The 144,179-nt window shown below is 35.8% G+C and overlaps 4 protein-coding genes, 4 long non-coding RNA genes and 3 pseudogenes across 12 annotated transcripts; 6 read left to right on the top strand and 5 right to left on the bottom strand.

Moving 5' to 3' along the window:
* The first annotated feature begins 7,699 nt into the window (after positions 1-7,699).
* LOC146949267 (putative disease resistance protein At4g14610) lies at positions 7,700-8,650 on the top strand (annotated as a pseudogene).
* An 11,888-nt stretch (positions 8,651-20,538) lies between these two features.
* LOC146949266 (uncharacterized) lies at positions 20,539-22,237 on the top strand. 3 transcript variants are annotated; one of them, XM_085745351.1, is made up of 4 exons: positions 20,539-20,678; positions 20,770-20,912; positions 21,017-21,130; positions 21,643-22,237. In XM_085745351.1, the coding sequence occupies exons 2-4, from the start codon at positions 20,805-20,807 to the stop codon at positions 21,994-21,996; spliced, it is 576 nt and encodes a 191-aa protein (XP_085601477.1). In that variant the 5' UTR covers positions 20,539-20,678; positions 20,770-20,804; the 3' UTR covers positions 21,997-22,237. The 3 variants fall into 3 exon arrangements, with proteins under 3 accessions (XP_085601477.1, XP_085601475.1, XP_085601476.1); XM_085745349.1 differs by having other exon boundaries at positions 20,551-20,912; XM_085745350.1 differs by lacking the exon at positions 21,017-21,130 and having other exon boundaries at positions 20,551-20,912.
* Positions 22,238-23,475: 1,238 nt separating this feature from the next.
* Positions 23,476-23,820, top strand: LOC146949265 (uncharacterized). The gene is made up of 2 exons (XR_015027185.1): positions 23,476-23,582; positions 23,623-23,820. It is a non-coding gene; the product is annotated as an uncharacterized LOC146949265 (long non-coding RNA).
* A 31,510-nt stretch (positions 23,821-55,330) lies between these two features.
* On the bottom strand, positions 55,331-76,492 carry LOC146949263 (putative disease resistance protein At4g27220; annotated as a pseudogene). The gene is made up of 6 exons (XR_015027184.1): positions 76,372-76,492; positions 76,147-76,217; positions 57,875-60,660; positions 57,160-57,429; positions 56,329-57,051; positions 55,331-56,184 (listed from the first exon to the last, which is right to left on the bottom strand). The product of XR_015027184.1 is annotated as a putative disease resistance protein At4g27220 (transcript).
* On the top strand, positions 68,147-70,676 carry LOC146949264 (uncharacterized). The gene is made up of 2 exons (XR_015025395.1): positions 68,147-68,557; positions 70,487-70,676. It is a non-coding gene; the product is annotated as an uncharacterized LOC146949264 (long non-coding RNA).
* An 8,171-nt stretch (positions 76,493-84,663) lies between the features above and the next one.
* On the bottom strand, positions 84,664-90,897 carry LOC146949262 (putative disease resistance protein At4g27220). Its single transcript, XM_085745348.1, has 6 exons — positions 87,979-90,897; positions 87,132-87,413; positions 86,297-87,019; positions 85,210-86,028; positions 85,040-85,113; positions 84,664-84,886 (listed from the first exon to the last, which is right to left on the bottom strand). Exons 1-5 carry the CDS (start codon positions 90,787-90,789, stop codon positions 85,096-85,098), a joined length of 4,653 nt encoding a protein of 1,550 aa, XP_085601474.1. The 5' UTR covers positions 90,790-90,897; the 3' UTR covers positions 84,664-84,886; positions 85,040-85,095.
* A 3,321-nt stretch (positions 90,898-94,218) lies between these two features.
* Positions 94,219-98,454, top strand: LOC146949261 (uncharacterized). Its single transcript, XM_085748504.1, has 3 exons — positions 94,219-96,581; positions 96,903-96,948; positions 97,735-98,454. Exons 1-3 carry the CDS (start codon positions 94,219-94,221, stop codon positions 98,452-98,454), a joined length of 3,129 nt encoding a protein of 1,042 aa, XP_085604630.1.
* Positions 98,455-107,059: 8,605 nt separating this feature from the next.
* On the bottom strand, positions 107,060-116,725 carry LOC146949260 (putative disease resistance protein At4g27220). The gene is made up of 8 exons (XM_085745343.1): positions 116,486-116,725; positions 116,222-116,302; positions 111,336-114,187; positions 110,379-110,660; positions 109,548-110,270; positions 108,473-109,288; positions 108,298-108,371; positions 107,060-107,335 (listed from the first exon to the last, which is right to left on the bottom strand). The coding sequence occupies exons 3-7, from the start codon at positions 114,168-114,170 to the stop codon at positions 108,315-108,317; spliced, it is 4,713 nt and encodes a 1,570-aa protein (XP_085601469.1). The 5' UTR covers positions 114,171-114,187; positions 116,222-116,302; positions 116,486-116,725; the 3' UTR covers positions 107,060-107,335; positions 108,298-108,314.
* Positions 116,726-128,476: 11,751 nt separating this feature from the next.
* LOC146949258 (uncharacterized) lies at positions 128,477-130,013 on the bottom strand. Its single transcript, XR_015025394.1, has 2 exons — positions 129,679-130,013; positions 128,477-128,815 (listed from the first exon to the last, which is right to left on the bottom strand). It is a non-coding gene; the product is annotated as an uncharacterized LOC146949258 (long non-coding RNA).
* Positions 129,310-129,400, bottom strand: LOC146949259 (small nucleolar RNA Z159/U59; annotated as a pseudogene).
* Positions 130,014-134,099: 4,086 nt separating the features above from the next.
* LOC146949257 (uncharacterized) lies at positions 134,100-142,140 on the top strand. 2 transcript variants are annotated; one of them, XR_015025393.1, is made up of 2 exons: positions 134,100-134,164; positions 141,855-142,140. It is a non-coding gene; the product is annotated as an uncharacterized LOC146949257 (long non-coding RNA). The 2 variants fall into 2 exon arrangements; XR_015025392.1 differs by lacking the exon at positions 134,100-134,164 and adding an exon at positions 139,775-140,067.
* Positions 142,141-144,179: the final 2,039 nt, after the last annotated feature.

Below are 144,179 nucleotides of genomic sequence, written 5' to 3'. Positions count from 1 at the left end.
TTTTTCTTGTTTTCATGATCTTTTAATAAATTCATGTTCTTGTATGCTGCTGAAATTATGTGTTTGATTTATTGAGATATATTTTGATTTATGGTAGAACAATATTCATGTTTGAGTTTTAGGGTCCTCTTTGTCTTTCACACGAATCCGGATACGTCGACGGCGGTTTTCTTGAATAAACTCTTAATTTTGCGAACCCTTAGTTTAAAAAGTGAGAATCTTTATGATATAATTGTTTTGGTTGAATTCCAACTGGCATTATTTTTAAAACGAAAAATAAATTGAATAGTTTAAATTTGGATAAGTTTTCTATACATATATACTTTCTGCATGGCCGATTCCTGTATTTGGAAATTCAGAATAAGGTGTAGCACTTTTATAATTTTTGTTGTTAGCCTTGCCCGTTTATTTCATGAAAATTTGGCAGTATTCTGTTATTCTTTTGATGAATTTGTTTTTAAGCTTTTGTGGTTATTGGCATGATATTTTGGCACTTCAGGTAATTAACCACTCTTGAAATTGATATGCTCACATGTATAACATACTATAATGTTGTGTCTCTGGAACGTAAAACTTGTATAATGTAGCGGAATATGCTTGTCAACATATGAAGGTAGCAAAAGCCTAAGAGTCTAAATTGATGCATTATTGTTTATTTTCTTTTAACGTCAAAATTTGTTAGACATTCCTAAGAATAACATGTTACATTTAAAAACTAATATATATTTAAAAGACCACATGATCCTTGTACTTAACATAATAATGTGCTAAGGCCAATATTTTATTAATTCAAAAAAGAAAATAAAAGAATAAGGATAGTAGAACTTTGCAAATTATGAATTAATTGACCATGTGTTATATAATGATGTGTTATTTGAAGATGTGTAATTTAAAGATGGGTTATATAAAGATGTGATTTTGTTATTTATGCACTATATGTGTTAATTATGATGCTTATGATGATGCGATGTTTAAGATGTTGTTGATTATCATTTGATGTTGTTGTACTATGATGCTGATATGAGATGAATTATTTATATGTTGCATATACTGCTGAGTCTTATTTAAGATGTAAATGTCGGTCTAAGTCAAAGAGTTGTAAGATGTTCATGAAGTTTCTAAGACGTAAGATGTTGAGTCCATGCATACTCATTTATAGATGAGGGCTCATGCCCTGGAGCTTTTGCTCAACCACGACGATGGAGCTTTTGCTCAACCACGACGATGGAGCTTTTGCTCAACTATGTTGAGGGCTTGATGCCCTGGAGCTTTTGCTCAACCACGACGATGGAGCTTTTGCTCAACCACGACGATGGAGCTTTTGCTCAACCACGACGATGAGGGCTTATGCCCTAAAATGGTACCACATGCATTTGCATTTCATGATGATTCGAGATGGTTTAAGACGTTAAGAGTTGCATAGTCGAGTCTAGATGCATTGTCAAGTCAAGTTGTTAAGTTGTGATGTTTTAACGAATTACTTTGTGATGCCTTTTAGTATGATGATATGTGACAATGACTGTGACTGCTATATGATGATATTTTGCTAAGATAAATGATGATGTTTATGTGTTTAATTATAGTTGTTAAATTATAAGATGTTTATGTTGTTAAATGTAATTTATGATTTATGAGCTTAATATTATTGTTTGAGAAATCTCACCCCTTCTGCGTATATGTTGCCTCGACCGTGGGTAATGTGCAGGTAATAAAGACTAGCTGTGTTCGTGAGTAGACTCCTCACATCGTGTCTAGGATGCTCTGATACGTAACGGGATGGGGATTTTAATACTATTTTCTGTTCCTTTACGTATTGCTTTTGAAGTTTAAGAATTATTTTTGAACTAAGATTTATGAGACTTTTATGATGAGGCCTGCGTGCCAAAGACTTTTATGTTGTTGAACTAATTCCGCTGCGAAGTTTTAAAGATTAAGCCGAATAATTTTGAAGGATAAATATTTATTTATTCAATTTATGATTTTTATGAAATGTGACATTCCGTTTACGATGAATACTCTGATTTATTTACGAAATTTTCATGTTGGGAAAACGGGGTGTTACATTTAACACAACTTCGTATTAGCAGTACCCCAACTCTTAACAACTATGGAATATAATCAGCATTCAAAGAAAATAATATCCATAATTAATTGTGGCACAATTAGTCGTTGGAGGATTAAATTTAGGAGCTACAAATGCAACAGATCAGTCAAAGAAGAGAATCTCCATAATTGTGGCACAATTAATATATAAACGTTGGAGGATTAAGTTGGAGCAACAAATGCAAATAAGTCAAAGCTAATTAACTACAATAAGTATATTTGCTTAAGTTTAGGGAATGAGCTATTATATACTCTTATATATTTCATTTATCCTAATTGTATCAAATAGTGTTCACGATTCAGATGAAATAAAAATCATTCATCCTATTCTTATTTTTCTTCTTGGTATCAAGAGCCTTTGTGAACACTTCCTACAATCATGACTTCTTTATCTCTCAATGTCAGCAACTTTATCACTCTAAAACTAAGTCCTACAAATTATCCCTTGTGGCGTGAACAAGCTTTAGCCCTTGCAGAAAGCCAAGACTTGGTCGGTCACCTTACAAATGAAGATCCAGCCCCCACTCAATACACCACCAACACCACAAACTCAGAACAATTTACTCCAAAACTAACAGATGAATTTGTTACCTGGCGCAAGGCAGATCGTCTCCTTCGGGGCTGGATAATCGGAACTCTCTCTGAGGAAGCACTTGGATTGGTTGTCGGCATCGACACTGCCTACGCCGTCTGGACCGCACTCAAAGATGCATATGCAGAAGATTCACAAGAACGTGAATTCACAATCCGTCAACAAATCACGTACCTCCGCAAGGAAGAGAACAAAACTATTGCTGAACACATTCGCATTTTCAAAGGTCTATGCGACAATCTTGCTGCCATTGGGAAACCAGTCCCAGACAAAGAAAAGGTATTTTATCTCCTCACAAGCCTTGGCCCTGATTATGAAACCTTCACAACAACCATGTTAAAACCTCCAAGGCCATCATACTCTGAGCTCATATCACAGCTCCAGAGCCTTGATCAACGACGCAATTGGTTTTCCAGTCATGCCAAGATGCACAATTCTTTTACTCCTCAAATGGCCTTCTATGGCCAACAACAAAGATCTCAGCAATTTTCCTCTCGAAACCGTGGAAACTCTCAAATCTTCACATCGACGGGGCGAGGATTCCAGGCCCAACAACCTAGTAGCCAAAATAAAAATCAGCACACTTTGACCACTCAACAGAGACGTCCTCCACCACCAGGAGAGCGTCGTATGACTGCTGCAGAACGGGATCTCTATCGGAATGAAAAATGTCAATATTGTGGCAAAGTAGGCCATATAGCAAAGATATGTTGGTGGGTGCCCAAGAAACATACTCAATCTGATGACCTACCTCAAGCACTTGCAGCACTCACCTTGGACAACACAATTGCTGAAACAGAATGGATCTCAGACACTGGAGCCTCCAATCACATGACAGGTACAATTGGTATGTTAAATAACATTCGACAATGTCTAGGTAAGGATTTTGTGCTTATTGGTGATGGTTCACCTCTACCAATTCATGGTATTGGGGATTCCTCCATTAAGCAAAAGAATATCACACTACCTCTTCATGATGTCTTACTTGTCCCTAATTTAACAAAAAATTTGCTCTCTGTAAGCCAACTAACCAAACATTTTCCTGTTAATTGTGAGTTTTCTAATGTTGATTTTTGTGTAAAGGAACGAGAAACGGGGGAACCAATGATCACTGGGAGACGCAAGGGTGACTTATATGTTCTTTCTTCATTGCCTGAATTATATTTCTCACATCGCTTCACATCTGGGTCAGCGAATATTTGGCATCAAAGACTAGGACATCCTCAAACTTTGGCTTTAAAGTTACTAAAGAATAAAGGGTTAATTGATGTAGTTGGTACTTTGAAACATGAACATCTTTGTGATAGTTGTCAATTGGGAAAACTTAGTAAATTACCTTTTTCTTCTTCTGAGCATTCTAGTTCTGTTGCATTTGAAAAAATACATTGTGACTTATGGGGACCTGCTCCTGTTGTGTCTATTTCTAAATTTAGATATTATGCATGTTTGGTTGACGACTTCTCTAAGTATACATGGATTATTCCTTTACAACATAAATCTGATTTTGTTAATGCTTATTTGTCATTTGAGAAGTATGTTAAAAAACAATTTAACAAAGAAATCAAGGTTTTTCATTCTGACGGAGGAGGTGAGTTCATCAACTCCAAACTTTCAACTCATTTTCATTTGACAGGTATAATTCATCAGGTGTCATGCCCATATACACCAGAACAAACAGGTATGGTCGAAAGGCGACATAGAATAATAAGGGAACTAGGTATGACTATGTTGTTTCATAGTGGTGCCCCCTTATTTCTATGGGTCGAAGCTTTTAGTACAGCTGTCCATCTTATTAATAGGCTCCCATCGTCTTCTCTTAATTTTGAAACTCCTTACTTTGCCTTACATGGGACACATCCAAACTATTCATCACTGCGAGTTTTTGGCTCTAAATGCTTCCCTTACACTTGGGACACACGACGCCACAAATTTGATCCAAAAACAGTTCTTTGTGTCTTTGTTGGATATAGTGATACATATAAAGGATATAAATGTTTTCATCCTTCTACTAAGAAATTTTTTATCTCTCGACATGTTGTTTTTGATGAGTTATTTTTTCCATATAAGATTAATCACCATAATACTATTCCTTCTCCACCACTTGTAGTTAGTATATTTGATTCTTGGCTGCCTCATACTAATTCCAGCTCATCTGCAGATTCGACAGTAGATTCCACTTCACCACCAAGCTCAATTCCGTTGCCTACAAATTTATTGAACTCTGCTGCCTTACAGCTTCCTACTGCACCTGTTGATCAACCGGAACAGTCCTCACAAACCGAACCTGAGCAACATGTGCAACCTGAACACTCCCCACACCATTTACAGAGTGAGGATGAGTCTGCCATTCCTACTTCAACTCAGCAGCTTGAAATTATACCGATTCAAATACCACACGATGTACCTGCACCTTCAATGGTTACTCGCTCACAACACGGGATTGTAAAGCCTAATCCTAAGTATGCCTTGATCACCATGCCTTCTCCTGAAATTCCACGTAACCCGCATAACATTCGCTCGGCGTTAGCTCATCCCGGATGGAAATCTGCCATGGACGAAGAAATTGAAGCCTTACATAAGAATCAAACATGGGAACTTGTTCCTCGCACTTCTAGCATGCATGTCATTGGTTCTAAGTGGGTCTTCAAATCAAAACTCAAACCCGATGGGTCTCTAGAACGCCTCAAAGCTCGCCTTGTTGCAAAGGGATATCACCAAGTTGATGGAGTTGACTATACTGAAACCTTCTCTCCTGTAATCAAGCCAGGAACCATACGGTTAATCATCACTATAGCCCTTGTTAAGAAATGGCCCATTCGACAACTTGACGTAAAGAATGCTTTTCTGCATGGTGTGCTTTCTGAAAACATATACATGGAACAACCTCCGGGCATGGCTGATTCTCAATTCCCAAACCATGTTTGCAAACTTCAAAAGGCTCTTTATGGTCTTAAACAAGCGCCTCGGGCCTGGTTTGACCGTTTTAGTTCTTTTCTTATTAACTATGGTTTTTTTTGTAGTTTGGCTGACCCATCTTTATTTATTTTGCACTCTGATGCAGGATCCTTAATTCTTCTCCTTTATGTAGATGATATACTTCTAACGGGATCCACTACCTCCATAGTATCTGAATTCATTCAGCTCCTACAATCTGAATTTTCCATGAAGGACTTGGGACCTCTTCACCATTTTCTCGGAATTGAGATACTCCCCACAACTGATGGACTCCATCTATCTCAGACACATTATGCTATTACTATCCTTGAACGAGCTAACATGGTTGATTGTAAGCCGATGAGCACACCACTTGAAGCCAAGACCAAGATTGGGTCAAATGACACTCCACTTGACGACCCAAGTTACTATCGTGGACTTGTTGGAGCCTTACAATACCTCACTCTTACTCGTCCTGATCTTTCATATAGTGTTAACTATGTGTCCCAATTCATGCATTCTCCTACAATTATGCATTTAAAAATGGTTCGACGTATCTTACGATATGTCAAAGGAACTATTGATGTAGGTCTCCACTTTACATCCAACACTACACTTGATCTTTTTGCTTTTTCTGATGCAGATTGGGCAGGTTGTCCTACCACACGACGCTCTACCACTGGCTATTGTACCTTCCTTGGAGGAAACCCCATCTCATGGTGCGCAAAGAAACAACACACAGTCTCCCGCTCCAGTACTGAAGCTGAATATAGAGCCATGGCAAACACTGCAGCAGAACTCACATGGTTGACATTCATCCTAAAAGACCTTCGCATTTCACTTGCATCTCCTCCAATACTCTACTGTGACAACATCAGTGCTCTTCACATGACAATAAATCCAGTTTTCAATGCTCGTAGCAAACACATTGAATTGGATTATCATTTTGTTCGCGAACGAGTTTCACTTGGCCTTCTTGTTACTCACTACATCTCTACTAATGATCAAATTGATGACATCTTTACTAAACCAGTGTCAAAGGCTATCCTCATGCATTTTCAAACCAAACTCGGCCTTCAACCTCGGCCTCGTTTGAGGGAAGGTATTAGCAGTACCCCAACTCTTAACAACTATGGAATATAATCAGCATTCAAAGAAAATAATATCCATAATTAATTGTGGCACAATTAGTCGTTGGAGGATTAAATTTAGGAGCTACAAATGCAACAGATCAGTCAAAGAAGAGAATCTCCATAATTGTGGCACAATTAATATATAAGCGTTGGAGGATTAAGTTGGAGCAACAAATGCAAATAAGTCAAAGCTAATTAACTACAATAAGTATATTTGCTTAAGTTTAGGGAATGAGCTATTATATACTCTTATATATTTCATTTATCCTAATTGTATCAAATAGTGTTCACGATTCAGATGAAATAAAAATCATTCATCCTATTCTTATTTTTCTTCTCTTCGAAGCTTATACCATGGGTTACATACCTTTGATTGTCCTGTTTTAAAATATGTGGATGTGCTGCATTGTGACAAGCTCGTACTATTCAAGCCAAAGTCTCTAAATTACGAAGAAATAAATGGCATAATGCTTTATGAAAATATTTAGTTGCTTCTACATTCCAAAAATTCATATATAATAGTTGTGTCCTGCTGCTTGATATTTTCTCCTTGAAAAAGTAGACAAAAATGTGAGTTTAATTCCTTATTCTCATTAAGTTTATATGATAATGTTTATAAAACTGTAGGCAATATTCTTTTCTCTACATAGCTATTAGCTTGAATCTGATTACTTCTGTTTCATAGTTTGTCCCCAACACAAGGGAGCTTATTTTGAACAGGAAGGATGTCACCATGTTATGCAATGGTCAACTTAATGACGAGCTTATCTACCTAGTAACAGCTCTTCGCTTGCGTTGTTTTCATGACGAGTCTGACAAATTTCCATCTGGTTTCCTCTGAAGGTTTATCAATATCAATAAGCTTAAGGTGACATGTAGTTCCTTCACATATATTTTCTCGAGAGGAAGCGAATGTGATGGACGTTCTGAAACAGCTATGAATTTGAGAAGTTTAATACTTGTTAAGTTAGACAACCTTCAGTTTATATGGGAAGAGAAATCTGAGGTGCAACCAGTTATTCAAAATATTGAAACTTTGGGTGTATATAGATGTTCTAAACTGAAGAGTATAGTTCAAACCTCGATTTTGTTTGAGAATTTAGAGCAGTTGGAGGTGGGAAATTGTGCTGGTTAGGAAAATATTGTGAAATCATCAACAGTTACTAATTTACCAAAACTCCGGAAATTGAGCATAGGTGGTTGTGAAAAGATAGAAGAAATAGTTGCAAGTGATGATGAAAATGATGCTTCTGAACTAGCTTTTATGAAATTGTGGTATCTGCGATTGAATAACTTGCCAAGATTAAGATGTTTCTGCAAGGGAAGACATGGATTCAAATTTCCACTACTAGGGACGTTAATTGTAGTAGATTGTCCCATGATGGAAACGTTCTCACATGGAATGTTGAACGCACCAAAGCTCTTTGAAGTACGTGTATCGACGCAAGATGAATGGAATTGGAATGGTGACCTTAACACTACTATTAAAAAAGTTGTTGCGAAAAAGGTATTGTATACAAAATCGATTATCTCCAATCATGATTCGATGTTATGGCTTGCACTCTAACATTGTTGTTGCTTTTTCTTGTTTGTGAACATCCAGAATTCTATGCATGATTTATTTTGTCCTCAAAGTTTGAATGGAGGTGCAACTAGATAATTTGTCGCAACCACCTGGTAATTCAGAATCCCCACAGTGTTTTTTTTCCCTTATTATATTTCATGTTCTTCAAAATTCCGTATTAGTTTCATTGTTATACATTAACCTTTTTCATTCTTATTATGAATATTTTTTCTTCTTTTTATTTCCTAGGGTGTATCTACATGTGTTCGGAATGAGGCTAATCGGCTAATCTCTAATGGCACTAAGCATTTACAACCATCATGATGTATCAATTTAATGACTTCTGTCTCTTGTTTTCTGTTGTTTGGAAAACTAGTCTCTATTAAACTTTCCTCTCTCAGTTAATATAGGCGCTGAAATCTTGATTCAGTGTGTGTGTACGAGATCAGAAGTTTTGCGCATGTTGGTCATGGCACTGCATTCAAGTTTTGCGCATGTTGGTCATTAAATGAACTTATTAGGAGCAACAGGGATGCTTTTTAAGAAGTTTTTGAAAAAAGAAGTTTAAATGATAGCTAAGTCCTACTAAGATGCGTAAGCAAAATAGTGTTGCACCATGCACAAGTTTGTACATGGTGCGCTACTAATCTCACTTGTGCACTATAGAACCAACCACTTCAGCAATTCTGGCCGCTTCTTCCTCTTCCAACTTCTTTGCCATGTACTTGGACTCCTTTTTCCCTTTCTTCTCAGCTTTTTCCTCTTCTTTTCTTCTCAGTATTCTAGGGTCCCTCTTATAAGCATAATCAACAAGACTGCGAATCCGTGCATACTCTTCCTTCCTACCTTTTTTCTGACAGTTTTGCATTCTGCCTTTCCATCCACCATTTATGATATCAGGATTCAGCTTGCTCAAGATCAAACTCACCAGCCTGGGGAAACTCCCTCCATCTTTTACAGGAATACCAAAAATCGTAGAAACTGTAAACTTCTTTTATTGAAGTCTTATCATCACCTAGTGATGGAATTGGTTGATTAACAGACCACCGCCCTTTCCTCACAAAAACAGGACCAAACATCTTGTAGAAGTCTTGTGGATCGCATTCGGTGGAAATCTCATCATCAAACTCGTCTTTAGAATCATAAATTTCCTCTTTTTATGGCATCGACCAACACTGCATAAGCCCCTTCGATTGGCTTAAAATGAACATCTATTTCAATCTTCTTTGCCTCTTTCGCAGCTTCAGTTTGCTCGGAAAGAATAGCAGCAGCCTGTTTGTCCGGATGTAGCTTTTACGAATCTGATCCTCCGTAGCAAGATATCAAAGATGGCTAAAACCCAATAATGTATAATGATCTTGCTGTTGCTTGTCTCCCTGCATCACTGGATTTTTTCTTGATCTTGCTGCTGTAAGAATCAGATGGCAAATAAACATGAAAAAGTGACCATCCGGGACATATTTCAACACCTTAACTGGAATACAGTTTGACGAAACAAAATTAGGCTGCCCATCTACAGGCTCTTATGAGTAAGTAATAAGACGATATTGAAGTAGGCACGAACAGGAGAAATAACTTGTGCATGACTTGAAGTAGCTAAAATGATTTCTCATGTTTTTCATTCTAACATTTAATTCAATTAATGTTACCAGTTTTAGAGTGGCTTTGTTATATTTGTGTGGAAAAGAGTGGCACTCTTGAGTTAATTTTCCACTTATAGACAGATTATATATGACAGTGGCTTTTTGCACCACCGTTTTTGTTAATACACATTGATTTGTTTTTCTTACATCTATTCAATTTTTCTCTTATTCGAAAATATACTTTCTGATGGAATCTGTCTAGAAGAATATTTCTGAATGTATCGAGAGTATCTGCAGAACTAATCATTGTTGTTTCTCTATGATTAGTTTTATATGATTAGTTTACCAGTCTTTTTTTTTTTATATTGTTGAGACTTGATGTAACACCCCAAATTTCCTCCTATTGATATTGTGTTAAATTATTATTATGTATGTGTTTATTTTGGTGGTGACAATTTTCTACCTGTTACGTAATATGCTTGTCTTCACAATTTATTTAAATTATTTGTTGATATTATGTTTGTTTTATTTCTTGAAAGAGAAACTAATTAGAATAAAAAAAAAATGTTAAAAGAGTGCTGATACGGTGGTAGTTTAGAGACAATAGGTCTATATATGTATTTTATTTATTAATTAAGATGCATAGGTATATGATCCATTAACCCACTAATATATGTATGTAATTGTAAAAGTTACTGATGTCGGCCGCTGCTTAAACCCTATGAGCCTCCATATACATATACATACTAGTAAAGCAATACAAGGGTAATCACACAAAAAAAAAAGGGGGTTTACGAGTTCCAAAAGAAAAGCATGGAATTCACAAACCTACCGCCGCAAGGAAATTCTTTTACCTGTAGAAGTCTTCTGTTCCGTTTCCATGCTATTCCTCCTATCTTCACATATCTCCCGTAGGAAACCTATTTTCTTCCTTTTATATTTAAGAGGCCGATCAGCCAAGAGATATAATCTCTCTTCCCGTCAAATCCCAACAGCCACGTCCAACTATATTTTGCTGATGCCATGGTAGTGATCTTAGACATGGAAGGCTATATATACGATCTAACTATCGACAACTTTGCTTTGCATCGATCAGATTTTTTTCTAGTCAACACTTATGTCAAACTTTTTGGTATTATACTACGTCGTCATGTTTTGTTGATTCGGAGATCCTGTCGGTGAACCGATTAAGTTGTTCGTTGTACGTTGCTGATCTTCCATCGTTGCTGGAATTCTAATTATCCTAATTGCGTCATATGAAATCATCAATCAGGTATGGGGTGAGAGAGAAGAGTTCGAGATCATGAGTGTAAATTAATTGGGATGAACGGGAAAGCCGTATTTCCCAAAGTTCATTCAGGGCTCACCGCGACGGTTGTAGCCCTTTGAGAGAATAATTAATTAATGTGCAAATTTAGATGTGGGAGGTTAAAAGAAGAATTAGAAACATTATTAAGGTGTTGCTTGATTTAAATTATGTGAATATGTGGTATTTGAAGTCATGGATAAATTTGTGAGTGCTTATGCTTGATTTGCTGCAACTATTTAGATTGATGACTTATTTAATGATTGATATAGATGTGATGTTATGTATTAGAAGTTGGAATTGTAGTGGTGCCGTATGCCTAGTATAAATAATAGTTTATTTTTTAAGTGATTTTATAGAGATAATAATTGAAATTATCCTTACTATCTTTGAATGTGTTTGAAATAAGATTTAGTCTCCTTATAGATGTGTCTTGGATACCATAGTGCTAAATGTATTATTTTAAGATGTGTAAATGAAATATATTATTTGACTATGTGATATTTGAAGATGTATATGATTTAAAGATGTGGTATGTAAAGATGTGATATTTAAGAAGTATAGTTGATGTATTATTTGACTAAGTGTAAATTGTGAATTATTTGATGATGTGAAATTGATGTGTTAATTGATGATGTATAACTGAAGTGCTATGTGTTAATTGATGATGTATAACTGAAGTGCTATTTAATGATGTGTATTTGATAATGATGTTATTTAAAGATGTTGATGTTTATCGTTTGATGCTGTTGACCATTAATGTCATAAAGTTGTAACTGTCGGTCTAAGTTGTGAAGTCGTAAGAAGTTGTCCAAATTATTGGAATCATATAAGTTGTTTAAGAAGTTCAAGATGTCTAAGTTGTAGGAGTTGAGTCCATTGCATACTCATTAAAGTTGGGGCTTTAGGCCCGGCAGCCTTTGTGCTCATTAAAGTTGGGGGGCTTTAGGCCCGGCAGCCTTTGTGCTCATTAAAGTTGGGGGCTTTAGGCCCGGCAGCCTTGTGCTCATTAAAGTTGGGGGCTTTAGGCCCGGAAGCCTTGTGCTCAAATACGTTGGGGGCTTTAAGCCCGGCAGCTTTATGCTCACTTGTTGAAGAGCCTAATTACGCTCATATATGTTGTTGAATGGTACCACATGCATTTGCATATCAAGAAGTTTCACGATGATTTAAGTTGTTAAGTTGTTAAGAGTGCATTGTCAAGTTGAGTCGTGTTGTCGAGTCAAGTTGTTAAGTTTTGATGTTTTAACGAATTACCTTGTGATGTCTATTAATGTAATTGTGTGAGACGATGAAGGTGATTATTTGTTGATGTTCTTATGAAGATGATTATTGGAGACTACATGTGTTGTGACCAGTTGGAATTGAATTGTGACATTGTGTTTGTGAAGTTTTTTTTGGTTCTTAAGTTGTAATGATATTTCCTGCTAATATAGATTGAGATGATATAGTATATTCTTCAAGGTTCTGAATATTATGTTTGTGATGTGAAACGACTTTGACTTAATTGCTTACGTGTTCTTCTCATTTTTTTTATACTATTACATGTTCTCGGAACTCACCCCTTCGTTGTTTGTGTTTGCTGGCTTGGCCCTGCGGTTGCGAAACCGTAGTTATATAGGTTATGAGTCTTGGAGTCAAGTGCATGCCTTTCGTGAGGACTTGTCTTGTGTCGTCGGTTATTTTGGGGAAAAGCACTGCTCTGATAGTGACACGGGAAAAGGGATATGCTTACTTATTTAATTTTGTGCAAGAAAACCATTGTCTATGATGTAAAATGAAACATTTTCAAAAGAAAAAGATTCGATGTTATTATTACTATAATTTTTAATGAAGTGAAATATGAATTATGTTTGTTATGAGTCAGTGTGATATCCTAAATTTTGTGGAAGAATTCCTATATCATTAGAGAAGTTTTTATTTGACACTTTCCGCTGCGAATCAAACTCTATTTTTAATTAAACAATAGCAATAATTATTCATGGGATTTAGGGTGTCACACTTGATACATCATCTCAAGCTTAATTTGTTCTCGTTCAATTTGTTGAGACATCATTCATTTTATTATATTTGTTCAGACATGATTTGAAGCAACATATCATCTTTTTCTCCTACATCATACTTAATTAGCAAGTTTTAGGAAATCACTAATCAAAGATCCAATAGATAAATCATACCCGATTAGTATAAGCAAGTTCTTAGAGATCATTAACCAAATATACAATAACTAAATCATACTTAATAATAATTGTACAAATAAGTTTTTGAAAATCACTAATCAAAGAGCCAAACATTAATTATACTTAATCTCCTCCAAAAAAATTAAATCATGCTTAATTAGTGTAAACAAGTCTTAAAAATAAGTCTTTGATTAGTATAACAATTAAATCTTTATTTTGTGAAGTGGTTTACTATCCCACTTATGTCTGCAATTGGATATACTAGACATATCAATACTCATGCTAAGAAAACAATTACACATATAATGTATATAATTTATGTATAGTAGATTCTAATTCTCAAAAAGTTATTACAGTCTTAAATATCAAGGTTTAACCTAAAGTATCCCGTGCGTTTCACGGGTGTTATTACTAGTATATCCTACATATAAGACTCATGTGGCATTGTAAAGTATACCTTAAAGAGCATAATACAAAGTTTATATTCTTAACGTAAGCCACATGATAGAAAAGTGTAACTATGAAGCAAAATAAAAAAACAGATTATGTCCCTAAAATTTTAAATTCCTTCACTTTTAGTCCATGATGTCATTATAATAATGAAATGGAAAGTTTGAGTACAATTTAACTAACCTGGAATCCAAAACAGTGTTGAAGAAAATCAAACAAATCTACAAAGGTCCCACGTTTCCTGAAATCTATTAGTTCAAGACTTTATGGACTATGCAATGCCAGAATAACTTTCTCCGATAAGAATTCACTGTAATGTCGCTTTGTTATATTTCTTTCAGAAATATCTCGACAAACTCACCATCAATCCAAACTTGCACTAAAATTTGTCACTGGTGTCAATGTTTTTTGCATATATATTAGGTCATCGGTGTCAATGGCATATTATTTTTCTCTCTCTTTTTATTGAAATTTTTGGGGGTCTCTCATGAATTAAAATTTTTACATAAATTACGGAGAAAATATAAATTTCTTAAAATAATAGAGTACTAGAAAAATAGTGTCTTTTTTTTTATTTTATTTTTTATTCTAAATAAAAAGGTAAAGAATGAAATATACTTTTGTTCCATTCCTTTTATTGAGGTTCTTCACAAATTGCTTGAATTTTCACTCTTGTCATTGGAAGTGCATTCATGGAGAAAGAATGGCAACATCCAATTCAAACTCAGTCTTCTCTTACAACAAATCAAATTCCAGTTTTCAATGGCGAACACTATGATTACTGGAATTCTCAACTGTAAACTATCTTTATCTCCCAAGATCTATGGGACGTGGTTGAAGACGGATATGAAATACGCCCAAGTCGAATAAACACTTCCTGGATTGCAGAAAAAGAGAATGAATACAAGGAGAAAATGAAGAAAAATGCTACAGCTTTGAGAATCATCCAGCAAGGTGTTAGTAAAGACATCTATCCTAGAATATTTGGTGTTACACAAAAATTTGAACATGTTGTTGCTGTTATTGAAGAAACAAAGGACCTTACAAAGCTCACACGATATGAACTCATGGGTTCCTTAGAAGCTCATGAGCAAAAAGTGAATAGATACAACAATCAGCCATTCAAGAATGTTTTTCAAGCAAAGATGAATATCTGGAGTTCCAACCCGCGGCAAGAAGGAAGATGGGGCTCATTTTGTGGACAGCTTAATATAAAATTGAATTACCAAAATTAAATGTTACTATGTAAAACATGAGAAATCAATTTGGCTAATGTTACTATATAACTTAAAATTGGTCCAGTGGATCAACATGCACAGAACTTCTGAAGTAGCAAGCCTTTAAATTCCGCCATAGTCACATAATTCTTGTAATCAAGGGAGAATTGCGAATTGGTACGTGAGTACCGAATTCGGGTACTTCGGCGTATTGGTACGCACAAACCAGCGAACCAAGCGTACCAAATGTTATACCCTAATTTTGGACCTAAAAATACTTGTTCAATTCTTCTTTTCTTGCATTATAAGTCATCTGATATGTCTCTGATCAATTGCATCTTTCTCTGCATTTTATTTCAATGTTATTTGCAAAATTTACATGCAAGGGTATTTTAGTCATTTCCTATGTCAAATGTCTCTCAGTCTTTCGAAATTTTGTTTGAGTCTTTTCAAGTGGTTTGAATAAGTCTTTGTTTCATTCTATGTCAAAATCCATTTTAAAATTGCATTTGAAGTCATTTTGAGTCAGTTTTGCCCCTAGGGGCATTTTAGTCTTTTCATGTGTTAAAACTCTGTTTAAATTCTAAAAAATTGTCTCTGAGTCTTTTAATTCGCTTGTATAAACTCTTGCTTTAATCCCTTGTTAAAAAATCATTTTAAAATTGCATTTGAGTCGTTTCGAGTCATTTTAGTCCCTAGGGGCATTTTGGTCATTTCACATAATATTTCTGTTTCATTTTAATCTGCTTTGTTGTTTTAATCGTCTCGCTTTACGTTAATTTTCAATTTACTTTTTCAATTCAATTTTAGTTTAATTTTCATTTTAGTCCTCGTACTTTTGTTATTTGCATTTTAATCCCTTTTTTAAGTTTGTTAGAGTCCAAGTGCCACGTGTCCAAATGTTATTGGTCCACAAAAGTTTGTTACAAGTCAAGTCCATGTGGCATTTCCTCATTGGTCCAAGCTTACCACATCACCTATATAAGTCAAACACTTGGTCAACTTTCAAGAATTCATCATTTTTCAATCATTTTTTCATAAAAATTCATAAAAGCCACAAAAACTTTTTCCTCTTTTTCCCTCCTTCTCTCCCCACCGTAACTAACTCTTTAGCCACCACTTTCTCCACCCTAACCAACACAAAACCACCATAACTAACCACTCTCTCACCTCTAACTAACCCAAACCACCTTCAACTACCTCTCCTAACTAACTCAAACCACCACAACCTTCACCATTCCACCACCATCATCATCAACATTCACCACCAACTTCACCGCAATCCTCCATAACCACCGCCATCATCAACGCAATTTTCGCACCATCAATTCACAACACCATCATCACGCCAACACAGAGCTGAAGCCGTTCCCAAAGCATTCAAATCGGAACAGAATCAGTGACGGCGAAGAAGGTAGCTCACGAATCCATCATCAACAACAAGGCGCACCTGACAGGAACGGAATTGAAGCAAGGCGCACGCAACAGCAACAACGACGACGGGCTCCGATTGCATGAGCTCGAACGCGGGAACCACAACATCCTAGCAGCGTCCGATTCGAATTCCGACCGTGACGAAACCGCAGAAGAAGAGCGACGCAGCAGGGGAAGAGTTCGAACACAGGCTCACAACAACAATTCTCAACAGGACAAATCAAACACGCACACAGAAGAAGAAGCTTCAGATCGGTACTTTTTCCTCCCTTTCCCTCTTTCATCATCTTGAATCTGTGCATCTTGGATTAGAATTCAGTTTTTGAAACTTTGCTGAAAAATTAGTGTGAAAATCGGGACTAGGAAGAGAGGAGAGCCTTGGATGTGTCAGGTTTTTTTCGAGGAGGTGTTTCTTGACAGTTTCCGGCGACGGCGCTGGAGGCTTGGTCGGAATCCTCGTCGGAAAATTAGAGAAGAAAGAGTGTTTGAGCTTTTTTGTTTGTCTGCGTGTTTATGTTTAAAGAGCTGCACTCTCTTGTGATTCCATGCATGCCATACCACCATACTCCCATGCTCCCTATGTTTAGGACGGTTGGTTCTAGGACCCGATCCATCTGGATCAATCCTAGGGTCTCCATTGATTCTATTCAAAATTGGATCCCACTGCCTTGGGCTTGGGCTTGTTCTGTACGTTTTCATCAATATTTTTGCTATTCAAACATTGTTTCTTGATAGGTATACCCCTGTGTTGCCTAAAAATTCTTAATAAAAGTTCCAAAATTTTTTCGTTCAATGTTTTCTTGTTATTTTCATTAAATTCTGATATGTCTTGCATATTAATCTTGATGGAAATACATGAAAATAATTCTTTGTTAATTCAATTCTTTTTTACTTTCTTTGTTAAAAAAAACTTTGTTAAAAACTTGCAAAAACCTTGTGACTTCTTTTACACTTGTGTTGGGTGATTAAGACTTGTTTCTTGGGATCTTTTACATGTTGAAAATTGTTAAAAAAAATACATGTGCAATTGTGAGTGATTTGTGTTGTTTTTTGTCATATTTTGTGAAGCTTTTTGCATATTCTAATTCCAATATCTTGGCTCATGATAATTGGTGCTTGATGGGTGATCTTAGGGTGTTACTTGTTGCATAATATGTAGTGTTTGGTGCTGTTTTGAATGGGTGATAATTGGTTGCTTCGTTAGCAAGTTATTTGTCATTTTAATATGTGAATTGGTGCAAAAATAGGCCTAATTTCATATCATGATTCCTTGACCTATAATTTTCTTGTAACTCTCATATTAGGGCTGACCCCAAAACTCTTTAAAAAATGTTATAATGTGAGGGTTATAGGTCTTTTGTTTGCTTGGGGATTTTGGTATTTTGTTAGGTATATTTTGTCATCTTTCTTTGCCATTTTATCATGTTACCATGCTTTATTTCCTTGTCAATTTTTCCTACCATACTATGCCTATTATCACTAACTCTTTTGTTCATCATTTCATAAGCATTCCCATCTCATCTCATATTCACCTTTATCTTCTTGCAATTTAATTTGTACCAAGGCTTAGAATGTAATACTTAGGAGCTTTTGTAATATTGTACTTTCATGCAATTTTAATTTCTTGGCAACACTACTAGAAAAACGCGATTTAGAGACGGATTTTAGGGAGGGAAGACAATCCCTCACTAATAGGGACGGATTTAGGGACGGATTTTTGTATTTTCCACAAAACATGAGTTGCCAAGCATTAGTAACGGAAATGTTTAAATACCCGTCACAAAAATTCCGTCACAAAAATTCCGTGACTAAATCCCTCACTAAATTCTTTAACTGTATGTTTGTGACGGAATTTGGCATGGACTTTATCCCTCTCTAATGGATCCCTCACTAAAACCCTCACTAATATCACTTACATAACTCTATCCAAGGCATCCCTCACTAAAACCCTCACTACTATCAAAACTGAATTATTTCCCCCTCAATTCTTTTCACGTTTTGGTTTTTCCCTCCTCTCTACTAAAATATCCCCCCTCTTTTTTTTTTTTTTTGGCTCACAAACACCCTAAAATAATTATCCAACAAAATTTCATACTCAAACCCAAGAACTCAATATTCACAAACCCTAAATTAACCAAAAAAATTTCCCAAACACTCAACCACTCTTCAGATAAAAAAATTTCCCAATTCACGTCAAATCTAAACCAAAGCTCTTCTCAATCCAAAAATGAATCGCTCCAAAGTTCCAAATCTGAACCAAATCTATCGATCCCAAACAGCAAGCTCTTCTCAAAAACTAATCGCAAGCTCTCATCTTCTCAGAATCGCACACACCTTCACGGAATCGCTGTCATCTTCACGGAATCGCATTCATCTTCACGAAATCGCAAAAGCTCTTCTCAGTCCCAAAATCGGTTAGTTTCAGATTCTTTTGTCAAGGTTTCAATTTTAAATTTCTTCCCATTCTCATCTTTACTAATTTATGTGTTTAATTTGTAGATTCTTCTGAATTTGATGTTGAATTTCTCCTCACTGTGCTCATGCTCTCACAATACAGATCTTCACTGAATCTCACTCCCAAAAGTGAATCTTCTTCCTTCTCCCGAAATCCTTTCTCAAATCTTCAGTGAATCTCAGAATCACGGTAACCACTCTCTCAATCTCAGAATTTATTTGTTATTTATTTTTATTTTATTTTTATTTTTTTCAGAGTTTTTTTCTTCAGTGAAATTGATGTTTGTGATACTGATGTTGTTTTAATTTATATATATTAACTGTGATTTTCATCATGGCCTTACTTGAAGTGACACTTGGATTTTGGGTTCGAATTTTGTTGATATGTGATATGGTGTTGATACAATTTAGAGCAGGGTGCTGTCCCTGATATAGGTCATTTAATTTTAAGAAATCGTCAAATTTGTACTTGGTTAAGCTTTTATGACTTTAAACTTAGTTATAAAGATACGACTTGTTGCTTTAACTTTGATAGCATTTTGATATTTATTTGAATTTATTTACACTCAAAACAGAACATACAGCGCATAAAAATGTATGTATTGTACATTATGTATGAAAACTGCTTCAGTTTTTGTATATTTGAATAACACAACTCGTTTTCTATTGTGTTGACTAATTAGCTAGTAATCTTTATGGATTAGTTATTATTAGCACTGACCCTCTTGCTTTTTTTTGGCTTTGCAGAGTCAGAAACTTCCTTTGAATTTTCTATAACCCTTCCATGTAACTTCTTTGTAAATATCATTGACAAAGATTACTTGCTATTCATTTTTAGACAAACACAAGTGAAAAACCAAATAATATATATTTTGACAAAGAAGAATATCGAGAGCAGCATCAGTATTGATTAGTGTACATTTTCCAACTTCCACCTCTTGATGAAATGAGTTATGTTTTGTATGTACACCTGTTATTTCCCTAAAAAATCAACAACTTTTGATATAGCCACTTTAAGTAGGTCACTGTGCTCTTTTAGAGAATGAACTAATCTGTTTTTTTTTTGTGTATGCAACTTTTGATATATGCCCACTTTTTGATGGGGCATGGGAGTTTTTTTTGGTGCAAACAAGCTGCTGGTTTTTGGCTGTTCTGTTGCTTTTGGTGGATTCTATCTGACCTTAACAGCACCTTCTGCTGTTCTTCTGTGCTGAGGTACCTGCGCAGCTGCTTTGTAATTGTAGTTTGGCCTGCTGTCCCAGCCTTTTATGTTTGTTCCCTTGGTAGTTTTCTGTTTTTGCATTTGGTAGGATAAGAAGTACTCATACCGACATGATAAGAAGCTTTTCTTACAAATAACCATTGAACTTTCTTCTGACATCTGTGTTATATGTTTTAGATATGTCCAGATTTTGATGTGTTAATCAAATATATGTTTTTTTATATGTATATATAGATGGCATGAAATGTTACTATGACGGGTGGAGGAAGAGGTACTGGTATAGGTATCAGTAGAGGTAGGAGAGTTGGGGGTACCACACTCATCTGGGAGAGGTATGGCTGCCACTACTCCATCACACTCTATTGTTGGGCAAGCAACAAATCCTTCCACATCTCATACAACAACAAACACACATAAAAGGATGTTGCTGTAAGGAGAGTTCTCACTACAACATTCTCCTTTTCCTCTCTTTATATTAGTCTATCTCAAATCCACCTTCCAACAAGGTAGCGATGGAGAAAACATTGCTCCTGAAGCTACTCACTCTTTTAGCTTATTTACTATGTTTTGTTACCTTATCAACATCATCATCATCAGCTACAGTGAAACATATAAATGCATCCAAGCTGAAGATGTTTGTTGATGACCTTCCTAATATGCCCAAAGTATATGGCTACAAGGTTGTAGATGGCGTTCCCAAATCAAAGTGTCTCAAGATTGGCATGTTCAAGAAGAAATGGGTATGTTGCTGTTTTTGTTTAATTTCCTCATTACATGCGAATATCCTCTTATTTTGTTGTCTTTATTGTACCATTCCAAATTCATTCTTTACTTGTTTCGATAGGACTATACCACAGTTCTTGAATTTCAGGAGCTAGATAACTTTCTTTCTTATCTTGAAGTTGTGTGTGATAAACTATCTCTAGATAAAATATCCTCAAAATCAAAGGATATTGCTGTAAGTTAATACTTCATGACCTTATTGAACTTGATGAATATTTAGTATTTAGTCTATTGTTAAGAACTGATGCTATTTCTAATTGTTTTAATAGATCTGCACTGAAATAATTGTTCATTTATGCTAGTTGTTGGGAACTAGTTATACACTGATGTTATTTTTATGGAGGTTCTACACTGATGCTAAATGTTAAGCACATATGTAGCAGTCTGCAAGTGTATGTTTAATCAATTAGCTTAAAAGATATTAAGAAATAATATAAATGTACCTATGACTTAGACTGAGCACTGACATTTCAATTCTTTTTTTTTTTATTCCATACCAATCCTAACTCCACTTGATGCTTCAGTTTTTGTAATATAGGCAAGCAGTGAACACAGTATAATAATGTTGCTTGTGGGAAAAATAATGAATTGTCTTGACAAGAAGATATATCAGAATGTTAGTTTGTTTTTGTTGACTGAATGAAGTATGAAATTATTACTTGTTAGTAAAATATTATTATTTTGCAGGATGAGTTTGAAAAAAGGATTATTGAGAGGGATTCACATGAGGAGGCACTAGGGGATGATGTTTCTAGACATGAAAGTGACAACATTATCTTCTTAGATGTTGTTGGAGTAAATAAGAAGGGTCGTATATATGGTTTGGGCCCGGAAGCTGGGAAATATAAGCCATTTAGATCTTCCATATCTGATGGCATCTTACATTCTGAATTTGAACAAATGAGGGCTGAAAACACATCACTTAAAGAGAAATTGAAGGCTCATGAGAAGTTGATTCGTGCATCGCGGGAGCAAATGACTAAATTGATGGAAATGATTTCTCAAGGTCATCTACACCCACCTCTACCTCCATCTACTTGATATATAGATATATAGTATGTATAACATATGGTTATTTTGATAGCTTGGTTGCAAACTTAGTTAATGTGCTACTTCTAGTACCATTAAAAATGTTTATGCGTTTCTTATGAAACTTATTTTGAGAGTTTCCTTATGACTCATGTATTTTGAGAGTTGAACAATGGTTGTAAACTTATTAAGTTTCCTCATGACTTTTATGGTGATGGGTATGAAGACAATTTATCAATTGTTTTTTATTGTATATTTATAATTTTCAACAAGTTTAATATAGTAAATATATTTACAATACTAATATAATTAATTAATGAAATCTGGTTTGAGATTTGTCATTAAATTTCTGTTTGAATTAGTGAGGGAATTTAGTTTCATCACAATTAGTGATGAAATATGCCTTCACAATTTGAGAGGGAATAGCAATCCGTCATTAATTAGAGACGGAAATATTGGTAAACAACTATGGAATAGTCCCTCACTATTAGAGAGGGAACAAGAATCCCTCACTGATTACTGACGGATTTGCCAAAGTTTTCTGGTGCATATATAGTGACGGATTTATATGATTAGTGAGGGATTTTATCCGTGTCAATTAGGGACGGAAACCAAAATCCCTCACAAAAATTTAGCAAGGCCAATATTCTTAAGGGATTACCGGTCGTCACTAAATCCCTCACTAAATTCGTTAGTGAGGGAATTATGGTAGTTTAGTGACGGATTTCTACCCTCTCTAAAATTGATTTTTCTTTCCTTTTACTAATCTTTTGGATTCCACATCTCTATATATCTATGGTCAAATCAATGTTGCCGCACAACACAAGGTTATTTTTATTTAAACCAGTGTAGTGAGTTGTGCTAAGCACTGGTTGATCGGCGTGGCTTAGATCATGACTTCCATAATTTTACTTGTATAAAACTAACATATAGTTTGATGAATAATAGTTAATATGAACAGCGAGCTTTGTAGCTATTTTTTAAGTTGATTTTCTGAAGTACAAACAAACTATAAAAAACAAAATACAACGGAGCCGATTATTCTAGGAAAACCATTTTGATTCCATTGTTGGGTCATTAGGGGAGCCAAAGAGATCAACATGTTGGGCCAAGAGCAACTATACTAGTGATCTTGACTCCACGTCTCAATCAAAAATCTTAAGAAATTAGATTTAGGAGTCGTCTCGCTTATATGTTGTTCAATATTCACTTCTTCATTCAATGTGAGACTTGTAACCTATGAAGTATGAATACCTCAATAATGGAGACATATCCGTATAATATATGTATTAGATACCGATATTTTGTGAATACTCACAAATAAACACCCTAGAAATATCAAAATTACTTTTTCCAATTTTTAAATTTTTGTTTTAATAGATATACTCATAAGATATTTCACAGATGTAAACAAATGCATATCATAAAATTAAAAAGATGTAGAATATAACAAAGATGAGGCAAAGTTGTGAGAATTCAGTAGAGGTGTACACTCTGTTGTCAATAGCGGTCTAACGCGGCGCGATCGAGGCTGAAAACAGCCTAGCGCGTCAGAATGCGACCGAGTCGCGCGTTAGGCAAAAGCGGAACAAAAGCGGGTCAACAAGGGCAAAAAGCGGGTCAATGCGGGAAAAACAGGTCAACGCGGGCAAAAAGCGGGTCAACAAAAAAATCTCATCAGAAACCACAAAATCTCATCTTTGTTCTCTGTTAATCATTCTTTTTTTTACAGTCAAAATGAAGAAGAAAGGGAAGAAGTGAAAGATTGATTAGAGATCTAGAGATCTAGGAATTAATATGATCAAGATGAAGACGATCTAGAGATCTAGGAATTAATATGATCAAGATGAAGTCTAAATGTGAATGCAAAATAAAATTTTCTCATCTATATTAATACTAAATATGTTTTTTTCATACTTTTTTAGTCCTTAATTAATAATATAATATTTAGTTTTAGTGTCCGTGTCATGTAAAAGCGCCCGCGTCACGCCCGCTTACCGCGCCGCATCAATATTTGTGGTGGCCGCGCCGCGCCGCGTTTCCACTTTGACAACTATGGGTGTACATGATTCAAATCAAGATGGCACTAGAATTCTTGAATTTGTGGAGTTGTATCTTGATTAAACAAACATAAAAACAAGTTTTTATTTTATTTTATCTTATGGATTATGGTAATGATAGAGAGAAGACTTAATTAATCAACAATATTAGTTCTTTCAATGATGCTTTTGCTGTTATCTTAGCATAAGGATATAAAAAGGTTTTGATTTATACGAGAATTATACACTCTGTGTTTTGATCACAAATATTTTTTATTGTTCAAATTGCGATCTTTAAAATTTTATACTAATGAAAAATAACCAATACATATTTTTTTCATGTATTTTACATGCATATAAGTTATATAATAAAAATTTTGTTAACTTATCTCAACCTCTTAAATTAAAATTATCGGTGATTTTTTGCTTTGTTTGCTTTTCTACTCCAATTCCTCTCTTCATCATCCTCAAACCATTTTTCTTCCAAGCATGTTTCATTTTGAAGATGATTTAGATCTTTCATCCGGTTGCGAGAACTTCATTTTATTGATTTTAATTCAAGAAGTTTATGTATCATGTTGATTTTGGGTCTGTTTGTGTATGCAAGTCCGTTCTATCTCCTCTTATATATTGATTAATTCATTAAGTTTACGTTACCAATTTTTAGGTGCATTCTGTTTCCAAAATGAAAAATTTTGCTGCAAAAAATTATGCCAGAAATGAAGACAAGGAGATATGTCACTTTGAAGATGTTCGTCTCTCCCCTCAGTTGATAGGTAATAATGCATATTATGTACAGGGAGCGGGTTCGAGTTAAAAACAAAAAAAGAGATTTAATTTTCTTTTGTTCTTTCTTGATGAGATTATGAGAGAGCAATACCTCAAAACTTAAGCTGATAGTAAGTCAAGAAGAGCTAGCAGCAGCAGTATACAGCAGACAATATTTGTGCACTAGATTGAACTAGAGAGAAAAAGTAAATAATTAATTAAAAAGATCAACAAATCATCATTATCCATTGAATTAGTTTCATTTAAATTTAAATAAAACTAGAAAAACAGAAAAATGAAGAATAATACCTCTAAATATGCTTCAGATTTCAAATAATTAACCCACTCTTCTTCTTAGGCTACCTCTTACTCTTCACAAAGCACAACACAACAGTCCTTTTGTTTTTACTTCTTTCTTTGTGCAATGAGAGTGTGGTTGTTTGTTGTTGTCGAATGTTAGCTTTTAAAGTTGATTCAAAATGTAAATGCAGACATTTTTATATTATTTAGTGGGAGACTTTCGTAAAACGTTCTGTTATTTATTTATTTAATTTTTTAACAACAACTTGTTATGCGATGTGACAATGCAAAAGTGGTCTAAGGTCTTGGGCCATTTACAATGGTTATATACATAATACACTCAACACCCTTCAACACCCACTTTTTCAATTATCAACACTCCACATCATTTTCTCTCTCTTAATTCAACACTCATTCAATTTTTACCTCTCCAATGGTTTTTTTCATTCAACACTCTACCCCACCACCTTTTATTTCTTATTCTTATTTTATTTTATTTTATTTTCTCTCTCTTTATTATTGGTGTAATGTTATTTTAAGAGCACTTGTGCCCTAAGTGTCATGCACTAGGAATGGCGATGGCAGAACAGCAAGCTTGATTGCTGAATGAAACAACAGCTTGGCCAACAGCAAGCTTCCGCGGGTCCCTGTGTCGCCAGTTAAATAATGTTGAATGTGTTCAACACTTCTCTCCTCCATGCATCTCTCAACACCCATTCAACTTGCCATTGGAGCTTCATTACTTGTTGAAAGCCTCATTCAACAGACCATTGTAAATGGTGAGTCCTCCTTCGGAATTTACTCTCAAATTCAATAGTGACCGTATTTTTATTGAATGGAAAAGTTGTCTCTTAGACTACATCTGTTAAACTTAAATAGAGAAATAACAAACCCTAAAATACTATAGAAAATCACAAACTGAAACAAAAACAGAAAATTACCAACGTTGTGCTAAAATAAAAATACTATTAAAATATGGTGGATTCTAGGGTGAGGGTTCAGTTAAGTCCCTCACCGATGTACCACTTTATTTAACCATTAGATTTAATTAGACCATATGATATAATTATTTGTGACCTCACTGTATCTAATCCCTCTTCTCTTCAACGAATTCTCTCTTGCCTACAAATCTCCTTTCACCGAAGCACAACCACGATGCCGAAGTTATGTTTGCTCCTCCGCTACATATATAAATATTTACTCCTGAGTTCACACAATAAACCCCACAAGTGCCTATCGTTTTGTATAATTCAACATTAAAAGCCATCAAAAAGACTTCATTGATTATTTAACAATGATTCTCCTTGGCCATTGATAACCATGCTCTGGTAGTGTATGGATAGAAGATATCAATTTCATGTGATAAACAACAACAATTCATATGGGACTAATACTCAAAAACGTTGGTGGTGTTATTTGCAACAACTTGAGATTGGAAAACTGACTTTTCTTGTTAATACACAAATACATCGTTCCTTTTTTTATGGACGGCCATTAATTAGATTTGCTATTTGCGTTTTTACCTTTTCTAGTTAGGAAGATTAGCTAGATTTGTTTTTTCTATGTTATTGTCTGCCATTACAAAGGTTGCATTAATTAATTGAAAAAGCAGGAAACCATGAAAGCAATATGGGAATCATTATCTTGCAAAATGAGATTCAATGTTGTAGAAGGTTGAGAGAGTACATAGACAATGGAAGAATCATGCAACAGTGTGTATATTGCCGTCTAACTAGAAAGAAAAACCATAACCATTATTATTAATTATAGGGTTTTTCTATGATGTGTAAATTTGTATGTGTTAAGAAGTTTAAAATTGTAATTTTGCAACTTGTACTTTTGGTATTAAACATATAACTTTTTAATAAATAATTATTGCTTTAACATGTATAATATTGCATATGTTAGACAAATCATTTAATCGCAAACATTGATTCTTATTAAAATATGAAGGGTCTCTTTAGATTTATTCTCGAATTCCATCAATTCCTTCTTTCTACCCACTCCGTCCCATAATAAGTGTGAGTTTTTTTTTTGTTAATTTCACACATATTAAGAAAAATGTATAAGTGAAAGAGAGAGAAAAAAAATTGAGTATCCTTGTCAGGTATTGATGCATTTACCATATCATAAATACAAAATGGAGGATATTGAATTGGGAGTGATAAAAGTAGTAGTATTAATTATAGTGTATACTCCCTCCGTCTCTATATCTAAACATCCATTCGATTTTATTTTTGTCCCTAAATGTAAACCCCTTTTCAAATTACTAGATGCATTTATTACCTTTTTTCCAAAACATACCCCTAATTAATACTACTAACTTGTCTTGAAATATGAATAGTCAAATTTAACACACATAGAAACAAAGGTCAAATTAGTAATATTAATACACAAAACAGACACATTAATGACACTGACAACTTTTCTTAAGAAATGTGAAAAAAGCAAAGGGGGGGTTACATTAAGGGACGGAGGGAGTAATTGAAAAAAGTAATTAATATTGTATTGAAAATGGAGATGAGTCAATTATTTCGAGACAATATTTTATTACAAATGATTCAGTTATTGCAGATGTTAACATTTCATTTATTTTACTATGCATATACCGCGAGGGAGTACTAAACGACACAATTTTCATTTTGGATATTATAAAGAAAAATATCTTTAAAAAGAAGGTATAATGAAAAATATAAATGGAGCCTCTTTTTTCTTTTTGGCAAGTGAGGCTATTCTTTTTGAAATTTATATAAAGCGGTCTTTCTTCATCATTAACTTCACTACTTGCATCTTTTAAGAAAAAAATTCACTAATTGCGCGTGAGACTTTTGTTTCCCAGTAAATATGTGTCCGTCTATCAATGCATTTGAGCAAACTCCGCTAATCATGCTCTTAATTATTTAGTCATGGACTCAACTTTTCCACCCTACTAGTACCTCACTTTTTGGTTCTGTTTGGCAAAACCACAAAACGAACTTATAACTTACAGCTTATAGCTTTTAAGTTTGTATGATAAAAAAATTTGTACGAAAATGTCTTTTTACTACTCACGCCGTTTAAAAATAATGGGTTTTGCTAACTTGTGTCATAAGGGCACAAGATAAGAAACTAAATGTAGAAATTTAACCTTGAAAATTGTACATTCATAACATTAAAATTTTAAAAACTTATCTTTTCAATACACTATTTATTATTTAATTTTATTTTAAGATCTTTATCTTATACCATAAGGGCACAAGTTAGCATTTTCCAAAAATAATTGTCTCTTTAGGATTTCTTGTTTGTCTTATAATAATTGTCACGTTAAAATACCAATGCAACATTTATTAATTTTTTTTCTCTCTATTATATCCTTATTTATTGAATTTCATTCATTTTAACTACTTCAATAACTAAAATTTATAATCCTTCAAAAAATAACTACAATTTATAAGAGTATTTTAGCAAGTAACACTAATTTTATCATTGAAATCAACACAATTAATCATTTCTTTAAAAATTGTGCACAAACTTTAAACGACTATTATTTAAAGACAGATGAACTACAAGTTTATTTATAACTTATTTTACCCGTTTATAACTTATTTTTCACTTATTCAGAAAACATAAGAGAATTCTCTATCTTCTTGTGAACCAAAAGGCACACCGGTCACACATACAACAACACTTTTGGAGTTGTAATCTATCTATAAAATATAACTAGAATTAGACCCACGTGTTGTGCGGATGTCTTGAATTTTATCTTTAATTGAAAATATATTGAGAATTTATTCTTGACTTACTGCACATAGAAATTTTGTTCGTGATATTGAAAATTATGGATTACTCTTTAAAAAATATAATCATGTTTTAGGAAACATTATGATTGATCAAGAAATTTGTGACATTAAAGATATAATGCAAGGGTTACTACAATTTACTATAATTGTATCCGTTACTACAATTTATGCAAATTTATCTTTCCCATTCTATGCAATTTGCAATAGAGCTGCACATATTGACAAAGATGAGTAAACATGATGAAAAGGAAAAGATGAGTCAGCATGCACACATATTGATCGATTTTAAAAAATACACATATTGACAAAGATCATTAGTGATACATATAACAATATACGTCACATGGCAATTTGTACTTCAAAGGAACTTGTTTCAAATGTTGCATGTGGAAAGAATAAAAATTGGTTGTGTTAGTGTTTTATTAAGCGGTGCAAAAGTACAACAGATGTGCCTAGGGAAAGTATACATACAAAAGAGAGTTTGAGGAGTGAAACAATTTTTTTAGCAAATGACTTTGTTAGGTTTATAGACTTGTAATTGGCTGCATTTTCTAAAAACAAGAGTTCTAGCAAGATGTTAGATAAGATGTCTTAACATGTTGGTACGACATCATAGCATGTCTTGTTCCGCTTTCTTGGAGTTTGTATTTTTAAAGTAAAATCTTTGAAGATTCTCTGAAGATATGATTCACGTTGTTTTATCTTGATTTTTCGGGTGTCATACATTGATTAAGTTTGAACCTTTTTAACCTTTGATATCTCATTTTTTCTTGGGAAGGGAAAAATAAGAAAAAAAAACCCTTGAGAATCAAGGTTCGGGAGTTGTTTTCGTTATGGGAAGGTGTTAGGCACCCATAACGACTATAGTATCCTATAGGAACCGTCTTTACTTTCTACGCACGCGCTTTATTTTTAAATGCTATTTGAAAAATGCTATTTACACCTAAGGGTTTGCTAGGTTAAGAATTGGAGGGAGAAGAATGTGTTTGAATTTTTGTTTTATTGGACTTGGAGAAATTTTGACTTCCTGCCTACATACCCTTTTAAGGGATCAAACTCCATGCAGTTCTCTTCCAAAAAAGATGTTTTTGTGGGTTTCAATTGATTTTAAGTTTTGAAAATGGAATTTTGAAGAATAGAAAGAGGCCTCAAGGGCATGAGAATTGGAAAAGAGTGAGGTTGGTCAATTTATTTACAAAACTTTAGTCAAAGTATTTAGCAATTGTTTTATCATTTATTAAGAAAATAAAAGGGAAAATTCAATGGGATTTTGATCCCAAAATTTCTTTGGAAAATTATTTGAGTGAAGTTGTTCACATTTTTTTTTTGGAAAAAGGATTTTTGTCTAAGTTCCGAAGTTCCTTAACATACATCTAAGCATACATTCCCTAAACATACATATAAAGCATACATGTGATGTGTGTGTGTGTCGGTGAGTGTCGGTGTACATCTTTAGAGTCCATTGTCCTTTTACATATGCCCTAGTTTACATTCTATGGTCTTGCAAGAAATTAAAAGCATAAGGAAAATTACAAAATCCCTAGTTTTTACATGCTAAGTCTTGGCAAAATTTAAAGTGCAAGAAACAAAAGCTCAGAATATAAGATGGAGGATGAGATGGTTATGGATGAATGAAACATGAAATGAAAGGGTTAGTAGCATGAGGCATAATAGAATGGAAATTATAAGCAAAAGGAACACTAAACAAAGTAGTAAAGACTTGGCAAAAAAGTAACAAAACTCTTAACATAAAGGTAGCAAAATATACCTAAAATTTACCATAATATCAAAACAAGTATATGACCTATAATCCTCACATCATGACAATTTTTCAAAGGATTTATTACAGCAATAATGTGTTTTATCTTGGTTTTCGGGTGTCAAACATTGATTACGTTTGAACCTTTTTAACCGTTGATATCTCATTTTTTCTTGGGAAGGGAAAAAATAAGCAAAACCCTTGAGAATCGAGGTCCGGGAGTTGTTTTCGCTACGGGAAGGTGTTAGGCACCCATAACGACTATAGTATTCTATAGGAACCGTCTTTACTTTCTACGCGCGCGCTTTATTTTTAAATGCTATTTTGAAAGATGATATTAAGCCTAAGAGTATTCTAAGCGAAGAATTTAGAGGGAGAAGGAAGTGTTTGAATTTTTATTTTATTTGAATTGAAGGAATTTTGATTCCTTGCCTACGTACCCGTTTAAGGGATCAAATCCATCGTAGTTCTCTTCCAAAAATGTTTTTGTTTTTGTTGGTTGATTTTAAGTTTGAAAATTGGAATTTTGAAGAATGGAGAAAGAGGCCTCAAGGGCATAAGATTGTGAAATTGTGAGGTTGAATTAGTTATTTTGCAAAATGGTCTAAGTATGATTAAAGTTCATTGAGATTTTTATTTAAGAAAAGAAAAGGAAAATCCAATGGGATTTTAAATCCCAAGGTTTATTTGGAAAAAGATTTGAGTGATGTTATTCATGTTTTTTTGGAAAATGATTTTTCTAAGTGTAAATCCTAAGCATTCTGAAGGTGAGAAAAACACAAGAAGGGGGGTTGAATTGTGTTTTGAAAAATTCTTCGTTTCTCCTAAAAACTGAACACACTGATCAGAAGCTAAGTGAGACAGCTTCTGAAGTGATAATCATAATCTAAATGCAGCGGAATAAAACAGAGAGAGAGAGAAGAAGAACGACACAAAGCAATTATACTGGTTCCTTCCACAATCCGGAAGTAGTCCAGTCCCCCTTGCACTTCCAAGGAGATTTCACTATGAGTAATATCTGATTACAAATGCTCAAGCACACAAGCAAGAGACTTCCTTTGCTCAAGCACACAAGCTAGAGACTTCCTTTGCTCAAGAACACAATCAAGAGACTTCCTGCTCAAGCACAACTGCAAGAGACTTCCTAACTAAACAAAATTACACAGAAAATTGTTTAAGGTTGAACACTTGATATACAATCAGAGGTGCTCACAATACAAATCAGATACAGACTCAATGGACTTAAGAATTTCTAAGATATGACTTTGAGACACAGAAATTCTAAGTGAATGCAGAACAATTTCAGCAGAGATTTGGCACTTGTAAAAATGTTATGAGTCTTTCGTTCAGCGTTCTTGCATTACCAAATCTTTAGGTCTTCATTCCTTTATATAGAGGTGTGAAAGAGACGTTGTGAAATTGCCAGCACACCAAAGAGTCGTTGTTGAAGCTTGATCTTTCACCAATGATCTTTTGCCTGATTTGGTTGTTGTCCTATGAAGAACCAATTTGAAATTCATTCCTTATCCAAAGGAACATATATGCAGGCGAGACCGTATTCTGGAGCTGTTTTCTTGTCTTGTAGCGTGGACACAAAACAGAGTAGTGGAGAACGTGGTTGTACAATTCGTACAATAGTACAATGTCAACGCTTTCGTCCAAATTGCAAGCACATGCCTTCAAACACCTTTGAAATGACCGTTGCAATGTTCCACTGATTTTCTGCTGTGTTTTCGAAACCAATAGACAGCTTTTGCAATGTAGATTCTTCAATCTTTGAATGTTTTGCAAATCCAGTTGATCTTCAGCTTCTGGTGAAATGACTTCTGATGAGGCAGCTTCTGATGGTGCAGCTTCTTCAGCTTCTGATGATGTGGCTTCTGGACCTCTTGTCTTCAGAAGCACTATTCTTCAGGAGCAGCCTTTCTTCAGGAGCGCTATTTCTTCAGGAGCAGCTTGACTTCAGGAGCGCTTTGCCTTCAGAATCATCTAAGCTTCATTTTCTTTTGCTCTTTATTTGCTCATTCAGAACCAATCAATGATGTAACTTTTTAACTGTGGTCCTGTACACTTGAACAAATATTAGCTAGTCCAATTTACAATTTTTAATACCTTGTTATCATCAAAACTCTTTGAGGTTCATTGTTAAACACATTTTGTTCCAACAATCTCCCCCTTTTTGATGATGACAAACAATAGTATTTAAACATTGATCAATTGTTGTTAATCTAATTAACAAGTTGACCTTGGGGTTCTGAGGTTTGTAAGCTCAGAGTCTGAGGTTTGTAAGCTCTAACTCCCCCTGAGTCTGATAGTCTTTAAGGTGAGGTTTGTAAGCTCCCCCTAAGTTCTATCCAGGTTAATTAAATTCATTTTTCACACAATAATATCAGAGCTATAAAAAATTGAAAGAATTGACTTATAGATAAGAAGAATGGTTCAATTAATTGTTATTTGAAATTTGATACTCCCCCTTTTTGATACATCGATAAAAAGAGTAGAAATTTTCGAAATTTTCAAACATTAATTAATGGGGCTCAGAGCCTTTAAATACTATCACATATACTCCCCCTTTTGTCATTAGCAAAAAGACATAAACAAAAAGAAGAGATGAGAAAAACTCAAGATTAAAGGTTCAGAGCATAATTCAAATAAATTTAAAGCATTTTAACCATCTTCAAGGAATAAATAAACAGTCAAGGTATAAACAGTTAAAGATATTCAGAAGCAGGAAGAATTCAGAAGCATCTAATATCAGAAGCAAAAAGAACTAATTCAGAAGCAGAAATGAACAAAGAATATCAAAAGCCTAAAAAGACAGAAAAATAAGCTAAAAGTGTGCAACAAAGGGTTTGGCTTATTTCTCTAAAATCTTCTTCAGAAGCTCTTGAACATCAGCATACTTCTTGTCCATAACTTTTCTGTAGTTGTCTTCTCTGATCTTGGCTTCTTGCATGTCAGCTTCCAACTGTGATATCTTCAGCTTCTGTTCTAGTAGCTCTGTTTCAAGCCTGTCATTTTCTTCTTTGAGCACCTTGTTCTCCTGAGCTAGAGCCAGGTTTGGTGCATCAATCTTCTCTAGGATCTCAGAAGGAATGATCAGATTCAGCTCCTTAGGTAGGAATTCATCAGGTTCTCTGCCTCTGATACTGAGTGGATTCTTCACCCAAGTACCAAGAACTTCTACATCTCCATCATTCTCTTCAATGCCATTCAACCAATCTTCCAGCTTTTGCTTGGCTTGCTCTTGAGCCTCAATGCAGGAATCATGCAGCGCTGAAATTAGGTTAACGACCCTTTCCTTGATCCTTCTCCATTGCTTCTGATAGCTTATTGTATGACCCAAGTCATTTCTACTTGCTATCAGTCTGAGAACTTCAGAAGCAATATCTTCCCACACATCCTTTAGAACTTGAGAATCCAGGTATATGGTGGGAGGTGAAGGTTGTTTAGAGGGTTTTGGAGGGGCTAGGGGAATAATTGGTAGGTTTGATGATGATTGGTCATTTGTAGTTGATGATTGGCTGGTTGATGGTTGGTCAGGAGTGGGGTCAACTACCATATCAGAGGCATGATCATACTAATCATCCTCAGAATCTGTGTCCATATCACATACACCAGTATGGTGGATGAGCTTGATGACATGAACTGGTGAAGAAGATATGGAAGCAGAGGTTAGCTCAGGAACAATGTGTTCAGGAGCGGCAGTTTCAGGTTCAGGTTCAGAAGTGGGTTTAGTAACTGGTTGTTCAGGAACAGAATGTTCAGGAACGGTCTTTTGAGGAGTTGGTTGTTCAGGAACAGATGGTTCAGGAACAATTGGGGGTGATGAAGTTGTAGAGGGTGAAGAGGCTTTTTCTGGTAAAGGTGTTTGTTGTGGGGGGTCTTCTGAAACAACTTTATCAGAAGCAGCTGCTTCTGGAGTTGTCTCAGAGGCTTTCTCTGAGGTTGTGGTAAAACCAGATTGAGGTAGTTCACCTAGATAATGACTTTCTAGGTGATCTAAAAGGGATGTGTCCTCAGAAGGAATAGAGGATGTGCTATAAGATGTGTGAGAAACTTGAGATACCTTAGATAACTTTGCAGAGTTATCTACTGCTTCTGAAGTTCCATCTTCTGGAGCATCTTCAAAAATGATCATCATTTCTTCTTCCTCGTTGTCTTCATCAGTCTTACCAGCAATTTTTCTTACTTCGGCCAATTTCTCTTTGAAGAACCTATCACAGTCTTCCATACCCAAGGTCTTGAGCTTGTCATCTCTTTGTTGAATGTATTGAGCTTTTAGTTCCTTTTTGCTTGATAAAATATCAGAAGCATGTTCATCTGCCATCCTTTTCTTTCTTGGAGTCATCTCAACCATAGGACTCACAAGTTGAAGGGGAGCCTTCTTCTTCTTCAGCTTGGGCTCAGCCTCTTCTTTCTCTATTGCTTTAAGAGCTTCCTCCAGCTGCTCTACGGTGATTACCAAATCTGCCTTACCTTTTCTTCTTTTCTGAGGAATAGAAGCAGCACCAACCTTCTGCATCTTTCCTTTATCCTTGACAGAAACAGGTTTAGCTTCAGCAGCTTCTGACACAGTACTAGTTCTGGCCCTCTTTCCTTTAGTAGGAGCAGCATCAGATTCTGAACTAGTTCTGGCTCTCTTCCCTTTGGGTGCATCAGAAACAGCTTCTGACACAGCAACTGCCTTGGCCTTCTTGCCTTTCCCTTTAGCAACAGCAGCTTCCTCCTGAGAGCTCGCATTTTCATCCAAGACGTACTCAGCTACTAATTTAGCTAAGTGTTCAGGATTACTTTCCTTAAAGATGGAAGGAAAGTCCCTGATTATCTCAGATTCTTCTGTGGTCATCTCCAACCACTTTTCATCTTTTGGGGCTGTCTTGAAAACATGCATAGAATGCAATGTCTTGCTACTGATAGTCTTCTCAGCAGTGGAAACTTTGAAGCATTTATCAGAAGCATCTCTTGTCTTTCTCAAGAAATCCAGCACTCTTCCTTGATAAAAGATTTCTGATAACAATCTTCCACAGGGCACTTGTTTCCTTCCTTTGACAGTGCCTTCATTAATAGCCCATCAGAGATAATCCATGACATATCTGGGGAAATTAATCTTCTCAAGCATGGCCATGAAGTAGATTGCCAGTTTCTGTTGATGATTTGGTTGGTCAGACCCTCCTGCTCTTAGAAAGAAGCAATCAGTACAGAATTTCACCAACATCCTGTGATGAATCTCCATTTCAGAAGGCTTAGCATCTTTGTTACCACCCAGAAGAGTGTTGTAGTAGCTTTGCAGCAGGACATCATCCGTTTTAACTATTTCTTGAAACCTTCCTTCTGCATTCATTCTACAAGCTCTAGCTATTATCTCTTCTGTGATGGTTACGGGAATACCCATCACTTCAGACCTTATCTCAAGGCTACTGAAGGAAGTAGGATTCAACTCTATCTCCCTGCACAGCCAATTCAGTCAACTTCTCATTGATTATATGACCAACTGGTTCATAAGTGTTTGACTGAGATGGCTTTGTGTTGGTATTGGTTGATGTTGACTGGCGTTTTACTGGTTTTCTAACAAGTTGAGCTATGAGTATATCATCATCAGAATCTGAAGATGATGATGAGGATTTTGAAGAAGGTGAAGGAGAGTCACTGGATATCTCATGTACTACAGGTTCTGAGTGTGTGAAAATATTACCTGTAGTAGAGGGTTCTGAGCAATCATCTTTAGCAGTGTCAGGAATTTTAAGAAGTTGTGATGCTTCTGTTATTACCCTCTCTTGAAGCTCAGAAGCAATCTCCATAGCTTTTCCAATAGCTTCTGACACATTAGTAGCAGCTTCGGTCTTCTTAGAAACATGAGGAAAGTTCTTGGTCCTCCTTACTGCTTGCTTCCTTTTCTTCTTTGGTATTGCAGGTTGATCAAGAGTAATGCCAACATCCATGATCATCCTGGAATCCATGTCTTCAATAGCTTCTTCAATTGATGGTACTGATGAACCACCAATCTTGAGCTTGTCAACAGCATCTTTTGCCTTCTTAGCAGATTGTTCAACCTCTAGATATTGCTCTGCAGTCATCTTCCTTTTTGACTTTCTGCCTCTGGCTCGTGGCAGAGCACCACCATACATTTCCTCTGGAATATCTTCCAATCTGATTCTCTCATTGGTTGCCTCAAAATGTTCCTTGATATAGTACATCTGCACTTCAATGGGATCCTTCTTGCAGATGGGTGGAAAGTCCTTCATAACAAGTGATTCACTCAAATCTGTATGAAGCTTGGTGACAGCAGGGATCAACTTCATATTCTTGAGGGTTTGTGCATTAATGAACTTTCCAGTTTTAGTATCAAGCAGCTCATCTGTGAAGACTTCAGCACTGCTTAGCTTGTCCAAGACTCCTCCTTGATAGAATATTTCTGACAAGAGTCTTCCATAAGGTACCCTGGTTCTATTCTGCAACTGACTCTGTTTCAGACACTCTATCAAGTATTTGAACATATACTTTGGCACGTTCACTTTCTCCTTCTTAATGAAGTGTTGAAGAAAGACCTTATGTGCCAAATTAGGTTTCTCACTTCCACCACATGGAAGTAAGTCCTCATTCTGAATCTTCAAAAGCAGCTTCTTATCCATGCTTAGATCAGCATACTTTCCTGCTTGCGTTGAGTTGTACAGGGCCAAGTTTACTTTCTCTTTCCAGAGTATTTTCCAGAGGCCTCTCTACAGAGTACTGCTTCTATCTGCCATTCCGCAATTCTTACTGGAATACCACAAATACTTGACCTGATTTCAATACCTGTAAATGGCTCAAGTCCCATTTCTTCTCTGGTCTTCCCTTCCAGTTCGGGATAAATCAATACCATTTGACTTTCTTCAGTTATAGATGCAGCTTTGTCATAAACCTTAGCCCTCACCCAGAAGTGTCTTACCAATGCTTCGTATGTTGGTCCATTCAACATCTTGAAGTAATGCATAAGTTCCTGCTTTTCGTAGTAGCTTCTGATCCAACACTCATGGAAGGCGAGTGATTTAAAATCCATCGGATTTTCTATTTGAACCTGTAGTTCCCATTCTTCCAATTTCATGCTTCTTCCTTTGTAGTCATATTCAGGGACCATCCGTGAAGTAGATACTAAAACTTCTCGTTGCGAGCTTGATGATGCCATTTGATGATGATTGAAGAAGATTTAGAGAATTTAGGGTTCTAAGGTTTTTGCGCTTACTTCGCAAGAGGTTTGAGAGCAAAATGTGTTTGTTGTGAGTGAGTAGTGTGTGAATTGACAAAGTGTTAAAAGTAAAACGATTGCAATTCAAAAGAGACAAACAAACATAACATTAATGACAAAATTGGGGGCGCGTGAAAAGTACTTTCAAAGCTATTAAATCATCATTGCCCTTTTAGTTATACACCAACACATACAGGCCACGTAAGAAGTTCACAGAGTAACTACCAAGTTAGTGGGCCGGAAGTTACTTTTAAAAAGTAACTCCCAACGTTTCCACTAATTCAACTATTCAGAAGCAATAAATCCAACTTCTGGACTTCAGATGCTGACGTCATCATCAGAAGCGAGTTTTCCTCAGAATCTCAATAAAGAGCTTCTGATGGACTACTGCTTCTGAACTAACTTCAGAACCAAAAATCCTATTCAGGAGCAAGCAAACATCTAATCAGACACGTAATGCATGTTCAAATTTTTCTTTATAAAATCAAATCTTTCAACAGTTAAAGGCTTAGTAAATATATCAGCCCATTGATTTTCAGTATCAATGAATTGTATATCTAAAATTCCTTTTTGAACATAATCTCTGATAAAATGGTGTTTGATTTCAATGTGCTTAGCTCTTGAATGCAAAATTGGATTTTTAGACAAACAAATAGCAGCAGTATTATCACAATAAATGGGAATACTGTTAGCAGTTATCTGATAATCTTCCAACTGATGTTTCATCCAAAGTAGTTGTGTACAACAACTTGCAGCTGAAATGTATTCTGCTTCTGCTGTAGACATAGCAATAGTTGTTTGTCTTTTGCTAGCCCAGGATATAAGATTATCACCCAGAAATTGACAATTGCCACTGGTTGACTTTCTTTCAATCCTATCACCAGCATAATCAGCATCACAGAATCCAATTAGCTTATAATCTAAGGATTTCCTATAAAGGAGTCCAAGATTAGTTGTTCCTTTCAAATACCTGAAAATTCTCTTGACAGCAGTCATATGAGATTCTCTAGGATCTGATTGGAATCTTGCACACAAGCATACACTGAATAAAATATCTGGCCTAGATGCAGTGAGGTATAACAAAGAACCAATCATACCTCTATACAGCTTCTGATCCACTTTAGTTCCTTCATCTTCTTTGCTTAAGGTGCACGTAGGGTGCATTGGAGTGTTCATCACTTTACAATCTTCAAGTTTGAACTTCTTCAGAAGCTCCTTTGTGTACTTTGATTGATGAACATAGACTCCATCTTTGCATTGATTGATTTGAATGCCAAGGAAGAACTTCAGTTCTCCCATCATGCTCATTTCAAATTCATCCTGCATTAACTCAGAAAATTCCTTGCAAAGAGATGCATTAGTAGAACCAAATATTATATCATCAACATATATTTGCACAACAAGAATATCTTTCCCAAGGGTCCTTCTGAAGAGTGTAGTATCAACCTGTCCTCTTTTAAAATCATTCTTGATTAAGAAATTACTTAGTCTATCATACCAAGCTCTGGGAGCTTGTTTCAAGCCATATAGTGATTTCTTCAGTTTAAAAACATGGTCAGGATATTTAATATCCTCAAATCCAGGAGGTTGTTTGACATACACTTCTTCTTCTATGACACCATTTAGAAATGCACTCTTGACATCCATTTGATATAATATTATGCCATGATTAACTGCATAGGAAAGAAGTAACCTGATTGCTTCCAATCTTGCAACTGGAGCAAACGTTTCAGTGTAATCAATGCCTTCTTGTTGACTATACCCTTGTGCAACAAGCCTGGCTTTGTTTCTTGTTACTTCACCTTGCTCATTCAGCTTGTTTCTGAATACCCATTTTGTTCCAATAATGTTCTTGTGCTGAGGTTTGGGTACCAGATCCCACACATCATTTCTTTGAAATTGATTCAACTCTTCTTGCATAGCTAGGATCCATCCATCATCTGAAAGTGCTTCATCAACTGTTGTAGGTTCAATCATTGAGATTAGTCCAATCATTGACTCTACTTGTCTGAAATGTGATCTAGTTCTTCTTGGACTATCTTTGTTTCCAATGATTAGCTCCTCAGGATGTGAAGACTTGTGTTTGAATGTGTTTCTGGGAGGATCTTCTTGATGTGAGCCATCTTGTGCTTCATCAGAAGCAGCTTCATCTTGCGCTTCTGATGTGGGTTCAGCTTCTGGACTATCTTCAGACTCAGCTATCTGATCAGGTTCTGGAGTAGCTTCAGGAACCTGTATCTCTGCAAAACTTTCACCTTGCTTTGAAGTTTTATCTTCAAGCTCCTTGTCATCAAATTTAACGTGCATAGATTCTTCAACACAGAGTGTTTCTGAATTATACACTCTGTATGCCTTTGACCTTTCAGAGTAACCTAAAAAGATTCCTCTTTGGGCCTTGGCATCAAATTTCTTTAGGTAGAGCTTGTTGTTCAGAATGTAACATGTACATCCAAATTGATGAAAGTAAGAGATATTGGGTTTTCTTCCTTTAAAGAGTTCATATGCTGTTTTCTCCAAAATAGGTCTGATATAGATCCTGTTTTGAACATAGCATGCTGTATTCACTGCTTCTGCCCAAAAATGTTTTGGTAAATTGTTTTCATGAATCATGGTTCTGGCCATTTCTTGTAAAGTTCTATTTTTTCTCTCTACAACCCCATTTTGTTGTGGTGTTCTAGGAGAAGAGAATTCATGGAAAATTCCATGTTTTTCACAAAAAGCTTCAAATGGCTCATTTTCAAATTCTCCACCATGATTACTTCTGACTTTCAAAATTTTTGATTCTTTTTCAGATTGAATTTGAGTGCAGAAGCTACTGAATACATCACACGCAACATCTTTACTCTTTATGAATTTCACCCAAGTCCATCTGCTGTAATCATCAACAATGACTAATCCGTATTTACTTCCATATAAGGATGCAGTACTCACTGGTCCAAATAAATCAATATGGAGTAATTCTAAAGGTCTTGAGGTTGAAACAATGTCTTTGGTTTTAAAAGATGATTCCACAATTTTCCCTCTCTGACATGCACCACAGAGTGCATCTGAATGATAGTCAATGTCTGGTAGCCCTTTCACAAGTTGTAACTTACTAAGCTTAGAGATTAACCTCCAGTTAGCATGTCCCAACCTTCTGTGCCACATCCATTTCTTATCATTCACTGATAGTAGGCAAATCACCTTCTGATCAGCCAGTTCAGAAAAATTGATTTTATAGACATTGTCAACTCTCTTTCCCTTGAACACAATGGATTTGTCTTCCTTGTTGATTACTGTACAGTTGGGTTTTTCAAAAAGCACATCATAACCATTATCACAAAATTGACTAATGCTCAAAAGGTTATGTTCAAGACCATCTACCAACCATACATTATTAATTGAGGTAGAGGAATTACCAATAGTTCCTGTACCTATGATCTTGCCTGACTGGTTGCCTCCAAATTTCACATTTCCTCCCTCTTTCATTGTTAGGCTGAGGAACATGGACTTGTCTCCTGTCATGTGTCTTGAGCAACCGCTGTCTAGGTACCATGATCTTTGCTTTGGCACTGCTCTTAGACATACCTGCATCATTGACATTTTTAGATTTAGGTACCCATTGTTCTATGGGTCCTGGAAGGTTAGTACTTAAGGCTTTACTCTTCACTTCTTGTACCTTGTGCTGTGAGTTGGGTTGCTTCTGATTAACCATCACCTTAGGTTTTGGTACTTCAGAAGCAGTAACTGTCTTCTTCTGAAACTTAGACTTCAGAACCCCAGATTTTGGTTTCACCAGACTCTGAGGAATAGGTTCTGATCTTTTCAGGATCCTAACCTTTGAAGTCTTGGAATCAGATTTGATCATAGCCTTTGACTTAGAGTTCTTTGGCTTTGAGGTAATCTTAGCCTTAGAACTAGAAGTTTCAGGTTCTGATTGAACAACAGTTTCCAACTCAGCCCCTTCTGGTACAAAGAATGTTTTCAGACCTTCCTTGATGCATTCACAACAAGATTTTAGATTGGTTTTCTCAAGTTTCACTTCTGGAAAACCAATTCCTCTGCCATTGTTTTTGTAAATGCTATAAATCATAGAAGCTACTCTGCTTCTGTCAATGCCAGATATAATAAAATCTTCAAGAGCAATTTCATGGTTACTTAAAGGTTTTTCATTACACTTTTCTTGTAGCTTCTGACATAAGAACCTGAGCTGATCTTCATATGTTTTACACATGAAGTCAAAGCCCCTAAGTCCTTGTTCAGAAGCTTTCAGATCCAATAGAGTTGATTTTTGCTGTTGTACCAAATCAGCATATTTTTCTTTTAAATCTTTCAACTCATTGGTTCTTACTTCAAAATGTGTAAGAAGTTCTTTGAGTGACTCAACAAGTTCATCTCTGGGAATTTTGGAATATACCTCGTTTTCATCTTCTGAGTCTGAATCTGATCCAGCTTCTGAAGTTGCTGTTGCTACCAACCCAACAGCTACCTTTGTATCTTCATCAGCTTCCTCTTTATCAGATCCAGATTCACTACCCAAATCATCCCAGGTTGCCATTAAACTCTGCTTAATCTGCTTCTTGAATTTGCTTGGTTTGAATGTAGACCTCTTTGACTTGTCCTTTGACTTTTCTCTTTGAAGATCAGGGCATTCAGCAATGAAGTGTCCAGGCTTCTTACAGTTGAAGCATCCCTTCTGATCTTCTTTCTTTGAGCTTCTGGAGTTACCTCTTCTGGAGAGAAACTTTCTGTTCTTCATGGCCAGATATTGAAGTCTGTTTGAGAGCATGACCATTTCAGCAGCATCTGGTTCAGAATCTGAACTTGACTGTTCTTCCTCTTCAGATTGAACCACTTTGAGAGCTTTTGATGACTTGCCTTTGGATGGAAGAGCTATTGATTTACTCTTCTTAGTAGACTCATGTTCATTAAGACTTAACTCATGAACTTTGAGAGAACTAACAAGATCTTCGACACTTAAAGTGTTTAAATCTTTAGCTTCCTCAATGGCAGTCACTTTTGGTCTCCATCTGGCAGGTAAGCTTCTGAGTATCTTGCTTACATGATCAGAAGCAACATAGCTCTTCTTTAGAATTTGTAGCCCAGAAACTAAGGTTTGAAACCTTGAGTACATTTCCTCAATAGTTTCATCATCCTTCATCTTGAATAACTCATACTGATGTACGAGCAGGAGAGCCTTTGCCTCTTTGACCTTCTTGCTCCCTTCATAATTTGAACAGAGAGAAGCAAACATAGCTTTAGCAGTGGATTTGTCACTCATCTTCATGTATTCTGCTTTGGGTATGGCAGTGACAAGGGCTCCTCTGATAATATGATGCTTCTTGTAAAGTTTCCTCAGTTCTGGAGTATGTTTCTTTCTATCCACAGCAGCTCCTTCTTCATCAAGGACTAAATCACCAACACCATCTTCCAGAATATCCCATAATTCTTCATCCAGGCTCATGATGTAACTGTAAAAGTTGGTCTTCCACCAAGAGAACTCTTCAGCATCTCCATTGAATTTTGGAATCTTTCCAACACTGGATTTCTTACTGTCACTATAATCATGTGAGACATGTTTATAGCTAGTATCATCAGAACCAGAAGGAGGAGGAGTAAACATGTTTTTCTCAGATCTTTGACTGTTGCACGGTTAAGTGTTACACAACAGACCAAGGCTCTAGATACCAATTGAAGGTGAGAAAAACACAAGAAGGGGGGTTGAATTGTGTTTTGAAAAATTCTTCGTTTCTCCTAAAAACTGAACACACTGATCAGAAGCTAAGTGAGACAGCTTCTGAAGTGATAATCAGAATCTAAATGCAGCGGAATAAAACAGAGAGAGAGAGAAGAAGAACGACACAAAGCAATTATACTGGTTCCTTCCACAATCCGGAAGTAGTCCAGTCCCCCTTGCACTTCCAAGGAGATTTCACTATGAGTAATATCTGATTACAAATGCTCAAGCACACAAGCAAGAGACTTCCTTTGCTCAAGCACACAAGCTAGAGACTTTCTTTGCTCAAGAACACAATCAAGAGACTTCCTGCTCAAGCACAACTGCAAGAGACTTCCTAACTAAACAAAATTACACAGAAAATTGTTTAAGGTTGAACACTTGATATACAATCAGAGGTGCTCACAATACAAATCAGATACAGACTCAATGGACTTAAGAATTTCTAAGATATGACTTTGAGACACAGAAATTCTAAGTGAATGCAGAACAATTTCAGCAGAGATTTGGCACTTGTAAAAATGTTATGAGTCTTTCGTTCAGCGTTCTTGCATTACCAAATCTTTAGGTCTTCATTCCTTTATATAGAGGTGTGAAAGAGACGTTGTGAAATTGCCAGCACACCAAAGAGTCGTTGTTGAAGCTTGATCTTTCACCAATGATCTTTTGCCTGATTTGGTTGTTGTCCTATGAAGAACCAATTTGAAATCCATTCCTTATCCAAAGGAACATATATGCAGGCGAGACCGTATTCTGGAGCTGTTTTCTTGTCTTGTAGCGTGGACACAAAACAGAGTAGTGGAGAACGTGGTTGTACAATTCGTACAATAGTACAATGTCAACGCTTTCGTCCAAATTGCAAGCACATGCATTCAAACACCTTTGAAATGACCGTTGCAATGTTCCACTGATTTTCTGCTGTGTTTTTGAAACCAATAGACAGCTTTTGCAATGTAGATTCTTCAATCTTTGAATGTTTTGCAAATCCAGTTGATCTTCAGCTTCTGGTGAAATGACTTCTGATGAGGCAGCTTCTGATGAGGCAGCTTCTGATGGTGCAGCTTCTTCAGCTTCTGATGATGTGGCTTCTGGACCTCTTGTCTTCAGAAGCACTATTCTTCAGGAGCAGCCTTTCTTCAGGAGCGCTATTTCTTCAGGAGCAGCTTGACTTTAGGAGCGCTTTGCCTTCAGAATCATCTAAGCTTCATTTTCTTTTGCTCTTTATTTGCTCATTCAGAACCAATCAATGATGTAACTTTTTAACTGTGGTCCTGTACACTTGAACAAATATTAGCTAGTCCAATTTACAATTTTTAATACCTTGTTATCATCAAAACTCTTTAAGGTTCATTGTTAAACACATTTTGTTCCAACACATTCATCTAAACATTCAATCCTAAACATACATCTAAACATGCATAGCCTAAGCATACATCTAAAATATCTACGTGATGTGTGTGCATGTGTCGGTGCTTTTGTCGGTGTACATCATTAGAGTCCATTGTCCTTTACATCATTGGCCTAGATACATGCTATGGTCTTGCAAGAATTTAAAATTGCATAAAAAGTAAAGTACACAAAATTCCTAAGTGTTACATTCTAATTTTGCATGAACTTCAAAGTTAAGAAAGATAAAGACTAGGAATATAAGATGATGAGATGAAGATGATGAAAGATGCTCATGAAACATGAAACAAAATGGTTAGTAATATAAGGCACAAAATGATAGAAGGGATAGGTAAGAAAATATTAAGCAAATCGATGAGAATTAACACTAAAGTGGCAAAATATGCCTAAAATTTACCATGACATGAAAGCAAGATTATGACCTATAATTTTCATATCCTTTGCAAATTTCCAAAGGGTTTTATTTCAGCATATGATATGAAAGTCGCAAGGCAACATCAAGCTTCAAAAGTTTTGGCATACTTTAGACCTATTTTGCACCAATTTGCACATGGTAGTATTCAAACAATTTGCAATACAAGAAATCAATACCATACATCACAAACAGCACCAAATATTCCAAATTAAACACCAAACGATATCTCAAAGTTATTCATCAAGCACCAATTATCACGAGCCAAAATATTGGAACCGAAATATGCAAAAAGTTCCATAAAATTTGACGAAAAGTCACAAAGGTCACAAACAAACTCACATACATTTTTGATGCAATTTTCAACATGTAAAACAAACGTTCCATGCCAACAATTGATCACAACAACTTCGCACAAAAGCTTTAGAAATTTTATCAAGATTCGAACAAAAATTGACACAAATCACTAATCAAGAATCAAAATATTTTTCACATGTTGTGATCAAGACTTGGCATGTAAGACACATCAAAAATCATCAAGAAGCATAAAAAGAACTACTAGAATTTTGGTGGAATTTTCAAAAGCTTTTAGGCATGGCAGGGGGTGCAGTTCGCATTTAACCGCGTCAAACTAGCCAAAATATATAGTAAACAGAAATTCAGCACAAACAAACCCCCAAGCCCAAAGCATAAGGCCCAAGTCCATAACAGAAGGTACAGGAACCGCATGATTAACATCAAAGCACTGAGAAACTGAGGGACCATGGTATTATGGTGATCTAGCACACGTAGAATCAAATGGAAGGAGAATGGCAAAAGAAAGCATCACGTACAGGGACAAAAGCCATTGAAGCACATCCTTTTTCTTTCTAAAACGTGATTCCCTCTCTTCTCTCTCTCTCTCTCTCTATTCGGTTCTCAATTCAGATTTCCAAAGGATGTTTCAATCTTTCTAGACCTACAATGTAACCATGAAAAGGAAGCAAAAAAGAATTACCTCAAGTTCTTGCGGTTTTGGCTCGATCTTTTCTTTTCCTTCCTTCTTCGGATCTGCACTAGTTCGTCGTTGTTGTGGTACCTTCGTAGCTCGGATTTCTTCTCTTGAAATTCACGGTCTGAACTTGATGTTCTCCCCTTAAGATTCGGTTGTGCCAAACGTGATGGTTGTGGCTTGGAATGAGTCCGATTCGAAATGGTAATTGAATAGCATGAATTGGTGAATTGGAGGTTGATGATGATGGATATTAATGAATTGGAGAAGATTGAAGGTTGTTAGGGTGATTATGGAGGTTGAAGGTGGTGGTTATGGAGGTTGAGGTGAGGTTGAAGATGAAGTTGTGGTGGTTGTTAGAGAGAGAAAGTGGAAAAAAAAAGTTAGTTAGGGTGGAGATTGTGGTGGTTGAAGGTTGTTGTGGTGGTTGAAGATGAAGATGGAGGTGGTTAGAGTTTGTTAGGGTGGTGATGGAGGTGGTTTGAGAAGTTTGTTAGGGTGGTGGGAGAAGAGAATGTTGCGGCTGGAAAGAGGAGAGGGAAAGAGAAAAGGAAAAAAAATGATTTTGTGATTTTTTGTGTAAAAAATGATTAGTGAGAAAATGATTAGTTAGTTTTGACCTTGACCAATGGGACCTATTATATAGGTGATGTGCGAATGTTTGGACCAATAGGAGTAGGACATGTGGCGTAACTAACTTCTTGGACAAAAAATGAATTAAAATGCAATTTTAATAACTTGAGGACTAAAATGCAAAATTAACTAGAGTTGTATTAAAAAAGTAATTTGAAAATTAACGTAAAGCGAAACGATAAAAAATAACAAAACGGACTAAAATGAATTGACTACTTAAATGAGGTACTTTAACGTAACCTTTCTCCGTCAAAATTTCATGTGAAATGACCAAAATGCCCCTAGGGGCTAAAACGACTCAAAATGACTCCGATGCAATTTTAAAATGGTTTTTTAACAGGGAATTAAAGCAAGAGTTTATGCAAGCCAATTGAAAAGACTCAGAGACAATTTTTAGGAATTAAACAGAGTCTTGACATATGAAAAGACTAAAATGCCCCTAGGGGCTAAACTGACTCAAAATGACTCCAAATGCAATTTTTGAAATGGATTTTGACATGGCATTAAACAAAAACTCATTCAAACCAATTGAAATGACCCAGGGACAATTTCTCAAGGATTGAAAGAAATTTTAACATGGGAAATGACCAAAATGCCCCTAGGGGCTAAATTGACTCAAAATGACTTTAAATGCGATTTTTGAAATGGATTTTGACATGGGATTAAACAAAAACTTATTCAAACCAATTGAAATGACTCAGGGACAACTTTTCAAAGATTGAAAGAAGTTTTAACATGGGAAATGACTGAAATGCCCTTTTTCATGAATTTTGCAAATAATATTGAAATAATATGTAGAGAAAAATGCAATTAATCAGAGACAAATTCAAACGACTCGAAATGCGAGAAAAGAAGAATTGAGCTAGTATTTTTAGGTCCAAACTTAGGGTATAACATAATGTGAGAATTATAAGAACATATTCAAGTCAAGAGTTATGATACATTTTTAGATACATTTGGCACTTTGTTTTCACAAACAATTATTTATATGACTTGTAAGACAAGTAACTAACCACAACACATTAACATTCAGTAAAAAACACATCCAATACAGATGTAAACTCATCACAAATTCACATATCACAGATCAACAGCATGTATCAAGAATTAGGATCAAGATCATGCAATTTTTCACAAGTTTTAACACTAAATGTCACAAACAAGCAAGAAAATCATCACATTATTTTTTTCATCAGTTTTCCAAGTACAAAATTATCACAAAAAGGTCACAAAATTAAAAGAAACATGTATGAATCATTGTAGAATTTTTAAAAAGGTTTTGAACATAACAGGGGTGTGAAAATCAAAAAGCAGCGTGTAAATAGCAAGAAAACTACAAGAAAACAAGATCTGCGCAGAAGGAGGCCCAAGCCCAAACTAACAATGGATCCGGATCAACAGGAGAGCTCACAGCCGTTAGATCAAACCGGAAAAACCTTGACCTAGATCTAAAGGTGGAGAACAAAGGAAGAGTAAACCGAAAATGAACCGGACCGGTTCAAAGGTTTATAAAAGGAACGAACTACCGGTCCAATTCATTTCCTCTTCTTCTTTCTCTCTCTAAACTCCTCTCTCACACTCTAACTTATCGGTTCCCTCTCCTTCTCACCGGTTTCTGGAAATAAACAGGCCGGAGAAGATGAAGATAGGTCGGAATCTTCATGATTCCGCCGAAATCTTCATCCAAACCACCGTCACCTCCAGATTCCGGCGAGGTTGAAACCTTCACCGATTTAGACAAAACAAACCCTAATCTATCCTATTTTTCCTCCTAAACACAAATCCAAAGCCAGAAATCACATGCAAGCACTGAAACGTTGTGGATCGGAGAAAAACTTTACGGTTTTCAAACTTTTTTTTTTTAGATCTTAAAACTTTTTCGAAAGGAACCTTCTCGAAGTTCACCGATCTACATCGTTTCGTTGATTAGACACACTCACGCGCCTTCGTTGATGTTCTGAAAGAAAAGAAGAGAAGGTTTGTGATGTTACCTGTCTTAATCGGAGATTCGAACAAGAAAATGTTGGAGGAAGCTTCGATTTGTCCTTCGATCCTTCGGTGAGTCTTTAACCGAAAATAAATCGGTGAATTCGCCTTTTTTTCCTCTTCTCACTTTGTGATTCCTCTTTGATTTTCTGGCAAATTCTGAGTTGTTGAATCTCTGTGATGTTGTATTATTGTTGATTATGATGAGAATTGACGAGAATCGAGCGATTCAGTGATGATTAGAGGTGAATTTGAAAATCTGGAAAGTTAGGGTTACAGTTTGGGGATGAATGTTCATCGAGTTCTTGATGAACTTTGATGTTCGATTTGTTTTTTTCTTGAGAATAGGATCGAATTATGTTTTGTGATGTCGCAGTGAATGATTTTTTTTTCTGACTTGTACAGTAAATGCACTATTTATAGCCTGCCATGTGTCATTCTGCACAAATGAGATAGTGCCACCTGGACCTGGACTAAAACTCGGACCAAAGGACTGAAATTGGACTAAGGACCTTTCTGCAATTTTTGAAAGTACAAGGACCAAACTGCAATTTGACAAACTGGACTAAAATGCAATTTTAAACATTCAGGGGACTAAAATGTAAATTGAAAAAGACTTAAAGAGAAAATAAAATGAAAAAAGGACTAAAGTGAAAATAATAGTAAAATAGGGACTAAAATGAAAATAATAATAAAATTTGGTTAAAACCTGGTAATATGAAATAAACGTAAAGTGAAACAAATAAAAAATACAAAAAGGACTAAAATGAACCAACTACAAAAATGAGGTACTTTAAAGTAACCTCTTTCTGTCAAAATTTTATGTGAAATGACCAAAATGCCCCTAGGGACTAAACTGACTCAAAATGTCTAAAATGCAATTTTGAAATGGATTTTAACATGGAATTGAAACAAAGATTTATACAAACCAATTGAAAAGACTCAGAGACAATTTTTCAGGGATTAAAATAGGTTTGAATGCAGGAAATGACTAAAATGCCCTTTTTCATGATTTTTGCAAATAACATTGAATAAAATACAGAAAAAGATGCAGTTGATTAGAGACAATTTTCAAATAACTTGGAATTCAACAAAAACCCTTTGAATGGTTTTAAATGCAAGAAAACATAGACAAAGTCACAATTGAAAAGATTTTCAAACACAGACAGTAGAAATATGCAAATACATCAGAGTGGAATATCAGAGTAAACAGTAACAAATAGGCAATCTCTCAAAGGTCAAAGACACATATCAGAGATAGAAAACATTTTTAGCAAATATTTTTAGGTCCAAAATTAGGGTATAACACACGTGTAGTTGACAAAGAAGCGTGTGGTTTCTAGAAGCAAGGATAGGTGGCTTAGCATTGTTGTGTTTCTTAAGTGTGATCTTGTAACATTTAAGGAAACAACATATTTGCTTCAGAACATTGTGCTGAAAATCGTGTGGTTTAGCTGATTGATTGGCCCGGGTTATGCACCAAGCCCATTTTTCATTCAGGCTATATAAAGGAACTAATTTACTTACTGAAGCCGCAATTTACAAAAGAGTCATTTAGAGTTTTAGTCTGTCCTTGTTATTTATGAGCCACTCTTGTATCACGTTGATGCATAGAGCTGGACTATAGTTGAGTTGTAAACTCTGAATCACTCAAAGCTTGTAAGCAAGAGTTGATTCTTTGTCTAGGAGTGTGTCTCCATTTTTGTTGTTTTTATTGAACCAATCACTGGGATTGTGGTTGAGAGGAAGTGAGAGGGGGATCTCATATCTAGGAGAGTCTTAGATAGAAATTGCACGGGTAGTGATTAGGTACGAAGCTCGTAGAGTGGAGAAAGTTTTTATGTACGCTTCAAACTAATACTATTATAGTGAATTTTCTTCCTGCCTTAGTAGCCCCCAGACGTAGGTGACGTTGCACCGAACTGGGTCAACAAACAACTTGTGTGCCTTTTATTTCCTGCTTTTATTATTCGTTTGTTGTTTGTTATCTGTGTTGTCATGATGTCTTGACATCACTCTTGACATCTAGTTTGTCCTGACATCACGTATAACATTTATACTGCGTGCCATAATGTCAGACTTTAACATTGATGGCAATATAGAAGTAATAAAGCAGCCAAAAGGTTTTTGGATCAACATAAAAAAAAATAGAAAATGAGGAATAGGAAGAAAAGGTGGCCGAAAAATTACCTTGAGAGAGAAAGAATGATTACAAAAGCAAGATGAAACATATTAAGTTCAGGATGAGATTATATCTTTTTTTTTGTCAAATAGTCTAGTGGCTAGAACTCACTCATTTTAATGTGGATAATTGGAGTGTCCGGGGTTTGAACCCCAACCCCTGCATATATTATGCAATATCCCTAAGAATAGGCTGGATATGCAATTGAAAACTCTCACTTTGATGCATTTGCCAATGTTGAACTTGAAACATGATGAAACTTTATTAAAGGAAGACATGACTTCAAATTACCACTATTGAGGACGTTATTTGTAATAAATTGTCCCATGATGGAAACTTTCTCATATGGTATGTTGAATGCACCAAAGCTCTTAGAAGTACGTGTAACACCGCAAGATGACCGTTGGAATGGTGATCTTAACACTACTATAAAAAAAATTGCATTGAAAAGGGTAATGCATACAAAATTGATTATATCCAATTATGTCTCAACTTTTATGGCTTTCATTCTCACATTGATGTTGCCTTTTTATTTTTTTTTATGAATATACAGAACTCTATGGATGATTAGGTTTGTCCTCAAAGTTTAATGGAAGCTCAACTAGATAATTTGTTGCAATCACCTGGTAATTCAGAATCACCACATTGTGAATTTTTTTCCCTTATTAATTTTTCATTATATTTCATGTTCTTCAAAATTTTATTTTAGGTTCATTGTCATACATTAATCTTTTTCTTTCTTGTTTTGATGATTGTTTCTTATCTTCATTTCCTAGGTTGTATCTTCATGTTTCCCGATCAAAGCTAGTCTGCTAATCTTGAATGGCACTAAGCATTTACCACCATCATGATGTATCAGTTTAATGACTTTTCTATGATAACGACTTCTGACTCTTGTTCTCTGTTGTTTACAAAACTAATCTCTACTAAACTTTCCTCTCTCAGTTAATCAATTAATATTCCTTGTTTTCATTTAAAGGCATCTTGATCGTTGCACTGCATTCAAGTGTTTCTTTTAGGGGAACCAGGATTGATTTGTAAGAGACTTCTGAAAAAAGAAATTAAAATGATGGCTAAACTCTTCATCCAATTCTACTCTTAAAAAATTGAATCCAATATGAAAATCGTGATATAATTAACAATTAGAAAGTGTTGTAAAGAAAATACACTTAAGATCAAGAGGAAGTCTTGTTTGGTTACAAGCATTTGAGCACACTATATATATCTAGACACGCACAGACACAAAAATAAATTTAATTTAATTGTTGAAAAATTGATATCTTTTAATTATTTTCCCTTTCTCAATTGTGTATGTGTGCTCAAATAGTGTCCAAATCTTTGTCATCATGGAAGTATTTTCCTAACAGAAAACACAACTCAAGTGGAGTAATATTAAAAGGACATAAGTATCAACTTATGAAGCTATTAAGGTGCCTAGTAACCTTTATGTCAGTTACAAACATACTTCATTGATCTATATTTTATATTTTCTACTGATATCATTCATTTATCTCTTTTGTAACCGAAAAAAAAAATCCATTTCCTCTTTTTTATTGGGTTACCATATGGATAGGAAGTTCTCACCACTGTTTAGAGGTGATTTATCCCCGTATAAGAATATGTGAGGTACATAAGATTTTTTTATTTTTTTTTTTATGTTTATGGGTACATAAAACGAGCCTTCTACTTCAACTGTTTTTTTTTTTTTCAAACACAAGACAGAGATCGAACCTGTGTGGATGAGTAATAGTCGATTTCGGATATGATTAATGAAACACATCTGCATACGTTTTAACCAAGGGGTCATCTACCAGACAGTGCAAAGGACAGATTGTTCAGGTAGGTTGGTGCAGGTAACCACAACAACAACAAAGAAAAAATAAACAATATGATAATAAACAGAGGGGAGCAAGAGGAGGTCCTCAAAGTGCTGTAATTCTCTCACAATGACATAAAATTCTGAAATAGCTTTCATAATATATCTTATTTGTCTTGAAAGATTAAAAGACAATATAGAATACATTAACACGCATACTGCAATTTAATAGTGGTCATAAAACAAATGTACCCATTTCATTACACTATCAACTTTTCTTAATTAATATATATGAAAAACAGCAAAAGATTATAAAAATGGATGGAGGAAGAAGCCATTAGACCTATACATTATGATAATTTTAAGAACTCAGCACCATTTGAGAATAGCCGATTAGTCTCGCACCCAAAGGAAATAAATAAATAAATAAACAATTGTTAAAAAGACAATAAAAAAAGGAAATGTATGGAAATGAAACTAAGACAGCATAAATATTGAAGAACACAATATTTCGGTAAACTTAAATAAACAATTTCCCCTTGAAATAAACAATTGCTGCATGATTGCATGCTGAATTTCCCCTTGCTCAAGTGGAAGAATGCTAAACTCAGCTTTTTTGTGGATTGCATTTCTTTCGGTAAGTTCCTATTTTGGACAAAACATCGAGAAAATCTTAAGAAAACAAAATGCAAATTGATAATCTATATATAATTTTGACTATATTATGATTAAGTAAAAAACAGAAGAAATCACCTGATTACTAGGTATGATTGTAATTGTAACTGTTTTTAGGACCTCAAACAGAACAGAAGCAATAATTCTTGCATTTATCAGTTTCTCTCTACGACTGTTCAAAAGGTGAATGGTGCATCCATTAGTTCAAGGGTTTAAGGACTACGCAATACCAGAATAACTTTCGACTTGTCCAATAAGATTCACAGTAATGTTCCTTAAGAAAAAAAAAAGATTTCACAGTATTGTCGCTTTGTTATATTACTTTCAAAAATATCTCGACAAATATCTATCTGGTGATATCTACTTGATGATTGATCATTGATGACTGAATATTGACTCTTGGTTTATGCATAGTTACCTTTGTTCTAGATCAAATGCTTTATATACTAATTCCGACTAAAATAATCCCTTAGACATTGTAAACACGCTGAAGTTCACAAATATCAAATATTCCACCTCTTCCACTTGATTCTTTAATTAATGCACACTCAATGCTTTTTGGACTTCAATTATTGATCATATGGTTTTATATTTGCTTAATAAATCTTGAGCATATATCATTAATTGAGTATAAGCTTAATGGATTAAAAACATATTTTATTTTGGGAATGATACATTCAACCACTTGAAACTTCCTCTTATGAATCAAAAGCTCATTAGTTTCTTCTGCCAGAATGCCTATGTACACCACCTTCAATTTCCTCTTATATATTGCATAGCCACAAATACAAATGGTACGTTCTTATAACACAACTTTCTTATTGTTTAAGGCTCGCTTGGAGAGTTTAGAGGAGGAGGAGAGGATTTTCAGAAAAAGGTTAGTCCCTCAACTTGAATGAGGGTATTTCCTTTCTCATATATAGTACAAAAAATTTCTAAAATGAAGTGACTCATTAAAGCTAGAAGAGGAAAAATAAAAAATCAATGCATAGTAAAAAAAAAAAAAACAGGGGTGTAGAAAGCCACTCTCATATATAATCTGTATAACATGGATAATTAACTCACTATATAACTGTGAGAGCTTAATATAAAATTGAATTACCAAAATTAAATGTGACTATATAAAACATGAGAAACCAATTTGCCTAATGTTACTATATAACTTAAAATTGGTCCAATGGATCAACATGCACGGAACTTCTGAAGTAGCATGCTTCTAAATTCCACCAATTCAATCTCAATGAATTAACAATTGAGCACACAATGAAGAAAGTTTAGGAGTGATTATTTTTGCAAACAACAGAAAACAAGAGACGAAAGTCATTAGACTGATACATGATGATGGTTGTAACTGCTTTGTGCCATTAAGGATTATCCAATTAGCCTTGCACGCGAAGCATAAGGATACGCCTAAAGTGAGAAATAAAAAGAAAGAACAGTTGTCAAAATGATAAACAAAAAGGATAATGTATGTCAATGAAACTAACACAGATATTGAATGTGCTAGTTCTAAATTACCAGGACAATGTGCGACAAATTATGTGCTTAAGCCTTCAATCAAATTTAAGGACAAACACGATCATCCTTGGAGTTCTGAATATTCATAAACAAGAAAAAGCAACAGCAACGTGAGAATATTGCAAGCAATAGCGTTTGAATCATGATTGGAGATAATTGATTTTGTATATATTACCGTTTTTCCTAGTAATTTTACAGTAGTGTTAAGGTCACCTTTCCATTCGAATTCACCTTGTTGTGTTACATATACTTTTGTGAGCTTTGGTGCATTCAACATTCCATGTGAGAAAGTTTCCATCATGGGACAATCTATTACAAGTAAGTTCTGCAGCTGTGGAAATTTGAAGCCATGTCTTCCCTTGCAGAAACTTTCTAGACTTGGTAACTTTTTCAATCGTAGATACTCCAATTTCATAAAAGCTATCTCAGAATCATCATTTTCATCATCACTTGCAACTATTTCTTCTATCTTTCCACAATCATCTATGCATAACCTTCGAAGTTTTTGTAAACTGGTAGCTGTTGATGATTTCATAATATTTTCCAATCCAGCACAGTAGCCCACCTCCAACCGCTCTAAATTTTCAAACAGTACTGTGGATGGAAATATATTCTTGAGTCTAGAACATCGGTATACAACCAAAGTTTCAATATTTTGAATAATTGGTTGCACTTCTGATATCTCTTCACATATAAACTCAAGGTTGTCTAACTTAATAAGTATTAAACTGATCAAATTCATAGTTGTTTCAGAAAGACCAGCGCATTCGCTTCCACTCGAGAAAATATATGTGAAGGAACTACATGTCACCTTAAGCTTATTGAGATTGATAAACCTTTGGAGGAAACCAGATGGAAATTTGTCAGACTCATCATGAAAACATCGTAGACGAAGAGCTTTTACTGTGTAGATAGGCTCATCTTCGAGTTCACCATTGCATAACATGGTGACATCCTTGCTGTTCAGAATAAGCTCATTTGTGTTTGAGGCAACCTATGAAACACAAGTAATCAGATTCAATATATATAAACTTAATGAAAACATGAAATGAAACTAAAACGCTCATTTTGTTTACTTTTTCATGGAGAATAATGCATTCTGTCATTTGTGGGTAGAGTACTGAGTTGTAGAATGCACCTGTTCAATTGAGAGAAGAGACACTGTATCAACTGGGACAATTTCTTGGTAATTTGGAGACTTTGGCTTGAACAGTACAAGCTTGTCACAATGAAGCACATCCACATGTCTTAAAGCAGGACAATCCAAGGTATGTAATCCATGAGAGAAGCTTCGAAGTTGTGTCAAATGTCGAAAACTCAGAGATGTTAATTCTGGGAAAATAAGTATTGGAAATGTGTCAGCCAATTCATCATGTGCTGCAATAATCTCTATGCCACATTCTTCAATAGAAATTTCTTGGAGATGCTGAAGCTCTTTAGCCACAGAGAGGGGAAGAACATGATTAAGGGATTTGCATTCATTAACTCTCAATATGCAGATGTTTTGAAACTTGAACCTTTCATTAGGATTCCCGCTCCATATGTGCTTCAACATCGGTAAATTCTTCAAACTGAGAGTTTTCAATTGCATATCCAGCCTTATCTGTCTACCACCATCCGCTTTTAGACCTTGTGTTTCAAATACAACTTCCAGATTAGGACAATCTTTTACAGTCACTGTCTCCAGCTTCTGTACTTTATCAAGCGCATAAGATGGAAATACATTCGATAATTTATTGCAGGATTCAATTTTCAACTGCTTCAGTTTGCAGAAGGAATTTGGGGCTAATTGATTGTGCCATACTGACTTCAAGTGGTCCATGTGGGAGATTTCAAATGTCTCCAACTTTGGAAATATAACCTACAATCAGTAATATGTTGAGATTTTTAACAGTTAATTACACAAGCAACATAACTAAAAGCAAATAAAACAATACTTCATGGTTACAGCGTTGGAGACAGTGCTCACCTTGTCATTAGAGAATAGTTGCTGAGATAAAGATTCTCCATCTGAGACAAATATCTCCTCTAACATTTGGCAATTGCTAATCTTAAGAGATTTCAGGTTTACAAGTTCTCTAGCAATCGAGGATGAGAATGCATACGCTATGTTACCACATTTGTCCATTGTCAAAGTCTTCAAGTTTTGAATGCAAGAATGACTGAGAAGTTTGTCATCCCACAGTTTCCCACAATTGATCTTAGACAGCTTCAGTACTTCAAGGTGGGGCATCACAACCTATTAACAAAAAGATTGTCATGAAGATCTTATTTTTCGTATTAGATTTGATGAACCACACATAGAATGGTAAGAATTATAATATTATTTATTCGAAGACTCCATCCCCCGACCCCAAATGTGAAAATAGATGTATTTGAAAAAGCATATGGTAGTTCCTATCAACTCTATTTTATTTAATCGAAAAATGGAAACTAATGTCAGTTCATGCCATTACTTTTTGTTAATCAAAACATAGCACATGTTAGTTTAAGAAGTTTTAGTCAGAAATTAAAATAAGAACTAAAATTTGTGAACACATTAAAATTCATGCAACAGGATTATGAAAAAGTATGTAAACATCTAAAAAAAATTAAATATGCAAATGTTGAAGCACCAGCTTAAAGCATTATATGTCGATCAAGAAAACAAATTTAGAAGTAGAAGCGTTAAAACATGTTTTTACCTTTTGATCGATTAGTGCGACAGGTATGCATTGTCTTAATGGCACACATAAACTAATAATACTAGGCAAACATTCAAGTTCAAGAGAACGCAACTCGGGGAATATAATCTTGTCGATTTCTTTATCCGCCTCAGATGTTTGCACAACTATGATTTCTGTAATCATTTGGCAATCAGCAACTTTTATTTCACGAAGTTGAGGAAGGTCTCTTAAAAGGGAATAGCATAACAGATTCTTCAACTTGTCACAACCTTTGACTTTAAAAGATCTTAGTTTGTTAAAAGATTGAATTGGAACTAGCCCATGGCATACTTCTTCTAGATTAATTAGATTTTGAAGAGAAAAAGTCTCTAAGTTGGGAAAAGCAGGATAGGAATGAACCAACCCCGTTGAATTAATGATATGATGAAGTTTAGTACTGTCTTGAATGCACAAATGCTTTAATTCAGGAAAACCTTTCTTGTTCAGTTCATAAAGGACATTTCTAACACCTTGTATTTTGGCAAGACACATGTCCTCAGCTGAATTCAACAAGAAGTTAAACCCATGATCCAAAAGAATGCTTGAACTCATATTGTCAATGAGCTTTAGTATTCTAGATGATTCAGAATCACCTCCAGACCACATCAATGACCATTTCCACGTATCACCAACAAATATGTTGTATCTTTTAAGCTTTTCAAAGACCTGCAAGTCCCTTGGCCAAACTGAAGCATCTTGAATCATTATATCTAAAGCAGTTAGATGAGACAAATTCCTTAGCTCTTCTAGACTTGAATTGTGGCTTTGATCTTTGCTTCCCTTGACACCCCATTGGATAAAACAATTCCCCATGTACAACTCTTCCAAGCATGTTAAGCCTGAAATAAGATTTGCAGGAATGAATCTCAATCCAGAGCAATTAGTTAAATTTAACATTCGAAGATTAGTTAGTTGTCCTAATTCCTTTGGGAGCTCCTTAATATCAGATCTTTCAAGGCTGAGAACTTCTAGACTTTTCATCTCTCCAACTATTGATATGTCTTCGAACACACATCCTGTCAGACCTAATGTTTGGATTTTTGTCAAGAGACAAAGAGATGGTGGTGGAGAAGGGGTAAACATCATTCCATATAAATCTATGACCTTTATCTCTGTCATCCCAAAGAAGAAGTCACCGGGTAATTTCAAGTAATCACCTGTATTATGAAGCAGTAGTAGCTTCAACTCTGGGCACTCCAACTTTTCTGGAAGATTGTAAATTTTAGACCATGGAAGGATAATCTGATGGCATTTTCGAAGCTGATCCATCTCTGGCCACAGTTTTACTTCAGTGTACCTTTTTACTCCATAGGTTGGCCAAACCCTAGATGCAATTGATTTAGCCACATCTCTTACAACATCATGAATTCTAACCCGTTCAATTTCCGACTCAAGTAGCAATGAAGCTGCCTTGAGGTCGTTTATTAATTTATTTAATCTGATTCTTGCATTTGCCATTGTATAAGAGTGTCTAAATAAGCCCATTCCCCAATAAGATAAAAACAGTGATCCAGTGTAGAGGTAGTCCAGTCCAAAAGAGCCAATGAATAAGAATAGCAACTTCAGTTCTTCATTCTCTAAAAAGTTATAACTCAATTCCAGAGTAGAGTGAATTTTCTTTGGCAACCTTTCATGATCAAATCTTTCTAATTCATTTAAAGCATCCTTCCAAGCAGAGACATGTTTTCTCCTCAAAGCCTTTGCCACAGTAACTATCAAAAGGGGCAAACCAGCACAACATTTGGCCACTTTTACTGCAATTGGATTTATATTGAATTCTTGAACAGCATCACCTGCCATTTTCTCAAACAATTTCCAACTATCCTCCTTATGTAAAACTTCAAGTCTAAATTCTTTTTGAGTGTCCATCTCACAGGTCAACACATTAAGATCTCTGGATGTCACAACCAACTTGCATCCTTTGTGGTCATCACCAAAAGGAATCCCCAGTTCTTCCAAATCAAGTTTTCCCCAGACATCATCCAAAATAACGAGAATACTCTTCAACTTGCTTATCCTTTCACGTAATTGCATTGATCTCCCTTCTTTTGTCTCCTTATCAAATTTCAAATCCAAAGCATCAGCAATTTGACCTTGAATTTCTTTCACATCTGAAGAACTAGTTATATTAGTGGCCATAACTACAGCTCCAAATGACTCATCTTTCTCTGCTTGCCAAGCTAACTCTTTCACAAGTGTTGTCTTCCCCACTCCGCCCATCCCATAAACACCAATAATGAAGAAATTAGGATCCTTCAATGCGAGCATAATCTCATTCAACATTGATGTTCTGGAGTCCAGGGCTTCATAACCTCTACCAAATGGGGAAATTGTGACTTGACAAGGAGCACGGTAAGAAATTCCATCAAAATTTCCTTGTGCTACGAGTTCAGAAATTGTTTGTATCATCTTTTTCATCTTCCTGCTCAGCTGGTGCCTTGTGAACAGATGGGGAAGTTTCCGAGCTTTTGCATGGAGTTCAGAGTCAATAAGTTCATTTGCATCAGCAACAGTGTTATCCACCGTGTTCAGCCAGCTCAAGACAGTATCTTCAATCTCTTCTCCACTCCTTCTAGCCGCATCAACTTTGTGTTGCACGCTGTCTTTTATTCCTTTCAGTATTTGGACGTTAGTTTTCATCCTTTTAAGGTTGGCCTTATAGTGGAGTATGTAACCAAATTGACGACTAAGAGGTGGAATCGCAGCTTCAACAATTTTACCAGTAATAGGTTCCATAATAGGTTCCATAGATATCCCTTTGCTAGCTGTCAGTTGAAACAAAATAAAGAATACAATTAGGTGCAATTTGTTAATGAGTATCTTTGCTGAGTCTATAGAATTTATGAGAATGATTTTATCACTTTATAACAGCACAGGAATAAATAACTAAAGGATAAAAAAGCCTAAAGTGACATTAATAAATAAGCATGGATGGATAAAAATGAAATCATAGAAATGAGGAAAAGTAAAGAGAAATAGAGATGGAAAAAGAAAAAGAGATGAGAAACATGGTAAGGAAACCACACTCTCACTACTACCCATTGACATCTCTATCTATGGACAAATCAATGTTGCCGCACAACACAAGGCTATTTTTATTTAAACTAGAGTAGTGAGTTGTGCCAAGCACGGGTTGGTCGTCGTGACTTAGATAATGACTTTCATAATTTGATTTATATAAAACTAACATGTAGTTTGGTGAATAACAGTTAATATGAATAGTGAGATTTGTAGCCATTTTTTAAGTTGATTTTTTAAAGTACAAATCAACTATAAAAAAATACAATGTACCAAGATATGTGTATCGTTTTTATAAAAAATCCAACAAAGCCGGTTTTTTTTTTAATGGCAAATTTATTAATGTCATCCCCGCAAGACGCAAGGAATGGACGGCATAAAGCAACAATAGGTGCTGCATATAGACGGAACACCAAACAAACACAAGAGTAACTACTCCTCCAGGATCCTAAGGCTACAACAGTAGCAAGTTATGATGCTGTAATCCGGAAAAACCAACCCGAATTACAAAACCATAGCTACAAGCCTACAACTAGACACCTAATCGACCCAAAATCAAAAACAGAAAAACCAACAGTGAACCTAAACGCCCTACACCACCTGCAGCCCAAAATCAATGGGTGCCGAAACAGCAGGGAAACCTGCACCAGCAAAACAGCTGTATAGCAGCAGGCCAAGCTATCACAGCATAGCAGCTGCACGGCTTCAACAGCGCAGGAAAACAACAGCGACCCAAAATCAAAAACAGAAAAACCAACAGTGAACCTAAACGCCCTACACCACCTGCAGCCCAAAATCAATGGGTGCCGAAACAGCAGGGAAACCTGCACCAGCAAAACAGCTGTATAGCAGCAGGCCAAGCTATCACAGCATAGCAGCTGCACGGCTTCAACAGCGCAGGAAAACAACAGCAGGTGCTGTTGCAACCTGAAATTCATCCTCCAAACATAACAGAACACCAAGATACACCATCAAAAAACCTGCACCAAAAACTCCAAAGCCCCATCAGAAAATCAGAATTTACGCAACTCAAACCATAGTTGTCAAAGCGGAAACGCGGCGCGGCGCGGCCACCCCAAAAATTGACGCGGCGCGGTATGCGGGCTCGTAGCGGGCGCTATTACATGACCTCGACCCTAAAACTAAAAATTATATTATTAATAAAGGACCAAGAAATTATGGAAAAAATTATATTTGGTATTAGTATAAATGAAAAATTAAAGATTATTAATTGTTTTTGGTATTAAATACTTTTATACTTAAATACTTTTAATGTTAAAATATCATATTGTTCAAAAAGAACTATTAAAATACCTTAAATAATATACTTAAACAATATACTTAAATACCATAATGCTAAAAAAAAATACTAAAATACCTTAAACAATGTTTAAGAAACAAATCAACTATATATACTTATTAATTTAAAAACTATATATCATACTATATTTTTTTTGATAAATACAAAAATAATATATCATACCATAATTTAAAAACAATATACTATACACTATGTATTATTTATTATTCCTTGAAAACATGTATTATTACTATTAATTTAGTAAAACAAATTATTATTATAATTATTATGAGTGTGACTTTTTTAAATCACATTAACGATTAATTATTAATCATTATTGAAAATAAAAAAAACCAATGTAAATTATTGAATGAAAAAGAGAAGATTCAATTAAAAAATAATTGATAAGTGATAAGAAAGGAAAAGGACAAATAACAGGTTGTAGTGGAGTGAGTGCGTTACAGCTGTAGGAAAAGGACAAATAACAGGTTGTAGGAAAAGGACCAAAACGTGATTTTTTTCAAATCAATAAAACACAGTCCATTCTCTCTCTTTCCTCTTCCTTCTCCTTCCTCTTCATCCTCTACAGATCTCACCGGATCTAACCGGTATGAAATTCTCCTTCCTCTTCCTCCTCTACAGATCTTACCGGATCTAACCGGTATGAAAGGCACAAATTGGGTCGCATGGGTAAAAAACGGGTCACATGGCTAAAATGGGTTGAAAACACAGTCGTTTTGCTCTCTTTTCCTTGTTTTGTGCTTCGACCCGAAAAAGTGGCGCTTTGACCCGCTACCGGTCCGCCCTGCTCCACCGGATAGCGGCCGCGAAACCCGCTATTGACCCGTTTTTCCCTATCGCGCGACTCAGTAGCGCTCTGACGCGGTAGGCTGTTTTTTGCCGCTCCGCGCCGCGATAGCGGCAGGAGCGGCCGCTATTAACAACAGAGACTCAAACCACGCTCAAAATACAGTCCCTTGGGTTCCAAGACCATTCGTAATACATACACAGAGGCATTGAGATTCTATCCAAAGCCCACCTCCACGACAAAACCTTGATATCATCCACCATTTCCCCTAGATCCAGGTTTCGGTTATTAAAAACCTTATCATTCCTCGCTTTCCACATCACCCAAATCGTTGTATGCCATATACGTCTCAATCCCTTATGCATTCTCTTATTCCTCTCTCCACCACTCCAACCCTCCCAAAGGACGAACAAGTTAGGCGGAATGATTTGGACCCTCTCCCACCACTCCATGATTCCTTGCCAAATCTTCCGGGCAACATCACAATGAAGAAATAAATGAATTGACGATTCATCTACCCTCTCACAAAAGGAGCACAAACTAGGAGCATCCATTGGTAAAACATTCCTCACCCCAAGGTTCCACTTTGTTGGAATTCGATCATGGAGAAGCTTCCAAGAGAAAGCTACAACCTTCAACAGTGTCAGGGTCTTCCATAACTTGCTAAATACACCTTTTTCCCTGATACTCCACAAATCTTCCCTCAACACAAGACCCTCAAGTTTGACATATGATGATTTGAACGAAATCCCCGATTCCTCCAAACCCCACTTCCACCTATCTTCCTCATGACACCTGTAACACCCCATTTTTATTTAATTATTTTTAGTAGATGTGTGAGTATTTTTATATGAATTTATTTGTTAAATAGATGATTTTATGTGAAATATCTGTTTTGGGTGATTTTATGTGATATATGGAGTGATGCTATTTTATTATATGATTTATAGAGTTGTGTTTTATTTGAATGAATATTGTCTTATTATTTGTGGAAACAATAGGAGAAATAGAAATAATATAGAAATTATTATTTATTTTAGTTAATGAGAATTAAGTAAATAATTATGAGAGTTTAGTGGGAGTTAAGTGAGAAAAGAAAGGTTATAGTTTTGGGGGAGTAAAAAAGAAGGAAAAAGAGACAAAAATTGTTTTCACGTAAAAACAAGAAAAGAAACTGGTTTTGGAGAGGAAGAGGAGAAGAACCAAGAGAGAGCTAGGAAGGAATCGATTGTTGTAGCTATTCGTTCATTTTGCTGAATTAAGGTAAGGGTGGGATTCCTTTCAATAATCGTGATATATAATTTGAAAATTGATGAATTTGTTGTTCTTGGTTTCTAGGGTTTGAGAAGTTATGATAGATGATGAATTATGATGAAACTTGTTGTTGAATTGCATAATTATATGTTGTTTTGTTCCCTATGTTGTATACTAAACCTGTAAACATGTTTCTAAGACAATTTGGGTGATTAAGGGATCAAAGATGGGATTTTTGGGTGAAACTATGTTGAAATCGCACTTTTGAAAAGCTGTTTTTTTTGACCTGGTACTGTCAAAAACGTGGCACGTTTTGGGCATCGTGGCACGATTTTAAAATGTCGAAAGTTGGGTTTTTCTGGTCGTAAAAACGTGGCACGTTTTCCAAAATCGTGACACGTTTTCTGCTTGGGTTGTTGTTGTCGTTGTTGCATTGTTGGGTTGTTGTTGTTGTCGCATTGTCGTGTTGTCGGTGTCGTTGTGGATAACGTTGTTGTTGTTGTTGCTGTACCTTGTTGCTGAAAATAATTATGTCGTTGCTTATGTGTTTATTTATATACATTATTAATGATGCTTGTTGTGATATGCTTTGTTGTTTTCATTAATTTGATGAATTATATATTATTATTATTGGATAAGTTTCTCACCCCTTCTGCGTATATGTTGCCTCGACCGTGGGTAATGTGCAGGTACTGATGACTTGTAGGTTTGGTCGGCTCAAGTGTCTAGGGCTCTGATACATACTAGGATGGGGAAATCGTTGCGAATGTCTTCTCATTCTTTTATGTATCATATTTTGAAAAGACCTCGTTGTTGGATTTATCATTGTTGAGGATAATGTCTATTACGTTGAGGCCTTTGTGCCAAGATTTTCATTGATGTTGAATTCGGTTGAAATTATATTTTTAAAGAATTATTCCGCTGCAGTTTAGTAAGATATTCTAAACATTGATTTTTAATAAATAGATATTTCCTATTTATGAAATTTTGAAAAGTAGTGTGACACTCCGTTGTGTGATTACTCTGATTATAATAATTAATATTACGTTGTTGGGAGAACGGGGTGTTACAATTGGTATCAGAGCAAGTCGGTCCGTCCGGCCAATTAGTAGAGTCGTGTCGAGCCTAGTAGTGTTGTGTGACAATTTTTTATTGTCCTTGTTGTCCTGATTGTTGTTTGTTGTTTGTTGTGCAATCCCTAGTATGAACTGGTTGGAGTACAACCATGTTCATATTAATTGTTTTAGAAAACGATGTACTTTTCTTCTGCTGAAGAAGAGAGTGGAGCAGAATTTTTATCTACCAAGCAGTTGAAGCAGTTAGAACATGATGGAGACTTGATGTTTTCCTTAATGGCGTATTTGTCTGTGGAAAATCAGTCGGTAATTGATAGATTGCCCATTGTGAATGAATTTCCTGAAGTTTTTCCTGATGAGATTCCAGATGTGCCACCAGAGAGGGAGGTTGAATTTTCGATTGATCTTGTGCCGGGTACGAAGCCTGTGTCGATGGCTCCTTACCGTATGTCAGCAGTCGAGTTGGCAGAATTGAAGAAGCAGTTGGAAGAATTGCTTGATAAGAAGTTTATAAGACCGAGTGTCTCACCTTGGGGAGCGCCGGTATTGTTGGTGAAGAAGAAGGATGGTAGCATGAGATTGTGCATAGATTACCGTCAGCTTAATAAAGTGACGATAAAGAACAGGTATCCACTTCCGAGAATTGACGACTTGATGGATCAATTAGTGGGTGCTCGCGTGTTTAGTAAAATTGATTTGAGGTCAGGTTACCATCAGATTAAGGTGAAGGATGAAGATATGCAGAAGACGGCCTTTAGGACACGGTATGGCCATTATGAGTATAAAGTGATGTCTTTCGGTGTTACTAATGCGCCGGGTGTGTTCATGGAGTATATGAACAGAATTTTTCATGCTTTTCTGGATAAGTTTGTTGTTGTATTTATTGATGATATTTTGATTTATTCTAAGAATGAAGAAGAGCATGCAGAACATTTGAAGACTGTCTTACAGGTGCTGAAAGAAAAGAAGTTGTATGCAAAACTGTCAAAGTGCGAGTTCTGGTTAAGTGAAGTAAGTTTCCTTGGCCATATTATTTCTGGTAGTGGTATTGCAGTGGACCCATCGAAGGTTGAAGCGGTATCCCAATGGGAGACTCCTAAGTCAGTTACGGAGATCAGAAGTTTCCTTGGCTTGGCTGGTTATTACCGTAGATTTATCGAAGGATTTTCGAGGTTGGCACTTCCATTGACTCAGTTGACCTGTAAAGGTAAAGCTTTTGTGTGGGATGCTCAGTGTGAGAGTAATTTCAATGAGTTGAAGCGAAGATTGACGACGGCTCCAATTTTGATTTTGCCAGAGACCTTTTGTTGTTTATTGTGATGCGTCCAAGTTGGGCTTGGGTTGTGTGCTGATGCAAGATGGTAAGGTAGTGGCTTATGCTTCTAGACAGTTGAGAATTCATGAGAAGAATTATCCTACACATGATTTAGAGTTGGCTGCTGTGGTTTTTGTGTTGAAAATTTGGAGACATTATTTATATGGTTCCAGATTTGAAGTGTTTAGTGATCATAAAAGTTTGAAATATTTATTTGATCAAAAGGAGTTGAATATGAGGCAGAGAAGGTGGCTAGAGTTGTTGAAAGATTATGATTTTGGTTTGAATTATCATCCGGGTAAAGCTAATGTGGTTGCAGATGCCTTGAGTCGGAAGACGTTGCACATGTCGGCTATGATGGTGAAAGAATTTGAATTGCTGGAACAGTTTAGAGACTTAAGTCTTGTTTGTGAATTGGCACCTCAGAGTGTGCAGTTGGGAATGCTGAAAATTAATAATGATTTCTTGAAGAGTATCAAAGAAGCCCAGGAGGTTGATGTGAAATTTGTAGACTTGATGGGTGCTAGTAATCAGAATGCAGATGGTGATTTTCAGGTTGATAATCAAGGAGTGTTGAGATTCCGAGGTAGGATTTGTATTCCTGATAATAATGAATTGAAAAAGTTGATTTTAGAAGAAAGTCACAGAAGCAACTTGAGTATCCATCCGGGAGCTACAAAGATGTACCACGACTTGAAGAAACTGTTTTGGTGGTCTGGGTTGAAGCGAGATGTCGCACAATTTGTATATGCTTGTTTGACTTGTCAGAAATTGAAAGTTGAACATCAGAAGCCTGCTGGTTTGTTGACGCCTTTAGATGTGCCTGAATGGAAATGGGATAGCATCTCCATGGATTTTGTGACTAGTTTACCAAACACTCAAAGAGGGCATGATGCCATTTGGGTTGTTGTCGATAGATTGACGAAGTCGGCACATTTTATTCCAATTAATATCACTTATTCGGTAGCTCAGTTGGCGGAGATTTATATTCATAATATTGTGAAGTTGCATGGTGTCCCGTCGAGTATTGTGTCGGATAGAGATCCAAGGTTCGCTTCGAGATTTTGGAAGAGCTTGCAAGAAGCTTTGGGCTCTCAGCTGAAGTTGAGTTCAGCGTATCATCCGCAAACAGATGGTCAGTCAGAAAGAACGATTCAATCATTAGAATATTTGTTGAGGGTGTGTGTACTTGAGCAAGGTGGAGCTTGGGACAGTCACCTACCATTGATAGAGTTCACGTACAATAATAGTTACCATTCGAGTATTGGTATGGCACCTTTCGAAGCTTTATATGGTCGAAGGTGTAGGACTCCTTTATGTTGGTTTGAGTCGGGTGAAAGTATTGTGTTGGGACCTGAAATAGTTCAGCAGACTACAGAGAAGGTCAAGATGATAAGAGAGCATATGAAAGAGTCGCAGAGTCGACAGAACAGTTATCATGACAAGCGTAGGAAAGACCTTGAGTTTCAAGAGGGTGACCATGTGTTCTTGAGAGTCACTCCTATGACCGGTGTGGGTCGTGCATTGAAGTCCAAGAAGTTAACTCCAAAATTTATTGGTCCTTATCAAATATCTGAGAGAATTGGCACGGTGGCTTATAGAGTCGGGTTGCCACCACATCTTTCGAACTTGCATGATGTGTTTCATGTGTCGCAACTTCGGAAGTATGTAGCGGATCCTTCACATGTTATTCCTAGAGATGATGTGCAAGTTAGAGACAACCTTACGGTGGAGACTTTACCTTTGAGGATTGATGATCGCAAGGTGAAGACGTTGAGAGGCAAAGATATACCTCTAGTGAGAGTTGTTTGGGGAGGAGCAACTGGTGAAAGTCTTACTTGGGAGTTGGAGAGTAAGATGCAGGAGTCATATCCTGAGTTGTTTGCTTGAGGTAATATTTCGAGGACGAAATTCTATAAGTTGGGGAGAGTTGTAACACCCCATTTTTATTTAATTATTTTTAGTAGATGTGTGAGTATTTTTATATGAATTTATTTGTTAAATAGATGATTTTATGTGAAATATCTGTTTTGGGTGATTTTATGTGATATATGGAGTGATGCTATTTTATTATATGATTTATAGAGTTGTGTTTTATTTGAATGAATATTGTCTTATTATTTGTGGAAACAATAGGAGAAATAGAAATAATATAGAAATTATTATTTATTTTAGTTAATGAGAATTAAGTAAATAATTATGAGAGTTTAGTGGGAGTTAAGTGAGAAAAGAAAGGTTATAGTTTTGGGGGAGTAAAAAAGAAGGAAAAAGAGACAAAAATTGTTTTCACGTAAAAACAAGAAAAGAAACTGGTTTTGGAGAGGAAGAGGAGAAGAACCAAGAGAGAGCTAGGAAGGAATCGATTGTTGTAGCTATTCGTTCATTTTGCTGAATTAAGGTAAGGGTGGGATTCCTTTCAATAATCGTGATATATAATTTGAAAATTGATGAATTTGTTGTTCTTGGTTTCTAGGGTTTGAGAAGTTATGATAGATGATGAATTATGATGAAACTTGTTGTTGAATTGCATAATTATATGTTGTTTTGTTCCCTATGTTGTATACTAAACCTGTAAACATGTTTCTAAGACAATTTGGGTGATTAAGGGATCAAAGATGGGATTTTTGGGTGAAACTATGTTGAAATCGCACTTTTGAAAAGCTGTTTTTTTTGACCTGGTACTGTCAAAAACGTGGCACGTTTTGGGCATCGTGGCACGATTTTAAAATGTCGAAAGTTGGGTTTTTCTGGTCGTAAAAACGTGGCACGTTTTCCAAAATCGTGACACGTTTTCTGCAAACTTTTTCCTCGATTGTTCACTGATTTTCACCCGTTTCTGTGTTGAATTAGCTTTCGGTGTAAACATGAAAGTTGTAGATAATTAAGTTAGCTTTATAATGGCCTTGGTTTGGAGTGGAAAAGATTTGTAGATTTTGAGTTATGATAAAAATAGTTCAGGTGGGTCTTCAGAAAATTTTAAGAAAACTTAGCATAACTAATCTCTAGTTAGTCCAAAAACTTATGGTTGGTTTTCCAACTTCAAACTTAAGTGTTAGGGATTAAGTTGAGGTGTTTTATGGATATTTGACTTATGTTCTATTGATCAAAACTTAATTGCTTTTGGGAGATGTTTTAGACTTGAGATGAATGTAGTTGATTTATATATATGCTATGTTGCTGATTTCCGTTGTTGATGTCGTTGTATCATCTAATGTCGAAGTTGGGGAGTGTGTCATAATTGTTGTAGGCACATATGTTGTTGTTGTAGTCGTTGTTGGAGTTGTATGTTGATATACACAAGTTGAGTCCATTTGCATACTCACATCTGTTGGGGGCTCATGCCCTGGAATGTTTATCATTCAACCGTTGGGGGCTTATGCCCTCGATTGTTTATCATTCACCTGTTGGGGGCTTATGCCTTGGGATGCTTTAACCATCCAATTTGTTGGGGGCTTATGCCCTGGAATGCTTAGCATTCAACGCGCGTAGATTGGTACCACCTGCATGATGCATTAGTTGTTGTTGTCGTAGCATTGTTGGGTTGTTGTTGTCGTTGTAGCATTGTTGGGTTGTTGTTGTTGTCGCATTGTCGAGTTGTCGGTGTCGTTGTGGATAACGTTGTTGTTGTTGTTGTTGCTGTACCTTGTTGCTGAAAATAATTATGTCGTTGCTTATGTGTTTATTTATATACATTATTAATGATGCTTGTTGTGATATGCTTTGTTGTTTTCATTAATTTGATGAATTATATATTATTATTATTGGATAAGTTTCTCACCCCTTCTGCGTATATGTTGCCTCGACCGTGGGTAATGTGCAGGTACTGATGACTTGTAGGTTTGGTCGGCTCAAGTGTCTAGGGCTCTGATACATACTAGGATGGGGAAATCGTTGCGAATGTCTTCTCATTCTTTTATGTATCATATTTTGAAAAGACCTCGTTGTTGGATTTATCATTGTTGAGGATAATGTCTATTACGTTGAGGCCTTTGTGCCAAGATTTTCATTGATGTTGAATTCGGTTGAAATTATATTTTTAAAGAATTATTCCGCTGCAGTTTAGTAAGATATTCTAAACATTGATTTTTAATAAATAGATATTTCCTATTTATGAAATTTTGAAAAGTAGTGTGACACTCCGTTGTGTGATTACTCTGATTATAATAATTAATATTACGTTGTTGGGAGAACGGGGTGTTACAACACCAAGTCATACCTTCCAAGTCCTCCAATAGACTTGCTAATAGTTAATCCTCCCACTCAAAGAAATTCTGTCTCTAGACAAAACACCATTATGTAGAAAGGCCATTCCACACCCCTATCTCTCCCACCAAAGACTCATTTTGATTAGAGATCAAAAAATGTCTTGGATATTTACTCCTAAGCGTACGGTCCCCATGCCACTTTACATTCCAAAAACTAGAGTTCATTCTGTTACGAACAATTCTAGTCATCTCCAAATTGAACCACCTTGATAACCAAAATTATCTAAATTATCCACATCCTTCCACCAAAGAGAAGCACACCTCCAATTTTGAACCATCCTTCCATAAGGTCACTTCCCCATCCAACGACCTCCACCTCCACTTTGCCAATAAACTTACATTGAGAACTCTAACATCCCGCACACCTAGACCACCGTTCGCCTTATGTTGGCAAACTGATTTCCACCTCACCCAACTAATCTTTCTACCACCTCCCACGCCTCCCCACAAAAATTCAAGTTGAATTCTCACAATTCTCCTCCAAACTTTCATGGGCATCTTTAAAAAAGACAAAAAGAAAATAGGTATCACATTTAACACCGAGTTTATGAGAGTAATCCTACCCCCCAAACTAATGTACTTACGCTCCCAAGAATTCAACCTCCTTCCCAAGTGTTCCAACAACGGCTCCCAAGTCGCAATACTTCTAGGATTTGCTCCAACCGGAAGCCCAAATACTTAAAAGGGAGGCTACCTTCACTACAATTCAAAAAGTTACAAGCCATTTCCATAAAGTCATTTGATACATTGACACCAATCAAACAACTTTTAGAGAAATTAATCTTAAGCCCCGACGCCATCTCAAAACCTCTTAAAACTGCCTTCATAGTCCAAAGATTGTCCAACGTAGGCATACCAATTCAAAGAGTGTCATCGGCGTATTGAAGATGAGAAACCACCAAACCATTTCTTCTAAATTCAAAACCTTCGAAAAGCTTAAGCGATACCACATTCCTCATTACTCCACTAAATCCTTCCGTAACAAGCAAGAAGAGGAACGGAGCTAAATGATCTCCTTGCTTTAGGTCTCTATGAATATTGATCTCCTCCGTTGGGTTACCATTCACAAGAATCGACATACTTCCCCCCCCCCCCCACACACACACACACGCCTTCATCCAAGCCACCCATTTCGGACACATCCCCACTCTCCCCATCATATATTCCAAAAAACTCCAATCAACCAAACCATAAGCCTTCTGAAAGTCCACCTAAAAAATCAAACATTTCTTTTTCATTTTTTTCGCATTATCCACCAACTCATTCACCACTAACACTCTGTCCACCAAATTCCTACCTTTCAGAAACGTCGATTGAGTTGTTGAAATTATGGAATTCATGACCCCGGCCAAACGTCTAGCCAACACTTTAGCAAGGATTTTATATAAACACGCAAGCAATGAAATGGGACGGTAATCCTTCAAAGCCAGAAGAGATGATATCTTCGGGATCAAAGCAACAAAATATGCCAACATACCTATTGGGATTTCCTCATTGCCATCAAATTGATCATACATATTACGCACCTCATTCTTGATTAAAGACCAAAATTCCTTTACAAAGGCAAAATTAAAACCCGGGCCCGGGATTTTGTTTCCATCACTATCCCTAACCACCACCTCAATTTCCATCATTAAAAAAGGAGCAATCAACGCATCATTATCCACATTAGAAAGCCTCACAAACGGAACCCCATCCAACCTAGACCTCTCCCAAGTATTAGCTTCCACCTGATTGGTAAAAAAATCTACTATTGCCTTCCGGACCTCAAACGGAGAGGTGACCCGCCCATCATCCACCCTAAGCGCCTTTAAGGAATTTCTCGAAGCTCTAAATTTGACACAATTATGGAAGAATTTAGTATTTGCATCCCCTTCCTTAAGCCATTTAGACTGAGACCTTTGAACTACCATCGCATCTTTTGCTTTAAGAAGCCTCCAAAGCTCACCAAAATTGTCTTTCCAGCTAAGAATTTCCAAATCACTCAACCCCTCTTCCTCACCCTTTTCATCAAGCCCCTTGATCTCTTCCATTAATAACTCCACCCTCTCCTCCATCCCCCCCATAAACCTCCTTATTCCACTCTTTAATTTTATACTTGAGCCCTTTTAGTTTTTCTTTCAACACAAAACTCATCCAACCATTCACATTTTGCCCTCTCCAAGCCTCTTCCACCACCCCATTGAACTCCTGGGTTGTTAAGCCAAAAGTTATTAAAACGAAACGATTTTGGCCCCCAATCCCAACCTCCCACCTTTAACAATAAAGGAAAATGATCTGAAACATCCTGGGAAGAACCCAAAGAGCTATCTCCCCCCACAAATGGGACCACTCTGCCAAAAGAACGACACAATCTATACGACTCATTGAACGACCATTGGGATGATACCACGTGAACCTTCGACCATGCACATTGGAATCTTCCAACTCCATCTCCCCCAAAAAATTATTAAAAAGGAGCATTTCCAACACATGCGCCGAAGACACCTCATCGTTAATACCTCTTCTTTCATCCCTCCTAAGAACCGAATTAAAATCCCCCAACACACACCACGTACCTCCACCTCTTGTCCTCTTCTCCTCCGCAATACTATCCCACAATCTCATCTTAGCTGTCAAATCACACACATTAACCATTACACATCTATGTTTCAACACTCCCCGCTCCAAGAAAACCCCCGCAAAACCTTCTCCTTGGATGGTAAAAAGAGTGTTTGCACTCGACTTACTCCAAAGAGAAAGAATTCCCCCACTATTTCCCACCGACGGACAAAACGCCCACTCACAATCCTCACTCCCCCAAAGGTCATAACAAAGTGACAGTGTTATAACCTCTACCTTCGTCTCTTTAATTGCCATAAACTCCACCTTATTTTGCCTAATCAAGTTCCGAATTTTATTTTTCTTCACCCTCCCTCCCAATCCTCAAGCATTGAATGTCGACACGATCATTGATCTACATTAACCCTCTCCCTAGTAACTTTCTTCTTCACATCTACACGTTCCAAAACCACAAGCTTCTTTGACATAGACCCATCCTCCATAGTGAATGAATACCCTGCCTTCTTTTGTATTCCAAATACTTTATCCGCCGCAAGAACCTCTAAAATGTGACCTTCCGCCGAACCTACAACCAATTGAGTTTCTGGGATAAATTACCCATGACTATTTGTTAGCAGCTGTATACCTGAGCCAAGCGTACACTTACTAGATACTCCTTGCTCTTGATAACTTCGCTTTCTCCTGCCTCAGCCACTAACATAAACCTCCCCATCTTCCTCTTGTTGTGTCTGTGTACCTTCCACCTCCGTAAAAGCCAATTTTATTTTTACCTCCTTGGTCTGATTCCTCCTCTTCCTACTGTCTCTCCTATCATTGACACCATCCGGCCTCTGAAAATGGTTAGAAGTCCTTGTCGTAATAAAGCCTAACCTCTCCACACGTAACTTACGTCGTTGCCGCTGTTTCAGGTTAATAAGTTTCTCATTGTCATCAAAATCATCAATTGAGTCACTATAATAAAAAAAACCGGAGTCTTCAGATTCAAAACGAATATGGCTATTGGGCATATGACCCTCAGGTGAACCACCTAATTCCGCCGTTTCGGAACCGAGTGCAAGGTTTTTAGACCCGGCTACTACAACCTGGGTCGGGTTACAATTTGGAGCAATTTACTCCGGCCCATCAGAATTAAAATCCGGTTCGACCGGCCCAATCCCTACTTGCCCTTCAAATGGCGCGTATAGCACAGAACCCTCCTTCTTAGCAGACACGTGCTGCGTTGCTCCAGTCCCTTCTGGCGCGTGGCACGTAGCCCCCACCTGCACTTCAATTGGTGCGTGCTGCACAAACCCCTCCTTCTCAACAGACACATGCTGAGCTGCTCTTTTCAATCCTTCACATCTACCAGCCCAATCCCTGCCCACCTCCCCTGACCGCATATCCTGCTCCCCCCTTGGTATGCCACTTGTATTACACTGATTTGAGGATTCAAATCACTTTCCACCCTCTCGATACCTTTCCGTTTACTAACAAAAAGGTTTCTTATGAATTTTCTTTTTGTCCACAAATCTCCTCCTTTGACTTATCCCTAGAACTCTTTTCAACCCCTAGCTCTGCTAATTGGTGCAGCCTAGGCCTTATGTCATCTCCATCATGGAACCCTTCCACCTGGCCCCCTCCACCTCTCCTTCATGTGACTCACTTGAGTGCACCTCATTCCAGACATCTTCCTCCACCACCCTGCTAGACCACCGGGGTCCACCCTCTTCCACCACCCACAATTTAAACACCACCCCTACCACCTGAATATTCATAACCTCATCAATAAAACCTCTTCTAGTTGTAAGGACTCTTATCTGAGCCACCTCCAAACTTTGCCGGTAGAACTTCCCAGAATTTCGACCCAATGAGCTTAAACAACACCTCATCCCAAACATGAAGTGGGATGCCATAGACCTTCAGCCATACACGCCGCTTCCGCACCACCATCAAAGGTTTCCATATCTTAAACTCCTTAAACATCCCATTCCACCAAACTAAATGTTCCTTTTTAACACTTTCAAACGCCTCCAAGTTTTCAACCTGTAACATAACCAGCTTGTCCCCCAAATATGTCACCTTGATCTGCTGGAAACCCTCCATGATAAGTCCTTGTTGGATACTTCTTGCCTCACCTTCATGAACCAACTCCCCAACAAAACTCTTCTCCAGCTGTTGTAACAAATGCTCACTTGGTTGAACCTCAAGACAAGGTTCCTCCTCCTCCAAACCGAGACCACCACCATTCTCCTTCAACGTCACCGCTTTGTAGTTTCCCCGGAACCGTACGAGTGTCTGAGCCACCCACTCACTCCTTAAATAAATGAAGGTGTGATAATAATATTTTACTTAGTTTTTTTTTTTGAGAGGAGTATTTTACTTAGTTTTTTTTATCAATTATTAGTGTATTCATTATTATTAATTATTATTATAAATGTAAAGTGAAAAAAATAATATTATAAAAGTAATGCAAATAATATGAATTAAAAAATAGTTAATGAATGTCTATTGCATTTACAAATGAAAGAATTGTTTATTTTAGTACAATTTTATCATAAATGAGTCACTCATAGTATAATGGAAAGAAATATTAGTTTTACAAATTTGTAGAAGAAATTAAAAACAAAGAAAGTCTTTTATATGTATTGATGATGAGATTATGAGAAAGCGATACCTCAAAACTTAAGCTGGTAGTAAGTCAAGAAGAGCTAGCAGCAGCAGTATACAGCAGACAATATTTGTGCACTAGAGAGGAAAAGTGTGATTACGAAAAATTGCTCTGAATAGACAAAAGTATATAATTAAAAAGATCAATAAATCATTCATTGAATTAGTTTCACTTAAATTTAAAATCGATAGAAAATTAAAACTAGAAAAACAGCAAAATGAAGAAAAATACCTCTGAGTATGCTTCAGATTTCAAATAACCCACTCTTCTTCTTAGGTCAACTCTTACTCTTCAAAAAGCACAACACAACACTCCTTTTGTTTTTACTTCTTTCTTTGTGCAGTGAGAGTGTGTTGTTCTTATCGAATGCTAGCTTTTAAAGTTGATTCAAAATGTAAATGCTAACATTTTTATATTATTTAGTGGGAGACTTTCATAACACCTAATGCACGCTAAAGCAGTCTAAGGTCTTTTTTTTCTTTTCAAAACGATATTGATTCATTCAAATTGATAGAGTATATCGATACAATATAAATACAAAATCGCTTAAAATAAAAAGGATAAATCTGCAAGCAAACGCACAACATCCATGTTAATTGCATAAAAGAGGATAATATATATGCCTACAAGTATGACTATATTCAAGCCACCGATCTGCAACACTGACGATGCAAAAGTTATTGATTGAATATGCACTTGATCAAAGCTAATCTTTTAACGTTGATCAAATCAACATAGCACTAAGATGAGAAATAAAAAACACACCGCACAAAGACGGGAAATTAAAATCAACAAAGTAGTGATGGACAATGAAATCACAAAACCAACGAAAGAAAGTTGAAAATATGTGAAAAATCACTTATTTAACTAAAAGAGAAAGAAAAACAATTTGAATAGGTGATTTCGAGTCATGACCCTAAATCACCCCTCTTTACAAGATGAAAAAGAAGAAAAAGTTGTGACGACTAAGGTCTTTTAGTTTTTTTTTTTTTGAACAAGTCAAAATGAGATTAACATTACCACTGATGATTCATATTGCACAAGATGTGCGAAAGAGAATCATCCAAAAATAATACAAAGTCTAGTCAAGGTGCATAAAACAGCAGGCATCGAAATAAAGAACCAGAAGAAACAAGAAAGTTACAGTCTAACACCCATACAAGATAAATGGGGTCACCACCAGTCATGATAGCTAAAGACAAAAGTGGTAACTTTTGCCCTCAACCAATTAAAAGATAACAATTTAACCTTTTCTGCTAAAATTTATGGAGCTGCAACCGTCTGAAGAAAAATATGATGGTTCCTTTCTTTTCAAATAATCCAGACACAAGACATCCAGATTATTCGAAAGAACATAAATGAAGATTGTGGTAGGCCCGCCATATGCCCAAACTGAAGAAAATGAAACTTACTACTTGCTGGAGCAAGAAAAGATAAATGCAGCCACTGCAAGACCGCATAGCACACGCTGCCAAAGGTATTGTAACAGCCCAATTTTTGCTAGATATAATTTTAATTGTTTTTATGTGAGTTTAATTATGCTCGTATGTGATTAATTACCAATGTGTGTATGTTAATGGGTTTTCGGGTTAGAAGGGTATTTTGGTCATTTTGCAAGTAAGGTTAAATTAGTAATTTCATGGTGAGAGTTATTTTTAGTGTTGCAAGTGAGGACCATTATTTTTACTAAGTTACTATTCGGTAGTGATAATTAGTTTTGGACCGGTAATTATTTGATAACTTTTAACCGTTAGTGGATAGAAACTTTGGGAGTTAGTTTATAAGAGTTTTGAGCCCATTAGACTTTAAGGGTTAAGCCCAATAGGGTGGACACTATTTAAGCCTTAGTCTTTAAGAGAATGAAGGTTCACAATCATTTTACAAAATTTTGAGAAGAGGTAGGGAGAGAAAGAGCAAGAGGAAGGGGCAGGAGGAAGAGAAGAGGGTTGTAGAGAAAAACTTGAAGAACCAAGAGGAGCTAGAGATTCTAGGAGCTTAATTGAAGTTTTGACTAGGATTTTTGCTTATTGAAGTAAGGGGGCTAGTTTTCATTCATAATCTCCTAGTATAAACTATTTTTCTACTTCTACCCAAAAGTGCTTATTTGTATAAAGTGATTATTGTGGATTTAATCGGTGAAATTTGTAACGCCCGTCGTAATTATTTAATTATTTGATGAGTTTAACATATATATATTATGTGATTTATATGATTTAAGAATTTAAGTAGTTTACATGATTTATAGATAAATTATGTGATTTTCAAGATTGATGTGAAGTATACGATTTTGTGAAGTTATTATGTTGGTGTGACTTATTTTATTATTAAATAAAATAAGATATGAAAATAAAATAAAAATATTAAGAAGTGGGGCCGTGATGTGAGATGAGTAATTTTAGTAGTGAGAAAATAACAGAGGAGTGTTATAAATAAGAAGTTAGGTTGAGAAATAGTTTTAGACAGAACATACGTTTTTGGAGAAAAGGGGAGAAAAGTCAGAAAGAGGAGAACAAGAGAGAGAGAGCTGCGATTTCTGCAATAACCAGGTAAGGGTGAGACTAACTTTCAATATTATTAAGGGTATAATTCTGTAGAATGAATTTAACATGATTAGGTTGAGATTTTGTGAGAATTGGAAATTTAGGTTTATGATCGATTTTGATGATTGAACCATGAAAAGATGTTAGAATGATGCAAAACCTGTGTACAGACCTTAGATATTACCTAGGGTGATAATTAAATGCTAATTGGATGAAAGAACCATGAGGATAGATGAAAAGTTGTGATTTTTAGGTTTCTGGCCGTACTGACAGGCATCGCTCGCAACTGCGAGCAGCAACACTCGCAACTGCGAGCTATGAACCCACCGCTCACCACTGCGAGCAACATTACTCGTAACTGCAAGCAACCCAGGCACTCGCAACTGTGAGCAACATTACTCGCCGCTGCGAGCTAGACCATTGAGCTCGCCACTGCGAGTAGATAACTCGCCATTGCAATTTAAGCTGTTAGTTGCCCAATTTGTTCCCCATGCGATCCTTTCGCACATATAGTCATGAGTTGATCTTAGAAGTGAGAATGAGGGTTGTTTAGGATGTTTTTAGAAGTTCCAGAAGTCTATTTTAGGTGACTGAAATTATTAATGATGAAGCATGAGTAATATTATGATGTTTTATGATGTATATGTTGATGTAATTCATTCCTTCAATGATGTTAATACATTCAAGCACTGTTATATGTTGTAATCTTGCTGTTATTCGATGTTGTTGGCAGTAATGTGTTGAAGTTTCATGAGTCGGTCTAAGTAGTAAAGATTAAAGAAGTTGTCCATGTTTATGGAATTTTAAAAGATGTTCAAGATGTTGTCTAAGTTGTAGGAAGATTGAGTCCATTGCATACTCATTAAAGATGGGGGCTTGAGGCCCGACAGCTTAATGCTCAAACGACGTTGGGGGCTTGAGGTCCGACAGCTTTATGCTCACATGTTGAGGAGCCTAATTACGCTCATTTATGTTGGGGGCTTGATGCCCCGAATGGTACCACATGCATTTGCATATCAAGAAGTTTCACGATGATTTAAGTTGTGAAGAGTTGCATTTTCAAGTTGAGTCGCGTTGTTAAGTCAAGTGTTAAGCTGAATATGATGTCTGATTATGATTTTAATGATGAAATTTAATGACGATATTTGATGATGACAATTGATGATGATATTTGATTATGATTGATATGATGCTAAGTAATAAATGTTGATATGTTAGTAATGATTTATGTTGTTAAATGCATTTTGATGAATTATATGTTTAATTTATTGACTGTGAAATCTCACCCCTTCTGCTTGAAAATGTTGCCCTTCGTATGGGTAACTTGCAGGTAATTAAGACTAGAGGTGTTCATGAATGGACTCCTCACTTTGTGTCTAGGTGCTCTGATACGTAACGGGATGGGACTTGCTTTACTTCTATTCCTTACGTGTCTTTTATGAAGTTTTTATGAATAAGTATTGAACCAAATTATGAGATTTTCTGATAAGGCCTGCGTGCCAAGACTTTATTCATGTTGAACCACTTCCGCTGCATATTTTCAGACTTTTATGATGTTGAACCTAGAAGGATAATTATTATTATCTATTTTATGACTTTCAAGTGGTATGTGACATTCCGTTTAAGATCTAAATACTCTGATTTATTATGAAATTTTTATGTTGGGAAAACGGGGTGTTACAATTGGTATCAGAGCAGGTCGGTCCGTCCGGCCAAGTAGTTGAGTCAAGTAGTGTCGTTAGCAGTTGGAATACCATTAATATGTTATTCTAATTGTTGTGTGTTGTGCAGAGAAGAAGAGACCTGGAGGCTGCAAATTTTATCTGTTATAAGAGGACTAGAATGGCTGGAAGGAATGATGATGCGATTGCTGCTGCGTTGGAAGCTGTGGCCCAAGCTGTGGGACAACATCCGAATGTTGGTGCTAGTGTTAATGCTGAAGTGAGGATGTTGGAGACCTTTCTGAGAAATCATCCTCCCACTTTCAAAGGAAGGTACGACCCTGATGGCGCACAGACATGGCTCAAGGAGATTGAAAGAGTTTTCAGAGTTATGCAATGTACTGATGATCAGAAGGTGCATTTTGGTACGCACATGTTGGCTGAGGAAGCTGATGACTGGTGGGTGAGCCTCCAACCTACCCTAGAGCAAGATGATGCGGCTATTACTTGGGCTGTGTTTAAGAGAGAGTTCCTAAACAGATATTTCCCTGAAGATGTTCGCGGAAGAAAAGAATCGAGTTCCTTGAGCTGAAGCAAGGAAACATGTCGGTGATAGAGTATGCAGTGAAGTTTGTGGAGTTTGCTCAGTTCTATCCACACTATACTGGTGATAATTCTGCGTTTTCTAAGTGTATCAAGTTTGAGAACGGTTTGCGTGTTGACATCAAGCGAGCCATTGGTTACCAACAGATCCTTGATTTTTCAAATTTGGTGAGCAGATGCAGAATATATGAAGATGATAGTAAAGCTCATTATAAGATTGTGAGTGAGAAGAGAGGTAAGGGTCAGCAAAGTCGCCCAAAGCCTTACAGTGCTCCTGCTGATAAAGGAAAAAGAAGAGTTAATGATGAAAGAAGGTCGAATAGGAAAGATGCTGATGCTGAGATCGTTTGTTTTGCTTGTGGTGAGAAAGGCCATAAGAGTAATGCTTGCACTAAGGATATTAAACGGTGTTTTCGTTGTGGCAGTAAAGGACATACACTTACAGAGTGTAAACATGAAGAAGTTGTGTGTTTTAACATGAAGAGGGTCATATTGGGTCTCAATGCAAGAATCCAAAGAAGACTAAGACTACTGGGAGAGTTTTTGCTTTGACTGGTACTCAGACAGAAAATGAGGATCGTTTGATCAGAGGTACTTGTTATATTAACGATACTCCTTTAGATGCTATTATTGATACTGGTGCTACACATTGTTTTGTTGCTTTTGATTGTGCTTCTAAGTTGGGCCTTGCTATGTCTGATATGAATGGAGAAATGGTTGTCGATACTCCAGCTAAGGGTTCGATGACCACTTCTCTTGTTTGTTTACGGTGTCCCTTGTCTATGTTTGATCCTGATTTTGAGATTGATTTAGTTCGTCTACCTTTGAGTGGAATGGATGTGATTCTTGGTATGAACTGGTTAGAGTACAATCATGTCCTCATTAATTATTTTAGTAAGTCGGTGCGTTTCTCTTCTGCTGAAGAGGAAAGTGGAGCGGAGTTTTTGTCTACTAAGCAGCTGAAGCAGCTAGAACGCGGTGAAATTTGAATGTTTTCTTTGATGGCATCCTTATCTTTAAAGAGTCAAGCAGTAACTGATAAGTTACAAGTAGTGTTCGATTTCCCTGAAGTCTTTCCTGATGACATTCCTGATGTGCCACCGGAGAGAGAGGTTGAATTTTCTATTGATCTTGTTCTGGGAACGAAGCCTGTTTCTATGACACCTTACCGTATGTCAGCATCTGAGTTGGCTGAGTTGAAGAAACAGTTGGAAGATTTGCTTGATAAGAAGTTTATAAGACCGAATGTTTCACCTTGGGGAGCGCCGGTGCTGTTGGTTAAAAAGAAGGATGGTAGTATGAGGTTATGTATTGACTATCGACAGTTGAACAAAGTAACTATAAATAATAGGTATCCACTTCCCAGAATTGATGACTTGATGGACCAGTTAGTGGGTGCACGTGTGTTCAGCAAGATTGACTTGAGGTCGGGTTATCACCAGATTAAGGTAAAAGATGAAGATATGCAGAAGACGGCTTTTAGGACGCGATATAGACATTATGAATATAAGGTGATGCCTTTTGGTGTTAGTAATGCGTCTGGCGTGTTTATGGAGTATATGAATCGCATTTTTCATGCATTTTTGGATCGCTTTGTGGTTGTGTTCATCGATGATATTTTGATTTACTCTTTGTCGAATTATGTAAACCATGTATTTGAAGTGCAACAACCATATAACTTTTTGTCGAATTTGATCTCAAAATATATTTCTCCTTATTTACCTAATATTCTCTAAAAACATACTATTAAAAACACAGATAACTAAATTTCTTTTATGGAAAAGCAATACCTTTAAAGAAAGTTGCAGCAGTATCAGATAATATTTTCTCTTGTTCTCTTGTGGAATGCAATTGACAGCTCTATACAATTACAAGAGCAGACAAATGGTTATAACAAACAATTGCTAATTAAAAAAAAAAAAAAACTAAAAAGATATTCATTGCTAATCTACTAACAAAACAAAACACAAGGAAGAAAATTACCTCTAAATATATTACTATACTTCACGATTTTTTGTATTCTCTAAAAGATATCCCTCAGATTCATATCCTTTGAAAATTCTCTTTAATATATATAAAGCACTCCTCTTGGATGTGATGCAAGCAAATTCTTTAATAAAAATTATATTATTTATCCTTCTGCGTTGCAATTATTCATAATATGGTTTGCTCCTTGCTGCCTTTCTTAATTTGTTTGCGTCACATACCACGGATTTTATTTATAAGTTTCTTGTGCAACCATTATTTCATTAAACTAGTACAAAGACCCTCCCTAAACTAGTACTATAATAATAATAAAATAAAATCTAGTACTAGTATAATCAACCTTGCATATCATATTTCATATTATAAATGCAAAAAATAAGTTCACAACAGAGAATTCCGCATGCAAGAAATTTGACTTTGCAATATTACTTTGAATTGGAATTTTGTAATTGATAATTTGATAAATGTTATTGCACTAGACAAAATTTTGTTATAATGATGTATTGTGCCAAATGAAATGTTTTAAATTCTAGACAAGAGTTTGAACCAGTAAGATATTCAACTGACACCGGAGAGAATCGAATTTGAGACATTGAGCGTATGACATCCAAATATCTTAAACCAACACCACCGAGCGTATTACCTTAATTTAATTCCAGGTATCAATTTGGTCCTTTATATTTGTTCATTTCAATTTTGCTTTTTTGGTCCATTTGCATATATGTATTTTCAAACTTCAAATCTAATATTCATATCAAACATTGATGAAATACTAGATTTGAAGATCGAGATGCCATAAAAAGAAAAAAAAAAAAAGGCTAAATTGTTACATGAAATTAAATTAAGAGAATACAAAATGGAATTTTTGCCCAAGTGACAACTCAAAAGCTCACGTTTGACATGTAGGAGACAAGTCAGAATTAAGCTTCATAATAAATCTGAATTATTGCTTGAATAGGTGGTTTTCTATTGTACCAATTGGTTTCATATCAGAACATCGCATCAGAACTTTTGAACCTTAGCACAAAAACTCTTTTACTTCGTGAACAACATCATTCATAGAGTGTCCAGTCTTTATAGTTTTTTTTCTCTTGATCTTTTCCATATGAATACAAGTTTTATTTTTCCTTTGTTGCCAAGATTCATAACACAATATAAATCGATGGTCAATTCCAGTGAAGTGTCTAAGATTATCTATTCTGATCTGATAAGGAAGGAGTAAAGAGAAATAAATTAGTAAAGAACTTATACATCATTCTGCATTCTTCACAACTCTTAACTACGTTCTATCGATGGTTAATGAATTGCAACCGACACATTGTTATACTCATTAACTACTCATTTAACATGATTAACCAAATATTTGAAATGTGTAACCATATAATTTGATGTCAAATTATGTGTGCAAATAACACAACTCATTTCACAAACAAGAGAGATTTGCTACCTTTATAAGATTATCTGAAAACTTTCTTATGGAATTGAGAGAAACCTCACAACCAACCAAGAGAAATCATTTTCACTTTCCTTTCTAAAAAGCTTCTAAAAAAGCATTTGTGCTTCCCCTAAAAATTTACTTTAATGACAATAGAAAGTTTTAGTAAAAAAACTTAAATACCAATGACCACCAACATGCATAAAATAAAACAAACGGTGGGACCCCTTTCCGAACCTACGTATGCGGGAGCTTTAGAGCACCAGACTGCCCAACCAATGACCAACATGCACAAAACTTTTGAAGAAACGTGCATTTCTATCCCACCAATTTAATATCAAGAATTAACAATTAATCACATACACACACAGAATCGAGCATTAACTGAGGGAAGAAGTTTAGGAGCGAAAAGTTTTGCTAATAATAGAATACAAGAGACAGAAGTCATTATCATAGAAAAGTCATTAGACTACTTTGTGCCATTAGAAATTAGCCTCGCACCCAATACATGTGGATTTTCCCTATAGGAAATAGAAAAAGAGAACTGTTGTTAAAATGACAGCAAAAATTAAATATAATGTAATGGCAATGAAACTAACACAATATTTTTTATTTTTTTTTAACATGATAAAGAAGGAACAAAAAGGTCAATAAGATGATTCTGAATAACCTACCACGTGGTTGCGAAGAACGATCTACTTGAGCATTCATTTGAATGTTGCGTACAAATTCAATCATCCTTAGAGTTCTAGATATTCAGAAACAAGAAAAAGCATTAACAATTCAAGAATGCTAGCCATAACATTTGAATTATGATTGGAGATAATCAATTTGTATTTATTACCATTTTAGCTACATATTTTCTTATTGTGGTATTAAGGTCACCGTTCCAATGCCAGTCATCTTGTTCCTTTACATTTACTGCTCTGAGCTTTGGTGCGTTTAACACTCCGTGTGAGAAAGTTTCCATCATTGGACAATCTACTACGAATAACTTCTGCAGAAGCGGAAATTTTAGGCCATGTCTTCCCTTGCAAAAACTTCTTAGCCTTGGTAAATTACTCAGACGCAAATACTCCAATTTCATAAAAGCTAGCTCAGAAGCATCATTCTCATCATCACTTGCAACTATTTCTTCTATCTTTTCACAACCATCTATGCATAATTTTTTGAGTTTTAGTAAACTGATAGCTGTTGATGATTTCACAATATTTTCCAATCCAGCACAATTGCCTACCTCTAACTGTTGTAAATTCTCAAACAGCACTGAGGATGGAACTATATTATTGAGTCTAGGACATCTATTTACAACCAATTTTTCAATATTTTGAAGAACTGGTTGCACCTCAAATTTCTCTTCACAAATAAACTTGAGGTTGTGTAAGTTAACGAGCACTAAACTTCTCAACTTCATAGTTGTTTCAGAATGTCCGCGGGAAACACATCCACTGAAAATCTTTGTGAAGGAACTACATGTTACCTTAAGGTTTTTGAGATTGATAAACCTTTGGAGGAAACCTGATGGAAATTTGTCAGACTCATTATGAAAACATCGTAGGCGAAGAGCTTTTACCGTGTAGATTGTCCCATTGTTATGCTGACCATTGCATAACATGGCGACATCCTTGCTGTTTAGAATAAGCTCCCTTGTGTTGGGCACAACCTATGAAACACAATTAATTAGATTCAAGCTAATAGCTATGTAAATAAAAGAATAATGCTCACCATTTACCAGACCTAATCATGTAACTTTTATGCACACGTAAACATGGAATGAATCTAAAACATGCAGTTTGATTTCTTTTTTATTGAGAAAAGAACATGTGGCAAGACACCGTTCAAAAAGACATTTTTTATGAATAGCCGCAACTAAATATGTGTATAAAGCAGTTTGCCATTTGTGGGCAGGGTATTGAGATTTGAGATTGTACCTTTTCAATTGAGAGAAGGGGTAGTGTATCAACTTGGAAATTGTCTTGGCAATTAAGAGACCTTGGTGTGAATAGTTCAAGCTTGTCACAATGAAGCACATCCACATCTTTTACGACAGGACAATTTAAGGTATGTAATCCATGGTAGAAGCTTCGAAGTTGTGTCAAATCACGAAAACTCAAAGATGTTAATTCTGGGAAATTAAGTATTGGAACAGTGTCAACTGTTTCATCTTGTTCTACAATAGTCTCTATGCCACATTCTTCTATATAAAGCTCCTGGAGATGAAGAAGATCTTTAGCCACAGAGAGGGGGAAAACATGACTAAGGCCTTTGCATTCAGTAACTTTCAATAGGAAGATGTTTTGAAACATGAAGCTTTCATTAGGATTCCCACTCCATATGTGTTTCAGTATCGGTAAATGTTTCAAAGTGAGGGTTCCCAATTGCATTTCCAGCCTCGTTTGTCTACCACCATCTACTTTTAGACCTTTCATTTCAAATACAACTTCCAAGGCAGGACAATCACTTACAGTCAGTGTCTCCAAATTCTGTAATTTATGAAGCACGTAAGATGGAAATACATTTGACAATTTATTGCAGTATTTAATTTTCAACTGCTTCAGTTTGCGGAATGAATTTGGAGCTAGTTGATCGTGCCATACTGACTTCAAGTGTTCCATGTGGGATATTACCAAAGTCTCCAAGTTTGGAAATAGAATCTACAATCGGTAATATACTTAGATCTTCAAGATTTATTTAGTTGCACAAGTAGCAGAACTATAAGAAAATCAAACAATAGTTAATAGTTACAGAGTTGGAGACAGTGCTCACCTCATCATTAGAGAATGGTTTATGAGATGAAGGGAGACTACCAAACTTTCCATTTGAGACAAATATGTCCTCCAACATTTGGCAATTACTAATCTCAAGATACTGCAGGTTTACAAGTTCTCTAGCCACTGAGGATGAGAATGCATACACTATGCTACCACATTTGTCAATTGTGAAACTCTTCATGTTTTGAATGAATGAATGACCTGGAAGGTAGTCATCCCACAATTTCCTTGAGTTGATATTAGACAGCTTCAAGAGTTCAAGGTGGGGCATCCCAACCTATTAACAAAAAGGATTATCATGCAGATCTTACTTGACATATGAACTTATGTTGAGAAAAAGACCAAGAATAAGTGAGATGATGAGACAGTTCATGATGAATATATATATATATATATATATATATATATATATATATATATATATATATATATCTAATGAGGTACAAAATAGAACATAAAAATATTGGATTTGATGAAACAAAAATACCGTTACGGACAATTGATAAGAATGGTAACATCTATAATACTATGCATTAGAGTGACTCCTACCCCCTCATTTATATATGGAAAATAGAGGCATTAGAAGTATCATGTGATATAGATGATGTTATGTTTTATTCTTTTCCACTCTATTTTATATAATCCAAACAATGGCAACAAATCAGTAAACAATCCAAACATAACACACATGAGTGTTAGGAGTGTCAGTCATAAATTAAAATAGGAAACGAAATGTGTAAACACATTCAAATTTATGCATCAGGTTTATAAAAAGTTCGGAAACATCACCTTAGCTTAAAAAGACAACTAGCAAAGTAGAAGGCATTAAATAATGTTATTACCTTCCGATCAATTAGTGCCACAGGCATGCACTTTTTATCATCATAATTTTCCCCACACTTTTTGCGACCCTTATCAGCCATCAATGGTACAGCACAGAGACTAATGAGACTGGGTAAATACTCAAGTTCAAGAGAACGCAACTTGGGGAACATAATATTGTCAATTTCTTTATCAGTCTCAGATGGTTGCTCAACAATGATTTCTGTAATCATTTTGCAGTCAGATACTTTTATTTGGATAAGATGAGGAAGATTTCGAACAAGGGAATAGCATACCAGATTCTTCAACTTATCACAGCCTTTGACTTCAAAAGATTTTAATTTGGAAAAAGATGGAATTGGAAGTGGGCCATGGCATATTTCCTCCAGATTAATTAGATTTTGAAGAACCAAAGTTTCTAAGTTAGGTAAAGCAGGATAAGCATGAACCCACCCCATTGATTTAATGATGTACTTCAATTCAGTACTGTCTTGAATGCACAAATGCTTTAACTGCAGAAAACCTTCCCGGTTCAGTTCATAAAGGAAATTTCTAACACAATGTATTTTGGCAATGCACATGTCTTCAGCTGAATTTAATAAGAAGTTCAACCCAGGATCCAAAAGAATGCTTGAATTCCTACTGTCCATGAGCTTAAGTATTCTTGAAGATTCAGAAGCACCCCCAGACCATTCCAAAGACCATTTCCACCTATCACCAACAAATATGTTGTATCTTTCAAGCTTTTCAAAAACCTGCAAGTCCCTTGGCAAAACTGAAGTATCTTGAATCATTATGTCTAATGTAGTCAGATTAAACAAATTCCTTAGCTCTTCTAGACTTGCATTTTGGCTTCCACTGACATCCCATTGAATAAAGCAATTCCCCATATACAACTCTTCCAAGCGTGTTAAGCTTGAAATAAGATTTGCAGGAATGAGTCTTAGTCTGGAGCAATTGGCTAAATTCAGCATTCGAAGATTAGTTAGTTGTCCTATTTCTTTTGGGAGCTCTTTAATATCAGATCTTTCAAGCCTGAGAATCTCTAAACTTCTCAACTCTGCAACAATTGATATGTCTTCTAACACACATCCAGAAAGTACCAATGTTTGAAGTTTTGTCAAGAGATAAAGAGATGGTGGTGGAGAAGGGGTAAGCATCATTCCATATAAATTAATGACCTTTAGCTCTCTCATCCCCGAGAAGAAGTCATCAGGGACTTTCAAAAAATCATCTATATTATGAAGTAGCAGTAGCTTTAGCTCTGGGCACTCCAGCTTTTCAGGAAGCTTGTAAATATATGACCAAGGAATGATGATCTGATGGCATTTTTTAAGTTGATCCATCTCTGGCCATTGTTTTACTTCGGTGTATCTTTTCACCCCATAGGTTGGCCGAGTCTTAGATGCAATTGATTTAGCCACGTCTCTTACAACATCGTGAAGTCTAACCCGATCAATTTCAGACTCAAGTAACAACGAAGAGGCCTTGAGGTCGTTTATTAATTTATAGAATCTGATTCTTGCATCTGTCAATGTGTGATAGTGTCTAAATAAGCCCAACCCCAAATAATATAAAAACATTGATCCAGTGTAGATGTAATCTAGTCCAAAGGAACCAATGAATAAGAATAGCAACTTCAGTTCCTCACTCTCTAAACAATTATAACTCAATTCCAGTGCAGAGTAAACTTTCTTATGCAGTCCTTCTTGATCAAATCTCTCTAATTCATTTAAGGCATCCTTCCAAGCAGAGACCTCCTTTCTCCTCAAAGCCTTTGCTACTGTAACTATCAAAAGAGGCAAACCAGCACAACATTTGACCACTTTTACTGCAATGGGCTTTATATTGAATTCTTGAACAACATCACCTGCCATTTTCTCAAACAATTTCCAACTATCATCCTCATGTAAAACTTCAAGTCTAAATTCTTTCTGAGTGCCCATCTCACAGCTCAACACATTAAGATCTCTGGATGTCACCACCAACTTGCATCCTTTGTGGTCATCACCAAAAGGAATCCCCACTTCTTCCAAATCAAGTTTACCCCATATATCATCCAAAATAACGATAATATTCTTCTCCTTGGTTATCCTTTCGCGTAATTGTCTTGCTCTCCCTTCTTTGGTCTCCTTGTTAAATTTCAAATCCAAGGCATCAGAAATTTGGCCTTGAATATTTTCAACATCTGGAGACCCACTTATAGTAGCCATTACTACAGCACTATATGACCCATCATTCTCAGCTTGCCAAAGTAACTCTTTCACTAGTGTTGTCTTTCCCACTCCAGCCATCCCATACACCCCAATAATGAAGATGTTAGGATTATTCAATGCCAGCATAATCTCACTCAACATTGATGTGCTGGAATCCAGGGCCTCATAACCTCTACTAAATGGTTTGACTGCCACTTGAGAAGCCAAACGGTAAATAAAATTGTCAAATTTTCCTTCTGCTAGGACTTGAGAAATCTCTTGTGACATCTTTTTATTCTTCCTGCTTAGTTGATGCCTTGTACACAGATTAGGACAGTGTCTCATAGAACACCGAGCTTTTGCATGGCCTTCAGACTCAATAAGTTTCTTAGCCTTAGCCAGAGTGTTGTCCACTTTATTCAGCCAATTCTGCACAATATTTTCAATCTCTTGTCCGTTTCTTCTAGCCTCATCAACGGTGTGTTGCAGGCTATCTCTTGACCCTTCCAGCTTTTTGATCTCGGTTCTCATCTTTTCAAGGTTGCCCTTGTAGTAGAGTATGTAACCAAATTGACGACCAATAGGTACAAACATATACTCAGCAAATTTAGCAGCAACTGGAATAATAACATCCATGGCCACTCCTTTGCTAGCTGTCAGTTGAGAAACAAAACAAGAAATTCAATCAATGAATAAGAAACTTGAAGATAGCCTTGAATTGGTCTCAACTATTTTTTGGGATTACTGGATATTACAACATTTCTTATATAAATTAAACTTACTTGCAATTATAAACTTTAGGAATAGGTAGATCAGAGTCCATGTCATTGAAATAAAAATATTAATATTCACTTCAAATTTATATTATCTTTTAAATTTTAGAAATTTATCAATTGAAATCAAAATATAGTTTCTTATCGGATTTATAAACTAAGAGTTTAGTCACCAGAAATAAAAGTTTAACTTAATTTCTAAATTAAACTGCATTATCAAATTATACTAACTTACAAAAATATAATTATCACTAATAATAAATACACGATAAAATAAATCCAAAATATCAACCACTGTGTTGAAATATTTAATCATTATTAGCCTTGATACTATTAGATTTTAATTTAAATTCAAATACTTCTTGAGGGTGGTAAAACTTGACCTATGTCTCGAGCTTATGAGTTATCACCGAATCCTTCCCGTGCCTACCAATTTTTTATTCTACTTAGGTACGAACTCGACCAAGACCTGCAAGATCGCGTGTGACTTTGGAGGAAAAAAAGGGACACATCTGTTGACACAAGAATATAGTCGAGGTTGGTTAGAAAATTAATTTACTTGGCACGCATGTGACTTTAATATTGCCTTCTCTGTTTGCTGGAAAAGGCCATCCCTATAAAAAGGCCATCCCTAGAAAAGGCTATCTTTTAATGAAGAACACCTTGAGGATGTCCGAGAAATTTTGAGATATTTGAAGGCTATCCCTGGAAAAGGCCTATTCTATGAAAAAAAACAGTGATAACAATGTGAGTATGTTTACTGATACAGATTAGGAAAACTTGGTCCAATGGAGAAGTAAGACGCAAAGAGTAGTTGCCAAAAGCAGCAGATAGGCTGAGTTTAGAACAATGGCGCAAGGATTTCGGAGGGTCTTTGGATTCATCTAGTTCATATTCATAACTCATTACCGTACACACTATATCTGTTACTGTTTAAGTGTGCTTGACCACTGTCGTAATACCCCGTTTATTTATGTTGTGAATAATATCAGTTAACGATAGAATGCGCGCGTATGAGTTTAGGGGCGAATTTGGAATTTGAGCTTTAGGGGTATTTAAGGACAAAAGGTCCCAAAATATTCATTCTTTCTTAAGCTTTCTCTCTCCAGGTTTTGGCACCAACATTGCTCTCTTCCCTCTCTAAAATTTCGGCCCCCAATCCTCTTCCAAACCATTCACTCTTTGTGTTAATTCCTTGAGGCCAGGATCTTGGAAAGGAATAAGTAGTTCTTGATGGGAAAACAACTAAGGATTCTTGAAGCAAGCTTCCTCTTTTGATCTTTATCTATCTAGGGTTTTGGTTTGAGCTTTGAAACACTTGAACTTTATTTCTTTTGGGCAAGGTGAGTTCCTAGATAGAAAACCTTCCTTTGGTTTGAGCTTTCTTAGTGTGGAAGTTATGAATTGTGCTAATTTTTGCTAGTTGTGTTTATGGTACCCTAAAGCTAATTCATGATGATTATTCATTAAAATTGCCATGGAATATGTTATTTATTGCTTTTCTATGTTACTGGATGTTTTGTTGCATTGCAGGAACCATTAAGATGTGTTTTGGGTTAAAAATTGCAGATTTGGTACCACAGACCCGAAGAAATTCGCTATTAGCGAAAATTTCGCTAATAGCGAAATTCTTCAGCAAGAGCTGCGTCCCAGGTGTGCTATTAGCGCAGGCCTCTGTTTTGGCCAGCATGCTTCTTGGCTGTTGGCTCATTCTGGGGTCGGTGGTGCGTCCCGAAGCTCTTCTTTCATCGTTTTACAACTTTGTAACCCCAAAACGACATCTAGGCAATGCACATAACACGAAACGATTCTTGAATTAAAAATCATGGCAATCATAGCATAATCATCAAGAACGGCTTATGAGAGATTCACTTGAAGGTGAAGGGGTAAGTAATATTTCATTAAGGGAAGAAACATAGAGACTCGGCATAGTGTGTCGAGAATAGAACATCATCATAGAGACGATGTATGATAGAATGTGATACGATTAGATATCTTTTCACTAAGAATGTTTTAACAACACATAAGTGTCGTGTCTCTTGCGATCACACTAGGTTGGTCTCAAGAGGTTTCCATTAGGTGAAACGGGATTAGCCGTAAGGGACCCACACGTCACTTAGGGAGTTCCGTTGGTTTACCTTAGATAGGTTTCCATCGGTTAGATAGGGTTTGCGCTCGGGTTTAATCCACCCCGGGGATTTCCGTAAAATGAATTCAGATATTGTTATTGTTCAACGCTAACTCCTAACTTCATTATTTTTGGTTATGAAACGACGTTAGATACGTTCAAGCCTATGACTAGGATAGTTAAGGATAGTTTTGTTGATGACGATCTTAGGTTTTCCCCTAATCATCCGACTTAGTAATGTGACATATGTATAGCCCTCGATACTTAGAGTGTATCTTGGTATAGCGGTCTTAGACTTGTTCCTTAACCGCGATGTCACACATAGAGATATTAAGCCTATAACAAGTTTTGAAGAAATCCAAGACGGAACTAGCATGCACTACCGTCTATGCAAACATGACCACACACGTATAATCAACCGTCAGGTTGTATTGTAGACACGTGGTAACCATAGGTGTTCCCCGAGGTTATCACTAGCTAGGATTAGATAGAACTCACTGAGGCATTATGTCTCATCCCTCTCCTTTTTGTTCAGGTTCTCAGGTTTCACGTGGTAAAGGTAAAGAAAAGGTTCTGGATTGATTATGCTTGCAAGGAATTCAATTTGGTGTTGAAGTAGTTGATGCCTATGTATAATTATAGATGTTGTTGTAATGGTTGTATATAGACTTGTACGACAAATCACTATGTGGAATAATGTAACATAAGACTTTGGTTGTTGTGGCTGTTTGAATTCTTGTCTTGATGACAATGTCGTATTGTAAAAATTAATGTATCCAATATCAGTTTTAACGCACTTTTGATTATTCTAGACACTATCAAAGTGGGCGTTACAATTTGGTATCAGAGCAGGTCGATTCAGATCGTGCCTTGGGTCATTAATATTACAATCCAAGTAGTCGTTCTTTTGAGTTGAGGATATTGTCCTCATTGTTATATTTGGTAAAAATTGATCACTTTGACTTAAATATGACAGTTAGAGCGAAAATGTCCGGAGCACGAAGAGGATGAGGCCGGCCAAGAGTTAATCAGAATGATGAGGAGAATGTGAATCCTGGTGCTCAGATGTGGGCACAGATGATGCAACAGAATCAACAGATGATGCAAATAATGCAACAGCAGATCTAGCAGAACGCTCAGTCCCAGCAATAGTGGGCTGCATTCATGCAACAAGGTCCAGGAGTGCACCAACAGCATCCACCACCTCCAGTTGTGAGGAATCCAGCTTTCCGAGAGTACAATCAGAACCATACTCCAGAGTTTGATGGTCGCGGTGAACCGCCAGAGGCCAAGAGGTGGATTAAGCATATGGAAAAGATTTTCCTTATGGCTAACTGTACCGAGGAAGATAAGGTGATCTTTGCAACTAATCAATTCCGAGGTGCAGCACAGGATTGGTGGGAAACTGCTCGGCGTAGGATGGTGGCTAATGGAATAGTGTTGAACTGGGAGAATTTCAAACAAGTAATGAAAGAGAAGTATCTCCCTTTGACATTCAAGGTCAGGAAAGAACATGAATTTCTTCACTTGAAACAGGGTAACATGTCTGTGACAGATTTTACCAGAAAGTTCGAAGAATTATCACATTACTCGACTCACAATGAGTATGCGGGTAATGAAATGTGGAAAGTTAATCAATTTAAGCATGCTTTGAGAGGCAAACTGTATGCGGTGGTCAGTCAACAGAGGTTAACAAACTTTGATGAAATGGTACATAATAGCCTGGAAGCTGAAAGAGGTTTTGACAGAGCTGTTAAAGAAGGTACCACTGCTTTTGATAGAAGAAGAGGTAACTTTGCTGGCAGACATCATGAGAAGTTGAAGCCAAAGGTGTCTCCCCAGAGGGGGAAACAGTCGGGTTCATTCAGATCTTATCCAACTTGTAAGAAATGTGGAAAAGCTCATACAGGGGAATGTAAGCTGGGTGACAACTCTTGTTATGCTTGTGGCCAGACAGGACATTACATGTCAAATTGTCCAAATAGAGGAGACAAAGGCAAAGGTGCAAGCACTACAATGACTAAAGGCAGGGTGTACTCACTAGATGGAAAGAAGGCTCAGGAAAATGAAGATTTGATCGGCGGTATGTGTTTTCTTGGACAGAATTCCATTAGAGTTTTGTTTGATTATGGTGCATCATGTTCCTTCATTTCTTTTCAATGTGTGGAAACTCTTCAATTATCTGTTTCATTACTAAATCCCCCTATGATGGTGACTACGGCCACCGATGGAGGAATTGTAGCTAATTATGTATGTGAGAATTGTCCTATCACCGTGTCTAGCAAGACATATTATATAGATTTAGTATGTCTTCCGATGAAGCAACTTGATGTGATTTTGGGTATGGATTGGCTGTCAGCGAATCATGTGTATATAGGGTGCGCAGAGAAAAGTATTTACATGCCTACCAGTAACACGGTGGAAGGTGTGGCCCTGTCAGAACTACTTAAGCATACTTATCAGATGGCTCAGTTTATCTGTGCTCAAGATAAGGGATTTTATGTCATGCTCACTGTGACTCCAGAAACAGATTTAAGCCCCAGCGATATTCCAATTGTCAGTGAATATTTAGATGTTTTTTCGGCAGATATCACAAGTTTACCCCCTGAAAGAGAAATTGAGTTTTCGATTGATTTGATTCCGGGAGCGGAGCCAGTGTCAGTAGCACCTTATAGAATGTCTACCCTAGAACTCAAAGAATTGAAAACCCAACTAGAAGAGCTTATTCAGAAGCATTTCATCAGGCCTAGTGTGTCTCCTTGGGGTGCACCTGTATTGTTAGTTAAGAAGAAGGATGGCAGCATGAGATTGTGTATTGATTATCGCCAGCTGAATAAGGTGACTATCAAGAATAAGTATCATTTACCAAGGATTGATGACTTGTTAGATCAACTCAAGAGGGCATCAGTGTTCTCGAAAATTGATCTCAGATCGGGTTACCATCAGATTCGTATCAAGTCTTCAGATGTGTCCAAGACGGCTTTCAGAACACGTTACGGGCACTATGAATTTTTAGTTATGCCATTCGGTGTGACTAATGCTCCAGTAGTTTTCATGGACTATATGAATCGGATTTTTCAGCCATATCTAGATCAATTTGTCATTATTTTCAGTGATGACATTTTGGTTTATTCCAAGAACCCGCAGGAACATGCTCAACATTTGAGGATAGTGTTGGACATTCTTCGAGAGAAGCAATTGTATGCAAAGTTCAATAAATGTGAGTTTTGGCTGTCAGAAGTTAAATTTCTGGGTCATGTCATTTCTCAGGGAGGTGTAGCAGTTGATCAGTCGAAAGTAGAGGCCGTTCTGAATTGGACTAGACCAAAGAATGTGTCGGAAGTTCAAAGCTTTTTGGGACTAGCTGGTTATTATCGCCGTTTTATTATGAAGTTTTCCCAGATCGCTTTACCTTTAACCCGACTCACAAGGAAAGATGTACCTTTTGTGTGGGATGAAGAATGTGAGAAGAGTTTCAAGACTCTGAAGAAGAAGTTAACCCAAGCACCAGTCTTGACCATTCCAGACCCGGAGAAGAAATATATTGTGTTTTGTGATGCATCGTCTAAAGGACTTGGAGGAGTACTTATGCAAGAAAACAATGTGGTAGCTTATGCATCCAGACAGCTCAAGACACATGAAGAAAACTATCCCACCCATGATCTAGAATTGGCAGCCATAGTTTTTGTTTTGAAGATTTGGAGACATCATTTGTATGGAGCACAATTTGAGTTGTTTAGTGATCACAAAAGCTTGAAGTACTTGTTCGATCAGAGAGATCTGAATATGAGACAGAGGCGTTGGATGGAGTACCTAAAAGACTTCGATTTTGATTTGAAATATCATCCAGGAAAAGCCAATGTTGTAGCGGATGCATTGAGTCGCAAGGCCTTAGTCCAAGCTGAAGTTATGATGCATGCTTGTAAGTTGTACGAGAAGGTCCGAGACCTTAACCTTGAGGCCACAGAGGATGTTGATGGTATATGGTTACACAAGTTAGAAATCTCTTGTGATTTGCGGTCGAGAATTGTACAAGCACAGGAAACAGATGTTGAGTTACGCAACAGAATTGGTCATCCAAAATTTTCTATGGCTTCGGATGGAGCGGTCATGTTCGAAGGAAGAATTTGTGTTCCGAATGATTCAGAACTCAAAAGGATGATTTTAGAAGAAGCACACAAGAGTAGCTTCTCGATTCATCTTGGTGCTACCAAGATGTATCAAGATTTGAAGAAAGATTATTGGTGGCCTGGTATGAAATCAGATATTGCTGAGTTTGTAGCAAGATGCATCGTGTGCCAACAAGTTAAGATTGAACATCAAAGACCAGCGGGTTTGCTACAACCATTAGAGATTACTCAGTGGAAGTGGGAGCAGATATCTATGGATTTTGTGGGAGGCTTACCCCATATACAGAAGGGACATGACTCAATTTGGGTAATTGTGGATAGATTAACCAAGTCGGCTCATTTCTTACCGGTTAAGTCTACCTACAAAACATCTCAGTATGCAGAATTGTTTATCTTGGAAATAGTTAAGTTACACGGTGTTCCATTGAGTATTGTGTCGGATAGAGATCCCATTTTCACTTCACATTTCTGGAAGGCTTTTCAAAGAGCTTTAGGGACTCGCTTGAAGCTGAGTACGTCTCATCACCCACAGACTGATGGTCAATCATAGAGGACTATCCAGACCTTAGAAGATATGTTACGTGCTTGCATTTTGGAAGATGGTGGAAGTTGGAATCACTTGCCTTTGATAGATTTTTCCTACAACAATAGCTACCACTCGAGTATTGGAACGGCACCTTACGAAGCATTGTATGGTAGGAAGTGTAGAACTCCTTTATGTTGGGCTGAAGTAGGAGATAAGAGTATTCTTGGACCAGAAATCATTCAAAAGACAACTTTGAAAATTAAATCAATTCAGGAAAAGATGAGAACAACTCAGAGTCGTCAAAAGAGTTATGCAGATAAGCGTCGGAGACCCTTAGAGTTCAGTGAAGGTGATCATGTGTTCTTAAAAGATACTCCCAAATTGGGCTTGAGGGGTGCTTTCAAGACTAAGAAATTGTGTTCGAGGTATGTAGGACCGTTTTTGATACTCAGGCGTATCAGGCCAGTGGCTTATCAATTAGCTCTACCTCCAGCTATGTCGGGTTTACACGATGTGTTTCATGTATCCCAACTGAAGAAGTACATACCGGATCCTTTCCAACCAGTTGAATTAGATTCTATAGAGTTGAAATCAGATTTGACATTTCAGCCGGAACTAGACAGGATAGTAGATCGCGATGTTAAATCTATCAGAAGCAAAGAGATTCCTATAGTAAAGGTAGTATGGAGAGGTTCATCGGATGGTGAAGCTACGTGGGAACTAGAATCAGAGATGTTGAACTAGTATCCGCATTTGTTTCCAGGTAAAATCTAAATTTCGAGGACGAAATTTTTTAAGGGGGGTAGAGTGTAATACCCCGTTCATTTATGTTGTGAATAATATCAGTTAACGATAGAATGCGTGCGTGTGAGTTTAGGGGCGAATTTAGAATTTGAGCTTTAGGGGTATTTAAGGACAAAAGGTCCCAAAATATTCATTCTTTCTTAAGCTTTCTCTCTCCAGGTTTTGGCACCAACATTGCTCTCTTCCCTCTCTAAAATTTCGGCCCCCAATATTCTTCCAAACCATTCACTCTTTGTGTTAATTCCTTGAGGCCAGGATCTTGGAAAGGAATAAGTAGTTCTTGATGGGAAAACAAATAAGGATTCTTGAAGCAAGCTTCCTCTTTTGATCTTTATCTATCTAGGGTTTTGGTTTGAGCTTTGAAACACTTGAACTTTATTTCTTTTGGGCAAGGTGAGTTCCTAGATAGAAAACCTTCCTTTGGTTTGAGCTTTCTTAGTGTGGAAGTTATGTATTGTGCTAATTTTTGCTAGTTGGGTTTATGGTACCCTAAAGCTAATACATGATGATTATTCGTTAAAATTGCCATGGAATATGTTATTTATTGCTTTTGTATGTTACTGGATGTTTTGGTGCATTGCAGGAACCATTAAGATGTGTTTTGGGTCAAAAATTGCAGATTTGGTACCACAGACCCGAAGAAATTCGCTATTAGCGAAAATTTCGCTAATAGCGAAATTGTTCAGCAAGAGCTGCGCCCCAGGTGCGCTATTAGCGCAGGCCTCTGTTTTGGCCAGCATGCTTCTTGGCCGTTGGCTCATTTTGGGGTCGGTGGAGCGTCCCAAAGCTCTTCTTTCATCGTTTTACAACTTTATAACCCCAAACGACATCTTGGCAATGCACATAACATGAAACGATTCTCGAATTAAAAATCATGGCAATCATAGCATAATCATCAAGAACGGCTTATGAGAGATTCACTTGAAGGTGAAGGGGTAAGTAATATTTCATTAAGGGAAGAAACATAGAGACTCCGCATAGTGTGTCGAGAATAGAACATCATCATAGAGACGATGTATGATAGAATGTGATACGATTAGATATCTTTTCACTAAGAATGTTTTAACAACACATAAGTGTCGTGTCTCTTGCGATCACACTAGGTTGGTCTCAAGAGGTTTCCATTAGGTGAAACGGGATTAGCCGTAAGGGACCCACACGTCACTTAGGGAGTTCCGTTGGTTTACCTTAGATAGGTTTCCATCGGTTAGATAGGGTTTCCGCTCGGGTTTACTCCACCCCGGGGATTTCCGTAAAATGAATTCAGATATTGTTATTGTTCAACGCTAACTCCTAACTTAATTATTTTTGGTTATGAAACGACGTTAGATACGTTCAAGCCTATGACTAGAATAGTTAAGGATAGTTTTGTTGATGACGATCTTAGGTTTTCCCCTAATCGTCCGACTTAGTAATGTGACATATGTATAGCCCTTGATACTTAGAGTGTATCTTGGTATAGCGGTCTTAGACTTGTTCCTTAACCGCGATGTCACACATAGAGATATTAAGCCTATAACAAGTTTTGAAGAAATCTAAGACGGAACTAGCATGCACTACCGTCTATGCAAACATGACCACACACGTATAATCAACCGTCAGGTTGTATTGTAGACACGTGGTAACCATAGGTGTTCCCCGACGTTATCACTAGCTAGGGTTAGATAGAACTCACTGAGGCATTATGTCTCATCCCTCTCCTTTTTGTTCAGGTTCTCAGGTTTCATGTGGTAAAGGTAAAGAAAAGGTTCTGGATTGATTATGCTTGCAAGGAATTCAATTTGGTGTTGAAGTAGTTGATGCCTATGTATAATTATAGATGTTGTTGCAATGGTTGTATATAGACTTGTACGACAAATCACTATGTGGAATAATGTAACATAAGACTTTTGTTGTTGTGGCTATTTGAATTCTTGTCTTGATGGCAATGTCGTATTGTAAAAATTAATGTATCCAATATCAGTTTTAACGCACTTTTGATTATTCTAGACACTATCAAAGTGGGCGTTACAACTGTATACTGCATTTTTCACACCGGTGACCATACTACCAGACTCGCCTCCCCATATCCTGCCAAATCCCCATAATCTCGTTGTCATTCGCCACCAGATGCAAAGTCATGCGCCACCAACTTCCAGGCGTGTGACGCCCACTTGCAGCTCCATCTCAAGCGTGTGTAAGCCACACGCCACCTTCCAGATTGGGGCCTTGTGAGTCTGTTTTGGTAAATTAAATTCTACATTTTAGATATTTTATTTTATGTTGTTTAATGGAAGTTCGGCAGTCCTTTTCTTTTAAACAGCAGTTCCCATTTTTTGGCTGGTTTTTCTCTGGCATTTTCCTTTTCAATGGCAGAAGTTGGTGACGTTATGCATGGGAAAGTTAATTTATTTCACAGACAATAGGTCAAATTAGACATATGCAATCAGTGAGGGGAGCTAATTGATCCATGAACCGAGGGTGGCACACTTGCAGGCTGTAGACCGTGTTCTATAATATCTCAGAGTCACTCCAAGGAAAGGAGTCTTGTTTAAAAGAGGTGGAAGCCTAACTGTGAAGGCTTACACTAATGTTGATTATGCAGGTTTAGTGAGTGATTGAAGATCTACTTGAGGTTGTTGTACCTTCTTGTGTGAAACCTTGCTGCTTGGATGAGTAAAATGAAAATTGTAGTTGTTTGTTCGATCAAGCGCTGAGGCTGAATTTAGAGCTATGACACTAGGAATTTGTGAGCTATTATGGGTGAAACGTGTGTTAGAAAATTTAAAGATGAACTGTTAGGGTCCTATGAAGTTGTTTTGTGACAATAAACCAGTCATCAGTATTGCTCATGATGTTCTTCACATTACAGGACAACATATTGAGATAAACCAACATCTCAACAAAGAGAATTCGGACAGTGAATTGATTACTACAACTTGCATTCCTTTTAGACATTGGTTGATAGTTGTATTAACAAAGGGTTTAATTACTTTGGTTTTATTTTGTGGTTCTTATTATGGCTGTTGCTTATCCGGCCTGAGTACAGGTTGTACTCTTTTTCTTGTATCTCTTTGGACTCTTGTTTCCCTTATTCGTTCGTTTATATATATATATATATATATATATATATATATATATATATATATATATATATCATTCAAAAAAAATAATATCCAGTCACTGGCTTGAGGGGGTGTGTTGTAAACAAAATTTGATATTTTGTAATTATTTGTATAGATACTATTCATCCCGTTAATTAAGCCAATTAAGTATATCATACTCTATTTAAACACGTCAGTGATTATGGGCCTTTTCCTGCAAGACTAAATTGGGTTCAACATTTTTCCCCAAGACTATAATGAGTATTTACTCTTAATTTAACCCTACTGTCTAAAAACGTAATGAATTTTTTTTTTTTTGATGGAAAAGCAATACCTTAAAGCTTCAGGTAGTATGTATGTCAAGAGCAAACAACTAGCAGTAACAGATAATATTTTCTCCTGTGGAATGAAATTGACCAACCTATACAATTACAAGAGACAAAGGATCATCACAAACAATTGCTCTACACACACATAAATAATTAAAAAGATAAATCATTGCTAATTTTGTAAATAAAAATAGAAAATACCAGAGAAAAAAACAAGGAATAAAATTACCTTTAAATATATACTATGTTTCATGCTTTTTTGTACTGTTAAAAAAAATATCCCTCAGAGTCATATCCTTCTGTAAACTCTCTTTAACATAAGGTGCTCCTGTTCCTTCAACCTTAATTCTTAGTTTTATTATCAGAGACTTGGATGCATGTGATGTAAGCAAATTCTTTAATTAATCCTATGGTCAATGATCTTGCTTCTTGGGTGTTACAATTATTAATTTATCTTGTGTAACATACCAAGTTTCTTGTACAACCATTATATTCCATTAAACAAGTACAAAGAGCCAGTTGAACCAGTACTAGGTAGTATAATCAACCATGCAAATCAAAATTCATTTTATAAATGCTAACATCAGCTGACATCAGAGAACTCCCAATGCAAGATAAGATAACAAGTTGCTGTTTAAAAAAAATATAAATGGCAAGTTGCTGTTTGACTTTGTAAAAATTAATTTGGACCTCAAACTTTTTAATTGATGATTTGAAAAATGTTAGTGACTCTAGACCAAATTTGCAATAATATATTGCCTAGAAGATCATCTTAACCATAATAATTTGTTTTTCAGAAGGAAAAATATGTACTGTTACATCCCTAATAACAGCAGTAGATTTCAGATAAGAAAATCAATAAAAAAATTATTAACATGTAATGAGACGTATTAGCCAAGGGATCGTGTACCGGGCAGTGCAAAGGGAAGATTATTCAGCGCACTAGTGCGGATAACCATGACTAAAAAAGATGATAAAGAGGGAAGTAGGAGGATGTTCCATCATCCAGCACAGTCTTCACCAGAGCCCCTAAGCGCAAGTGTGGGGTTGTCGACCTGTTATCATCACCTACGGTGGATGTTTGGTGTATGTCAGGTCATGACTAACCTCAAGATATTGTCTATAGGTTGCACCATTCTGCCTCTGCATAATCCCACAGACTATTGCTGTCAAGAAGACCAAGGAGAGAGGGAAAGAGGAAATTCAACAATGCCTTCTAACTTGGGAAAGAGGTGAGAGAGGGATGGCGACAAAAAGGAGTATATCTACAATGGAACGGATGCTCTCCATAGCTTAGCTCTGCCTCTTCCCTCAGTTTGATTTTGAACAAGTTATTCTTGATTAATTCCGTGTGTTCCCTTCTTGGCAAGGGTTCTACAATAACTTGTCCAGGATATTGATTTCTTATTTTGAGCTGCTCATTTTCTATCAATACCAATTTTTTTTTTAAAGCAGCAAAACTTTATTAGAATAAATAAACAGACAAAGGCTCGAGAATTAATTTTGAATCAGTACATCGCATCAGAAATTTAGCAAGAAAACTCTTTCTTTTGCTTCGTGAAAAAATATTTCGCTTATACTTGCAAGATATTTCAAGGTGGGTGCCTGCCCTTGTAAGACACAACAATTTTCTTAAGTGAGTTGATCCTAGATGAGACATGCATACAATTCTTCTATGTTTTCAGCACTATAATTCCTCTTTTACAAGACACGTGACTTTAACAACATTATTTATAGTGTCAGGGTCTTTATAGGTTTTATCTTGATCTGTTCCATATGAATAGTTGAATACAAAATTGTATTTTCCTGTGTTGTCAAGATTCATGACACAGAATATAAATGTCTAAGATTCATGACACAGAATATACAGAAGGAGTAAAGAGAGATAAAGAAATTACCTTGAGCCCAATTGGATCTTATACATCACTTTGGATTCATTACAACTCTTTTGGGTAAAACTGATCAATTTTTCGTATGGCACTGGCATCAGGGGCCTAACAGCTTAGGAATTATATATTATCATCTCCTTAGCTTCTATTAAATGAAGCCTATTAAGGTTTGTTACCAGTCTCTTCATGGACCATCTTTACAAAGGGCGCCTGCATATGATCATCACATTATACTATCTATCAGCCAGCCTGCAACTTAGCAACCATAAAATTACCATGATGACATAAATGAAGCTTGATTTTAAAATAGGAGCATTTTCTATAGGTTTAAGAAAAAGTTAAATGTGTGAAATTTGGATGCAATTACCAATATATGTATACTTTGGTACACTTAATGAATATAAAAGTCAATTCGAGTTATCATACATGTACTAGGAAGAAGAGATGAATTCTTGGTCTTTCTACTTACAAGGTTAGTACTAATAAATACTGTGGTTAAGAAGGAACACCAAGAAACTTCAATTCAGTGTTCATAATAATACAACCACTGCATCCCGTTATCTATAGTCAGTATTATGGCTTTAATCTCTTCAATATTCATGTGTGATTGATCCCCTGCGAGAAACAGGTGAATTTTATCTTTTATAGTAATCCAACTGCAACCAGGACTTTTTTTTATTCCTTTTAAATTCCTGGTCTTTCTTACTAAGTCGCCTTCAATCTTGGTCTTTCTTACTATGTTCAAATAATGATACCACCTTTTTCTTCAAAAAAATTATACCACTTCTCTTTATTCAAAATTATTTCTTTTGCGTTATTACGGTACACATGAGCATCCTATTCTTAATATTGTTTTTATGATTAATTTATTAAACATTATTATAAATTCGATTCGTGACTATAATTTTATTTATATCAATTAGAAATAACGATAAGTTTTATACATGTGTTATAAATATTTCTCCCATGCATCGCAAGGGTGCCCAATCTAGTTATATATAAATGGAGAATAGTCATGCAAACTCAGAAACTCTAATATCCATTTTTTGTCATATTATGCTTATTTTGCCCTTCATTTTTGTCACTTCATTTCAATTTTTCCCTTCCACTCTTATCTCGCATCTCTTCTTGACAATGCATTTATTTGTGATGATTTTCAATGGTCATTGATATACCAATTCCAATAAGTATCTAATAATTGCAGCGAAACCACCACTACCCCATCAATAAATTGTCAAGCGTTCGTCCATTCTTCCGCTCCCACGTTCACTTTCATCCCCACTAATCAAAATCTCAACTTTCACAAACAAATTTCATATTTTCTTCCATTCTATTTCATGTTTAGAGATTTTCCATCTCACTTTGAAAATTGTGTTTTCTAATACTGCTGCTGCTAGTCAGTTGATTTAGAACCTTTTATCCCTCCTTCTAAATCTTTCTGGGTTCGAAAACTTCTCCAGATTAAAGTCCCTACTCATGAGAAACTTAGGAACTGTGACTGATGTGTTCTTTCCATATGCAGTATTTGTGGAAGAACAAATGAATCAACTTTACATCTCATTATCCTTTATATATGAATTTACCTTGAAAATTTGGGCTTGACCTTCTTCTATGCTTCCCCAGATACTCACTTTTACATCTGTGTTGGATTTGTTGCAGAAGACTACTTGGTTCGAGTAGTAGACAAGTTTGGGATATTGCAATTTGCTCCATTATTTTTTCAATTAATACTATTTTCTTTTCAGCAAACATGCTCTTCTATTTAGTTTTCTGTTCATATGGTTGGAAGTTTTGCAAAGGGATCCATGTCTAATACTATATCATGCCTTCAAGCTTTGAATGCTTTTAATATTGCAGGAAACCAGGGTTTGCTTCTAATGGGGGAATTTTATAAACCACTTTGGAGATATGTTGGGTGGCTTTAGCTCTTAAATTGGTATTCAATCTTCTTTGTTTGCTGAACTCGTGGCTGCAATGAGGGAAATTTAGATTGACAAACATGAAAATTGGAACTTTGTTTGGATAGAATGTGATTCAATTCAAGGCTAGTTGTGGAAGCTTTCTCCAATGTTCTTCTAGTTTCTTGGAGGATACATAATCCTTGGGCCAATTGTTTACGTATTTTCTCAAATATGCATTTTCATATTTCTCACGATTTAGGGAAGGAGATCAATTTGGAGAAAAGTTAGCTAATTATAGTCCCAACTATATTAGTAATCATTGGTAAGACCATGTTCTAGATTTTATTTATGAAGTTTTTTTCAAAATATAATGTCTTTGCCTTACTATAGATTCTCTTGATTTTCTTCCTAGGGTTTTATTATTATTCAGTAAGTTTTGTGTGGTGATCTAGTTGATTCTCTTGATTTTCTCTTGATTCTCTTGAATTCCAACATAGTTAGATTTCAGACCATTACATATATGATACCTTTGCACCACTCTAGGATTTCATAAAAAGAAATGGTGACTTAGAAAAGGAGATTTATATGAAGAAACCACCAGGCTTTACTGCTCAGGGGGAGTCTGACCTTGTTGGCAAGTTACAAAAATTATTGTATGGTCAAAAACAATCACCTCAAGATTGGTTTGGGAAATCCAACAAGGTTATTCAATAGTTTGGCATGATTCATAGTGAAACAAATCATTCTCTATTCTTTAAATGTTTATATTTGATCAAAGTCATTTATCTTGTGGTATATGTAAATGATATTGTTATTACTGGTAATGATCAAGAAGACATTAAAAATCTAAAACAACATTTATCCAACCACTTTCAAACAAAAGAACGTTGGATTCTAAGAACCAATTGCAAATTAAATAGCCATAACTAACAAGCATATAGATAGAGGTATAGGCATGTAGCAGGATCGTTTTTACCCATCTACCTTCACAACACTTGGTCATATTAATAACCCGAAACTGTTCTAAATAGTACTATTTTCAGCATTTTCAACACTTTGCTATTTCTCTCTAATCTTGATTATTGAAACAAAGGTCATACTAATATTGTTGGATATTTAGATGCAGATTGGGCAAGTGATGTGAATGATAGAAGATCTACTTCATGGAAAAAGCTACTCAAAATGTGAGAGCACAATATAAAATTGAATTTGTAAAATTAAATGTTACTATGTAAAACATGAGAAATTATTTTAACTTTGTATGGTTAATGACTGAAGAAAGTAATAGTAAAAAAAAAAAAAAAAACTTAATGCGGTCCAATGATGAAAATGCATAGAACTTATGAAGTAGCATGCTTTTGAATTCCAACATTTTAATCTCAAGAATTAACAATTGATCTCACACACACTTAATCAAGCAATCATCTCCTATATTTTAAGTAAAGTTTCGGAGAGATCAGTTTTGAAAATAACAGAAAACAAGAGACAGAAGTCATAATCATAAAAAAAAAAAAAAAAAAAAAGTCATTGCACTGATACATGATGATGAATGTAAACGCCTCGTGCCATTAGAGTTTAGCCAATTAGCCTCGCACCCAAAACATATGGATACAACCCCCCTACAGTGGGAAACGGAAAAAGATTAATTGTCTAAAAAACTAACACAAAAATATTGAACAACATGAAGAAAATTTCTTTTCTACATCAAAAAGTTCACAATGACAGAAGTAAATGACCAAATTACCCCCAGCGGTAGTTAACTACCGTTGGAGAACCGGCAGCAGTTAATTAACGCTAACCCCAGCGGTAGTTAACTACAGCTCAATTCCTTTCTTCAATGCATCATCTGATCATATTCTCTGTCATCTCTCTCTCCAAAAAATCATCGTTTTGTTTTATTTTTTTCATTTGCCAGATTAATGTTAAGCTTTTTCATGATTTTGTTGAATAGGGTAGATTATAGTTTTTCTATTTCTCCAGATCTGTTGATGTTTCATCATTTGAGACACTTAGATTTAAATTCCTCTCTTCTTCTTCAATTATTTTGTTCTTACTGAAGCATCATTGTCAATCCACTTACAACCAACAACATAAACCAGAAAGATGAATGTAACAAATTCAGAGTATAAGAAGTAATCATAATCCATAAAAAATAATCCAAAAAGAAGAGAAGAGAAGAAGTTAATTCATTCAAGGAACAATTTTACCAGGAAGAAAATTAAACAGAATCCCTAAAAAAGAATCCAAAGTAACCAATATCTCTTTCTCTCTCTAAAATCAACACTGCATTTTTCTCCCATTTTTCTTCTCTAAATTTGGGTGTTGATGAAAAAATATACAATGCAGGAAGTCTAAAATGGCAAATACGAACCACCAAATACTATAAGGAATTGAGCGGTAGTTAACTACCGCTGGCCCCAGCGGCAGTTAACTGCCGCCAGATTCCTCAACGGTAGTTAACTACCGCTGGGGGCATTTAAGTATTTTACTTGTGTCGTTAGGAAACTTTTGATGTCAAAAAAGCAACTTTCCAACATGAAATATAATAAATAAAAAGCCCAATGTGCTAGTTCTAAATTACCAGGTGGTTGCGACGAATCATCCACTTGAGCCTTCAATCAAATTTTGAGGATAATCACAATCATCCTTAGAGTTCTGGATATTCATGAACAAGAAAAAGAAACAGCAATTAATGTGAGAATGCTAGCCATAACATTTGAATCATGATCGGAGATAATTGATTTTGTATATATTACCATTTTCGCCACTAATTTTTTGATAGTAGTGTTAACGTCACCATTCCAATGCCATTCATCTCGTTCCCTTACTGCTCTGAGCCTTGGTGTGTTCAACACTCCATGTGAGAAAGTTTCCATCACAGGACAATCTACTACAAATAAAATCCTCAGCAGTGGAAATTTGAAGCCAAGTCTTCCGTTGCAAAAACTTCGAAGCTTTGGTAACTTAGTCAGTTGCAAAAACTTCAATTTCTTAAAAATTAGCTCAGAGGCATCATTCACATCATCACTTGCTACTATTTCTTCTATCTTCCCACAACAATGTATGTGTATTTCTTTAAGATTTTGTAAACTGCTAGCTGTTGATGGTTTCATAATACTTTCCAATCCAGCACAATGGCCCACCTCCAACTTCTGTAAATTCTTAAACAGAACTGACGATGGAAATACATTCTTAAGTCTAGAGCATGAATGTACTACCAATCTTTCAATATCTTGAAGAACAGGTTGCACCTCAAATTTCTCTTCACATATAAATTCGAGGTTTTGTAACATAATGAGTTCTAAACTTCCCAACTTCATGATTGTTTCAGAATGTCCTGTGCATTCGCTTCCACTCGAAAATATATATGTGAAGGAACTACATGTCACCCTAAGGTTTTTGAGATTGATAAACCTTTGGAGGAAACCAGATGGAAACTTCTCAGACTCATCGTGAAAACATTGCAAGCGAAGAGCTGTTACTTTGTCGATAAGCTCATCATTAAGTTGACCATTGCATAACATGGTGACATCCTTGCTGTTCAGAATAAGCACCCCTTTGTTGTGGACAACCTATGAAACACAAGTATTCAAATTCAATCTAACAGCTAGGTAAAGAAAAAAGTATCGGGGCAAAAACATATAAACTTAATAAAAACATGGAATGAAACTAAACTTGCATTTTGTTTACTTTTTCAAAAAGAAAATACCAAGCAGCATGACATATATCTATTATAAATGACATTTTTGGTGTGTGTACACTAAAAGCAACTAAATATGTGCATGAAGCATTTTGCCATTTGTTAGTAGAGTATTGAGATGTAGAATGCACCTGTTCAATTGAGAGAAGGGATGCTGTATCAACTGGGACAATTTCTTGGTAATTTATAGACTTTGGTTTGAATAGGACGAGCTTGTCACAATGAAGCACATCCACATGTCTTAAAGCAGGACAATCCAGGGTAAGTAATCCACGGTAGAAGCTTTGAAGTTGTTTCAAATCTCTAAAACTCAAAAATGTTAATTCTGGGAAATTAAGTATTGGAACTGTTTCAGCCATTTCATCTTGTTCTACAATAATCTCAACGCCACATTCTTTTATATTAATCCCTTGGAGATGCTGAAGCTCTTTAGCCACAGAGAGGGGCAAAACATAATTGAGGCTTTCACATCCAGTAACTTGCAAAAGGCAGAGGTTTTGGAACTTTAAGCTTTCATTAGGATTCCCACTCCAAATGTGTTTCAGCATCGGTAAATGGTTCAAAGTGAGAGTTCTCAATTGCATTTCCAGCTTTGTCTGTCTACCACCGTCTACTTTTAGACCTTGTGTTTCAAATACAACTTCTAGTTTATGACAACAAACTACGGTCACAGTCTCCAGATTCAGTAATTTATCAAGCACATAAGATGGAATTACATTTGAAATTTCATTGCATAATACAATTTTTAACTCCTTCAGTTTGCCAAAGGAATTTGGAGCTAGTTGATTGTACCATACAAACTTCAAGTGTTCCATATGGGAGACTACCAATGTCTCCAAGTTTGGAAATATAACCTACAATCGATAATATACTTAGATCTTCCGCAGTTAATTGCACAAGCAGCAGAAGTAAAAGAAAATCATAAAATAGTTAATAGCTACAGAGTTGGAAACAGTGCTCACCTCATCATTAGAGAATGGTTTCTGAGATAAAGGAAGACTACCAAACTTTCCATCTGAGACAAATATGCCCTCCAACATTTGGCAATTACTAATCACAAGTTGCTTCAGGTTTACAAATTCTCTGGCCACCGAGGATGAGAATATGTATGCTATGTTATCACATCCGTCTATTGTCAAACTTCTCAAGTTTTCAATCCAAGAACGACTCGGAAGTTTGTCATCCCACAGTTTCCTAGATTTGATCTTAGAGAGCTTCAATAGTTCAAGGTGGGGCATCTCAACCTATTAACATAGAGATTCTCATGAACATCTTATATTTCAGATTAAGATGATACAAGAATAAGTTAGATGATGCAATATTTCATGGAAAGATGTGATTTTTTGAAACAAAAATACCATATTCTAGTTTGAAAGCAAGCCAAGCTTTCCATTTTATTGTTTGAAAAAATACAGAATGGTAAGTTATAATATTATTTATTAGAGTAACTCCATCCCCTTACCGACAAATTGAAAGATAAAGAAAGTAGAGGTATTGGAAGAATCATAATAAATAGACGTCGTTTGTTTTTATTCTTTTTCACACTGTTTTTATTTTTTTACTTTTGTAAGATATTGACTTTGTATATACATGAAAATAACAGATGAATTGAAGGTAAGCGGGTAACAAGCTGCGCTGCTAAGCCTTTTAGGTGACAAAACCAATCCAAACAATGGAAACTAGAATGCCATTTCATTTCATTAACTTTTATTCTGTTTCCTTTTGTCAATTCAAACACAGCGCACATGAGTTTTAGGAGCTTTAGTCGGCAATTAAAATAGGAAATGAAGTCAGGTAACACATTAAGTATGTAAACATCAAAAAAATTAAATCTAACTATGTTGAAACATCACCATAAAGCACTTTATGTGCCTTAAAAGGACAAATAGTGAAGTAGACGCGTTAAAATATATTTTTACCTTTTGATCAATTAGTGCCACAGATATGCATTGTGTACTATCATAATTTTCACCGCGCCCTTTGAGACTCTTTTCAATTGTCAATGGCACGGAACATAAACTAATGAGACTTGGCAAACATTCAAGTTCAAGAGAACGTAGCTCGGGGAACTTAATCTTCCCCATTCCTTTATCTACCTTAGATGTTTGCACAGCCATGATTTCTGTCATCATTTTGCAATCAGAAACTTTTACTTCACGAAGTAGGGGAAGATCTGTAACAAGGGAATAACATAACAGATTATTCAACTTGTCACAACCTTTGACTTCAAAAGATCTTAGTTTGGTAAAAGATTGAATTGGAATTGGCCCATGGCATATTTCTTCCAGGTTAAACAGATTTTGAAGAACCAAAGTCTCTAAGTTGGGCAAAGCATGATAAGTTGGGTAAAGCATTGAGTTAATGATGTACTTCAAATCAGCAATGTCTTGAATGCACAAATGCTTTAATTGCGGAAAACCATTCCTGTTAAGTTCACAAAGAAAATTTCTAACACAATGTATTTTTGCAAGGCACATGTCCTCAGCTGAATTTAATAAGAAGTTCAACCCAGGATCCAAAAGAATGTTTGAATTCCTACTGTCCATGAGCTTAAGTATTCTTGAAGGTTCAGAAGCACCTCCAGACCAATCCAAAGACCATTTCCACATATCACCAACAAATATGTTGTATCTTTCAAGATTTCCAAAGACCTGCAAGTCCCTTGGCAAAACTGAAGCATCTCGAATCATTATGTCTAAAGTAGTCAGATGAGACAAATTCCTTAGCTCATCTAGACATGCATTGTTGCTTTGTTCTTTGCTTCCCTTTACATTCCACTCGATAAAACAATTCCCCAAGTACAATTCTTCCAAGCAAGTTAGGCTTGAAATAAGATTTGCAGGAATGAATCTCAGTCTAGAGCAATTGGCTAAGTTCAGCATTCGAAGATTAGTTAGTTGTCCTATTTCCTTAGGGAGTTCTGTAATATCTGATCTTTCAAGGCTGAGAATCTCTAAACTCTTTAGCTCTGCAACTATCGATATGTCCTCGAACACACATTCACTTAAATACAATGTTTGGATTTTTGTCAAGAGACGAAGAGATGATGGTAGAGAAGGGGTAAACATCATTCCATATAAACTAACGACCTTTAACTCTCTCATACCAGAGAATAAGTCATCCGGGACTTCCAAATAATCACCTATATTTTCAAGTTGAAGTAGCTCCAACTTTGGGCACTCCAGCTTCTCAGGAAGCTTGTAAATATAAGACCAAGGCAAGATGATCTGATGGCATTTTCGAAGCTCATCCATCCCTGGCCATTGTTTTACTTCACTGTACCTTTTCATCCCAAAAGTTGGCGGTTGAGTCTTAGATGCGATTGATTTAGCCACAGATCTAACAACATCATGAATTCTAATCCACTCGGTTTCAGACTCAAGTAGCAGCGAAGAGGCCTTTAGGTCATCTATTAATTTGTAGTATTTGGATCTTGCTTGTCTCAATGTGCGGGAGTGTTTATATAAGCACAATCCCCAATAATATGAAAATAGTTCTCCAGTGTGGAGGTGATCTACTCCAAACGAACCAATGAATAAGAACAATGACTTCAGTTCATCAGTTTCTAGGAAATTATAACTCAACTCCAAAGTAGAATTGATTCTCTTGTCGTTATGCAGCCCTTCTTGATCAAATCTCTCTAAATCATTTAATGTGTTTTGCCAATCAAAGATCTTTTTTTTCCTCAAAGCCTTTGCAACTGTAACAATCAAAAGGGGCAAACCTGAACAACGTTTGGCCACCTCCACAGCAATTGGCTTTATATTGAATTCTTGAACAACATCACCTGCCATTTTCTCAAACAATTTCCAGCTATCCTCCTCATGCAAAGCTTCAAGTCTAAATTCTTTCTGAGTGCCCATCTCACAGCTCAACACATTAAGATCTCTGGATGTTAGCACCAACTTGCATCCTTTGTGATCATCGCCAAAAGGAACCCCCACTTCTGTCAAATCAAGTCTACCCCATATGTCATCGAGAATAACAAGAATACTCTTCTTCTTGCTTATCCTATCACGTAATTCTCTTGATCTTCCGTCTCTGGTCTCCTTGGTGAATTTCATATCCAACATCTCAGCAATTTGGCTTTGAATTTTTTCTACATCTGGAGAATCACTTATAGTAGCCAAAACAACCGCATTAAATGAGCCACCATTCTCTACTTTCGAAGCTAGCTCTTTCACTAGTGTAGTCTTGCCCACTCCACCCATCCCATAAACACCAATAATGAATAAGTCAGGATCCTTCAATGCCCGCATAATCTCATTCAACATTAATGTTCTGGAGTCCAAGGCCTCATAACCTCTACCAAATGACGAGACTGTCACTGGAGAAGCAGTACGGTAAGAAACTTTTTCGAATTTTCCATCGGCTAGGATATCAGAAATATCTTGCGACATCTTTTTGGTCTTCCTGCTCAGTTGGTGCCTTGTGCACAGATTGGGAAGGTGTCCCATAGAGCACTGACACTGAGCTTTTGCATGGCCTTCACTGTCAATAAGTTTCTTTGCCTCAGCAACAGTGTTGTCCACACTGTTCAGCCAGTCCTGGACAATCTTTTCAATCTCTTCTCCGTTATTCCTAGCCTCGTCAACTCTGTGTTGCACACTTTCTTTTATTCCCTCCAGCTTTTGGACATCAGTTTTCATCCTCTTAAGGTTGTCCTTGTAGTAGAGTATGTAACCAAATTGACGACCAATAGGTGCAACCATATACTCATAAATTTTATCAGCAACTGAAATAATACCATCCATGGCCACGCCTTTGCTAGCTGAAATTTTATCGAATAGTAAAATATTTAGGTCCAATTGTGGTGAATGAATATAGGCATTATTTTTCAAGTTGAAAGCAATCAAAGTATGACAGTGGAGGTTAACTTGTGTCTCTTATTGGGTGATTTCTTACTATCAGGTCAATGAGAATCTGGTGTTGAAAACAATTGATATGTGTTTATAAGTTATAATCTGGTGTTAAAAAAAAATTAAATTATCAAATTACATTTTTTTTTTTACAAACAAATTACATTATTTATTCCTTTCAAAATAAAATTGCATTATAAAATAAAATAATTAAGATTTGTTGTATTATGCAACAACAAGTAAGTCATATCGATCCCATCAAGTAAGGTCGGCTAAGATTTGTAGTATTATGCCAACAACAACAAAAAAAAGACAGTTGTACAGGGACAAAAATCGAGACACTAATAACGATGATGATATTTTATGTTTTTTGAGTTGCATAAGATTTATAATTCCCTATTTTAAAACATAAAATGTTCATAATATATAAAGTGAGTGTCCCTCTTGGTTGGAGACAACAAATATCATTTTGAGCAATGTTATTTGAACATCCAAAAAGCAACGACGATGTGACTATAAGAGAGATAAATAAATAATTAATAAATGAAATAGTATTTATACAGTATAAATATATGGTGTTGGACAACGAAATGGTTGTCAAGATAACATTTCTCAAACATTCTTATTGGGAAGGCGAATAACTCAATGGATGTGAGAGTACTTGGGTATGGAGAGAGAATTTGTTTACTACTCCCTCCATCTCACAATATTTGTTTCTTTAGCATTTTTTATTTTTTTCAAAATAATTGTCACTTTAGATTATCAATGCAATATTTATTATTTTTTTCCATTATTATACCATTATTTATTGAATTTCATCCCACTTAACTACACCACTAACTACAATTAATAAGGGTGTTTTAGTAAATGATACTAATTTACCATTGAAATCAACACAATTAATCATTTTCTTAATAATCGTGCACAAACCTTAAACGACTGTTATTTAGAGACGGATAGAGTATTTTTTTTTGGTTCAATTGTCCTCTTGCTTGTCTTCAAAACGTATAACTTTGACTCATTGTAAAAGGGTTCATTGCTCGTATTAATAATTTGGCTTATAAAATAAAGTGAGGTGTAGATTAACTAATATTCTTTTATTTTTATTTTTTTAACAAAACAAATATTCTTTTATGAAAGTTACAAAATTAACCTTTAATTTATTAGTTATAAATAATAAAGATGAATAAATTTTTGTTCAAATAAATTTACACTTAGGTGGATGTGAATATATATATATATATATATATATATATATATATATATATATATATATATATCCCAGTCAATTATTTATTATTTTGAAATACATACATATTTCCTCAAAAGCCTAAAAATTTCAAATAATGTCACAACAATATACGGAACAAGAACAACAATAGTCTGGATCTTTCATTGTGATTACTATTGAGGTTAAAAACCTTATCCATCACGACGTTATAAAAAATAATGTTCATATTTTTATTCTTTCAAGAAACTATTCGGTTTATCGAAGAATTTTATTTTAACTAATTTATAGTTCAACTAAAAAATAAGTAAAGTCTGCGGAAAATAATAATATTCTAATGAAAAGTCGAATCATGTTTGACCTAAACTATTTGATCTAATTAGTTGAAACTCGTTAATAACTTGAATTCAAACATTTGATTAATATATTTATAATCTAAATATATATATATATATATATATATATATATATATATAGTATTTTCTTTTGAAGGAATATATATAGTATTTGTTAGGCAAAATTATCGAAGAAAAAACACTGTTTAATATGTTGCCTAGAAATTCTCCTTTTATTTTATTTTGTATGGTTTGTTAAATATATTACTACACTAAACTATTATTTTCTACAAAATCATTCGATTTTTTTTTAAAGAGAGAGATGTGATTTTTTTTAAGAGAGATCTGTTTTTTTTTTTTTAATATTGATGAGAAAACGATACCTTAAAACTGATCGGGTAGTTTTTGCGGTAGTATACTTATATATCAGATCTTGTACTCAAGTATGTTCTAGAACTCTTCTTCTGCTTCAAAAAAAAAAAAAAGTATGTATTAGAACTAGAGAGAAAGATGTACCAAAAAAAAAAAAAAAAGATCTAGAGAGAAAGGGTAGTTACGAACTATAGATAGACATAATTCATATATCATTGATAGCGAATTAATATAAATATAGATTAGAAGCAATACAGAAAAATGAAGAAAATCACCTTCTTACACTTCAGGTTTTAAATAACTGGTCACTCTTCTTCAGACACCTCTTACACTTCACAACGAACCTTCTTTTGTTGTTTTAGATGCAAACTTAAATTAAATGTCAGCTTTTCTTAAAGGACCATATTGTCTCAGTTGTCATATTATTTTCTAATACTATTTTTATTTTTTATTTTTTTATTTTTTTAGGAAAGATAAAAAGGAATAAATTAATCAAAGAATTTTCATATCCGCACAATGAGTGAGATAACGACTCAAAAGTATCAATCATATACAAAGAACCAATCTTGTAGTAATTATTCTTAGTCTGTTGGTCCACCACACCAACGAGTGCTCTTGGATGCTGCAATAATTGATCTTTTGGCACTTGCGGTCTTTCTTAACTTTTCCGCCTCATTTCCACGAATTTTGCTTTATAAATGACTTTTGTAAAAGTATATTCCACGAAGTTCGCTTTAAGTCTCAATAATTGATGAGATTTAGAGAGAGCAGGAGCGGCGGTGTTTCTAGGGCAACCCTAGGGCGACCACGCCGGAGTATTTCACCGGCGGTGAGGCACAATTGGGGGGGGGGGGGGGGGGGGGGGGGGGGGGGGGGTAGGGGTCCAGCCTGGGTGGCTGAAAATGGGGGGGATATGGGAAATTGATCTGTGGTGAGGAGTCCACTCACGTACGCCTCTAGTCTTTGTTACCTGCAAGTTACCCATACGAAGGGCAACATTTTCAAGCAGAAGGGGTGAGATTTCACAGTCAATAAATTAAACATATAATTCATCAAAATGCATTTAACAACATAAAATATCTTTAACATATCAACTTTCATCACTTAGCATCATATCAATTCATAATCAAATATCATTCATAAATCATAATCAACATCATCTTTTAAATCATCATCAGACATCATATTCAACTTGACACTTAACTCGACAATGCGACACAACTTGACAAATGCAACTCTTCACAACTTATAACAAAGTAAACTTCTTGATATGCAAATGCATGTGGTACCATTCGGGGCATCAAGCCCCCAACATAAATGAGCGTAAATAGGCTCCTCAACATGTGAGCATAAAGCTGTCGGGCCTCAAGCCCCCAACGTCGTTTGAGCATTAAGCTGTCGGGCCTCAAGCCCCAATCTTTAATGAGCATGCAATGGACTCAATCTTCCTACAACTTAGACAACTTAACAACATCGTGAACATCTCTTACAATTCCATAAACATGGACAACTTCTTAAATCATTGCAACTTAGACCGACTCATGCAACTTCAAGACATTTAAATGGTCAACAGCATCGAAACAACAGCAAGCTATAGCATATAATATTACTTGAATGTCTTAACATCATTGAGGAATGAATTACATCAACATAATTATCATAAAACATCATAATAGTATTCATACGTCGTTACTAATAATATCAGTCATCTAATCAGGCTTCTGGACATCTGGAAGTATCCTAAACAACCCTCATTCTTATTTCTAAGATCAACTCATGACTACACGTGTAACGCCCTCCTTTTATTTATATATTTTTATTAAGTTAGAATCTATTTATGTGATTTATTTATATATATGAGGTGTTAGTATTTTATTACGTGACATTATTCTATTATTCATTAGAATATGAGAATTATTAGTGTAAGTAGAATTAGAGGTTAGAATATAAAGAAGAATAAGTTATTGGGCCTAAATAGATTTAGGAAGAGTGATTAGAATTATAACTAAGGAAGCTTAGGTTAGAAAGAGTTTTTACGTTAAACCGCTTTTTGAAGAAAGAGGAGAAAGAGGAGAACTCAGAGAGAGAGAACCCTAGGAACGAAGAACGCTGCTTTTGATTTCAGAAAAACAATCTAAGGTAAGGGTGAGACTATCTTTCACTAATATTAAGTCTGTAGATCATTAGATTGCATCTAACATGTTTTAGGATGAGTTTTGTAAGATTATGAGAATTAGGGTTTGAGCGAGAATTGATGATTATAGAGAGGGGCTTATCGATTTTTGGTTACAGACAAACATATTTAGTTACCCTTTTGGCTACCGATAGAACGGCACAGTTTGGATTAGTAGTACACTTAACTAAGAAGTGTTGTACGATATAGAAATTTTGCGCATGGAAATAAATACAGAGAAATACGCTACCGCAACTGGTATCAAGAAGTGTTGGAATTATGAATTTAGGCAAGAAGAGATTGAATACACATATCCTAGTTTTACTCCACTATATGACGTGATGTGAATTAGTGATTATAGCATCCATATAGGTTAGTAGCATGTGACCATATTTATGGTAGAAACCAATCAATCTTGATATAAAACCATATAAAATTACTACCTGTGAAATTATGTCCCTTTCTGTTAGACCTTTTGTTGCCGAATGTGGTAGGTTCATACGGTTAAGCTTAAGGTTATATCTTACTACTATATTAGTTAATTAATGTATTCTAGCTTCAATGTAATTTTCTTGTAAGGATGATAGTAATAATTGCACTTAATTTTACCATTATTTAAATGTATGTTTTAGACGATGAATTGAATTGATTAGATATTAGTTGATGAACAAAGATAAATTATGTATGATTTAAAGATGTGTTATTTGAAGATGTATGATTTAAAGATGTGCTATTTAAAGATGTGTTATATAAAGATGTGCTATCTGAAGATGTATGATTTAAAGATGTGCTATCTGAAGATGTATGATTTAAAGATGCGATATTTGAAGATGTATGATTTAAGGATTTGTTATATGAAGATGAGCTATTTGAAGATATTTGATTTAAAGATGTGTTATATGAAGATGTGTGATTTAAAGATGTGTTATATTATGATGTTGATATGCTATGAATTAATATGTGCTGCATATGTTGTTGTCGATCTTATTTAAGATGTAAATGTCGGTCTAAGTCAAAGAGTTTTAAGATGTTCATGAAGTTTCTAAGACGTAAGATGTTGAGTCCATGCATACTCATTCAAAGTTGAGGGTTTGATGCCCTGGAGCTTTTGCTCAAATACGTTGGGGGCTTGATGCCCTGGAGCTTTTGCTCAATTATGTTGGGGGCTTGATGCCCTGGAGCCTTTTTACGCTCAATTATGTTGGGGGCTTGATGCCCTGGAGCCTTTTTACGCTCAATTATGTTGAGGGCTTGATGCCCTGGATTGGTACCACATGCATTTGCATATCAAGATGATTTACGATGAGTAAGAGTTGCATAGTCGAGTTGAGTTGCATTGTCGAGTCAAGTGCTAAGTCGATTTATCAAGTGATGTTGCTGAACGAATATGAAATTGATTATGAATTTGAATATGAAGTTGTTTATGAATTTGATTATGATAATGTTATGTTTATGATAATGCTATGTTAGATAATCCTATGATGTTACATGATTATTGTTAAGATATGTGATGATATTTAAGTTGTTAAATGTAATTTATGATTTATAAGCTTAATATCATTGTTTGAGAAATCTCACCCCTTCTGCTTGAAAATGTTGCTCTTCGTATGGGTAACTTGCAGGTAAACAAGATTAGCTGCGGTCGTGGGTGACTATCTCTCACTGTGTCCTTAGGTGCTCTGATACGTAACGGGATGGGGATTTTAATACTATTTTCTGTTCCTTTACGTATTACTTTTGAAGTTTAAGAATTATTTTTGAACTAAGATTTATGAGACTTTTATGATGAGGCATGCGTGCCGAGACTATTTCTATTGTTAAACTAAATCCGCTGCGAAGTTTTTTAAATATTATGTTGATGAATTTTTGAAGGATAAATTATTATCTATTTTGTTAAGATTTTATGATAAAGAGATGTAGCATTCCGTTTATGTGAATTACTCTGATAATTTATTATGAAATTTTCACGTTGGGAAAACGGGGTGTTACAATTGGTATCAGAGCAGGTCGGTCCGTCCGGCCAAGTAGATGAGTCGTGTGTCGTGTTGTCATGTTTTCATGTTAGTAGTTATGTTTTATTATGTGATCATGTTTAACTGACTAACTTGATGTGGTTTTTTTGTGTTTTGTTTAAAGAAGCCATAACTAAATTTATTTTCTCTTGTGCTTTGAATTTCGAGGACGAAATTCTTTTAAGTTGGGGAGAGTTGTAACGCCCTCCTTTTATTTATATATTTTTATTAAGTTAGAATCTATTTATGTGATTTATTTATATATATGAGGTGTTAGTATTTTATTACGTGACATTATTCTATTATTCATTAGAATATGAGAATTATTAGTGTAAGTAGAATTAGAGGTTAGAATAGAAAGAAGAATAAGTTATTGGGCCTAAATAGATTTAGGAAGAGTGATTAGTATTATAAATAAGGAAGCTTAGGTTAGAAAGAGTTTTTACGTTAAACCGCTTTTTGAAGAAAGAGGAGAAAGAGGAGAACTCAGAGAGAGAGAGAACCCTAGGAACGAAGAACGCTGCTTTTGATTTCAGAAAAACAATCTAAGGTAAGGGTGAGACTATCTTTCACTAATATTAAGTCTGTAGATCATTAGATTGCATCTAACATGTTTTAGGATGAGTTTTGTAAGATTATGAGAATTAGGGTTTGAGCGAGAATTGATGATTATAGAGAGGGGTTTATCGATTTTTGGTTACAGACAAACATAATTAGTTACCCTTTTGGCTACCGATAGAACGGCACAGTTTGGATTAGTAGTACACTTAACTAAGAAGTGTTGTACGATATAGAAATTTTGCGCATGGAAATAAATACAGAGAAATACGCTACCGCAACTGGTATTAAGAAGTGTTGGAATTATGAATTTAGGCAAGAAGAGATTGAATACCCATATCCTAGTTTTACTCCACTATATGACGTGATGTGAATTAGTGATTATAGCATCCATATAGGTTAGTAGCATGTGACCATATTTATGGTAGAAACCAATCAATCTTGATATAAAACCATATAAAATTACTACCTGTGAAATTATGTCCCTTTCTCTTAGACCTTTTGTTGCCGAATGTGGTAGGTTCATACGGTTAAGCTTAAGGTTATATCTTACTACTATATTAGTTAATTAATGTATTCTAGCTTCAATGTAATTTTCTTGTAAGGATGATAGTAATAATTGCACTTAATTTTACCATTATTTAAATGTATGTTTTAGACGATGAATTGAATTGATTAGATATTAGTTGATGAACAAAGATAAATTATGTATGATTTAAAGATGTGTTATTTGAAGATGTATGATTTAAAGATGTGCTATTTAAAGATGTGTTATATAAAGATGTGCTATCTGAAGATGTATGATTTAAAGATGTGCTATCTGAAGATGTATGATTTAAAGATGCGATATTTGAAGATGTATGATTTAAGGATTTGTTATATGAAGATGAGCTATTTGAAGATATTTGATTTAAAGATGTGTTATATGAAGATGTGTGATTTAAAGATGTGTTATATTATGATGTTGATATGCTATGAATTAATATGTGCTGCATATGTTGTTGTCGATCTTATTTAAGATGTAAATGTCGGTCTAAGTCAAAGAGTTTTAAGATGTTCATGAAGTTTCTAAGACGTAAGATGTTGAGTCCATGCATACTCATTCAAAGTTGAGGGTTTGATGCCCTGGAGCTTTTGCTCAAATACGTTGGGGGCTTGATGCCCTGGAGCTTTTGCTCAATTATGTTGGGGGCTTGATGCCCTGGAGCCTTTTTACGCTCAATTATGTTGGGGGCTTGATGCCCTGGAGCCTTTTTACGCTCAATTATGTTGAGGGCTTGATGCCCTGGATTGGTACCACATGCATTTGCATATCAAGATGATTTACGATGAGTAAGAGTTGCATAGTCGAGTTGAGTTGCATTGTCGAGTCAAGTGCTAAGTCGATTTATCAAGTGATGTTGCTGAACGAATATGAAATTGATTATGAATTTGAATATGAAGTTGTTTATGAATTTGATTATGATAATGTTATGTTTATGATAATGCTATGTTAGATAATCCTATGATGTTACATGATTATTGTTAAGATATGTGATGATATTTAAGTTGTTAAATGTAATTTATGATTTATAAGCTTAATATCATTGTTTGAGAAATCTCACCCCTTCTGCTTGAAAATGTTGCTCTTCGTATGGGTAACTTGCAGGTAAACAAGATTAGCTGCGGTCGTGGGTGACTATCTCTCACTGTGTCCTTAGGTGCTCTGATACGTAACGGGATGGGGATTTTAATACTATTTTCTGTTCCTTTACGTATTACTTTTGAAGTTTAAGAATTATTTTTGAACTAAGATTTATGAGACTTTTATGATGAGGCATGCGTGCCGAGACTATTTCTATTGTTAAACTAAATCCGCTGCGAAGTTTTTTAAATATTATGTTGATGAATTTTTGAAGGATAAATTATTATCTATTTTGTTAAGATTTTATGATAAAGAGATGTAGCATTCCGTTTATGTGAATTACTCTGATAATTTATTATGAAATTTTCACGTTGGGAAAACGGGGTGTTACAATTGGTATCAGAGCAGGTCGGTCCGTCCGGCCAAGTAGATGAGTCGTGTGTCGTGTTGTCATGTTTTCATGTTAGTAGTTATGTTTTATTATGTGATCATGTTTAACTGACTAACTTGATGTGGTTTTTTTGTGTTTTGTTTAAAGAAGCCATAACTAAATTTATTTTCTCTTGTGCTTTGAATTTCGAGGACGAAATTCTTTTAAGTTGGGGAGAGTTGTAACGCCCTCCTTTTATTTATATATTTTTATTAAGTTAGAATCTATTTATGTGATTTATTTATATATATGAGGTGTTAGTATTTTATTACGTGACATTATTCTATTATTCATTAGAATATGAGAATTATTAGTGTAAGTAGAATTAGAGGTTAGAATAGAAAGAAGAATAAGTTATTGGGCCTAAATAGATTTAGGAAGAGTGATTAGTATTATAAATAAGGAAGCTTAGGTTAGAAAGAGTTTTTACGTTAAACCGCTTTTTGAAGAAAGAGGAGAAAGAGGAGAACTCAGAGAGAGAGAGAACCCTAGGAACGAAGAACGCTGCTTTTGATTTCAGAAAAACAATCTAAGGTAAGGGTGAGACTATCTTTCACTAATATTAAGTCTGTAGATCATTAGATTGCATCTAACATGTTTTAGGATGAGTTTTGTAAGATTATGAGAATTAGGGTTTGAGCGAGAATTGATGATTATAGAGAGGGGTTTATCGATTTTTGGTTACAGACAAACATAATTAGTTACCCTTTTGGCTACCGATAGAACGGCACAGTTTGGATTAGTAGTACACTTAACTAAGAAGTGTTGTACGATATAGAAATTTTGCGCATGGAAATAAATACAGAGAAATACGCTACCGCAACTGGTATTAAGAAGTGTTGGAATTATGAATTTAGGCAAGAAGAGATTGAATACCCATATCCTAGTTTTACTCCACTATATGACGTGATGTGAATTAGTGATTATAGCATCCATATAGGTTAGTAGCATGTGACCATATTTATGGTAGAAACCAATCAATCTTGATATAAAACCATATAAAATTACTACCTGTGAAATTATGTCCCTTTCTCTTAGACCTTTTGTTGCCGAATGTGGTAGGTTCATACGGTTAAGCTTAAGGTTATATCTTACTACTATATTAGTTAATTAATGTATTCTAGCTTCAATGTAATTTTCTTGTAAGGATGATAGTAATAATTGCACTTAATTTTACCATTATTTAAATGTATGTTTTAGACGATGAATTGAATTGATTAGATATTAGTTGATGAACAAAGATAAATTATGTATGATTTAAATTAAAGATGTGTTATTTGAAGATGTATGATTTAAAGATGTGCTATTTAAAGATGTGTTATATAAAGATGTGCTATCTGAAGATGTATGATTTAAAGATGTGCTATCTGAAGATGTATGATTTAAAGATGCGATATTTGAAGATGTATGATTTAAGGATGTGTTATATGAAGATGAGCTATTTGAAGATATTTGATTTAAAGATGTGTTATATGAAGATGTGTGATTTAAAGATGTGTTATATTATGATGTTGATATGCTATGAATTAATATGTGATGCATATGTTGTTGTCGATCTTATTTAAGATGTAAATGTCGGTCTAAGTCAAAGAGTTTTAAGATGTTCATGAAGTTTCTAAGACGTAAGATGTTGAGTCCATGCATACTCATTCAAAGTTGAGGGCTTGATGCCCTGGAGCTTTTGCTCAAATACGTTGGGGGCTTGATGCCCTGGAGCTTTTGCTCAATTATGTTGGGGGCTTGATGCCCTGGAGCCTTTTTACGCTCAAATACGTTGGGGGCTTGATGCCCTGGAGCTTTTGCTCAATTATGTTGGGGGCTTGATGCCCTGGAGCCTTTTTACGCTCAATTATGTTGAGGGCTTGATGCCCTGGATTGGTACCACATGCATTTGCATATCAAGATGATTTACGATGAGTAAGAGTTGCATAGTCGAGTTGAGTTGCATTGTCGAGTCAAGTGCTAAGTCGATTTATCAAGTGATGTTGCTGAACGAATATGAAATTGATTATGAATTTGAATATGAAGTTGTTTATGAATTTGATTATGATAATGTTATGTTTATGATAATGCTATGTTAGATAATCCTATGATGTTACATGATTATTGTTAAGATATGTGATGATATTTAAGTTGTTAAATGTAATTTATGATTTATAAGCTTAATATCATTGTTTGAGAAATCTCACCCCTTCTGCTTGAAAATGTTGCTCTTCGTATGGGTAACTTGCAGGTAAACAAGATTAGCTGCGGTCGTGGGTGACTATCTCTCACTGTGTCCTTAGGTGCTCTGATACGTAACGGGATGGGGATTTTAATACTATTTTCTGTTCCTTTACGTATTACTTTTGAAGTTTAAGAATTATTTTTGAACTAAGATTTATGAGACTTTTATGATGAGGCATGCGTGCCGAGACTATTTCTATTGTTAAACTAAATCCGCTGCGAAGTTTTTTAAATATTATGTTGATGAATTTTTGAAGGATAAATTATTATCTATTTTGTTAAGATTTTATGATAAAGAGATGTAGCATTCCGTTTATGTGAATTACTCTGATAATTTATTATGAAATTTTCACGTTGGGAAAACGGGGTGTTACAACACGTGCGAAAAGATCGCATGGGGACAATTTGGGCAGTCTAACAGTGCTTCTCGCAATGGCGAGTACAATTGCTCGCAACGGCGAGCAAAACGTGCTCTCTGGAATTCCTAAAAAGGGTTACTCGCAACGGCGAGTTACTTGCTCACAACGGCGAGTGGTTCAGGGTTGCTCGCAATGGCGAGTAATGTTGCTCGCAATGGCGAGCGATGGGTTCCTAGCTCGCAGTTGCGAGCGATGAATGTCAATACGGCTAGAAACCTAAAAATCACAACATTTCATCTATCCTCATGGTTCTTTCATCCAAATAGCATCTAATTATCACCCTAGGTAATATCTAAGGTCTGTATACAAGTTTTGCATCAATCTAGCATCTTTTCATGGTTCAATCATCAAAATCGGTCATAAACCTAAATTCTCAATTCTCACAAAAACTCAACCTAATTCATGCTAAATTCATTTTTCAGAATCATACCCTTAATAATATTGAAAGTTAGTCTCACCCTTACCTGCTTATTGCAGAAATCGCAGCTCTCTCTTGTTCTCCTCTTTCTGACTTTTCTCCCTTTTTCTCCAAAAACGTACGTTCTGTCTAAAACTATTTCTCAACCTAACTCCTTATTTATAACACTCCTTTATTCTTTTCTCACCACTAAAATTACTCATCTCACATCACAGCCCCACTTCTTAATATTTTTATTTTATTTTCATATCTTATTTTATTTAATAATAAAATAAGTCACACCAACATAATAACTTCACAAAATCATATACTTCACATCAATCTTGAAAATCACATAATTTATCTATAAATCATGTAAACTACTTAAATTCTTAAATCATATAAATCACACATATAAATCATATAATATATATGCTAAAACTCATCAAAATAATTAAATAATCACGACGGGCGTTACAGAAGGGAGGTACATCAGGTGAGAGAGGGAGTTAAAAATTCGAGGGAGGTGGGGTATCCGTTGGAGTTGAAAATGGCTGAGCAAGGAAAACATGTGAGTTGGGAGAGGGATGTAGCGACTGTACAGAAGGTTGGGGGAAAGAAAACGGTGAAGGTGGGCTTGGTTGAGGTATCGGTGGGTGGAGAGAGTAGGAAGAAGAAGGCGAGGAGGGTGGCGGAGGAAGGAGATGGTGCTGGTGTGAGTTCGGTGGTGAAGAGGGATGGAGTGGAAGAGAAAATGAAGATGCACGCAGATGGATTGAAAGGCTCGCCTAACGCAGACTTGAATTTTCACAAAACTGTGAGCAAACATGCAGCATTATCAGCTTTAAACTTTATTCCTGTGTATCGTTCAGCTGATGAGGACCAGTCATGGGCAGCTTCTGGTTTGGTAGCCTCTGTGATTGCGGGGGAATCGGCGTTGGTTGTACAACAACGTGTTGAAGATGCAGGTTTCCATAATCTGATTGTTACGCCTATGGGAGGAGACAAAGTGTTTATCACTTGTAATGGGGAAGAAGAAGTTTGGCAGGTGACCAATGGTGCTCTTGAGTTTTTTGAGTTGTGTTTTATCAATATTCAAAGCTGGAAGCCAAATGAGGTTCGGTATGAACGGGGAGCGTGGTTGAGAGTTTCTGGCATTCCCGTGCATGCTTGGAACGAAACTTTCTTTAAATTGTGTGTGTCGGAAGTTGGGAGATTCATTCAAGTTGACGAATGCACGGTGGACAAAGATCGCTTAGATTTTGCACGTATTCTTGTATCGACTCAATATATTGAAATTGTGAATCAGACCCTTGAATTTATTATTGATGGTAACAAGTTTTCTCTCAAGATGGTGGAGGAATGGGGCTGCAATTTGGGAGAGGGCGCTTTTTTGTCGGAAGTGGTACCTGAATCTAACTCAGAAGAGTTATATCAATCAAAGAATGGCGAAGAATTGGATGAGGTTCAAGGGGAATGGGAATTGGACGATTTAGTTACTGATTTGCACAAGGAATGGAGTGAACATGCGGTTAAGAAAAAAGATAAGGTTAACTCAAGCGTGTCGGGGTCGATTAATCATGTTAAGAAAACACAAGGGCCGGAATTTTTTGAGGTGAATTTGTCTCCAATTTTCTCTCCATTGCCGAAGCAGACAAGTAAAAATATTGAGGGGTCTTGTGAAAATATCTTAAAGTTGCAAGTTCCATTGTCGAAGCACACAAGTGATAATATTGAGGTGTCTTGTGAAAATAATTTTAAGATGCAAGAGAAGCAGCAAGTTGTAGTTATTAACAAAGGACCTTGGAGTGTCGACTGGTTAGCGACTCAAAAACCAATTTCAGAAGGTGGTGTTGTTTTCACATCCGCTTGCAATGAGGAGTCCAATGAAGATGCTATCTTGATAAAAGGTAAATCTATTTCTTTGTCATCTAAGAGGCGTTCAAAAAAGATCAAAACTGGTGTTGTCCAACCACTACAAGAAATCTTGCATTTTGCCAGGGGCGGAAGCCCTGACAAAATGCAGAAAGCCCTGGCAAATGGACGTTTGCCAGGAATTTCGCCAGGAGCAGAATACCCAGCAAATACGCTCATCGCAAATTGTCCTGCCAGGGGATTAGCTCCTGGCAAATGCGCTCCTGGCATAAGCCCTGGCTCAACCCCTGGCAAATTGTGTCTGCATGATTGCAGGCTTCTCTGATGTTGTGCAGGCTTTTGCAGATCATGTCAGCATCACATCAGTCATTTTCAAACCATGCCAGGAACAATGCCAGGGGTTAACCCCTGGCAAAATGCAAATGATTTTTTTAAAAAAAAAACTTTTTTTATTTGTTCAAAAAATCAAAATATTAAAATTTAATAATTAAAAAAAATTTAAAAAACGTTTTAAAAATGTTTTTTAATTAGATAGATATTTCTTTTAAGGAATGATTATTAGATAGATAGTAGGCATTTTTATTCCTAACTAAAAAGTAGGTATTTTTATGGCCCAAAATTAATACAATACATTGATAAAAATTGATAAGAAATATATACATTCTCAACAACTAGTTCGTCTACCCTGCGTAAAAACACAACTCAAAAACATAAAATAACCACAAATTACTTGCCAAACAATACAATTGGTTTAATGTGATTTTGTGATAAATGGAGTTCACTGTCAATAAGTATCAAGCACTTGGTGAAAAAGAGAGTTGTGACAAACCACATCCTTGGTGTAAATGGAGCCAAAAAGGTCAAAGCACTAGTTTCTGTCTCACGATTCATCTGGAGAAAATCAAGACACAGCACAAAAATTATCAAAAATCAAACTTGGTTACTTATTCATATTTATCAAGCCACATCAACATGCCATGAAAAGGCATAAATACACTACATCAGAACATTGTGTAATCGAAATATACATGAAACAATTATTAACAGCAGCATAAGACAATCTCTTGAATCCTATTTCCCTATGTACATCAAAAAATTAGATTTTGAAAAAAAATGCATTCTATTAGAACAGGTCATCAAACTAGAAATGATTTCCTAGACTACCACTCTTACTGTTGTGCAGTGTGAATACAACTAAATCATATGATATATCGATACAACAATCCAAGTTAAATTCAGCTCACACATGCATATTTTTTCTAAATCCATATACCATAAAATATTACAAAAAAATCCTATATAACACCACATAGATAAACACAGCATACAATCTAAAGCACGAAGTGTTTTTTTTTTCATTTCTGATAGAAATCAAAATTTGAACAGTCTCCTCAGTTCAGGTCTCCAATAATTTTCTTCCGCGCAGAAAAATCTCAGAAGAACGATAGTTATATCATTTTGTTCATCATCGGAGACTAATATTAACAGTTACAAAACCCCTTAACTATAAAACATTCACAAAAACCCTCAATTAAATCAATAACTACAAAGCTCATGAAACAATTAAAAAAATTGATTTGGGAAAATAGAGACCTAAAAAACTAAATTAAAATTTGAATGAAAAAGTGATAGAACTCGAAATCAACACAGCACATAGTAATTAGGTCAAAATCTGAAAGAAACAACATAATCAATGGATTTACAGGAAATGAAAGAATCATTGAAATGAAATAGAGTTGAAGTAAAGAAAGTACCGTTGTGAAGATTCAGCTTAAGGACAGTGATTTAGGACAAAGGGGTGAGCCACAGACTCAGTGTGAAGAAGAACAGAACTACACGAGAGAAGATAAGAGAGAGGGTGGTGGTTGGGGTTATTGAAACCTCATGGATCTGAAAATAAATTGGCGGTTCTTTGCAGAGGAAGAAAAGAGGAATTTAATGGTGGTTTTATTTTTGTGTGGGATGGTCAAAGTTGACCGAAAACTTAGAGAGAAGGTAGCTAATGGTGGTGGGTATGGAGGAGAGAAAGAAGAAGCTTTCTCTGTTAGTATTTTGTTTTCACGTGAAAGAAGAAAGAGAAAAAGGAATTGGCTTTCTAAGTGTTTCTTGTTTCACTTATAATAATAACAATAAAATAATAATAATAATTATATCCTTTATCACTTGTCAAATCTGAACCAGCTTTTGTCACAATAGAAACAGCTTTTACAAGTTGCCAGGGGCATTCCCTCACTTTTCTCCTGGCATAGGCTCACAATTTCAAATTTGATGTTCCCCCTAAAAAAAAGATACGGATTATGTGTGGGGTTGACCTTGGTAAATTAGCCGGGAGTTTTCCCTGGCATTGCTCCTGGCAAATTTGCCAGGAGTTCTTGCTCCTGGCATAGTTCCCTAGCAAATTGCATGATTTCTTGTAGTGAACATTCTGTTGGTTTGATGAAGAAGATTGCTCGTATGCCGGCTCATGATAGAAAACAAATTATACATTTTTTAAAAAAGCAAAAGGGGAAAAATAAGGAACGGGCGAAGAAGAACAAATCGAATGACACAGTTGGCTCTAATTCTTATACATCAAAAAATTCTATTTCTTCTGTGAACAATGATTGGGAGAATTGGGTGATATTAAAAGGTAAGGCGGGGGTGGCGGAGTCAGATGTTAGGGATCTAGGGAAGATTGTGGATGTGAAGTCCAATGTGCTACGACCAATAGTTTTAATTTGTTAACAAGGGAGGGAAGGAGGGAGTTGAGAGCAGCAGGAGGTAGTGAGGGAGTTTATGGCGGCGGTGATGTTGTTGAGAGGGAGGGAGGTGAGTGTTGAGGGTGTGGAGGGTGGTGGGCGTGCGACGGGAGGGTGGTAAAAATGAAGGTGTTATCATATAATGTGCGGGGGGTTGCACGGAGGTGAGAAGAGGGTGGAGGTTAGGAGGCTCGTTCAGGAGAAACAACCTTTTGTGCTTTGTATTCAAGAAACCAAGTTGATGACGGTGTCGGATAGGCTGGTAGAAACGGTGTGGGGGGATGCATCTTATGGATTTTCTTTAAATCGTCGGTCGGGGCCTCGGGTGGCTTGATTACAGTGTGGGACACCTCACGCGTTGAAGTTTTGTCTTCCATGAGTTTTGATCATGCATTGATTATTAAAGGAAAGGTTATTGCTTCTTCCGAAGATTTTATTCTTGCGAATGTATACGCACCTTGTGATTTGGAGGCTAAGAAGGAGTTGTGAGAACGGTTGAGCACTCTTGCTTTGAACAATGTGAATTTATGTTTATGTATTTGTGGTGATTTTAATTCAGTCCGTTGTGTGGAGGAGAGGAAAGGAAGAAGTGGTGTCTTTAAACGTGGGGACGTGGATGTTTTCAATACATTTATTCAAGATAGTTTGCTTAATGATTTGCCTATTTGTGGCCGGCTTTTTACTTGGTATAAAGGAGATGGTGTGTCGATGAGTAGATTAGACAGGTTTTTGTTATCTAACAAATGGTGCGAAAAGTGGCCCAAATGTTTACAGGTTGCTTATCAAAGAGGTTTATCAGATCATGTTCCTCTATTGCTTCATGTTGATGACGCTAATTGGGGTCCTCGTCCACTTTGGTTACTTAAGTGTTGGTCTGACTATCCGGGCTATGAAGATTTTGTTAGCGAAAAATGGGGTTCATTAGAATGTCATGGATGGGGCGGTTTTGTGTTAAGAAAAAGTTAAAAATGATGAAAAGTTGTTTAAAGGAATGGCATAGTCAACACTGTCAGAATTTAGAAGGTAGGATGTCGGAGGTAAAAAATAAATTATCCCTTTTAGATTCAAAAGCAAAGTTGTCAGAGCTTCAGGAAGATGAGGTGCTGGAGTTACGTGATTTATCTGTGAACCTTCATTCGTTGGCTCGCACTCAAAATAGTGTCAACTGGAAGAATTCTCGAATGCGGTGGTTGAGGGAAGGAGATGCAAACTCAAAATTTTTTCATGGAGTTATGTCTGCTAATCGGCGTCAGAATGCTATTAGGTGTGTGTCTGTCGATGGGGTTAATGTGGAAGGGGTTCAACCTATTCGTAATGCGGTCTTTAATCATTTTTCTTCTCATTTTAAATCTTGTGGGGCTGACCAGCCGAGTGTGGAGAACCTTCATTTTCGAAAGCTAAGTGGTGTACAGGCCGGGAACTTGACAAAACCTTTTTCAATTGAGGAGGTGAAACAGGCGGTGTGGGATTGTGATGGCTTTAAGAGTCCGGGGCCTGATGGCATCAGTTTTGGTTTCATCAAACAGTTTTGGGACCTGCTTCAAGTTGATATCATGAGGTTTTTGGTGGACTTCCATCGAAACGAGAAACTCACAAAAGGTATAAATTCTACTTTTATAGCCTTAATTCCAAAAGTCACCAGTCCACAACGGCTTCATGACTACCGGCCTATCTCTTTAGTTGGGTGTTTGTATAAGGTGTTAGCTAAAGTTCTTGCTAACCGTCTTCGGTTAGTAGTGGGTAGTGTGGTGTCAGAGTCACAATCGGCATTTATTCAAGGTAAACAGATTCTTGATGGTATTTTGATAGCAAATGAAGTGGCTAATGAAGCTAAGTGGATGAACAAAGAACTGTTGTTGTTCAGAGTTGACTTCGAAAAGGCGTATGATTCAGTTGATCTGAGGTATTTAGATACGGTAATGGAGAATATGAACTTTCCTAGACTCTAGCAGAAGTGGATTTACGAATGCGTCGGAACAGCAACTGCATCAGTTTTGGTAAATAGTAGCCCAACGGATGAGTTTCCTATTGAGAGGGGGCCTTCGTCAAGGAGATCCTTTATCACCTTTTCTTTTTTTATTGGTTGCAGAAGGTTTCAATGTGTTGATGGAAGCGGTGGTTGATGCTAATATGTTCAAAGGGTACAATGTTGGCCAAACCGGAGATGTTTGTTTGACTCATTTGCAGTTTGCGGATGAAACTCTTATCATTGGTGAAAAAAGTTGGTTGAATGTCAAAACTATGAGGTCAGTATTGCTATTATTTGAAAAGATTTCAGGGTTGAAGGTAAATTTTCACAAAAGTATGTTGACGGATGTACATGTCTCTGATTCTTGGTTGTCTGAAGCGGCGTTGGTTATGAATTGTCGTAGGGGAACTATCCTGTTTGTCTATTTGGGGCTGCCTATTAGTGGTGATCCAAGGAAAATTAGCTTTTGGAAACCTGTTGTCGATTGCATTGTTTTGCGCCTGTCGTCGTGGAGTAATAAATTCCTTTCTTTCGGAGGTCGTTTGGTTCTGTTGAAATCCGTCATGTCTTCCATTCCGGTTTACTTTCTTTCCTTTTTCAAAGCCCCTGCAGGTATAATTTCTTCTATTGAAAATTGCTTTGTTAAATTGGGAGTCGATATGTACTCCAAAGGAGGATGGAGGGTTGGGGGTGAGAAGGGTGGGAGCTTTTAATATGGCGTTGGTGGGAAAGTGGTGTTGGAGGATGTTGGTTGATAAGGAGGGGCTGTGGTATAAAGTCCTCAAAGCTCGATATGGAGAGTTAGGGGGCGGGTGGAGGAGGGAGGTCGTCATTGTTCTCCGTGGTGGCGGTCGATTTGCAGGATTAGGGAGGCGTTAGGTGAGGGTTTGAGGAGATGGTTTGATGATAACATTCATAGGAGGATTGGTGATGGTAGGAATACATTATTTTGGCATGATAATTGGGTGGGGGACACACCTTTACGTTGCAAATTCCCCAGCCTTTTTGATTTGTCTGTTAGTAAGGAGTGTACGGTGGAGGATATGTGTAGGGCAGGTTGGGATGTTGGAGGTGGGGGGTGGGAGTGGAGGAGGAGATTGTTGGCGTGGGAGGAGGAAAGTGTGAAGGAGTGTTCTGTAACGCCCGTCTTAATTATTTGATTATTTAAAAATATATTTATATATATGATTTAAGTGATTTTCATGATTGATATGTGTGAATTTTATGATTCATGAAGTTGAGTGGTTTATATGATTTATAAATTAATTATGTGGGGTATATGTTGTTGTGAAGTTGTTATGTTGTTATGACTTATTTTATTATTAAATAAAATAAGATAAGATAAAGAAAATAAAAATATTAGAATTTGGGCTGTGTTGTGAGATGAGTAATTTAGTAGTGAGAAGAGTAAAAAGGAGAGATAAATAGACAGACATAAGTTAGAAGAACAGTACGTACGTTTTTGGAAAAAAAGGGAGAAAAGTCAGAAGAGGAGAACAAGAGAGTGAGGGCTGCGATTTCTGCAATTACCAGGTAAGGGTGAGACTAATTTTCAATATTATTAAGAGTATAATTCTGTAGAATGAATTTAGCATGATTAGGTTGAGTCTTGGTGAGAATTGAAAATTAGGTTTAAGACCGAATTTGATGATCGAACCATGAAAAGATGTTAGATTGATGCAAAATTAGTGTACAGACCTTAGATATTGCCTAAGATGATAATTAGATGCTATTTGGATGAAAGAATCATGATGATAGGTGAAAAGTTGTAAATTTTAGGTTTCTGGCCGTACTGACATTCATCGCTTGCAACTGCGAGCAAGAACACTCGCATCTTCGAGCCAGGACCCAGAGCTCGCCACTGCGAGCAATGCAACTCGCAACTGCGAGTGACATGTAAGCTCGCCATTGCGAGCAGAATAGCTCGCCATTGCAAGCAAGGACTTAGGGACCCAGAAATGCACGCTTTGCTCGCCACTGCGAGCAAAGTTACTCGCCACTGCGAGTTAGACTGTTAGTTGCCCAAAATTGTTCCGATGCGATCCTTTCGCACGTGTAGACATGAGTTGACCTTAGAAGTAAGAAAGAGAGTTGTTTAGGATACTTTCAGAAGCTCCAGAAGTCTGTCCAGGTGACTGAGATTAGTAGTGATGTTGCATGAGTGATATTATGATGCTTTATGATAATTATGTTGATGTAAATCATTCCTTAGATGATGTTAATGCATTCAATTGTTATAATATGCTGTATCTTGCTGCTGTTTTCTGCTGTTGACTATTAATGTCTTGAAGCTGCATGAGTTGGTTTATGTTGTCAGAATGTAAGAAGTTGTCCATGATTATGAGTTATCTAAGTTGTCCACGATGTTGTCTAGGTTGTTGGAAGGTTGAGTCCATTGCATACTCATTAAAGTTGGGGGCTTTAGGCCCGGCAGCCTTTGTGCTCATTAAAGTTGGGGGCTTTAGGCCTGGCAGCCTATGTGCTCATTAAAGTTGGGGGATTTAGGCTCGGCAGCCTTTGTGCTCATTTATGTTGATGATTGGTACCACATGCATTTGCATATCAATAAGTTTCATGATGGTTTAAGTTGTTAAGTTGTTGAGTTGATAGAGTTGCATTGTCAATATGAGTTGTGTTGTCAAGTTAAGAGTTAAGTTAATTATGATTTAGTGATGATATTTAGTACTAGTATTTGATGATTGTTTTTGATTATGGAATGAAAATATGCTAAGTGTTAAATGTTGATATGTCGATAATATTTTATGTTGTTTAATGCATTTTATTGAATTATATGCTTAATGTATTGACTGTGAAATCTCACCCATTCTGCGTATATGTTGCCTCGACCGTGGGTAATGTGCAGGTAACAAAGATTAGAAGTGTACGTGAGAGGACTCCTCACTTGTGTCTAGGTGCTCTGATACGTAACGGGATGAGGCTTGCCTTCTTATCTATTCCTTACGTGTCTTTATGAAGTTTTCACGAATAAGTATTGAACTAATTTACGAGATTTTGATAAGGCCTGCGTGCCAAGACTTTAGTATGCTGAACTATTTTCCGCTGCATGATTTTAGATTTTGATGTTGAATTTGAGAGATAATTATTATTATCCATTTTATGTTTTAAAAGAAGTATGTGACATTCCGTTTGTGATTTAAATACTCTGATTTATGATGAAATTTTTATGTTGTGAAAACGGGGTGTTACATGTTCCACGTTACTTTCTAATGTTGTTTTGCAGGTTAATGTCTCCTGGATTTGGTTATTAGACCCTTCCCATGGTTACACTGTTCAGGAAGCTTATCGCTTTCTCACTAATGATAGCAACCCTATGGATAGGACTCTGGTTGATGATCTCTGGCAAAAGAGTATTCCCTCTAAGGTTTCAGTGTTCGCGTGGCGCCTTTTCCGAAATAGACTTCTTACTAGAGATAACTTGGTGCAACGACGAGTTCTTACGTTAGCTGATTCGGGTTGTGCATCAGGATGCGGTGAATATGAAACCGCAGTTCATTTATTTTTTTTCTTTAATATTTTTAGTTCGCTTTGGGATCATATTTTGCATTGGTTAGGTGTATCTGTGGTGTTTCCAGGTGATATTCGGCAGCATTTCAGACAATTCTCTAACTTGGCTGAATTGCCTAGAGCCACTCACCAGTTCTTGTAGGTAATCTGGTTCGCTTCTGTTTGGGCTATTTGGAAGGAAAGAAACAACCGCGTGTTTCAAGATACAGTTTGTGATTCTTCTACTTTAGCGGAAAAAGTGAAGCTAAATTCATTTATGTGGCTGAAATCATCACATACATATTTTATTTTTAGTTATCACGATTGGTGGAAACATCCACTCCCTTGCATGGGTGTTATTGTGTAATTTTCTTTAATTTGTGTTGGTGCTCATTTGGAGCAACACATTACTGTTGTATTCTTGATAGGTTGGTTTACCCTTTGCATGTCTTGTGCACGGTAAACTATCCTTGTTTATAATATATATCTCATTTTAGTTTGTTCAAAAAAAAATCATTTATAAAAATAAGTTTTGTTCTTAAATATAAAATTTTCTACAAATTTTTAAATATATTTTTTATTCTATTTTCAAACATATTATTTATTAATACTTTTTTTTTGACAAAATTATTTACTAATACTAGTAATTTGTCTTAGAATATGAAAAATTAACATTTAATATATGAAAAATGTTAAAGAGTGTCTTCTCATCACTTTGTAATGACTTTAAGTAATAAGGTTTTTAAGAAATTTTGTGTAATTAATGCATTAAAAATAGTAATATTTGATTTTTTAAAAGAATAATTTTCTCAATATAAAATCTTTAAAAAGGGATTTGGGACACCCGTTAGCAAAACTCTTAATATATTATACACAAGTATAATTTAGTACTTTTTTTTTGTTGAGGGAACCTTACTATGGAACATGAAACTTTAACGAATAACCGAAACAATTAAAATATAATAATAAAAATAAAATAAAAACAAAACAAAACGTTAACATAAAGTTACCCTCAAATGTTGTTTTGTTGTTTTGTTGGTTACATGACCAAATGTTTTGTTTGAGGGTAACTTTATGTTAACGTTTTGTTGGTTCTTCTCCTGGATCAGGATCTGCTGTTGTAAAGAATACAATTTCAAACATTTTTCAATTATGATCAAATTCAGTGGTTGGGTGTTTATCGTTGTTTTTGGTAAACAACATGATTATTTTGATTATTACTAACATGATCAAACTATAAATTCTATGACATGTTGTGCAACTTTTTCCTAAAAAATACATGAATGTTCATCATATTCATAGGCTGTTTTATGAACAAGACGAAAAACTGTTTTTTGTATGAAGGTAATGTCTTTCGACAGAAAGCAGTAAAGGAAATGCAAGTAAAAAAGACTTACAAGTTTAAACGCAGAAACTTAAAGAAATATAAATTACATTGCATTTGAATGTAAATGTGGTTCGACAAATCAAGTTACATACATTATGTGACTCTTTTCTCTAGACGCTGGTACTTCGAGTGCTAGAATTCTATAAATAATTTGTAACCCATTTTTCCTATGAAAAATTATTATTTATACATAGAAGAAATAACTGCAAAAACTAAAATGCTAAGAACTGCATTTTCTCGACCAGAAACTGTATGTCTCCCACATTATGGACATTTGAAGCCAACCTCCTTACTAAATTAACTGCATGTCGAACCGTGGCTTCTGTCGAACGATCTCAGTGTCAGTCGAACCTAACAACCTCTAATCATGGACTTAGAGAATTTTGTAGCTTTGAACCATCTTTTACCTGTCGAATGTACACAAGATAAAATACAATCCAACAAATTGCGCCCCAAAAATGTTCTTTTTGACCAAATAGAGGAAATGACATTTCTGAATGACACCACTTAATGGCGCTGCTCACATCAAATTTGTGGGCCACGTTTTAACCTTAAAACTTCCCATCTACGTCACTTCTCACAACTGCCATAATGGTCAGACGCCACTTATCATCAATTAAACTTCAAAAATCAAAGGTCCAGAGCCGTTCCTGACTTCAGAAGATATAAAAAGGATTTCCCACCCTTACATTACTTTTCACCTTTTCTTGAAATTTGCATCTTCTCTTTCTCTCACTGTTTATCGTCTTCTTCGTGAGTTCTTCATCTCCTCTGAATCAATCACTCACTAAAACTTTGCTTAAATCTCCATCAAAAATTTCCATTTTTCTTACATTCTTTGTGAGACTTTTTTGCACAGTAACCCTAACGTTTCAAATTCTTAAAACTCAAAACTAAATTTCGGATCCTGCAAGAATGGCCCTGTCGACTTCGCATGCAACAACCTCGGATCCTTCAATCCCTATTGATGCTGCTACTGTTATCTTCTCACAACATATTCAACCTGGAAACTGTAAGTTTGTAGCTGAACTTGACTTAAAGATGAACGCGCATTAATCTGGAAATCTCATGTACTTATCCCTAGCACCGACACCCATGCATTTTTAGGTCCCCTTCTTAAAGCAAAAAAAGAAAGTGAAAAGAAATTTTCCATAGCTTCCACAAATTTAGCCGTAGGATATTTGTTAAGGGTCCTTATGTGATGGACTTTATGGACTTTAGAATTTTTAGGTCAACTTCCCACGTCGAACATAAAGCTTATATCAGCTGGCTTGACAAAGTTGAATCGAAAAGGGGAAAGATTTGTTAAACTCAAGGAATCTTTGACTTGATTCAACTATCGAGGTATGGCTCTTTATATCAAGACAACATGCTCGTAACAACACTTCACTTTTAGGAACTCTTGACCAATAATATGCATCTTAAGTGTGGAATGCTCACTTCTACCCTCTTAGATGTTGCTGCTATTACTGGCTTGAAACCAACTAGGGAAACTTTTGACCCAATTTCAACTTCAACTAACCTTAAGCTTAAGTTCACAAAGGCCACTTTTGCTAGGTATATTAGTGAACAACTTGTCACTAACAATGAAGAAGTTTCTGACATCGAACATGTTGCTTTCTTAACCTTATGGCTTTCCCATTTCGTTTTTTGCTCGAAATCATTGCAAGTAGCACATATGTACATTCATCTAGCCATTCAATTACATGAGGGTTGAAACGTCTGCCTTAGCAAACTAATCTTGGGTGCTATGTATGAAGTTGTGGCAAAAGGAGGCTTCGACCTGAGTAAAATAGCGTCTGGAAGAAACTTACTGGTCTCGAGGCCAATTTGGTTGTTTCAACTATGGCTTCTTGCCACTTTTGAATCGAGATTTCAACTTTTCATCCTTGATGATTATAAGGACCTTCTTAATCACGGGAAATTTGAAGGGATGAGACTTGTTGTTCTTAGAGTTAAAGAGGCTAAACATAGCAGTAAAGTCCATTTTTCAACAGCTTTTAATACCTTCCTTTATTGTGATACCTTCACCCATTCTATGGCACCCTTTGCCACTAGAACTCACGGACCAGAACGGTTTACTAGGAAATTCGCATCCTGTAACGTCCGTCGTAAATTATTTAATTATTTAGAAATATATTTATATATATATATATATATATATATATATATATATATATATATATGATTTATGAATTTAAGTGATTTATGAGGTTTACGTGATTTTAGGAGAGATATGTGATTTATCTGGAAATTATGTGATATATGCGATGTTATGATTTTTAGAGATGTTATGAGGTGTTGAGACTTATTTTATTATTTAATAAAATAAGATATGAAAGTAAAATAAAAATATTAGAATTTGGGCTGTGATGTGAAAAGAGCATTTTTAGAGGTGTAAAGAGAAATTAGAAGTGAGGTTATAAATAGAAGGAGTTAGGTTGAGAAAAGTTGCTAGACAGAACGTACGTTTTCGGAGAAAAGGGAGAAAAAGTCAGAAAGAGAGAAGAACAAGAGGAGGCTGTCGATTTTCTGCAATAACCAGGTAAGGGTGAGACTAGCTTTCAATATAATTAAGGGTATGGTTCTGAGAATTGAATTTAACATGATTAGGTTGAGTGTTGGTGAGAATTGGGATTAGGGTTAAATGACCGATTTGATGATTAAACCATGAAAAGATGTTAGATTGATGCAAAATTAGTGTACAGACCTTATATATTGCCTAAGATGATAATTAGATGCTATTTGGATGAAAGAATCATGAAGATAGGTGAAAAGTTGTAAATTTTAGGTTTCTGGCCGTACTGACATTCATCGCTCGCAACTGCGAGCAAGAACACTCGCATCTGCGAGCCAGGACCCAGAGCTCGCCACTGCGAGCAATGCAACTCGCAACTGCGAGTGACCTGTAAGCTCACCATTGCGAGCAGAATAGCTCGCCATTGCGAGAAAGGACTTAGGGACCCCAGAAAAGCACGCTTTGCTCGCCACTGCGAGCAAAGTTACTCGCCACTGCGAGTTAGACTGCTAGTTGCCCAAAATTGTTCCGATGCGATCCTTTCGCACGTGTAGACATGAGATGGCCTTAGAAGTAAGAAAGATAGTTGTTTGGGATACTTCAGAAGCTCCAGCAGTCTGTTCAGGTGACTGAGATTAGAAGTGATGTTGCATGAGTGATATTATGATGCTTTATGATAATTATGTTGATGTAGTTCATTCCTTAGATGATGTTAATGCATTCAAGTGTTATTATATGCTGTATCTTGCTGCTGTTTTCTGCTGTTGACTGTTAATGTCTTGAAGTTGCATGAGTCAGTCTATGTTGTCAGAATTTAAGAAGTTACATCCATGATTATGAGTCGTATGAGTTGTTCATGTTGTTGTCTAAGTTGTTGGAAGATTTGAGTTCATTGCATACTCAATAAAGTTGGGGGCTTTAGGCCCGGCAGCCTTTGTACTCATTAAAGTTGGGGGCTTTAGGCCCGGCAGCCTTTGTGCTCATTAAAGTTGGGGGCTTTAGGCCCGGCAGCCTTTGTGCTCATTAAAGTTGGGGGCTTTAGGCCCGACAGCCTTTGTGCTCATTAAAGTTGGGGGCTTTAGGCCCGGTAGCCTTTGTGCTCATTAAAGTTGGGGGCTTTAGGCCCGGCAGCCTTTGTGCTCACACGTTGAAGAGCCTAATTACGCTCATTTATGTTGTTGGCTGGTACCACATGCATATGTACGATGTTAAGTTGAAGTTGTTGTCGTTGCATTTGTCGTTGATGTTGAAGTTGTTGTCGTTGCATTTGTCGTTGATGTTAAGTTGTTAAGTTGATAAGAGTTGTATTGTCAAGTTGGGTCGTGTTGTTGAGTCAAGTGTTAAGTTGAACATGATGTCTTATGATGATTATTAGGTGATAAATGATAATTGTTGTTGATGTTCATGATGCCCTGATGATGATGTTTTGATGACGATGTTTGATTATGACTTGATGATGATATTTTGATGATGATGTCTGTTTATGATTGATGATGATAATATTATGATACTAAATGATTATTAATGCTGATGTTTATGATGTCTTAAGTTGTAAAATATATGATGATACTTGATTATGATTTAATGATGATTTTCGCTTATGAATTAGAGATGATAATTGTTTACGAACTAATGATGATATTTGATAATGATAATTGAATATGATTTGATATAATGCTAAATGATAAATGTTTTATATGTAAATGATGGTTTATGTTGTTAAATGCACTTTGATGAATTATATGTTTAATTTATTGACTGTGAAATCTCACCCCTTCTGCGTATATGTTGCCTCGACCGTGGGTAATGTGCAGGTAATAAAGATTAGAGGCGTTCGTGAGTGGACTCCTCACTTGGTGTCTAGGTGCTCTGATACGTAACGGGATGGGGGCTTGCTTTTACTTCTATTCCTTACGTGTCTCTTTTATGAACTAATTTATGAGATTTTCCAATAAGGCCTGCGTGCCAAGACTTTTAAATGTTGAACTATTTTCCGCTGCAACAGTTTTAAGATTTTCATGATGTTGAATTTGAAGGATAATTATTATTATCCATTTTATGATTTAAATGAAGTATGTGACATTCCGTTTGTGATCAAAATACTCTGATTTTATGTGAAATTTTAAAGTTGGGAAAACGGGGTGTTACACATCCCCTACAGTCGAAGATGTAGAAGAAAACAATGTGATTTGGAAAGTCTATCTGACTCATACCTTGTTGTCGGTGAGAATTTCTACTAGGAAAGCAAAAAACTTGTTTGGGTCGTCTGGTTATCAACCAAACTTGGTTGCAAGCCGATTGGGCCTATGCAAACTTCGACCGAGCTCTCTCATGCGATCTAAAAAACAACTGCTCCATCCCCAAGATGAACAAACATGGCATGCACGCTTTCAACAAGTGACTCAAAATGCTCCTACATTCACTCCCATAGCGTTCGACATCTCATTTGCATGCACTAAAGAGTTTTTTACATGGTGGAGAAAATATTATAAGCTCAAAACCACAAAAATTGATGAAGGCTCATTATTGAGCAGTCTAATTGCTAGTTTTCCTTCTATGCAGGACAAGAAGGAGAAGCCGAAAGGTACACATATTCGAGAGTTTTAAGCTTTCCAAAAATACTTTGAAACTGTATATGAACCTGATCATCTTATTGATGTTTTTTTATTTTAATCTATGATGCCTGTTTTTGTAAGCAATTTAAACTAATAGTAATTTTTTGTTTGGTTATTTGGTGTAGTTTCAAGGAGGATGTGTAGACACTCTAACATTGAAGACAACACAACCCAAATCATCCAATATGTGTGTACTCCCAATGAAGATGGACGATGTTCAACTTCTTGCTACTAATATGAGATGACTGGTGTTTCCAATTTGTGATCAACGTTTGATGTTCAATAAGTCTTGAATCCTTGATACCTATGTTGTAGAAGTTTTTTGGTTACATGTAACGGTGTAATATACTCCAGGAATAGTTAAATATGTGATACCAAAACTGCAGCTCTTGCATCGCATCTGAACAATCTGTGAAGTTAATTCAACAACCCAACATAATTTATTTATTTTGGTGTATTTTAGTTTATATGCAATTTTTCTATTGTTGGTTTACTTTTAAATCAAACATGTGTAACTCAAAAAGTGCAACAATTATCAATGGAATTGCCTTTTTTATTTTGAAAGCATGTGAAATAGTGCTTCATAATACTGGTGAAAATGTGATGTAATTGATATTCTATAATGGTGTGTAATTGAAATTCTTTATCCCAATATTTTGTCTATGCTATTGTTTCATGTGCAATACGTTTCTACATTTTATACATTAATTTTAAGGAAAATAGTTCATCTTTATCATTTTTATTTTTGGTTTCAATGGTAGTTCTTTTGAAAGTAATTTTATAGACCATACTTCTTTTTCTTTTTGTCATCAAAGCAAGCTAATGAATGGTAGTTTTTTTGAAAGTTATTTTTACAGAGCATACTTTATTTTATTTTTATCAAATTATGTCTCTTTTATATCAATGTCTTTGCCTTTTGCCATTTGATTTGTCTAATTTCTTAGTATGCAATAAATAATTTTCAAAGTGTATTTTCATTAACTTTGCAGTCTATATTATTTATTATCTTTGTTGTTTAAATCTAATATAATTACTTTAAAAAATTTATACAATTTTTTCTTCAAAAATAAAATACTTTTATACAGTTTTGGTTGATAAATAAATAGTAAATCTAACCATTAAATTTAATCGAAATATAGACCAGTGCGATGCACGGGTCAAATATCTAGTATATTACCAATCAAAACATGAGAAACAACAAAAAAGGGAAATAACTATTAGCCTATGCCCAGCTTGGTTAACGGACTAAGCCATCAACCATGAAAATTGAACGGAAGAGTAGCATATGTTGCCTTCAACCACATAAAAGCGAAATAGTCTTATTACTTGATTTGATCACTAATCAATTAAGGCTCACAATTGCTGAATAACTAATATAATGATTATACATAAAAGCGAAATAGTCTTATTACTTGATTTGATCATTAATCAATTAAGGCTCGCAATTGCTGAATAACTAATATAATGATTATTATTGTATTTGCCAACAGAATGTAGTTAAAAAAATTAGTATAAGAGAGAAAG

This window comes from Medicago sativa, chromosome 2 (assembly GCF_051527215.1).
Source record: "Medicago sativa cultivar Bolivia chromosome 2, Bolivia_mono, whole genome shotgun sequence".
Lineage (NCBI taxonomy): Eukaryota > Viridiplantae > Streptophyta > Magnoliopsida > Fabales > Fabaceae > Medicago > Medicago sativa.
This window is presented reverse-complemented; position numbering and strand designations above follow the sequence as displayed.

What these genes read in the sequence shown, in the direction of transcription:
- LOC146949266 (XM_085745349.1), top strand. Translation starts at nt 20,685, where the DNA reads ATGGAGAAAACATTGCTCCTGAAGCTACTCACTCTTTTAGCTTATTTA. An exon ending in GCATGTTCAAGAAGAAATGG is followed by an intron (nt 20,913 to 21,016) that starts GTATGTTGCTGT and finishes TTGTTTCGATAG; the next exon opens with GACTATACCACAGTTCTTGA. An exon ending in CAAAATCAAAGGATATTGCT is followed by an intron (nt 21,131 to 21,642) that starts GTAAGTTAATAC and finishes ATTATTTTGCAG; the next exon opens with GATGAGTTTGAAAAAAGGAT.
- LOC146949262 (XM_085745348.1), bottom strand. Translation starts at nt 90,789, where the DNA reads ATGGATGTTATTATTCCAGTTGCTGCTAAATTTGCTGAGTATATGTTT. An exon ending in TGGCACTAATTGATCGGAAG is followed by an intron (nt 87,414 to 87,978) that starts GTAATAACATTA and finishes TTTTGTTAATAG; the next exon opens with GTTGGGATGCCCCACCTTGA. An exon ending in AACCATTCTCTAATGATGAG is followed by an intron (nt 87,020 to 87,131) that starts GTGAGCACTGTC and finishes TACCGATTGTAG; the next exon opens with ATTCTATTTCCAAACTTGGA.
- LOC146949261 (XM_085748504.1), top strand. Translation starts at nt 94,219, where the DNA reads ATGCAACAAGGTCCAGGAGTGCACCAACAGCATCCACCACCTCCAGTT. An exon ending in CCAGTCTTGACCATTCCAGA is followed by an intron (nt 96,582 to 96,902) that starts CCCGGAGAAGAA and finishes GAAATATCATCC; the next exon opens with AGGAAAAGCCAATGTTGTAG. An exon ending in CATTGAGTCGCAAGGCCTTA is followed by an intron (nt 96,949 to 97,734) that starts GTCCAAGCTGAA and finishes GGTCAATCATAG; the next exon opens with AGGACTATCCAGACCTTAGA.
- LOC146949260 (XM_085745343.1), bottom strand. Translation starts at nt 114,170, where the DNA reads ATGGATGGTATTATTTCAGTTGCTGATAAAATTTATGAGTATATGGTT. An exon ending in CCCTTCTCTCAATTGAACAG is followed by an intron (nt 109,289 to 109,547) that starts GTGCATTCTACA and finishes TGTGTTTCATAG; the next exon opens with GTTGTCCACAACAAAGGGGT. An exon ending in AAAAATTAGTGGCGAAAATG is followed by an intron (nt 108,372 to 108,472) that starts GTAATATATACA and finishes ATGAATATCCAG; the next exon opens with AACTCTAAGGATGATTGTGA.